At 42.1% G+C, this 122,815-nt stretch overlaps 2 protein-coding genes across 5 annotated transcripts; both read left to right on the top strand.

Moving 5' to 3' along the window:
• Positions 1-36,798: 36,798 nt before the first annotated feature.
• On the top strand, positions 36,799-39,190 carry LOC146260426 (uncharacterized). The gene is made up of 6 exons (XM_084670543.1): positions 36,799-37,181; positions 38,009-38,059; positions 38,179-38,241; positions 38,500-38,688; positions 38,782-38,884; positions 39,077-39,190. Exons 1-5 carry the CDS (start codon positions 37,145-37,147, stop codon positions 38,841-38,843), a joined length of 402 nt encoding a protein of 133 aa, XP_084526669.1. The 5' UTR covers positions 36,799-37,144; the 3' UTR covers positions 38,844-38,884; positions 39,077-39,190.
• A 6,134-nt stretch (positions 39,191-45,324) lies between these two features.
• On the top strand, positions 45,325-122,417 carry LOC146260425 (carbohydrate sulfotransferase 15-like). 4 transcript variants are annotated; one of them, XM_084669885.1, is made up of 8 exons: positions 45,325-45,547; positions 81,547-82,160; positions 83,412-83,751; positions 86,848-86,991; positions 118,185-118,341; positions 119,918-120,074; positions 121,076-121,223; positions 121,942-122,417. In XM_084669885.1, exons 2-8 carry the CDS (start codon positions 81,735-81,737, stop codon positions 122,142-122,144), a joined length of 1,575 nt encoding a protein of 524 aa, XP_084526011.1. In that variant the 5' UTR covers positions 45,325-45,547; positions 81,547-81,734; the 3' UTR covers positions 122,145-122,417. The 4 variants fall into 4 exon arrangements, with proteins under 4 accessions (XP_084526011.1, XP_084526008.1, XP_084526010.1 ...); XM_084669882.1 differs by having other exon boundaries at positions 118,185-118,407; XM_084669884.1 differs by lacking the exon at positions 45,325-45,547 and adding an exon at positions 76,132-76,260 and having other exon boundaries at positions 118,185-118,407.
• Positions 122,418-122,815: the final 398 nt, after the last annotated feature.

Here is a 122,815-nt window from a genome sequence, read left to right as displayed (position 1 = left end):
ACAAGAAATGGCTGCTTCCCAAAAACCTGAAAAGAAAAAGGGAAAGGAGAAACCAAAAGAGAGACCAGTTACCACAAAAATACCAACTACCACACCTACCGCTACACCGGCAATTGTTAAATCAAAGCCATGCCATGGTACTGTTTCCATTGTGGTGAGGACGGGCATATTGCCACAAGTTGTGTTGATCCTCCCAATCCCACATTAGTGTCTGCAAAGAGATCTCTGTTAAAGGAAAAACAACAAGCTTGGGAAAAAGTTAATCCAACTCCTGGAAAGCAGTTAAACTGAACAATGTTTCTATTGAGGGACAAATAGAAACAAATGAACCTGCAGGTCCTGCAAGTGAAACAAAAACAACTGAAAGCTAAAAGCAAAGAACACAGAGTAGCACAGAACAGAACGTTACCAAAAGGGCTAGTTGGAAGTAAAAGTACTACTAATGTTTAAGTTAATGGGCTTGAGTGTAATGCATTACTTGATACTGGTTCTCAGATAACGACCATGTCCCAGTCCTTTTATAACAGTTACCTTTCAGATCAGGCCATTCACCTTATTGCTGATTTATTAGAGATTGAAGGGGCTAGGGCCAGTCAGTGCCATACATGGGGTATGTCAAAGTTACACTCCAGTTTCCAAAAGAGTTCATTGCCACTCAGCCTGAGATTGAGACACTTGCACTCATAGTGCTAGACGTTCGTTCCAATACTCACACGCCATTGTTAATTGGAACTAATACATTAGATCCACTTTATGATCAGTTCTGTGATGACAATAGTCTTCAAACCAGTCCGTACTGGGGCTACCACCAAGTCTTGAGAACCCTACAGATTAGGCACAAGAAAAGTTCAGACGGCCATTTAGGCCTTGTAAACCTCAGAAATTCTGAACCAAGAGTAATCCCTGCTGGTCAGAAAATAGTGCTAGAGGGATATGCAAATATTGACAATGTGACAAATGAAAAATGTGTCCTACTCGAGCAACCTACAGTGTCATCCTTACTAGGGGGAATTTTTGTTGACTGTTGTCTTATTTGTTTCCCAAGAGACTCCCCTTATAAGGTACCTTTAGTTTTGAGGAATGAAACTGATCGTGACATCTCCCTACCTGTCAGGTGTGTTATAGGTGAACTCGGTGCTGTTAAAGAGATCATGCCAACTCAAAACACAGCTAGTTGCAGTAGCCAACAGCAGTCCGTTAACCAGACAGACAAGCAGCCTAGTTCTAGTCTGACATTTAACTTTAGTGAGTCGCTCCCTGAAAAGTGGAAAGCCCACATGACACAAAAGTTGAACAGTTTTTCAGACATCTTCCCACACCATGATCTTGACTATGGGCATGCAACAAAAGTCAAACACTTCATAAAATTAAAGGATGAGACACCTTTCAAACAACGCCTACGACCAATACACCCCCAAGACTATGATGCGGTGAGGCGTCATTTGCAGACTCTCCTTCAAGCGAGAATCATTAGGGAATCCCAATCTCCCTTTGCATCGCCCATAGTCGTGGTAAAAAAGCACTTTCCAGCGCTTAATGGAAAAATGCATGGGGGACATCAACTTGCGTGAGGTGCTTGTGTTCCTAGACGATATCATCGTTTTTTCAAAGACATTGGAAGAACACGAAACCCGTCTAACAAATGTCCTGAATCGCCATTGAAAATTGTTTAAAGTTGTCCCCTGAAAAGTGCCGTTTTTTCCAAACATCAGTCCGCTATTTAGGGCATATTGTCTCTCGAAACGGTGTCGATACTGATCCTAAAAAGACCGAAGCACTTAAGACCTGGCAAGACCTCAGGTCATTTCTTGGGTTCTCGGGGTACTATCGTAGGTTCGTGGAAGGGTACTCTAAGATCGTAAAACCCTTAACCAACCTAACAGCTGGTTACCCTCCAGTACGCAAAGGAGCTAAAATCAAACTTAGCTGCCAAGTACCACAACCCAAAAGAACTGTTTGGTGAAAGGTGGACCCAAGCGTGCCAAGCCGCTTTTGAACAGATAATTGAAAAGCTAAATTCTGCACCAGTCTTAGGGTTTGCAAATCCCAGATTGCCTTACGTTGTTCATACTGATGCGAGCACGACAGGCATTGGTGCAGCATTATACCAAGAACAGGACGGTCATTCACGTGTTATTATTTAGCTCTCAAATGGGCTATTACTGAGAAATTCCACGATTACTTATATGGGAATATAAGGGTTTTCACAGTAATTACCGATAACAATCCCTTGCGATATGTCCTAACCAAAGCCAAACTAGATGCAACTAGTTACCGTTGGTTAGCGGCCTTGTCTACATTCACTTTTGACATCAAATATCGCGCAGGAAAGCAAAATCAAGATGCCGATGGCCTGTCGAGGCCTCATGGCGAGCTGACGAGTGACAGAGCATCTCAAGAAGAGAGTCAAAGAATCCATGAGGTCACCTCACACCATCTTGCACCTGTGAATGTTGTCCAAGCCACCTGTGAACTCCACACTGTTTTCCAAAACAACCCTGAACTGTCCACATGTTACATTGAGTCAATTGCCATTCATCTGGATGCTATTCCATCAGCATTTGAAGATGAGGATGAAATACTTAGTGGCCTTCCAACAGTACCTAAGTATAGTGAGGCGGAGATAGCTGCACTACAGAGAGGAGACCCGTCAATCAGTGTAATTATTAAGTTATGTGAGACAGGAGAACCTGCCCCTACTGTTGATAACTGCCCAGAACTAAAGCTCATGCTCAAAGAGATGAGTCGCTTTGAAATTAAAGACAAACTGTTGTTTTAGAAAAGGCAATGTGATAACAAAACAGTATACCAACTTGTCTTGCCACAAACACTTAGAAAAATCAGTACTTCATAGTTTACACGAAGAAATGGGCCACTTAGGAATTGAAAGAACAGTTGAGTTAACCAGATCTTGCTTCTATTGGCCAAAGATGGCTCTAGATGTTGATTCTAAAATCAAAAAGTGTCCAAGGGGCATCAAAAGAAAAAGCCAACCTGACAATGCAGCACCTTTAGTCAACATACAGACAAGCCGACCAATGGAACTTGTCTGTATGGACTTCTTGTCCATTGAGCCCGACAGTCACAATGTCAAGGACATTCTGGTCATAACGGACCACTTTACTAAATATGCAACAGCCATCCCGACTCGAGACCAAAAGGCCCTAACTGTAGCTAAATGTCTATGGGAACAGTTCTTTCTCCATTACGTGTTCCCTGAGCGCCTTCACAGCGACCAAGGCCGTGACTTTGAGTCACATGTCATCAAGAGTTGTGCGCCTTGGTTGGTACTAAAAAAGTGAGAACAAGCCCTTACCATCCCCGGGGTAATCCCGTCGAGCGGTATAACCGTACACTGCTTAGTATGTTGGGAACGCTAAAGGACAAGGAAAAATCAAAGTGGCGCGAATATGTCCGACCTCTCACTCACGCGTATAATTGCACGAGGAGTGATGTCACCGGGTTTTCGCCTTATGAGTTAATGTTCGGACACCAACTGAGACTGCCCATAGATATAGCATTTGGTCTACCAATTAAGAAAGACACTGGTATGTCTCATTTACAGTATGTACGCAATCTTAAGTCCTACTTGAAAGAGAGCTATCAGTTAGCATCATCCAATGCGAAGAAGGTAGCTGACAAAAATAAACGCAGATTTGACATGAGAGTAAGGGAGTCAACACTTGACACAGGCAACAGGGTCCTCGTGCGCAATCTCCGCTTTCGCGGCAAACACAAACTAGTTGATGGGTGGGAGTCTGGGCCTACGGCCGGAAGGATGAAAGACCGCACCGTTGCCGTGTAAGGGCCAGATGATGTGCTTTCCAAGTACATCACCAAAGGAGGAAGCTGGGGCAGCTCAGAGATGACATGGGATCACAGGCTGTGTGCGAGGACCGAGTCCCCAGTGGTCCAGCCCCCAGGATGGGTGACGATGATCCAATGGAGTACAAACCGGGTCCTCTTCATCAGTGAAGTGGGAGGCGCCGGCAGGAGTGGCGGTGATGACAGTGGGACAGGATAGGAAATGCAGAACATATTTAACAAAAACATTAAACAGAACTGGGTAAAATAGCCAAAGATAGCAAACATAAACAAAGATAGCAAACACATACACAAAGTGCTAGATCTCACTAAGAAAACACTTGGGGCAGTACCAGGACCCTGCTGGCACACTTACAATCCCCAAACAAGTGAGGTGGAACCAGAGCTCACAAAGTTCACACTGGACCCACTCTTAGATGGCATCCTCCTTACCTGAGGGAGGGGATAGGCTACGGCAGACAGCACAGTGTCCGCCAAGCTCCTCCACTACTGCCATCTGCCTCTCCTTCTTTGCCCTCTTCCTCTCCTTTTCCTCCCTCTTCCTCTGGGCCTCCCTCTTCCTCTGTGCCATCTCCCTCTTCCTCAGCACTTCTGCCTGTCTCCAAAGCCGAGCTTCCTCCTTCTCCTCCTCCTCCGCAGCTCATTGTACTCGTCACAGGTGACGACCCGAGCACCAAGTGGTGGCCTCGTCCTCACCACTAGTAGCCGCTGGTCTTGACGGTTGGCCATCACAGGGGGCATTAAAATGTCTCCCCACTTGGCTGAGACCAGACCTGCTCGCACCAAAGGATTGGATTGAGCAGGTTGATGGCAGGTGCAGGTTCGGCAGCAAGGGGTTGCTGCAGGGGGGGCAGGGCCGGTGGAGGGGGCTGGGCCGGTGATGGTCGCCGTGGTGGGGGCTGGGCCGGTGGTGGTCGCCGTGGTGGGGGCTGGGCCAGGGGTTGAGCCGGTGGTGGTCGCCATATGGGGGCTGGGCCGGTGGTGGTCGCCGTGGTGGGGGCTGGGCCGGTGGCTGGGCCGGTGGTGGTTGCCGTGGTGGGGGCTGGGCCAGTGGTGGTCGCCGTGGTGGTTGCCATGGTGGGGGCTGGGCCGGTGGTGGTCGCCGTGGTGGGGGCTGGGCCGGGGGCTGGGACGGGTGGTGGTTGCCGTGGAGGGTGCAGGTCTGACTTTGGTCAGCTGGGTCTTGGGGAAGAGGCCTGTGCTCCTGAAGGCTGCCCTGATGTTTTCAGGATTGGCAGCCTTAGGCCAAGTCTCCTTCAGGAGGGGGAAAGGTTTTTTTTCCCCAAAAAAACATCCCCCCTCACTAGGCCAAGGCTGGCAGCATCCTGGTCAAAAATCCTCTTCAGAGGACCAAACACCCCCACATCCAGTGGCTGCATCACATGAGTGGTGTGCGCAGGGAGGCAAACAACCACCACCATGTTCTCCCTGCAGAACCGGATGGCTTCCCTGTTCTTATGTGGCTCCGCCTGGTCGCCCACAAGGAGCAGAGGCCTCTCTCGGGGGGCATGTTTTATGAAGTGGCCTAGCCACTGTCCATTTACCCCTTCTTTGACCTGCCATAGATGGCACCAGGGGGACCTTCCAGGGCATATGGAGCACTCAGGAGGCTGCCAGTGAAGATGACGAAGGGGTGCACAGTGATGTGCTCCCGGGTGGTCACCTGCTGCCGGTAGATGTGCTTCTTGCCCTTAGGCGCCAGCACCCGCTCTCTCGACTTGGGTATGTCACCAAACCCCGTCTCATCGGCATTAAAAACCAGATGAGATGTCGTGTGGAAGCCGTGCTGGTGGAAGATCGGCTCATACAGCTCAAAAAAACGAATCTAAAAATCTATGGCTTCCTCGGTGGCCGCAAACGCCCAGGCCCTGTCGATGTGGCTGGGGATCCTGGTAGACAGCTCCGGGTGGCGAGCCCGGAACCGTGACCACCAGTTGTCACTAAGGCCCCGCTCCAGATTGACCAGAGATGCCCTCCCTGAGGCTCTTACCATCTCCAGCGTGTAGACCTTTGGTGGCCCGGCTCTATGGCCACCCATGGTCTGCCATCCACAAGGAGTACCTGATTAGCTCCTCCTCCTCATCCGGAGTGATGGCCAGGTTGGTGTGGGGCCCATGGGTGTACTTACCAGTCACCCAATCCTAATTGTGGCAGACATGCCACATTCCTTGGCCACTTCCCTCACACTCCTTCCCCCACTCACCTCTGCCACCCTTACCTCCATCTCCTGAGGGTTGTAGGTCCTCCTCCTCTTTGACTGTTTTGATGTCATGGCTGTAGAAATAGGCAGATCCTTTGCGTTATCATTTGTGGCATAATAGATGAAGCTCGAGTTCTTCTAGATATTGTTTTGGCTTGTGTGCCATGGTTTGGCTACAATACAGTATATTGATGATCATATATTGATCATGCTTAGTCTACTCATAAAGGCAAAAGACACCACAGGGATTTGAACCCCGTCCTGACAAAGCAGGAGTGCCACCACTGGAGTCAAAGGGAGCGCCACACAGTATTACACCCTACTGTACCTGTTTTCTATTTCATAATATATTAAATAATGTTGACTATAGCATCAGTAATGACTGTTCAGTAATTGTATTTGAAGTAAGAGAAATAATATTGTTCAGTCTAATGATTTTAGGTTGCGGCTGCATAAGACACAACATGACAGTTAAGGTTTCCTGAGGTAATAAAAAAAAAGAAATTGTCTTATTGGATAGTTTCGATCAATGTTGGGTAACGTTACTTTTCAAAGTAACTAATTACAGTTACTAGTTACATTCCTTGTAAAGTAACTAGTTACGTTACTTAGTTACTTGCTGTAGAGAGTAAGGTGTTATGTTACTTTTGCGTTACATTAAGAAAAGTATTTTATTTCTAAGACAATTCACCTTGGTCGCTCTTATGCCCAGAAGGCACATTTAATGGGTTGACCTCAGCAATAGCACATATTGTACTGAATATTCAGTGTCACTCGCATATAACATGATCAATCGTCATAAAACAGCAAGACGGATCAAGGTAATAATCCACTATAATCAAAAGCAATATTTGCATTAAGTTCTTCGATCAAGAAACTCTTTAATCAATAAATACTGTTGTAAAATGTCAGGCAGAAGTCTAGTAGTTAGCTAGCTCTACAAGGGCTAGGTTTGAATCTAGGAGCAAAACGAAGCTAAGCTATAGCTAGGTATATGGTAGCAAAATGGTGTTCACTTATGTACTGAACCAGACTATTTTACTTACTGTAATATAATCCTAAACCGAAACCCTGAACGATACAGCAACACATCACACAAGCTTAAGTTCAATACATTATTTAATGTGACATTACGTAGGCCTGTACATGCAAGTCTTAAATAACTATTTAGTTAGTTGGTCGGCTCCATGACGCCAGGTAAATTGGGCTTGTGAGACTGCGCACCAAAAGAACGAAGGGGAACCCACCTTTCTAGCAGCTTAAGACGTTTTCGTAGGTACCTAGCGAAAAGTAGCCTCAACTTTCCTAGACTTTTAGCTACATGCTGAGTGCTCTCGACAAAAAGACTAAATTAAGTAACGCGTTACTTGTTTGAGCAAGGAACTAGTAACGGATTCATTCAATTAAATAAGTAACGCGTAAGTTACTCTTTACCTAACAAAAGTAGTCTGACTACTGTAACGCGTTACATTGTAACACCAACACTGGTTTCGATAATGATTGTAAAGGAATACTTTAGCATTAAATAAAATACAATCAGTTTGACGTAATTCAATACATAACAAATTTGTTTCACTCAAAGAGACGCGTCATGACAGTAAATTTTCCTGCGGTGATTCTAGCATTAAACCATCGCGTAATCAAGACTGTAACAGGTCATTTTAAAACAACAAATTGTATGAAATGATATGTCAAAACATGTTTTTGTTTAATTTAAGTAGATAAAACAAGGCTAAGAGAGCAATTTCCCTTATGGAGATATGGCTCCGTCTAGCTAACTGCTATGCAAATTCCCCTCTATGAGCCGGCCACTGCTCGACCCATTCTTTTAAATCAGGTGTGTTGGAGCAGGGAAACATCTAAAACGTGCAGGACAAGGGGTCCCCATGGACCAGGGTTGAAGACCTCTGGTATAGGTTATTATGTGTATTAGAGGTTTAGTATACTGTATTGAATATTGTATATTATTTGTACATTAGGAGGTTTACTATATTTAAGCTTATTATAGATGTAATCTATGTTCTGTGTACTTATATGTTATGTTGTGCCAGGTTACTTTGCATTGTCTTGTCGTAAGAATTTCAGTGCCAGGTCTGACTCTGTGTTGTTTTGTGCATCTGACAATAAAATGCTTGAACCAGCATTCCATCTTCTTCTTTTGCAGTACCATCGGTATTTGTCATAGCCAAGCACAGTTTAAAGACAGCTTGTATGGCAACAGACAGTGTTCATTTAAATGAGAGAGGAGGAGAGCAATATAGTAAAAAAATACACAAAAGCAATGCAAGTGTGGAAGAACAGAGAAGTCCCAACTGCAGCTGTATTCAGCTAAAATCCCTCCAGTCCTTTCATGGGCGTTAGAAAATGTTGCCTTCACACAATTGCTGGGCACAGCTGTGTACTGGATGAGAGAGGGAAACTGTCTTGAGAAGACTTGTACAGAGAGAAACTCTTTTAAAATGTATACAGCTCTGCTGCTACGTTAAAGGCATCCGTGTTCTCTTCTTCCTTTTGGACAAAATCAATATTACATTGGTTGCTTTCAGCTGCCACACTGGTAAATGTAAGGCTAATCATGGACATTGAAGCAAACACTGCCTATTAATGCCTCTCAGTTGACCCCTGACAGGGATTTCTAAGTTAAGGAATTAAATGCAAGACAGTGTACAATATATTACATTATCTAAAGGATTGCCCCTAATTCTTCCTCTGCTTCTAAAAATAAAGTAAACAATTATTCCTCAGTATAAATACCACCCAACGGTGCCATCAAAGAGCTAGGCTTTTGGTGGCATAGCAAAGCAATGTTTATGACAAATGGTCGTTGCGTGAGTCAGATGACTCGAGTTTGAACCCGGTTTGGGCATGATTGTGAAGAAGGTCTACTAACAAGAAATCTGATTACACTGGTTACACTAGAAAATAAAGCTATCCCAAAGCAATGACTTATTGATTACTTACAACTGTTTAAAGAGCATTTATCAGTCGGAACTAATTTGTCTGTTTAGGCCATTGACAGTGAGTCGATTTGAGTGTTTTTAGAGTGAAGAGCTAAGATGCCTGAGAGTGAGTCATCTTCACAGTTTACACAGCAGGAGACAAACAAATCCTGTGTCAATAGTTCAGAGGACCGATACAGATCAGAACCCAACAGAGTCAGTGAGAACTGCTCAAACGTCTCAGAGAAAACATGAAAAACTGTCTTATATAAGAAACTGTATGTTTAAGAAATCTTCAATGGCGTAGCTGATAATACATAGCCTACACATGTTCTTCAAGATTAATGTGTATCTGTCTAATTACATAATACAATTTTGGTTCTCCTCTTTTCAATAATGTGTCAGGGCTTTCCATCATGTGTTGGCTGTCCAGGACCTGCTTTGTGGCACATTGCAGTATGATGATCCCCTCCCAGGCTCCACATGCTGATGTGTATTTCACCTGCTAGAAGTTGAAGCTGTTAAGGAGATACTGTCTGGCAGTATGATCGTTCTGTTTTGATATGTAATGTGATGGTCTGTAGTTTGGATGAATTAAGTGTTCGGCCTGAGTGTGACTGTTGTCCAGTTAGATGGCGATCTAACCTGTCTTTTGAGGCTTCATACAGTCACTACACTTGTAAATATTTGGATACAGTAATTGGATGCTGTATGTTGTCCACACAACTTGTTTTTAATTAACATGTTAAATTGTGATATCTCGATTTGGCTTTATTGAATATGTTTATTTATTGAAAATGCTGTATTTTTACATTGAAGTAAAACAAAAAACTGTCATAACATGGGTTTATAATGTGAACGTACACGACGTACATATGTTTGTACAATTACAAATCATTTTTTCTCCTGCAAATCTGGTTTATTCAGGATAATATTACACATTTAAAATGAGAAATTCTGTTTTTTACAGAGAAGTTCAATTAATAAAAGTCATATTTACTGGCAAAGAACAGCCTGTAATGTAATATTACAGATATATCTTGTAAATTTGGTACAGGAAAATTACAATTATTTTACGGTTAATTAATCTTAATGTTGTTTTTTTACTGTGATTTAATGGGTTTAATCGGGCGTCCTAGCTGCCAGATTGTTCCTGTTTTGTTTTATTTTTTTTTGTATCTCCTAGCCTTCCTGTGTGGAGTTTGCATGTTCTTCTCGTACAAAAAAGGTTAGGGTTAGGAAACTCCAATATAAAAAACCAAAACATACAGAACTGATCGCTCTCCAGCCCATGTCCCTGGCCAGAACATGGATGAGCACATGGAATTGGCTCCAGTCACCGTTGATGTGGCTGACCATGATCCTGGCTGCCCTTGAAGGAAGGACAGCAACATAGGGAGAAACAGACAATTTCTTTAGCATGTGTGTGTTGACACTCCCTGCATGACTCTTACATACAACTGTTTCTTTTGACACTTCTCCAAGTCAGATTTGTTCAATGGTGAGCACCTTTCTCTTCATAGGATCATGTCCTGTGACAGTGGAGTTGATGAATGTTATGAGAGTGAAAAGCTGAGATGCCTGAGAGTACGTCATCTTCATAGTTAACACAGCAAGAGACAGATCACTTCTGTGTCAATAGTTCGGAGGAGAGAAATATACCAGCTCCCAACAGCCAGTTACCCAGTCACAACTCCTCAAACTGCTTAATAAAAAGGAAAAACCTCTGAAAAACCTTGACACTGGTGTGAATAAATTAACTTTTGAAAATTTAGAGCTCTAGTACTTTCGAAAATTGTCGTGTGCCAAGTGTAGAAGGTAAAACATGTAGAATTTGCTTTACTGTAAAGAAACAAACAAATAAACAAAGTCCAGTCAGTTGTTGATAGTCCATGCCAATGCAGAAAAACAGATGATCATAAAATGATCAAGTGATTTTTTATACTGCTTCCCAGTTGGAGTGGAAGACAATTACCAGCAGAGATAATATGTTTTGTTTGATTTATGCATAAATTCTTAGGGCAATTCTTGGGCGATGGTTAGCTACACCCACCTCCAACCCCTCCACCACAACTTTCTCCCTTTCTATGTGTGAACTGAAATCCTCGGCTCCACTAAATTGGTGAAAAGTTTTCTTTTCCATTCAGATTCTCCTGCATTCCTGTGACAGATCGGCCAGGAGTTAACGTCTCAGAGGGGCCCCCGGTTTTCATATTACAGCATTAGAAATTCCTGTGGTGTAGTTGCACAGTACTGCGACTGTTCAGTAGGCTTGCCAAGTCCATAGTAACAGACAAGCCTATATTTAGATGTGGTTCAGGCCTGTTGGAAACGGCTCAAAATAGTTTGGAGGAAGACCAGTCCATAAGGCTACCTCACAGGGTTTGTGTCCTGTATGCGTCAGAACTGGAGCACACAGACCCCACTGTACCCTGGCACCTGCTTAGGCATATTATTACCAACCTGGCTATACATTTTCAGTCTGGAAAGCAGAAAAATATAACATTAAACCTATTACATCATTAAGTATATTGGTTGAGGGGACTTCTTTATAAGTGGATCGTCCGAAAACAATTTGTAGTCCAAAGGCCATTCTGAGCATTATCATCTGCTTATGTGCTGGCAGAGGAAAGAGGAGTTTCCAGTTGGGTTTGGATGTTTATGAGCTGTGGCTGAGATTGGATTTTGCTGCCATTTTCTCTCAGTTCCGTTGTTGGTTCGGTATTAAAACAGGTAAGGCACAACTATGTTGTGGCTATGAATGCCGTGCTTAGGCTGGGGGAGAACTCTGTTTAAATGTAGGTTTGTAGGCTGTGGTTCAGACACTGCCATCAAGGCAGATTGATTACACAGTATAATAAGAGATTGATTTACATTTTTCTTCTCTGCCAGTGGAAAACCTTCCCAGTATCAGAGACATGGCTTGGCCTGAGATGTGATAAAGAAATCTAATCAAGGTTCACAAATTCTCTCAAAATATGCAGATCATGGACTACTAAACACACAATAATGATTGCCTCCATCTCACAGATTGTCTTAAACACCTCAACATCCCAACACAGGGACGTACACAGGCTATGGCTAAGGTTGCCCAGGCAACTGCCCGTTTGCCCTCCTCGAGTCAAAGTGCCCCTCAGAGGAAAATAAATAAATAATAGTGAATTTAAACAGCTGCAGAATTTCATGTAGACCTAGATTTTAAAAATCGCTACCCAAAACATTTCTTAAAGGAGCCTTATTCACTTCCAATCAATAAGCCTATGGGCAACAAGAGTGGAAGTCACAAGGGGTAGGGGGGTATGCCCCCTACTCTGTTTACTCTGCGGTACTGCACGCGACCGCCACCTGAGCCTGCATTTTCTTGCACTTAAGAGACGGTCACGGTTGTTTTATTCTGTGTCGATAAAAAACTGCTTTGACGTTGTCAGAAAAGGTGAGTTTTAAGTTGTAGAAATGTATAACAAACGAACAATCATCATCAGGTTTTATGAAATCAATTAAAATCTTCATAAATCCAGGCTCAGTTCGCCACATTAAGCCTAAATAATCAGACGGCTAGCTTGCCTACCAGCCAACCAGCCCTTTATCACATGCACATTTTTTTGGTAGGAAAACTAGGCTACATGTCTGCTGATGGTTAGTTTATAACATTTTGTTTTAACAAGAAGAATTAATGATGGAAGTAATGCATTACATGAATTATTATCATTAGTAGTCAGGCTATTCCTTTTTTTTTGGGGGGGGGGGGGGGGGGCCCTTTTTTCAGGCCAGAGCAACTGCCCTTCAAAATTCCTGTGCACGTCCCTGTCCCAACATCTCTTGATTATGTAAACATTCAAGAAGCAATTGTTGAAAAAATATACCCTCCCCCAAACAACCTGCATTGTTCTCTTCCGATGGAAATAAATGTTGTTGTCTTTTACGTATAAGAGTAACTTGAATCTTCAATGTCATCTTCAAGAGAGAACATGCACTGTGTCTGTCTGCTTCTCTGGTAATGAATGTTATTTACAATGCCAAGTATTCTCAGATAGATTGCTGTGAAAGTTTGATAATGTGGCCCTCACCTCACAAGAGTTCCCACGGTGCTATGGTTGAAGGTGCAGCCCACACATCCTGAAGGATTCTAATATTCTCTTTGAGACTTTGATACTCTCAAGCTTGCCCTCCAACATGTGCCCATCTGAGGTTTGTGCTTGTGTATGTGTGTAGGGCTGCGTATGTTGGTGTATTAATGTGTTTTTGCGTGTGTGTGTGTGTGTGCACATACGCATGCATATGTATAGGGAGTGTGTGACCAGTTTTGATGTTCCTCTGCTTGCTATGCTGAGGCAGTCCTATAGGTGAGCTCTTTGGTGTTGAGCTCTGTCAACCACTCCCCAGTTCCTGCTGGTGTTGAGCCACCACGTCTTTACGGCTTGTGAGGGTGGTGAGAGAACCAGCTACACATGCAAGAGGCACCCGGGAACAACACATGGCATTCTGACCGGATGTGGGCCTATAGCCCAGACGAAAGAAAGAAGGGACGTCTACAATTAGCGCAAACAGGGATGGAGAGAGCAAAATGGTGGAATTGCATTTGAAGTGGCGGCTGTTCTTTCCGGCAAGCAGACTTGTGTGTGTAACCCAAGCCTGTGATTTTTCCCTGACCCGTGTTTATGATGGTTTAGCTGTCTGAGCCCAATCTGAGCCCAATACCCGGCCAGCTGGAACAAACTCCCCCAGCTTGTTCTCCTGACTGATGATTTTAATGTGCATTAACGACTTTGTTGTAATACCATAGCTACCTCCTGTATGACTGCAGCATGGTCGCCATGTCTCCATAAAGGAAGTCTGACGGGACACTTGGTACCAAGGCTGGACTGGGACAAAAAAAATGCCCAGGCATTTTTGGTCAGACCGGCCCACCACAATCGGTCGGACACCACCCACCAGTACACCAAAGGAGTTAAGAGATGTGATTGGGCCAGCCAGTCAGTATGGAAAATGAACCAATGGGCCACTGTCCCTGCTTTATGGGCCAGTCATTGGCCAATTTTAAGTTTATTAAAAAAATATATATATGAAGATTTATGTATATATTAAATATCATATCGGCCAGATATGATACCAGTCCAGGCCTGCCTGGTACTTAAATAGGGTTCCACAGTAATTGGGAAGCACCTACCATTGTTTGAAGTGTAGGAGACTCCTTCATTGTCATCATCATTGTTTTCTTCATTTATTTTAGTTACTGCCGAGGAAAGTTGATTATAATTTTGTTACAATGAGGCGGCATTACAACCCTTCCCAAATAATGAGTGGGCCAGGCCAGCCATATGTGTTTATGAGAGCTGTAGAGTGGAGAGTGACTGAACAGATATCCTGATATGCAGGGATGGATTAACAAACGGGCCTACCGGGCCCAGGGGCCCATGAGCTCAGGGGGCCCCTAAGCCAGAGCCTCTGCGTGAAGTCGCTTTTATTAACTTTGTATTAATATGATGATATGACACGATGCGCCATAGCCGGTATATGCTAGGCTTCATGTCAATAACAGGGCCCCAAAAGTCCTACTGAAAAACTAAAGAATAGCCTAAACATTCACTTTGAAAATGTCACAAGAAAGAAACCATCATGATACCTTTCAAGTGAGTGTTTATCCCCTAAGTTTATCTATAGGACTTTAGAGGGGCTGAGTACTCCATGCAATATGGGCCCTTCAACTCTGTAGGTAGAAATCCAAAAAACAAGTGCAAAACAATAGCATTAGAGCTCTGTTTAAGCACCCCCACCCCCAACACACACACAAATGCACTGTTTATGTAAAGTTCTTCTTCATGAAGACCCCATTATGATGTTATCCACCCCTGATCTGTCTGAATGGAGCCCCTCAATCATAACACATCATAACATTTCACTGTATGATCCTTTAAATGTGTTTTACTGGTAGGCCTTAACTAGGACAAGTGAGATTCCTTACATGAGCTTATTTAACAGTTTATAGAATTTTTTTTTTTTAATCTTGCGTTAATCTCGCAATATAAAAAAAGGGGGGAGGGGGAGGCCCTTGACACGTCCAGACCCAGGGGCCCGTGGCTCTTAATCCGTCCATGCTGATATGACGACCTCTGTGTTAATGAGGTTTAAGATAGTTTGTTAACTCTGTAGTATTTAGGGTTCCTCCGGTAGGAGGAAACCTATTGTTTTTGTTAGTATTCTTATTCTTATTAGGGTTCCTCCGGTAGGAGGGAACCTATTGTTTTTGTTAGTAAGGGTTCCTCCGGTAGGAGAGAACCTATTGTTTTTGTTAGTAATCCTATTATTATGATATTTCTCCGCTAAATGGCCCAACAGCTCAAAAAGTCCTGGACCCGATTTTTTCCAATTTGGCCCAATGATACAACAGGTCCCTCACTACTCCTACACGGCTAGTGGCCCATGTACGCCCATAGGTGGCGCTATAAAACACACCCAAAGTCTACGTGATTTCCCCAGCGCCCCATTAGTCCAAAATGCCTGAAAATTGGTATACATTCCTTATTTCCCATGGGGAACAGAAAAGCCTCAACAACCCATAAGGTCCGCCATGATAGATTTTGCTGTACTGTCCAAATTTGGTACATCCTTCAAAACCCTTCTACTCATAAACCATAGACCCAATCAACTTGAAATTTGTTACAGATGTGTAGAATACATGTCTTTACATAGGCTGACATGGAATAAGAAATGCAATACAAAATGGCTGAAAGAAGTGTATTTATGTAAATGTCCACATTGCCTCAATATCTTTGTGTTAATAAATCAAATATAATTTTGACTGATTGTTTTTCAAACCTAAGAGGGTTCAAGACGACATCACTCTGAAGTACCATAAACAATTTCACCTTGGTATATCAATATATGATTGAATTCAAGTGAATTGCTCCACAGCGCGCGCGCTCCAAATTCTCACAGACTTATCCTGCCCCTTGACACTAGGGTGACCACCTGTCCCGCTTTGCGTTGTGTCGCACATCATTTGCACCGTCCTGCACGTCGCATATTGAAAATGCTGTGCGATACAGCGCAAAGAGGGACAGGTGGTCAACCTACGTGACACGCGTGAGCTTGGCGAGACGCACACACATACTTTCTGGAAATGGTGTGCTGACCAAGCCCCCACCCTTGGTCTTTAGCTCCTGTTTCATTTAGCTTCCAATCGCAGCTCGCTGTTACGACTATAAATCATTTTTTGGCAGCCATTGTTGTTTCGCCTGGTAGCTGTGTTGGAGGCAGCCACGTTCGGTAAGTCCTATTTTTACACATTAAGCTAGAATCAATGATTGGGTTCGTGAAAGTACACTACTCTTGAATTATTGTGAAGGTTTGAGCACTTTGAGACCAGAAGGCCAGAGACAAGACAGAAAGACGCGTTCCATTTCAGGAGACTCAGAGACCATAGCGCGTCACTAGCATCTCGTCATATCACGCAGTCGGAGCACAGCTTGATCATCAGCGTTCGCGCTCTTGGGTACCCAGCATGCAGTGCGGCAAGACTTGTGGAAAATAGTTTGGTTACAACAGTTATGCAAGGGATTTCGGTTGTTGCGTTTGTTTAGTTAGATGTTTGTAATATTGTTGTTTGTTAGTTAAAATAATCTTGTTGGTCACCCTGAGAGTGCATGTTGTGTGGTTTAATGGGAAATGAGAGTTGGCCAGTATACATTCATGTTTGCAAGGGGATGAACAAGGGCTATGCCATAAACCTTTTGCCAATTACGCTATTCTTGATTGTAAGATGACGGTGGTTCTGGAAACAGTGTTATGATCAATGTGTTTTGAATGTGGGAGGCAATTTTTGGTTGACATTTCATGCGTCCGCTACAGCATTTCTGCTTTGGCGTGACTTGCGCTGGGAGGGAGGTAAACGGCATGGATTGGGATAGTGTGCGGGCAGGTGTATTTTTATATAGGGTGAAATGGAATGAGAAATGTAATACAAAATGTCTGAAAGGGGTGTATTTATGTAAATGTCCACATTGCCTCAATATCTTTGTGTCAATAAATCAAATATCAAGGGTTCAAGATGGGTTCAAGATGACATCACTCTGAAGTACCATTAACAATTTCACCTTGGTATGTCAACATATGATTGAATTTGAGTAGTTTAAACTTTGGCTGAATCTAACAACTCTTACCACAGAAGAAACAGCTTACTTTTTTATACAGTAACTGAACATGACAATATTCAACACTGAGAAGAGCTCAATGGACAGGGACAGTGACCTGCAAAGTATAAGGTTGGAGGTTTGAATCCAGTCGTAGTCTTTTAGCCTGTCTTAAATTTGAATATCTGTTTAGTTAAACAGGATGACATCATTATGAAACACCATGCGCAATTCCTCTTTGAAATGTCAACCGTTTCTTAACCTTTGTCCCAAAGCTAATACACTGCCCTTTCTACTCATACATTGTCAACAGTTGGTGTGTAGCAGAGAGGATGGAGAGGCTGCCTTGTAACCTTATGCTCATGAGTTCAAATCCCCATTCAGCCTATTGTAGTTGGCCCTACATGGAGTAGTTTTGCTCTCTTGTTGTCCAACTCTTGACCTTCTACAATGTAAATTTTTATAATATTTTGCCATTTTGCGGAGGAACCCGCATCGCTGCTTGCAGCTATATTTTAATTTTGTTATCATATCAGCTTTATTATGTGTTATAATGATTATAATATGTAATAAACCCCAATCTATTTTGCACCCTGCTTGATCTGTCCTTGTGCCTTGTGTAATCCCTTACATGCAGTACTGGATTTTTTATAGATTATGACAAACAACATCTACATAATCAACATAAATAATTACATGTGATAGTGTGTAGTGTAGCGGACCGTACTTTTGTACAGGATGGGGGAGAGGTGAATCGGACAATGCACACTGGCTCGTAAGAAATGTCTTTATTAAGTAGATACAAAACAAACAACCCGGCAGCTGGTGCCCGGTGCTGTCCTCTATAAATCCTGAGCCCTACGCGCCCAGCCCCATATTACAACAATGTCCCCAACCCAAATGCGCCCTGTCCGCAGAGTCGCTGGCTCCAATCATGGAGTAGTAGTGAGTACTGGTGACCACTTAACTTGCGGCTAGAGAGGAGGGTCCGAAAGAGCGGCCTGCACGAGTAGCGTTGCACTGGAGTACGCCAAACTCAGTACTCCACTCTGTCCGTAGAGGTAACGTGATGCTGGTCCCGTTGTTGGCCGCCGTTCGTCCCGGGATCCGTGTTCTCTGACTCTGCGCATCCCTGGCTCCCGCTCGCATCAACGTCTGGTTCTGGTCACCCCGCTCGGCCACACGCAGCCTCCTATTTCTCTGGCCCACACAGTCCTTTTTTCCTCCCTTCCTCACGTTCTCTCTCTATCTACACGCTCCTCAAATCACGCCCAGGTGTGCCAATCAGCACTTAATTGTCTTTGCTGGGCTGATACACCCCATTTATCACAGTAGCTTACTTCATTGACTGCAGGCCCGTAATATGGTCAAAACAGGTCAAATAACTTTCAAGATAGAAAAATATCAGAAAGAGTAATAAAAACAGCAGCAAAGCACGATGAAACCGCAAGCCACATTCCTTAAATTTACCTGACTTTCCCTATAAATATAGACATTAAGTGCAGTCTTCATTCAGAGTTTTATGTGGTGTCCATGGCCGAAACCCAATACTCCCCCTTACTCCTTCCCCTTACCCCTTCCCCATAGTTTTGTGCGTTCCTGTGAGAGCTAGTGGTATCCCAATACTCTTTTTGAGCTAGGGGTAGGGCTAAGACTAAGGGGTATCCACACCTTAAAACCAAGTAAGATCGGGACCTTACTTGAAACCTAGGGCTATGTGAATACTGCGGGACCGGCAACAATGCCAAGGCCAGATCATCCAGAGAGTCCAATAAATGTAATATTTCCGGCTTAATTAATTGATAAAAAATTATGACAGTCTTGTTTTGTGCCATACTCAGTCCTGAACATATATATTTGCAACCATTTTCCTAATTGAAACGTTTCTAAAAATCGCTAGTTTGGTACGCTAATGTTAGTGCTGAATTGCACAACAGTCCCGCATTTTTCTGACTAGCATGTCTAAAGTTTTAAGTAATCTCCATTAACAGCGAATTTCGTAAAATATCAGTGCATAACACGACTTGCTTTGGAGATGATACGTGCTAGATGACGTACCTGTAACCAAGTGGCGTCCCATTTCTTAGGGATATGTAGCCCTTACCCCTCAGTTTCGAGGGCCAAGGGCTAAAGGCCGATTTATACTTCTGCGTTTTTACGCACACGGGGAACGCCCTTTCCTTCAAGAAACGCCCTCTGCGTGTCTTCGCAGAGCCCTCGCAGAGCTCTGCTTGCGCCTCCTGATTTTCCTGACTATCCGTCTGTCCGTGCGTCTTTTTACGGATACCCCTTGGCTATGATTGGTCCGTATTGCGTCAGGGGTGGGGGGCGGGGTTGCCGTGACCAACAAGAGAACAGAATCCTTTGACCGCCATTGTTGTACATTTTTACAACACTTATTTCAGTTAAACAGTACATGTAAATCAGTATCTGAATTAAAATGTGACGAGAAAAGGACAGTGTAGTTGCTGAAAATGTGCTTATTTTATTGATGAAATGGTTCATTTGTAAATTTGCTCCGACTTTTCGATAACCTAGCTAGCATCGCAGTGCAGCGTCATCTACTGTTCTGGCTGTGAATTGCTTTCAGCACGACTCCGTCCGACTCCGACTCCGTCCGACTCCGTGCGTGCGCCTGTCCGTTAACAGAGAAGTATAAATCGGCCTGAAGGGTAAACTAAAGGGGGAGGGGTAAGGGGGAGTATTGGGATTCGGTCTAACTCTCAAGAGGGACTCAGCTATGTTGGTTGTTTGATGAAAGACCTGTGTGTCAGTGCTGCCTGTCTGTGTCTGTGATCTTTGACCACTGCGCTATGCAGTGGTCTTACAGTTGTTCTACATTGCTTTGGCTCATTTCACGAAACAGAAATGACATTCTCAAAACAACACGTGCAATCCTCCAAACCGCTGGGCAGTTGTTCACAACAGATTGTAATTTTTCATTCCTTTAATCAAATCGCAATTGTATAAGCACAAATGACAAGTGCAATTGCCTACAGTTTGCACACATTTCAAATAATTTAGCACATCTTTGAAATGGTTAGGTATAATTGCCTTCAATTAGGCCAATTACCAATTGAAAATATCTTGCTGGTCTTAACTGACTGTTGCTTCTCAGTCAAGTGGTTGTTCTCTGCGAAACATATTGGCATAATTTCCTTGTGTACATAATCACCTGCACAATAGTTCACTCCACTGTCAAAATCTTTCAGGCACATAATACCATGAAAAACATTATGGTATATACTGTAATATGGATCTCTTGGATCATCTGCTTACAGTTATTGTCAGGTGCAACTACAACTTTACTAACCAAGGGGACACATCCAATCACCAAAGTAAGTTTAGTTAGCTGACAGGAGCTATCCAGGAGTATACATGCTTCCATCAAATATATAGAGCTTGTCCCAGGCCAGCTGGGGACAACATCACCATGTGTGCTGCCATTTCAGAGAATGGTGTAGGCTAGTCACCCACATTCCCAGTCTTGGCCCATACAATACCCAGAAGCTCCTGGTGTTTTTGGACCGCCTGCACTCCGATCTTATCCCTCTACATGAGAAGGGTTTGGTAGGGCCTCCCTTTCTTACATTTGTCATTGTGGCCCACTCATCAGGGTTCACTGCCCATCCAAGAATGCTGATGGTACTCTTATCACCTGACTCCCCATTCCTCAATCGTATCGAGGAGTTTTTTTCTGCATGGAGGTGGAGGGTTTATGAGCATTGGGCTCAAAACCAGAGCTCCCTGCTCCAGACAATGGATGCTGCTTGCGATGATGTCACAGCAGATCAGTGTAGGGGATGGTTGCGGCATGCAAATCGATTCTTTCCCTGTTGCATCGCAAGGGAGAACATCAGATATGTCGATGAAATCTGTGGCCAGACAGACAGGAGCGGGAGAGTGAGGACGACAACTAGTGAAACACCAGCTTTGCTTTACTTTCTTACTGTATGTGTTTCCTTCTTGCCATGAAATGCACCTTCTGCAACTCTGACAATGAAAGGGTCACATGCCTGAAAATTACCGTGGTCACTCATACTAGTCCCCTCAGTGTACAATACAGTAAGAGTCATTTGATGCTGGGATATATAGAACAGACAATAAAGGGGGTGCATTTCATGCCAGGCTTACTGTAATGCACCCCCTGCTAACTCTGACTAGGAAAGTGTCACTTGCCTGAAACTTACTGTGGTTACTCATACTACTAGTGTAGGTTTTTCATAATATTAGTTTTGATGTGCTTATTGTATGACAGTATATTATGCTGTACACATTTCTTGTTACAGTAACCATGATGTATGGCAATTACAGTAACAATTTCCATGGCAGTGTAAGTACAATATGTGATGTGAAACCTTGTAAGCTACTCTTGAATAACTGTTACTTTTTTCAGTTTGATACACATTTACATTTTACACATATTCATGTAGCAGACGCTTTTATCCAAAGCGACTTCCAAGAGAGAGCTTTACAAAAGTGCAGAGGTCAATGATCTTAAACAACGAGATTGCATTGTTATGATCAGTGACCTATGCACTCTTGTAAAGTTCTCTTGGAAGTCGCTTTGGATAAAAGCATCTGCTAAATTAATACATGTAGATTGAGACACAATGTATTCTGGAAAGAATAAACTTAAGGACTAGATGGCAGCCATAACCTGCCTCTGTCCCTCCAGAATGAAAAACAATAGACCAATTATCACCCTACGTCACACGACTGTCAAGCAGGCTCAACTGCGCATGTCGGTTGCAAAAGACGAACTTCTCCCTGGTCTATTACACTTGGAGTGTCGATCAGGTCTTCATATATCTCTGGCCACTGGATTGCAGGGCTTGACATTGACTGTTTAAGGCACTTGTCCTTTGGACAAGTACATTTACATTTCACTTGTCTATGCACAAAAGTCACTTGACCCCGATACCTTTAAATAGCCTGACCAAGTGATCAGGCAAAACTAGCTGACTAACGGAGGTCGCTTTCTCAGGCAAATGACGAATGAAACAGGCTCGGTTAAAGAAATCCAAGATGCTGGCTAGCTTCAGCAGGCTTGTATCTACAACAGGCAGTCCTTCCAGACATTTCTGGTGTATAATGGAGTGAAAAACAACATTGTGCACACTGCCAGTGAGCGACCTGAGTCTGACTGATGCTAACGTCAAAACAGGGACGCAGTCTCACTCAGATTGCCAGTTTTAAACAAATCACAAAAATAATCGGACCAGCTGGCTAAAAGCAGAACTCCCATATCTCTTGAAAGCTGCCCTGCTCAACTTTTTAGATGTAGGCTAGAATTGACTGTAAAACTGTAAAATTATGAACTTTGTGATATGACGTGAAGACATGGCTGCCGCCTGACTATGCGGTCTACCGGGCGACATTCTCACCCAAATTTCAGGACTTTCGTGATCCAAATCAAATTTCTGATGTGACAGATCAATGGAGAATCGCTTTCTCTCTTAAAAAGCTGTCCTCCTCGACCGTTTTGGCCTTTTAAAATCTAACTATTTGTATGATCCGTGTGGTCCTTTTGGCGTTTTAAATGCTATCCTTTACCAGTTTTCTGCACCCACATTGCGCGCGCATCCCGAATGTTTACAAACAAATAATTGGTCTATAATGTGTTAGATTACCTTTCCCAGGATATCTACATGCAGTAATGGCCACTGCCTTTGATGCAGTCAAATAAATGTAATACTGGGTGTCAAACCTGCCCCCACCTCTCATATGCTCAAGTCTAGAGTTTCTCCATTCAAGATGAGGTCTGATTGGTTGTTCTTGTGCATAAAGGGAAATGTAATGCTTTGTTCTGTGGATTCTTCATCTACTGAGACCTTCTCCTCAGTTCTCCCTTGTCCTACTCCTTGCTCACCTCTTGCTTTCTCTGTGATTTACAATGATCATGGTAGAGTAGGTAAGATTTAAAGCTTTTATAGTGTAACATGTTTGCCTGGTAATTGATTTCCTTCATTTGCAAAGTTATTAAATGCGTATTTCATTTAAGCGCACTTTGACCTTTCTTGCTCTGCTTTAACCCATAGAGTCAAATACCTGGGATTCTACATTTACATTACATTTAGTCATTTAGCAGACGCTCTTATCCAGAGCAACTTACAGAAAGTACAGGGACATTCCTCCTGAGGCAAGAAGGTTGAAGTGCCTTGCCCAAGGACACAACGTCAGTTGGCACGGCCTTTAAACCATAGGGGAATTCCCTTTGGTTCTTTGGACAATATTTAACCCCCTACATAAACATCAGGTAGTGGTAGTATATGAGACCTGACCTACAGAGCTGGTCCCCACAACAGCCTCAGTCTCAGGCTATGAGAGAGCAGGCACTTTGGCCATATATATGTATATATGGCCATACACACCATGTGTATGGCCATATATATTACATGAAGCTGGAAAAAAAAGGTATGTGATTTAAAAACATCATTATCTGTTTCTCAGTCTTACCTCATACTACACCTGAATGTCTTGTGGAGATTGGGCTGCATGCTGACTAACCAAGTTCATTAAGAACTCATCAGCTGCATTCAGGTATTGCAAAATTGATTGAGTCATTCCAAATCCATTAGGGGATTTGGTAGTGTGTTTAATCAAAGCAATTTGTGTAACAGATCACAGCATCTTCACTGGCCCACAATTTGTCATCCATCCACATGTGATGTTTAGAAATGGAATGTGCAAACACCAGGGATTATCCTCAATTAGGGATGCAGTGTAATGATTATGCATGAGTTGGGACTGAGGGTACAAAAAAATCTTGCTACTCCATCGGCTCTCCCTAAATACCTTTCCCAGGCTTTTTAACACATTGGGTAAAGTCTGTTTTTGATTCCTCTGTGTATCTGCTTAATCACATCATCTTCCTCTCAACCTGTCTTTCTGATGGTGATAACAAAAACAAATATAGATCAGTCGTTTAATGGTGTTTGGTTGTTGGGGGGCAGAGGCAAATAAAACCGATGTTATCCTACTTTGAGAGTTTTTCACCACTGATAAATTAAGGCGGTTATCAAGTCCTTAACTCAATCCAGGTTTCACCAAGTGAGGTCTCCAGTGGAGACAGCTCAGCTGTAGAGGATGCCATATTCCTTTAAGAGCAGATATTCCCCACCCTTGCAGCTTGTTCAGAGATAAGTGCAAGTGCTGTCTTGGTAGTGGCAAAGGGCAGAGGCAGATTATTCTTTTTGTGTGGCTACTGCAGCTAAACTGCTAAGTGCCAGCATAGGTTCACATAGTTCTTCCCCGGCTGAAAGCCTCTGTGGTGAGGAAGCAAGAGGCATGCTAGCAGTGTGGATCAAGAACTTGGTTCTCTCCTTCATTGTATGTTTGTTAAATAAAGAAAACAATGGTCTATTCATTGTCTGCTATTGCACTTGAGACTGCTGTTTCATCCCAGAGGGTTAACATTCATCGTCTCAGTATTGTGGGTTCAGTTCTTTACCACGAGCAGCGCTGAACCATCAAGAATCCTTTGAGCCTACTCTGCCCTGGACTGTGCCACATATCACTGTCCATGGCGGTTGGGGTCAGTCGAGCATTCGGTACCTATTCCTGCCCCGAAGTTAGAGTTCTTCTCTCCTAACGTTCGGTGGCCTGGTAAGTTCGTTTTAGTGTGTGAGGTCTCTGTATTGAGCGTTACTTAACCATCACACACTGAGCACTTAACAGAGTCTGGCCCAGCTAAAAGGCAGGTGGCTACCTGTCCGGCAAATTGTGCTCCCAGTAAGGGTGGCCCAGTCCTAAACTCTGGCCCCAGTTTGGGGAGGCTCGAACAGGCGGAAGGGGGGACGGACTAGTGTTGTTTTTGGCGGCCTGTTTTAATTAGGGTTCCTCCAGTAGGAGGGAACCTATTGTTTTTGCTAGTATTCCAATGATTAAGGTTCTTCCGGTAGGAGGGAACCTATTGTTTTTGTTAGTATTCTTATTATTATCTTTCTTCTCCGCTAAATGGCTCAATAGCTCAAAAAGTCCTAGACCCAATTTTTTCCAATTTGGCCCAATGATACAACAGGTCACTCATTACTCCCAGATGGCTAGTGGCCCATGTACGCCCATAGTGGGCGCTATAAAACACGCCCAAAGTCTACGTGATTTCCCCAGCGCCCCATTACTCCAAAATGCCTGAAAATGGGTATACATGCCTTATTTTTCATGGGGAACAAAAAAGCCTCAAGGACGAAGTCAACCGCTTCTTAACCTTTGTCCCAAAGCTGACCAAAGCTTATATTTTGCCCTTTCTACTCTTACATTTTCAACAGTTGGTGTGTTGCAGAGAGGATAGAGAGGCTGCCTTGTAACCTTATGCTCATGAGTTCAAATCCCCATTCAGCTTATTGTAGTTGACCCAACATGAAGTAGTTTTGCTCTCTTGTTGTCCAACTCTTGACCTTTTACAATGTAAATTTTTATTATATTTTGCGGAGGAACCCGCATTGCTGCTTGCAGCTATATTTATTATTATATTTCTCCGCTAAATGGCCCAATAGCTCAAAAATGCCTGAAAATTGGTTATTTATTTATTTCTCATGGGGAACAAAAAAGCCTCAAGGACCCATATTGTCAGACTCATGAATTTTCTTGTACTGTCCAAATTTGGTACAACCTTCAAAACCCTTCTCCTCATGAACCATAGATCCAATTGACTTGAAATTTGTTCCAAATGTGTAAAATACATGTTTTTATAAATGGTCATATTGAATAAGAAATGCAATACAAAATGGCTGAAAGGGGTGTATTTATGTAAATGTACACACTGCCTCAATATCTTTGTGTCATTAAATCTAATATAATTTTGACACTAGGGTGACCACCTCTCCCGCTTTGCGTTGTGTCACACGGCATTTTTACCCCTTGTTCCGCACGTCGCATATTGAAAATGCTGTGCGATACAGCGCAAAGAGGGACAGGTGGTCAACCTACTTGACACGTGCGAGCTTGGCGAGACGCACACACATACTTTCTGGAAATGGTGTGCTGACCAAGCCCCACCCTCATTTCGTTTCCAATCGCAGCTCGCCATTACAAATATAAATTAGCGGCTCAGAATTTTGATTTGGGTCGAGAGAATCTTTGTAATAAGTTAGGGTGACCAGATTTGAGTTTTTGAAAAAGAGGACACTTCGTTGTGTCGGCGGAGGGGAGGGGGGTGCTTGTCGTGTATTGCATGCCGCACTATCTGATCAAAATAACAGTTCTCTCTACAGTCAGTTTGCGCAAGTAGGTGGAATGTAAGGGAGATACCCTTTCCTGAATTTGTAAGGGCGTAATAGTTGGTGAAAGACCCAGAGAAGCACGAATATCCAACAAAGCAAAATCCCTGGACGATTTTGGAATCCCTGCTGGACGCATTTTTTAGGTCTCAAAAAGAGGACATGTCTGGGTAAAAGAGGACGTCTGGTCACCCTAATGTTGATGTTCAGCCTATTCAATTTAACAACTTCAGAAGGACAAGACAGGCAGTACACTGTTACCCTTATTTATATGGCTTGTCACTGCCTGAAGTGCCTACGTATCTATCTATTCTTCCTATGAACCCGGTTATGACTGCTTTAAAGGTAAAGTACCGGTTGGCTACACACCTCATGCCGGGCTTATACAGATGTGTGTATTGGCACTTTGAAAGGTTTGAATTATTATATCCACATATCAATGTATAATTATTAAATCCACTGCAATAATAGGACAAAGGAACACCCCAAAAAATTGAAAAGCTTACAAACAATAAGCATACTACTGTAGTATAACTGTAACAGGCTAGAGGCGATTCTAGAGGCGATTCTAGGTTTTAAAACTGGTTGTAGCACTCTATCTAACCACTCGTTCAGGTGCTTTCTCGAGTGCTTGCAACCAACTACCGCACACGTCGTTCCCGAACCACTTTATATCCTCTTTGTCACTGGATATCAGTGCTTTGTCGGCACAACGGAGCTAGCTAGCAAAACAAACCCAGCCCGCCAGAATGGAAGTGGACTGCATATAGGGGAGCAGTTCAGGAAGTAGAGCGGAAACGGCTCATGAACTTGTCTATAGGCTTCTGTATTTTAAAGTCGGTCATACCCAGATAGCACACAAACGTCTTGCACAACGTATACAACATACACCGGGCCAACGTCGTATATACATCGTTTGCACATTTGCAAGACGTCGCCGAGACTATCAGACTGGATGTCGATGCCATCAAGCTCTTAAAAGAACTCCAACACAGAAAAGAGACATCAACGGAACAGAGAAACATAAATATACAGCTTTGCTTACAGTTCTGCGTCTTCCAGTGGTCTCCACCGCCCAGTCGGAATGTCTTGACTGCCATGCCCTTACAAAAAACAAGTATACTTCAAGTTTATTTTGTAAGTATACTTAGTATAAAAAAGTATACTATTATCATGTTACTTAAAGTATACTAGCAGTGTACTTATTTATATACTATTTTTGTACTAAGTAAACTGAATTGGCCCACTATTTAGGTCATTTAGTACACTTTAAAGTACACTTAGTGTATTTCAAGGTTTTCTTTTTAATACTGCAAAGTAGCCTGTGTAGTGCACTTTCAGTTCATCAAGTATACTTCCTAAAGTAACCTGTGTAGTGCGACCCCGAGCCTCAAAGTATACTTTGCAATACTTTCAAGTACACTTTCAATTAAGTACCTCAAGCAGTAAACTTAGTACTATGTAATTTTATTATGTTACTAGTAAATTAAAATGTTTAGGAGCCCCTCAAACGCCTCAGATTTTGCGTCACATGGCGAGAACGGGGGCCCTCACAAAGTTACTCTGCAGATTCTAATAGACGCTACTTGCTGTGGACACATTTACATATTACGAATCCAGCTATTCTGATGAAACGTAACAGTCATTTAACTCATGTTTACAATGGTAAACCAGCACAACAATGACAATTATCACGCAACAAAACACTACATTCTAAGCAGACACATTTAAAAAACTAAATTCATTAAGTTACATTTGTATTTCGAACAAACCTCAAACTTATCAGCAAATTTTAACACTATTTACCGCCTTGCATCATGGGAACTGACCAGCCAATGAGCTACGCTATCTTCATTTTTTCACGTCATTATTTCATTCTTCAGTCAGTTTGACCGTATAACCTTCAAATTCTCAAGTAGCTTTTTCTTTTTTTTCCATGAATACTCCAATTGATAATTATTAGTATAAGAGTATAGGGCTTCAGAATGATTTGGCAGTAATTATGGTTACAGCTTCAGTACCAAAAAAAGATTTAATGTGCAATGCATAATAGATTTTCATAGACATGAATAATTAGAAGGAGATGGGTCTCAAAAAGCACACGTTTATTTAGACGCGTGCTTTGAACGTGTCACGTGGCATGGTTCAATTTGAGGCAAAAAAGAGGTTCCATTTTTTTCGACTTATTTACTTTGCGATGTGCACCCGGAGCATAATTTTTCAGAGATTTTTTCGTTTTTGGGTAGGCCTTAGAACAAATCCTTAGGGGCTATGCCCCTGGTTATGAGTAATAATTTAATTAGAACTGTTTTCCCACCTATCATAGTCAAAGTTATAGTTAAAACATTTAAGGAGCCGTTTGGGAGCCAAAAGAGCCGGCTCTTTTCAGTGAGTTGAGTCGAAGGGGCTTGCTCACGAAAAAGAGCAGAAATGCCCAGCACTACCAGATATAGCGAGAAAGTTGCTAAGTTGGCAACACTGCTCTCCAGTACGTGACTCGTCATTGATATACTGACAGTTCATTGGACAGGTACTCTCCGGGAAAGGTTACGGGAAAGGGGAAGGACAAAGGGTGTTAGGTTGTGTTTTCTCGTAGATCCGAAAAACCGCGGTTTACATGTAAAAACCGAACCGTGGTTTGTGTGTTGAACAATTTCTTTTTTGCGGTACCCCTAATGTCAAGGTTATAATAATTATAGAGAATTTAAAAACTTAAGAAATGAAATAAAAGACACTTCACAAAAAACAAACACTAACTTAAACTGTATTGTGTGTTTGCAAAACTAATTCAAATGAACTTAAATCGTACCTGCACTTTTTCCTGTGTACCGCTACTTCTCGCATGTAGCCGGCCCCGTACTCTACCACTGACAGAGAAGGCGTCAATGTCAGAGGGATTGGTAATGACCCTAACGTTGCATAAACTACACTACCCAGAGGGCACTAGAACTACGTGACTTACCTAAGATCTTGACGAATCATGTAGAGGCAAGCAGTCGGCCCACCCTATCAGAAGTTCGCTTCTCCACGGACGCTAGTTCAAAAAAGCTGTCTGATGCCTGCGTAAGGGCATAACACATTTTTCACTGCTGAGAACCTAGAAACTCAAAAAGAGTGTGTGAGGAGTTTGTAAGTTGTTATGTTATCCTGGCTTCAGAAGGGTACTACAAGAAGGTGTGTGCCAGAGCCAGACACGTCAACAAAGGTCCAAGACCAACCAGCAATATCTACAAGTTTTGTTTTTCACTGTAGAAATCTCAAATGTCATAATGATTTGGTAACCCTTCCTTTTACAGTCCCTTAAGTACTAGGAATTTACATAGAAAGTAAAGGGTATGTTTTGTGTTTTATTGGGTATTACCGATTGGTACCAAGGTGGTAAATACCTAGATAATTCGAAGTATTTACCCATTAACTAAATACTAACGTGCTGGTCATTACTGGGTATGTTTTATGTATTATTGGGTATTACCGATTGGTACCAAAGTGGTAAATACAGCGATAATTTGAAGTATTTACCCATTAACTATTTACTAACGTGCTGGTTATTACTGGGTAATTTTTACTGGTCCTAATTAGGTAAAGACAGAAGACAAGTATTTACCTGGAAACTTATAAATATTACTATTTAAATACCGCTGGTAGTAAGTTGGTATCTACAGGAGATATATATGGTAAATTATAATGTGTTATTGGGTAAATACCACTGCTACTAAGTAGGTAAAGACGGCCAAGCTCCAGCAGAATTACAAAAAAAATACTCTACTATTACCCTGCAGTTACCTAAGGTTAATGTCGGTAACAGTCCACGTCTAATGAGAATATAACATAGTACTTTCCAATAAAATACCTTTTCAGATACATTTATCGATGATGGCCTCATTTACTTGGCTGGTATACCTACCTCCGCGGGAAGAGTTTTCCTCTTCTATCATGGTAAATCTTCTTGGATACTGGGTATGTTCCTACGCATGTTTGGACTATTTACTCAGTAAGTAATCTGAAACTGGACTGTAAAAGGAAGCCGTGTTTGTTTCCATGGTTTTACCAGCTTCTTACCATATTCTTTGTGAGCGAATACCACTTTGTCAATGTTACCCTTAGTATGAACTTGTACTTTAAGTTCCATGGCGATACCAAGTAAAACATGGCTATGTACTCAGTAAGTAATCTGAAATTGGACTGTAAAAGGAAGCAGTGTTTGTTTCCATGGCGTTACCAGTCTCTTACCATATTATTTTAAACTGTTCATTACCTTTTCCATGCAATAAACACAAGCTTGGATTATGTTACTAAGAAAAACATGACACTTCAGTCTGTAAATTGTAACATTATTTTAAATTAGAGCACTGTTTCCATGGCATGACATGAACAAATACAAAGGTTAAATCACAATTGCCCCAATGATGGCAGTCATTTAGTTTTCGGCAGAGGGTCATGCTCCTGGTGCGCCGAACACAATAGCGGTGGATATCATCCTCTGGACTGTGAACTACAAGAAAGATCATAAATAGAAAACTACAGAGGGTACAATTTCTGGGGAAATTGTAGGGTGTGCTTGCTTGCTTCAGTTGCAGGTGGGTCCGTTTTCCCTTCTAGTGATATTTTTAAGCATTTAGCCTACTCATATTGCATAATTCATTAAGAACACCCTTTGAAACAAGGAACTCCCTTTGAAACAAGCTACTGTAATAACGTTGTCACTGGCAGTATTTCAGATGGAATTGCGATTCAAATAGTACTGTCTGCTAACTGAAAATAACCCCCCCAAAAGGTAAATAAGTTTGATGTTAATTTAGGGGGACATGGCTAATTCAAAAGCAGTTTGCTAGAGGCAAGCTAGCTGCCGTTGCTATCCACACTCCACTGATTGTTTGAAAGCGCAGGAAATTAGAACGTTTCTTTTGTAAGGGATAATGCGACGCGAAGCTGAAGGGGTTTATTTCCCCGATAATGATGGGCGTTCTTTACATTAGACCGCTTATTACACGGCTACTTGCCAACAAAAATAACTTAACACAGTGTGTCTTTTTACAATGTATTTACCATTCGTATTGATGATCAGCAGAGAAATAGTTCACCAAAGACGTTGAACGTCATAGACTTTGAGCATTATTTTGGGCTTCAAATCAACTGACGTCGCTAAGCAACAACGAGTACGCTGGGGTTGAAAAGTCACCGGACAACTTGCGGAGTGCTACGAAAGACGTGAATCCGAGGCAAAAAGGCCACTTCCCTTGACAGCGGTCAAATATGCATAGCAACGGTCAAATATGATAAAATTGTTCACCGCAGAACGTTGGGAAGCCCCATTCAAGTGAATGGAGCATTCTACAGCATTAAGAACAGCCGTGTAATAAGACATAATAAAGTTTATCCATAGCTGTGGCATTGAAAACAGTACTGTAGCCTACTACTACACTGCCAGTGGGCAAGCCGAGTCTGTGACTTTGAGGGCTAACGTCAAAACAAGACGCGGTCTCACTCAAATTCAAAGTTTTACACAAATAACAAACTATGCTGACCCGCTGGCTGTCTTCGCAATCGCCATATCTTTAAAACACTGCTGTCCATTTAGATGTAGAATTGACCCTGGTACGAAATTAAGAAAATACTCACCAGACGCAGATCATCAGTTGACTGAGTGTCAACACTGTTGTTACTTCCGCAATCGTCAATGGAGGCTGACAGGCTCTCATGTAGCAAACAAATCAACGTTTTTACAGCAACTATATTAAAATCTCACCACCTGGCTGTTTTCACAATAGTCATATCATCATAACATTTCCCTCTTTCTGTTTTTTGGTGTAAAATGGAACTAGAAAATTAGCTAAAAAAAATACTACAATGACGCTTTGTATCATGGCTGCCGCCTCAAATTTCAGGCAGTAAAGACTGTTACGACCTAATTCAAAAATGCGAGATTGCAGTTCCACTCGAAATCGCTTTCTCTACAAAGCCAAATGGTTGTGATTTTTTTGGGGTGGTATTTTTCACTCGTAATCCAAGCTCCAATTTGCGAGCTAGAAAGTCTATCACGTTGTATCCATGCGTCGTTGCTAACGTGTGTTGACGTGGTGACGTAGCTAGCACAGATTACCCTTCGTCGACAAAAGGCACTTTGTCCCCACAAAAACGTTGTAACCTCCTAAACTGTGCAACGGAACGTAAATCCAAATACAAGCAACTCAATCTCTACCAAGACTAAACTTTTGACACCTAGGTTGTCTATGTAGTCCAAATATTGACAAAGTTTTAGGGGGGCAAAAAGAATACTAACTAGAAAAAGCTGTTCCTGCGAAACAGCAGTGAGAATGCTGAAAACCTGAATGGGGATAGCTGACCATGCTAAAAAAGCTGAAAATAGTGAAAATTTTGTAGAAAGTTATAAGCTGAATGTCTTGTGAACCTTTTAAAGGTTGAATGGTGTCTCTATCTGAAAGTATGCTGAAGTAGTTAAGTTTGAAAGAGGAAGACTGAAAGTATGCTGAAGTAGTTAAGTTTGAAAGAGGAGGAAGCTTTTTAATGATTTGAAAGGACTTACCATTACTTTTAAAGGGAGAATAATTTGCAAAAAAAACTTTAAATGTTTTAAGTATAAAAGGGAGAAATACCAAAACACATAGCACACATCTCCTGAAGGAGCTGAACGTTTTTTTTTAATATTTTTTTATTTTTATTGATGAAAATACAGAAATTAGAAAATACCCGCAAGCTGAAAGCTGAAATGAATTTCAAAAATGTGTGAGTCACACAAAAGAGGCAGTGTGGAAGCTGAACTGCATGATCTAACAAAGCTAAGAGTGAAAATAGCCTACAATGCGGGAGAAGCTAAAAGCTGAACTGTTAAACAGGAGAAGAAGTAGGCTAGCTAGTTGTAACAAGAATATTATCGTTTTATCAGCTGAAATTATAGCCATACCATTGAGTGCATTTACTCGGCTTTCTTAGTAGGATTCAAACACAGCAGTAGGGCCAATACAAGAAGACACGGCAACACTTTGTTGTAGAAGGATGATGGTGCAAGTTTCGTCCGTGGAGCATACAACAATTAATACAAAAGAATCATGTAGACGTGTTTATTGAGTAATCGCATAAATAAGCGCAGCTAGTTCTGGCAGGGCAATTGGGCAGCGCGCGTCAATCAGTGATCGGGGACGTAAGGCGTCTTACTCCACCGACCTTACTCCTTACTTACCACACCCATGTTAGCAGCACATATCCATTGGGCCACGTCCAATAAGGCGTCTAAGACGCGCGGATATGCACACACTCACCCCGGTCGTTGTATGATCAGTGCTGCTGCCACCCTCCACCGTCCCCTTCTCCCCCATGCTGTCCCCCATGCTATGTCTATCCAACAGGGGGATTATATCTCTATTGCTCCCTGCCTCATATGTCATGTATGTATGTGTTGCATCGAGGAGGCAGGGAGTGCTTCCCTTAGATCAGCGGTCCCCAACCCCCGGGCCGCGGACCGGTACCGGTCCGTGGGTCATTTGGTACCGGTCCGCAGAGAAAGAATAAACAATTACATTATTTCAGTTTTATTTAAAAAAAAAAGCACTTTAAATATTTGTTTTTGTGTTGCGTCTTATTTTGAAGGCATGTTTAAATGTTACCATAGCGACCAGAGAGTGTTTGGGGCAGAGCGGGGCAGAGCCGCAGAGACATGGACATAATAAGGGCAGAGAGGATTCATGTTATGTTGCTGGCACGATGTTACGAGGCCGCTGCTAATAAAGTTGCATAAGAGTACACAGTGGATTCACGTTTATTATTGTATTTAGAAAATGCCACCGTTTGTATGCCGGTCGTATCATTTTATTTTATGTATTTATGCGCCACGCCTTAAAGGCCGGTCCGTGAAAATATTGCAACATTAAACCGGTCCGTGGCGCAAAAAAGGTTGAGGACCGCTGCCTTAGATCATCCACTCCGCCAAAGTAAATCTACATGTCCATTTCATGTAACAATAAATGCTCAAATCTAATATGTGATTGTCTTGACTGAACTAATTACACATGTAAACGGAGTAATTGTATTATTGGCATAAACCGACAATTGCTAGTAATCGGGTTTGATGAATGATGAACTTTATTGGTTCGTCGAGAATAACAGAAATTTGCCTAGCATCCACTCAAACAAGTTAACCTAGATGCAAAACTATACGTCCTAAGACTGCCGAAGCCATTGATATCCTTAATGTGTCTGTGCGGTCAAAAATACAACTCTTTTTGCAGTTTCCAAAACGTTACCCAATTCTGCTTTCATGGTGCGTGTCTGTTTGGTTGCCACGGCAATGGAGCAGCTGTACTCGCTAACGAGCTGGGCAGAGAGAATGACACATTTAGCTAGCATCCACACCTCAAACAAGTTAACCTACATGCAAACCTATACGTCCAATCCCCCAAAAATTAGACCCAAGACTCCTCCGAAACCAGACATGTCCTTTATATGTCTCTGCGGTCAGAAATACGACTCTAGCTGCAGTTTCCAAAACGTTACCCAATTCTGCTTTCATGGTGCTTGTTGGTTTGGTTGCAACGGTGATGGTGCAGCGATGATTGCTAACACGCTGAGGGCAGAGAATAACCAATATTTACCTAGCATCCACACCTCAAACATGTTAACTTCTTATACCATATTGAAGAGGAGAACTAGGGGATTTTTATGATGTGAATAAATATATGATTACTTAAGGCAAATCATATTTTATCAAGGTGGTTTCAGGCAGCCATTTTTTCCCAAAACTTCTCCATCCACCATACCTCATCAGACAACTTAATTTTTAACCACTTTAATTACAAGATGGAGAAAAACTTTGAGCAGGTGGAATATCCACAAATCTGTGGGCAATGTAGAACAGAAAACAGATTAGAAATATCCTATTTTGATTAAAAGTTATGACCATTCTAGTGACTAGTGGAGACATAGGGGAAACCGGAATTATCCTCCCCCAAAAGTAGCTATAGCTACTACTATATAGCTATAGCCCAGCTAACACATGACGTTGCGGCAACGTTGCCTGTAGGTGCTCAGTTGGTAACCCGCGACGTTACCTTCTGGCAACGTCGTGGCAACGTTGTGGCAACGTTATAAAGGGAATGTTGCCAGTTGGTCCCTTGGACAACGTTGTCGCGACGTCGTACCTTGGTCGGCTGGTAACGTCATTTTTAGGTCCGTGGGCAACGTTGCCGCGACGTCGTACCTTGGTCGGCTGGTAACGTCATTTTTAGGTCCATGGACAACGTTGCCGCGACGTCGTACCTTGGTCGGCTGGTTACGTTATTTTTTGGTCCAATGGACAACATTGCCGCGACGTTGTACCTTGGTCGGCTGGTAACGTCATTTATAGGTCCGTGGGCAACGTTGCCGCGACGTCGTACCTTGGTCGGTTGTATTTATTCATTTTGGCACCATGGGTTAAGTTGCCGTTAAGTCGCTCTTTGGTCGCAGGACAACGGATCTCAAGTGCAGTGGTTTATCATGGAGAGATCACACTGGATTGCTCTCAGTTTTGACACTTTTGTAATTTAACCATAGTCTACATGAATTTCAATCACACAATATTAGATGTTGCACCCAGCACGTATAAATGTAGACAATGTATGTAATTCATGTGCAGCTCAGCCCCAGCATGGTCATCAATTTTCTCATATGCAGGAACATAGCTTTAATAAATAAAAGACTGGATTTTGAATATAATTCTTATATTCTTAGCCTTAGGCCTATATTAAAATATAAGTATTTCATCATTTACATGTACAAAAGCAATCAATGTGTGATGTGTAACATGATTAAGCAAACATTCTTTGTCCAGCACACCAAAGCTGTATGACACACAATGCAAATCTGAGCTGCAATAATTTTGTAATTAGTGCTGTCAGTTTAACGCGTTATTAACGGCGTTAACGCAAACCCAAATTAACGGCGTCAATTATTTTATCGCGCGATTAACGCTCTTTTTGGCCTAGCAAACTTTGTAGTTTTTTTCACATGCTGTTGCAACAACTACCGACGTTAGAAAAACTACAACACCACACCGGATCTAGCTAGACCGGAAACAAAACAACAGGCACGCCAAACACTCGTTTGGCTTGCGAGCTGGCTAAAGAGTAGTAGCAGAGCCCGTTTACGGATATTAGACATTCTCTGGTAGTAGGCTAACGTTACGTTTTGAGTGGATGACGAGCGCGAGATGCCGAAATGGATGCCAATAAGATTCTGAATGGAAAGTTTGCTTTTAAAAAGTTGCCAAATGGTTCTATTGACAAGACCAGTGATCTGTGTGTTTTGTCGTTGTAAACTGAGCTATCATCGCAGCACGTCCAGTCTGAAATACCACTTGATGGCCAAGCACACAGCTGATGCGAATTCTCTGCCCCCTCGTCAAAGCCAGGCGATTGCAATGTTGTTTTCAATAAAAAAAATATTTGCACAAAGCAATCCGAACCACTTTTCTATGTTGATAAGAGCATTAAAATTTGAAAAAAGATTGGGACAAAAAGAAATCAGGGACATTTAGAATAGATAAAAATGTGCGATTAATTGTGATTAATCGCAAGTTAACTATCACATTAATGCGATTAATCGCGATTAAATATTTTAATCGTTTGACAGCACTATTTGTAATACAAAATTGTTAAATGTGACCAAAAGGCAAGCGATTCTCAAGTTGTATTTCCAAAGACATGAGTCATCACAGAATATTACAATTCTTCCTTAGCAAACCTAGGTTTGCTCAGTCTGTCCCTGAGCAACGACTTTGCGCATGCCCATTTCAACGCATCTCTGAAACTGGGATTTCAGAGAAGAGTTTGCAACTGAATGCATGGATTTCAACTGGAAATTAGCTACTTCAAAGGTGAGTTTCTTTACAGAAATAGATTTAAATATATAAACATATTTTCTGAAATCGGATGGAGGATGCTATTACGTATAGGTTTGAAATTTAGGCTATTAAGCCTGGTTATCTGTTTCAGATTAACGTTGTTTACGTTAGGATTTCGCTAGCTACTAGCTAGTAGTAAAGCTAGTATAATGTACTGTAGAGTTATGCTAAACCCTCCAGAAAGTTAAATACTGAAAATACATACAAAGTTTAGCGTCTCACAAATCACCCACAAAAGAATCAGTAAAAATAAACGTTCAGAACTAGCAAAAACCTTGTCCGAAAATAGTTTATTTAGCCCTGGAAGACTGTGTGGAGATAGCGCGTGGCTGATCACGTTTTGATCAGTCGGCACAGCAATGGCGTCTATAAAAGTATCATGTCACTAATTCTTCCAATTTGTACATGCCATCTGTTTTTGGATAAGTTTATTCGTTTTAACCTTAAGATGCGTGAGTTTTTCCCGAGCTTCCACGAGTGAGTTTTTTCCAAAACGGCAGCTAGGTAGCTTTTATTAGCTTCCGTATAGCAACCTAGCATAATACTTGTAGCAATGCTCCTACCTGCTAGTGTTACTTGTTAGCCTACTAATTGTAAATTTTGAAGCCATACTATAGTGTTTGTCACATTGTTTGTCTTTCGGAAAATAGTCGGTTGTAATGTTCAGAATGTTCAGACGCTACGCTGTGTGGGGCCCTGCTTTCGAACGATCACACATGTGCGATGCTGATCATTTTATATTTATATCAAAATGCTAATACTATGTACTTAAACTACATTCCACTTTCATTTCTGTACAGAGTATCCTACCACCGTCACACGGCCTAGCACTGTGTCCCTGGGAAATTATGGTAAAGTAATGAATGACCGTTTTTAACAGTGACAATAATTGTATGAACCATGGCAACCCTAAAGGCTATGTTTTGAAGCAAAAGCATGACTTAAAACTTTTGCATCACCTGACTCCTAGGTGTCAACTCTGGTCTGGTAGAGGAGAACCCATATGGGGTCCAGGAAAACAGCTGGCAGCCAGGCAAGTGCAAATATAAGACACTCAAAGCTTCTCAATAGCATTGCCAACTCATTGTAAGGCATACTTAAGTTGTTCTGATCGTGGCAGGGGGATACATATTTGTCAAAACAACTAATGTTGTCTTACAAATGCTTTGTATACAGCCATTCAAGGTAACATGTGTTATTTACATCAATGTTACAGCTAATCTAGAAGAACCACAGTGTGTGCCAATCATGTTAACTCTTGTAAACTTGTTTTACTTGTCTTTACTGACAGACACATTACAGGTTATGTTCCAGAAGATGGAGACATTGGAGGAGAACCAGCGAGAGGCTCTCCTATTCAGGCGACGACAGGGCAAACATGCTGAAGAGGTGCCAGTGATGGACCTACAGGTGGCCCAAACACAGGCTGAACTCCAAGACTTTGAGGAGCGCCTTAAGGTGCTGGAGTTACGAAAAAGTGGTAGGTGTTTTGAGATGTTGTGAACTATGGCTTACACGCTGTGTTCAACGTTCCAATTGGTGCTAACAATAAGTTCATGACTTCTAATTGCAGATGCTGTGATGAAGTGGAAGACGGGACTAGGAGAGAAGGCTGTGGAGCTCCTCACAGCGTAGACACTCAAACACGCCACGGCAGCCCATTCAAAACAAGCCAGGTGAATGAATGATGATGGCAGCTTCCCAATCCAACCTTTCACATGGCTATGTGACCAAAAACTAGAAATCCATAATATTTTTTTGATTATGTATATTATTCTAGATGTGATTTTTTTTATGACTTGTATAGCCCCTTTCATATGTGCAATTATGTTGATAGGACACTAACTTATTTTGTGCTTCATTGTCAGGGCCAACAGACAGGACCTGTAGCGGGGACTGGCAGAAGATGTTCATTCACTGTTTCATTCACTGTATTCACTGGCACTTTGTTTGAAATAAAATGACTGAATGTTACATGGAAATGCTGCCTTGTTTATGATTAGCTTGAGTTAGGCAACACACCACACAAACATAGTCCTCCTGAAGTTGGCTATGTAGCCTATTATACAAGAACAAGTAGCATTTGGGGCAAATGAGGTCTGCATATGAACCGCCCCAATATACGCAAAATAACTGAGAAATATAGGTTAGTAATTAACGTCGCAGTTACGGACTGGCAACGTCGGAAAATTACGTTGCTAGGAGGTTGCGGTTACCGACTGGCAACGTCGGAAAATAACGTTGCCACGACGTTGCGGTTACGGACTGACAACGTCACAAAACAACGTTGCAAGGAGGTCGCGGTTACCGACTGGCAACGTCGGAAAATAATGTTGCGACGACGTTTCAAACAAAGTGCCAGTTACGTTGCTAGGACGTTGCGGTTACGGACTGGCAACGTCGGAAAGTTACGTTGCTAGGAGGTTGCGGTTACGGACTGGCAACGTTATTTTCCGACGTTGCCAGTCCGTAACCGCAACCTCCTAGCAACGTAACTTTCCGACGTTGCCAGTCCGTAACCGCGACGTCGTCGCAACGTTATTTTCCGACGTTGCCAGTCGGTAACCGCGACCTCCTTGCAACGTTGTTTTGTGACGTTGTCAGTCTGTAACCTCATTTGCCCCAAATGCTACTTGTTCTTGTATAATAGGCTACATAGCCAACTTCAGGAGGACTATGTTTGTGTGGTGTGTTGCCTAACTCAAGCTAATCATAAACAAGGCAGCATTTCCATGTAACATTCAGTCATTTTATTTCAAACAAAGTGCCAGTTACGTTGCTAGGACGTTGCGGTTACGGACTGGCAACGTCACAAGATCACGTTGCGGCAACCTACTGGCGCCCCACAGATGCACGGTCCCGCAACGTCGCCAAAGACGTTGCGGCAACGTATGTTTGGTCAACGAGTGACGTTGCGGCAACGTAAGGGCAACGTAACTGTGTTAGCTGGGATAGTGCTGTGGCTGGATACTCCTTTTGATAACTAAAAAACGTTCGAGATTCTTCCACAATCGACCGAATTGGCCAAGCAAGGCATGTACATTTAGCTTACAGTGTACATAATCTAGCTAGTTAATGTTGTTTTTCCAAGTTTTTTAGAAATCTGCTCAAATCAAAGCTAAACAGTGCTACTGCCGTCATAGCTGCCTGTCACAAACGTCCAAGCCGGACACATCATTCTTTCCTGAAAAAACTCTCTTCACTCCCACAAACAAATTCTTCGTAAGGAAAAAGTATAGACTTTTAATTGACAATATTGACAACACATATTAACAAACTTGTCATTACTCATAATATCGTCTCCGATTTTAATTCGAAGCTGTAAATCTAACGCTATTCACCTTATTCCGCCCCGCCCACTTTCTTCATCTTTTTGCACTTCCGTTGTATTTGCACTTCCGCTTTACCGGGGATATCATTCAATTCAATGGAGAACTGCCGAGAAGTCCCTCTGCTAAAATATTAAATCATTTAGTGGATTTGTGCAAGATGTGCTATGTTCGTGTGCTACAACAAGTCAACAATACACCATTTCACTGGATGGCTTGAAAACGACTTTTAAGTGTTGATATAATTCGTTTGCCGGTCAGATTGCTGCCCTGCACTCTGCTGTGCTGCGATATGCAGGCATCACATTAGCCACAAACATAAGATATTCTAACGATTTCACTGCAGGGCATATGCATTTGCTATACTTTGTTCGAAAGCTTAGGTCCTCTAGAATTCAGTCGTGTGATTAATTTTACAGTCAGTACATGTATTTGAGACTTCCCCTCTAAACCGACCAGCTAGCACTGTTAGCAATAGAACGTTAGCTAGCTTATTGTTTATCTACTTGAGGCTCTAGTTTTTACATCAGGTCTCTGCTATTAGCCATAAACTGCAAATGTATGAGTGACAAATTGTGCTGTAATAATAAAAAGTTACAACCTTTTCATCGAGGGGCTTTGGTACAAGCGATATGCAACGTGTTAAAACTTACAAGATATGTATCTTCCCTCCTATCTAATGGCAGTTAGAAAGACGCATGAAATAATTTGATTGCCGCGTTGTTTCAAAAGCTTTATATTAAATTTAGATGTACCGCAGCAATTGTTTTGCTCACAGCCATGCCCATACGTTTGGTTATAATCATGTATCTACTTATATCATGAATTGAGAACACTAAAACATACTAAAATATAGTTAGTTTACACCCTTTATTAATACGAGCAGACAAAAGGAAACTTCAGTTTTTTTTTTATTCAGCGCCTTCAGCCAGGGACGCAGATCCTCAACTTTGGTTGGAGGTCGATGCAAATTATGTCGGCCCACAACACTCGGACCTCTTCTTTCCATGGTCAAAACAATGATAATACAGGGTCTGATTCCGTCTTCTCCACCTGTTATGGCAGCCACAAACTGCAGTTGACGCTGGGCATCTTTATTAGCCATAAATGAGTACCAGAGCCTGTTAAAGACACTGTCTTTTAGCACCGTTATAAAGTGGAAAGTATCTAAACCGGAAATGAGAATACGCGGATGGCCGCGCCCATCGTGACTTCCGGAATAAGGTCAATAGGCAATCTCCCATGGTATGCGCTCTGCCTCCGCCTCGGAAAACAATGGCTGCCGTTGCTGACGAAAGATTTATTTTTGACTGACAGTTACCCCTTAACCAATCAGATGTGCTTTGAGCTTAAGTTGTCATGAGTATCTGGCAGTTTTCAGAATTAAAATCGGTGATTGGATGGCAAAGTTATTAAGGCGGGATCCATGGGTCTTTTTCGACCCATATTTGAATTGTAAGGCAGGAAAGGGTTTTTAACCTAGACGCAAAACTATACGTCCAATCCCAAAAATATTCTGAGACCCAAGACTCTGCCGAAACCAGTGATGTCCTTTATATGTCTGTGCGGTCGAAAATACGACTCTACCGGCAGTTTAAAAACACGTCTACTTCCGAAATTCTCTGACAAATTTTACCCACCTCTCCATTGAAGTTAGTGAGAGAATTTGAAAGGCTGCTCTCGCTTCAAGGCTCAAAGCTGAAAATCTGTAAATGTGAGCTCTTTAGTAGTTACATTGGCTGAAAGAGGACAAGTTTTCCTACATTTTAAGGTATAACTTGTTTCTGTAAGTTAAACTATATGAACGTCAGAGGAATTTGTTTGACAATTTAGTTGAATATCATAAAAATCAAGAAGGAGCTAAAATTTTTATTTGCACAAAAACCTTAATTATTTAAAACGTATAAAAGTGAGAAATACCAGAAGTTGATACAAAAATTGTAGGAATCGGTGAAAGTATGCAGGAGTAGTTAAAGGCTAAAAAACGGCGGAAGAACTGAGAAGTTGAAAAACAATTGTGAGAATGCTGAACAGCATTCTCACAAATATCAGAAAAAGAGCAGCTCAATCATAAAAATCAAGAAGGAGCTACATTTTTAATTTGCACAAAAACCTTGATTCTTTAAAAAGTATAAAAGTGAGAAATACCAGAAGTCATAAGTCAGAAGCCATCATCTCCTGAAGGAGCTGAACGTTTTGATACAAAAATTGTAGGAATCGGTGAAAGTATGCAGGACTAGTTAAAGGTCAAAAAACGGCGGAAGAACTGAGAAGTTGAAAAGCAATAGTAACAGCATTCTCACAATAATATATATGTGAGATAACAATGGTTTGTGCTCGCCGAAGACAAGCACACCCCAATAATAATAATAATATCTATGTGATATTACAATGGTTTGTGCTAGCCGAAGGCAAGCACACCCCAATAAACATGTTAGCAACGTGGACGAGCAACCAGGCAATGTCGACTGAGGTAGCTGTCTAGCAATGTGCTAACATTAGCCTAACTTTATTTTCAAAATACATGTTATTAGCACAGAATCAAAATTCAATCATTTAATATGCATTTCTATACTTTATCTTGACAAATAAATGATGTAATTAGGCAGTTTTATTTTTTGACTTACCTAGTAATGTAAGACTGCTGCTGGAGTTAGCTCACGAAACCAACCAACTGTCGAAACCACTTATTGATGACAGAAACTTTTCAGAATAAAATCCGGAACTTCCATATATTAGTTGGCAGGTGATTGGATGAACCATCGGTCTATTATCGTCCATTACCTACCAGTAGAACGATGATTGGTCCAGAACATATTTTGAGGCCAAAATTAGCTTTTTTATCTTTGCTAGCCATTTTTATCTCACGATGCATGATATCTGCGTCCACAGTTTTTCTCGCTAAGAAAACGAAGCTACTGAGTGCTAATACAACTTAAACTCAAAATATCCATAAGTTAAAGCCGGAGCAAGAACATTCCTTGCTGAGTTTCGTAGGTGGCCATGATGTTATAGACCTCCTCCCCACGGGGTTCAGGAAAAGTTTGATTTTCCAGCTACGGCAGCTAGCTCCGTTACAGTATTGGTGAAGGAGTTGGCTAAAACGAACGCTTGCGATTGGTTATGGAAGATTATGGAAGTGGCTCTGGGCAGATCCAATAGTTTTAAACTTCAACAGAGGACCCGCCTTCAAGGAAGTTAACGCTTGTCAATGGGGCGATCCCAGACCCTCTGTACAAATGAAATGTATGAGGGTCGGGTTAGGACCAGGGTAACACTATGTAGCCAGCGGATTAATTTAGAATGGTGAAAAGACGGGAATGGTCTTAATTTAGAATGGTGAAAGTTTTACTGGAACTACTTAGTAGGTGTACATTATCATAAAATAATGGACAACCTGCAGCCAATTAAAATTTAGTATTCTCCCAGACCATGGGATAAATGTGTTAAAATTGGGTGTTCTGTTGGGTTTTAATACTTTTTCTGAGCTTTTTGACAAATACCTCATAGTACAAAAAAAACTAAGACTGAAACCAGGGCCAGCCCAAGGCATAAGCGAACTAAGCGGCTGCTTCGGGCTCCCGTGGCCCCCAGAGGGCCCCCATTAGCACATGAAGTTACAGTTTAATGTACCGTGTTTCTACAGCTCAACTACAATACGGCACATTACAGTGCGACAAAATCAGTCTCATATAAGTGCAACATCAAAAAATGTTGTGTGTGAAGTCTCTTACCAGACAGTGGTACAACTGGATCTTATATTTCCATAGCTACTGTGTGGTGAGAAAGGTTGTCACCCACTGACAGCACACAGGGCTGACTGGATGCAGACATCAGGCAGACAGCAGACTGAGTCACTGTGGCCACAAGAATGGAGCACTATCAGCAGGGTCACTGACCAAGCTGTAACATAATATCTTGTTACTCATTGATTAGTGGGGACTACCAAAAAAGCAAAAATCTTTGATTACTGTTAATGGATTTGCTAAATCATTCAAATGTATTCACATTTAGTCTTTTTTCATATGAGATGATACAATAAATTAATCAGTGTTTCCTCATATAACTGAATATCTGGATGAAATTACAATGTGGTCATTGCCTAAATGCATGTGCCTGAAAGCCTCAATGACTAGAATAAATGTGTTTAAATTGTTTTAACTCCCCCATGTCTGTGTGGAGATAAATCATCAAACAAGATCTGCTGTTGCCCCCCAGATAAAGGGCGAGCTTGCCTACCACTCTGGACCTTCTAAAGAGTGTCAGCCCCCTACACAGAAAATGACAGGTGTGACAACTGGCCCTGACAGGTCATCGATGATTTGGCTACTTCTGTAACAAAACCTTACATTACTTGTCAGTTGTCACAGTAAGTAAAATTTGAAGATGGTTTGAATTATGTATCTAATCAAATATCCTTCTATCTTTGTTTTGATCACCAAAACGGATCACCATTTGGCTACCTTGAGAGACTAAATGTGAAACAGAAGTCAACACAAATAGGCTAGTTCTAAAAAACGATAACATTGCCAGTATTTACAATATGATTAGCCTAACTGACTTGCGTTTAAGATTACGTTTTGGTATTATATATATTTTTTCACATTAAACCAATGTATAGTTTTACATTTCCCATACAAGCTGTGGGCAGCTGTCCATTTTAGTTGCCCACAACCCCAACCCCCCTCCCTTTTCAATCGAGCCGGTCTCGGCTTCAACTTGGAAAATCACCGAGCTACAGAAAGAGCCTCTCACTGGTTCAGAACATTCACACACAGAGCGCGAGATAGAGGACAGTGCACGAGCTGTCACTGAAGGAAGACGCACATGTATCAGGAAACTGTTCTTATGCTCGTGGACCGTTAACAGGGAAATTAACCATAGTTACTCGTACATGACAGATTTTTTATAGTGACTGTAAACAGACTGGTATGGAAGTATTTGTGCCGAACATTTCAAAACTTGATTAAGGTCGATTTGAGAGGGGTGGACTACAGGAGAAAACTCATGGTAGGCTATGTTTTATTTTAGGTTTAACCCATCCTTTTTTTACTTGCATAATTGTTGAGCTATTTATGTTTGTCAAAATGAGTGAAAGCCAGGAGTGGTTGGAACGCTACCTCCCTCCGTGTGGTTGTTTTATGTTGGCCTACATATCCGTTGTTTGATATGTCGGTAATTATCACTTTTCCCTGGTAGCGCAGCGCAGATAACGTTTCGTACAGAAACGTTAGACGGTGTTATCGCCGCTGACTAACAGACATGCCAGCAGAACTGGCTCCTTTCATAGCGGTACCCGCTGCTTGTTTGGGATGAATGAGTTACGTGTTCTGAAACTCCGGAGTTGGGTTTGGCTAGTTCTCTTTTAATCAACTGCTAGATTGCTTCTGAAATGTGCTTAAGTAACGACACGTGGGCTTTTCCCATTCTTTAAGTGCGAAATGAAACGCCTCACGTTATGTTAAATATTTTTAAGACAACCTTTAATTATAGTCATTGGCTCTCAGTTTGTTTTAACAAAAGCAATACTTAATGTAACGAGAGCATAGTCTAGTGATACCCAGCACACACGAGGCCTGTTGTATCAACTCTAAAATAATAAAAGCTTTTTCTTCTCAATAAACGCGCGATAGAAACCACACAAGAGCCAAACAGACGAGGGCGCATCTCTTTGACCTTAACCGTGAGCCATAAGCAGAACAAGCACCCACACATTCTATAGGCAGAACAAACACACACAAATTCAATCAGTGAAATCAAAGCCAAAAATACAACCAAAAATAGCAAATAAATGTATTTATTTTTAGGACTGCTGGTATAGACCGCCTATTACATGTAATTGGAAACAGTGTCTTTCCCCATTGTTTTTATTTAATTGACCTTGGTCTTCTGTGTAACTTCAGTTAAGTTTTTAGGAAAGAATGCCTTTCATTTTTTCATGCAAAGTTAAGGGCAATATAATTACCATTTGGTCAGTTGAGGAAGTACTTTAAATTTAGAAAAGTATGTAGGCCTATGCATCAGCTGTTTTGGCATTTAATCTGAATCACTGAAGATATGGTTGGCAGTCCCCTGATACAGGGATAACAATCTGAACCAGCCCAATTTAAAGTTTTATTTAGGATACAGGGCTCATATAGATGGACTCTTGTGGTCACTTGTTGGCAATATTCTAGTCTGTTACCCTCTAGATCTTGCCTCAGAACAACAGTCCTCTGATGCCCTCTCACAAGAGTTGAATTTCTTTCCTCTGTTGAGAAGAAGATTTTTTTGGGGGAGAGAAATATGGATGTTCTCATGGAAGATTTAGGTAATGATGCTGAGGTGTACCTAACCCTATCCACACACATCGGGTATCATTGTGTTTCCATTGCATGTGATTGGCTCGTTATTTATAAGGAACAATGCAAGATGTTATTCGTAGGTGTCGACTGCTTAAGAACAATTGCGAAGGGACACAAAGTGATCTGACAACACACAGGGACCTTGGTTACTTAAGTGATGCAGGTCAAGCAGGGGAAGCATGCTCAGAATGCAATACTGGAGAGCTTGTGGGTACGCACACTGTAGCTGACTTGTTCTTGCAAAGGGAGCGGGTGTCTTCAGGCACATTTTTCCTTATAGACCTCATGTAGGCAAGACCTCATGTTTATGTGCCATAGTTAGGTATGCCCATTTTGTCCACAACATGCCACAGTGGATATACCTATTTAGCTGTTTGCATACTTGTGACGACAGAGGCAGTGCAAAGAAGGGGAGTGGAGTGAGGTGGTGGTGGTGGTGGGGTATGCTAGTGAGTGGGTTTGCTGATTATGATGATTTTCATGCCAGCATCTGCTCTTGACTTCTTACCGGCTCTCTGTATCCTCTTCTGGGGTACTTTTATTCTATCTTTCCTATTATCCTAGCTACTCTTTCCAAAGTAAAAGTAGGCTCTTCTTTAATGTGACGGGAATTATTTTTTAGCTGAATTGAAAGTGAAACTATTATTGTAAGCTGTTGTACTTTATCTTGTTTACATGAAGCGTCATTTGGTGCGCGGAAATAAACCACCAATCAAAAGCTCCAACAAGAGACCAATAAACAATGAGCCAAATTGATTTGAGCATTTCACACTAATTGAGCATTTCACAACATCAAATGTGAAAGCACTTCACAACATCAAATGTGATAGCACATCATCAAACATCTACCTATTAAGCAGTGTTTTGTAGGCCTAATTATCTGCAACAGGGAGACACTTAAAAATTCACAGAGGACTGATTCATAAATTAGTCCATAAAGTGATGACACCTCATGAATTATGAAAGCAAAACAAGATGACCCTGTTTTTCAGCAGCAGTTGTATTTCATATAAAGTCATCACTCTGACCAGAGAGTTGTGTGAGGTTCACTGAGTGAGACATTGCAGATATGCTTGTCCCTCTCAGCTGTGGGTGAAATCTAGCACTTCTAATTAGCCCACGTGCACACAGACGTGAACACAGAATTTCTGCTGGGGAATTCACTTAAAATGAACAGACATAGTGATTTCCATTTATCTGGAAATTCATTAGAAATGGCTCAGTTTTTTGTTGTTGTGCCCTCTCTTAATGAAAAGCGGAAATAAAGGTGGCCGCTTAGTACATGCAACAAACAGCTGGCCCTTCTGCCGTCATGAAAGCATTAAAGCTCGCCACCAACACATCGAGCAGCCTTATACGCCTCAGCCAATGTGATTGTTTTTAAGTGGATAAAGGCATTACTATACTCTAATGAGGAGCATGCAGTGTTTCCAAGAAAAGAGTAATGTATAAAATGTGTAGATCATCTGGGATAATATAGCTTTGTGTAATTTCAACGTCACTGTGTTAAGGGAACTGTATGTCTTCTTGTTATTGACAATAAGCTGGACTGTACTCGAGTCCCAAAGAGACTTTGGGTACAAATAAAGTCTTTCATATGGATGATTCTGTATTGTCCCTTTTGGCCTCACATTTCTGTAGCATAACTGCAGAAATAATTATTTGTGTTGGTCTTTGAATAAAATGAAAGGTGTCAGTACATTTCAGACAACAGCTTTGGATATAAAAGGAAAACATTGCTATTGTTCATGTCTATAAACCTGAAGAAAGGATGGGAAGAGTGGAGTTGTCTGCCAGTGGCCTCTCCCAGCTGCATCCAAACTTCGACACCTAAACTCTGCAGAAGGAATCAACATATCTGTATAGATCTTTATATGTCCTGGATATCCTGAATCCCACACACATCCTCCTCTCACAACCCCTAACCCCAAGAGCAGGCTTTTTTTCTTTGCCTCCTGATACATGTTCCCTTTTTTAGTCCAATAATCAGTCCTGTGTGATTTCTAAATGATGCCTTTGCCATTGTTTTTTCTAGGCTCTTTAATTTTAACAGCTCCAGACCCAGCCCCAAGAAGTCCCCCCCCCCCACACACACACACACACACAAACCAAAAAAATGTGCATCAGTGATCAATGCACAGCTTTACAGACTTGGCCAAAGGCACACAGCACAAGGACCATTAGCCTCAAGGAGTGAGAGGACATGATAGAGATTATAATAAAGTCAAGCAATGTGTACAGATGGTAGTATATCAATAGATTACTGATTTTCACTACAACCATAACCCCTCTGTCTAACACATGAAATTCCCCAAACTGCTTTTCTAGCTAACTTTCAAAACAGACAAAAACTCAACCTGTCATCATGGCTAGAGTTTGTGACAATTACAGCGGACAAAGAAATGCATTTATAATTTGTGCTTGACCACACGAAACTATTTTGGACATGCTTGTTTTCCAGACAACCAGCTTGGTTTTAGAAAAGGGGTGTTTGCTTTCCAAGCTATCCTTGAATTTTTGAGTAATCTTCCATGAGAACATACAGTTATGTTTGTGCAGAGGTGAGATAGCAATCACGGTTCCACAAGTACAAGAAAGTACACCCGGGTTGGACAGCAATGCCACTTCTCAGCTCAATACAGCTGGTTTCCTATTACCATAAATACAACGAGGAGAACTCTTTCAAAACATTACAAGCCTTAAAAGGACCTGCCTTTTGTACTTGACTTATTGTCAAAAGAGTAAAAAATGTTTTCCATTGCATAGACCTGCTTTGCACGTCTGTTTCTGTGACAGCAGGCAGTGTATTCAGAGGAAGTGCTCTGTGCAGAAACAACATTTGACAGTGATGCATTGTACAGACAGATGGGGACTGTGACAGCCAGAAAATAATTGTGCATGAGAGAGGTTTGTGGTTGATAGGTTTTCTAACGACGTGGTGTTGTTTTTTTGATTAGAGTCGTAGATCACTACAGGCCTTAGTTTATGTAGACATGTGGGGGCCCTCTTCAGAAAGTGGTTTAAGTTTCTGCCTAGTGCCACAATTCAAGGCCATTTGTCGACTTGATTGATGAACTTCCAGTGATTAAGCTAAAAGGCTGTTAATCTGCTTCATCTCTTGAATGATCTGAGTGGGAGTCTTTTATTCAATGTAATGTGGTGCATACATAAGCCGTGATAGGATCCTCATCCTCATGTTTCATAATGGTATCCTACCCTTCAATCAACTAACAGAGAGCAGAACAAGGAACATTTCCCTTTTTGTGACCTTTTTACATACTTCTAGCTTCATAATAAAATCCCCCATGTATGTTTATAGAAAAAGATTTTACATGAAAAGATTTGAGTAAGATGGTGGTTTTGGCACTGCCAAGTTATGTGTTAATTGAATTGACAAAAACCTGCTTAAAAATCTGTCCTTTTGTTCCTTGCTAATATACATTTGAATTAACAATTGAACCTTGTGTCTAATGTAGTTTAACAGGAAGATGAGTGGCTATTGTTAAGTTACCCAAATACAGCACAGAGTTGATAATAAACATTTATATTTTACTTATATATAAATGTATATTTGCTGTGGCATGTCAGGAACGCTTCTAACAGTGTAATGAGACCCATCATGAAAACCAGTCAACTCTAGTTTAGGGGTGGCATGTGTTTCTCTGGTCTTAGCAGTGTCACATAGCCCTTAGCAGCACAGGATATAAAGAGATGCACATGTCTTTCATGATGCACATGTCCATATTCCAATTACCTTCAACCCACTTTTTTATATTGTCTCTGGAGAATCTCCGTGAGAGCTTTGGAATCAGTATTTTGCTCTATCCTCTCCATGCTCCTTGACCGTTCTGTTGTTTATTGTTTGTTGTGTGAATTGTGGCACAAGGAGTGGCTGTAAAAGTATGAGTTTCTGTGTATCTTTTCTTTTTTTCTTTTTACACCAGAGTCCGTTAAAAAAAGCAATGACGGCACTTGCCAACCAGCCTCATGTCTGCCATGGGTCAGAGGTTAGCATTCAGTCCTGTTTACCAGAGAGGCTCAGAATGTCCAGTCAGAGTGTCACACTTCCCGTGGGAATGTTTACGCTCTGCTGGGTGTAGAGTTTCAGGATAACATAACGTGACAGGGTTGTGTATGACTGTTTTTTCTCTTTCATCAAACAAATTATTTTATGGGATTAGCTCCACTAAAATCACGTGTTTCGGGCAGTTTGAGATCAACACAGCTCGTGCCAGTGTGAACATTAGCAAACCAGTAAAGGGCACGCACTCCTAGATTCTACACTGGGAAATATATGCAGCTTCAGTCAAAACTTCTCGTTCCCCCACCTCTTGTATCGTAAAGACTTGGTCAAGCGATTCAATTTTTCTTTGCTACAGTCTACCTCCAGAGCACACCAAATTGATTGATGCGCTATTGTAATTTATGTTCTGCAATGTACGCAAATGACAATGTTAGTGATCCTTCCACATAAGAGGTGGAAAATATTGGAAACCTTAATTTATATGCCAAATACAAATGCCATGGATATATATCCTCCCTTTTAAAAAGGGCCCCTCACAAGTCTCACTTAACCTTTCCGCCCAGTGGTTGTACTCCGGAATGGCACCCGCAATCAATTTCCCACCAGGGTAACTGGAACGGACAAGAAATCAGATTCTAATAAATTGACCGTGACCTTGCTTCAGCTGTTTGTTGAAGTTCCATTTTAAAAATGATAATCTATTGGTTCATGGCATGGGAAATACATTTTGTTTATTCACACACACAAATTTGTGTGCTCAGTCCAGTCTGTCTGGAAGGGAGTGGGCACTTAGACGGTCTGAGCAAACACACAAAAAGCTTAGATTTTTTAGTAGAAGCGCAGTTACTCAGTATAGGCTGTCTGAGACATGAGCTGTGGAATGAACAGGTTTCTTGAGAACAGTGTCTCGAAATCTTTGATAAAATAAGTGAAGTCCATCACATTAAACATGATAACCTTTTTACTGCCATCTACAGCAGGGCCACTCTGTCTCTGGGTAGCACCTGCCAGACTAGTCTGAAGGTTGAGTGTGCTGAAGGCGATACATTTCTGAGAACATTAGACCATACTCCTACTACCCTGGATGTCTTCCCTCATAGTGGTTTTAGAGAGTGGGAGGTCCATTATGAGCTCATCAGCAGCACACACACTTTCACAGACACATATCAGAACTCATAACATAAAACCACTTTAAGGGCCCAAACTAACTCATATGTAACATGAAGAGTTTTGTACGTCCTTAACATGAGGGGTCAGTAACATGTCTGATATTCCAAAGGTATGGATGGGGATTTGAAATGATTTCACTATTTGAGTAGTATCCAAAATGATTTTTGAATATCCGGATCTATCTTAATTAATACGGTTCTGTTATGTAATTAGCCTGACATGACGCAAAGCATACAGTAAACACATGAACCACCACACATTCTGGCAATAATTGTGAATGTTAAGCTGTTAGATGAAAGGGGTGATTTTTGGGGGGTATTTCACACTGTTCCTTAAGGTCTCCGAATAGGGTATGTAACATTGGTTGGGTTGAAAATGGCCCGGGTGCTGTTCCATGCCCCCTAATAGATCCTCTGAAATGTTCCCAGGAAAAAACACTAGCTTTTCTCCTTTTATGGTATGCTCATTAATATTTAGATGAGCTGTGCGCTGTTAAAGACGCCTTTCTCTGCACTCAAGATTCATTTAAAAACAGCAAAATAAAGAATACAACAACATTAAAAACAACAGAAGAAGTAATTGACATTAAATGGAATATGCCGTTTTAAACAGATGGGTTTTGAGTTCCAATTTGAATTGGGGGAATTAATCAATATTTCTGAGTTGGGGTGGTAGTGAATTCAAGAGACGGGAAGCAGAGCGGCTGAATGCTCTACTCCCCATGGGAGTGAGGCTGGCAGAGGGGACACATAGGTGTATGGAGGAAGAGGATCTGAGGGAGCGGGAGGTAGTGGGACCCTGGAGGAGATTAGACAAATACGGGGGGGCAAGGTTGTGGATGGTCTTGAATGTAAAGGATTTTGAATTGTATACGGAACTGAACCGGGGAGTGGAGTTGTTGCAAGACAGAAGTGATGTGGTGAAAAGAGGAGGTGCGGGTTATAATGCGGGCAGCTGAATTCTGGACTAGTTGATGTTTATGGAGGAATTTGTGAGGGAGGCCAAAAAGGAGAGAGTCACAATAATCCAGATTGGAAGTGACGAGACTGGACAAGAATGGCGGCAGTGTGGGGGGTAAGGGAGGGGCGGAGACGATTGTTGTTTCGGAGATGAAAGTATGCGGACCGGGTAATGTTATTGATGTGGGGTTGAAAGGATAGTGTGCTATCAATGATGACACCCAGACCCCTAACTTTGGGGGATGGTGAAACGGAGGAGTTATCAATATTAAGAGAAAAACTGTCGGTTTTGGATAAAGTGGATTTGGTGCCAATGAGGAGAACCTCGGTTTTATTACTGTTCAATATGAGGAAGTTTTAGGTGAACCAAATTCTTATTTCAGAGATGCAATCAGTAAGGGAGGTGGGCGGGAGAGTGGACAAAAGTTTGATAGAAAAGTAAAGCTGGGTGTCATCAACATAACAGTGAAAGTGAATGTTAAATTTGTGAAAGATGTTGCAGAGGGGAAGGAGGTAAATGATGAAGAGTAGGGGCCCCAGGACAGAACCCTGGGGCACACCTGAAGTGACAGAAGAGGTAGTGGATTTAAAAGACTTGAGTTGAATGAACTGAGTGCGGCCAGAGAGGTAAGATGTGAACCAGTCTAACGAAGTGTGGGTGATGCCGAAGGAAGATGGCATGTTGAGGAAGGTGATGTGACAGATGGTATCGGGCAATTCCATGCAAAGTCACCCTTACCATAGAAAAAAAAAGTTGTGCGCTGACAAAAATAACTGTTTTAATGAATAATGCAATATGAGTAGGCTAAATGTTCGAAAATATCCCTATGGGCCACAAGGTGAACCACGAAAAGTATTTTAGAAAATGATTCCCGCTCCGCAGTCTGGCATCTACACAATCTTTAGCTCATAAAAAAGAACGAGTCATGCTAACCTACCAAAAAAAAGTTTGTTTTATGTAGAACTAGTTTCTTCAGAGCGTAATAGGATTTTGGTGGCACGGTTTGACACGTGATCGGTCCACACCAATAAGGTAGCTGCTTTTTGTCAACATGGATGGATATGGTTGGCAAATAGAGGATGGGACACTGACAGTGTTTTGCATTTGATAGACTTTTGCAGCCGCAAAAGTGCCTGTGAGACAGGCAGATGTTCCTGTTTTTTGCTCGCCACAGTCACTGACGCTCCTAACGTCATGCAAACTCGCGTGACTATCTCTAGCAGAATATTAGCAGCTCGTTAACTTCCGGGAGATAGCTAGGCTAACTGCTTTACTGCAAGGCAGCTGCAGAAACGCCATAAGCAAAGAGGCCTGGGTGATAACTATTTGTTAATTTTGTGTGACATGCCACACAATTGTGATGTGTAATGTACAATATAAAATTATATTATTAGCTGAGGAAGTACATCTACTTTCGGAAACAGTAGTCTACTATTTCACTGAAGCATTAGCATCATGAGATTAGCCTCTGTTGGCCGGGCAATACATAGTATAGTGGCCTATGATGCATCTGTTTTCAATCGTTAAAATAAAATACATTTTCATCGTAGGATTTATTATGACATTGGATTACAAGTAAACAATTTGTTGGTGAAATTATCATTACCTGTGGTTTCAAACCAGTGTTGCAACGCTACGCGAGACACACTATTATAGGTAGTCTCGCTAACAAAAACATCTACACAGTTGTAGGAAGTCAAATGGTGACAGAACATGTTCGGCACTCCCCTTACTTAAATCAAAGGTTTTTCAATAGGTGAAACTCTGACTGCTAACCTGAACTTCAGCCTAAACTTTGTCAATCTGTCATGAAAATAATTAATTTCAGCCTAAACCGTACAAGCGAACGTTAAATCGAATTCAACCAACGCAATCGCTACCAAGATAAACACAGCAGCACAGTCTAGTATTGTACTGTAGTATTACAATTTACCGGGGCAGCTTCTCCACAGAAGGCTATATCGCATTTTGCGTTGTTACTGACAATGATCGCTACCAGTGAACTTTTTTTGAATGAGCGCTTTCCCCCTAAAAAATCTCAAGCTTATTGATGTTTTTGTATCTCCTATAATATTTGTATTTATATTGTAAATTACGGCAACTCATATTTTATTGTATATTTTATTTTAATTATTTCCCACTTAGCATTGCTAGTTTATGTACCCTTAGTATAGTTAGACCACATATTGAAATGTAAGATATATGTTTATTGTATGCACCTTCCTGCCAAAGAAAATTCCTTGTCTGTGCAAACTTTCATGGCGAACAAATCCCTTTCTGATTATGGGGACATATTTTCAGTTAGCAGATGGTACTGTTTGAATCGTGATTCCATCTGACATACTGCCGGTGACAAAGTTGTGAGAATAAGCTTCAAAGGGGGTTCTTTATTAATCAATGAATGCAATATGAGTATGCTAAAAGATTACAGGTAATAAACGGACCAATCTGCAACCGACGTAAGCAAGCACACCCTACAATTTCCCCAGGAATTGTAATCTCTCTAGTTATTATTAGTTCAAGTCTTTTATTTGTCAGGTACACAGAACAAGGACACAAGGTCAGACTGGGCACTGAAATTCTTAAGACAAGACAACGCAAGCACCTGGCATAACATAACATATTAGTACACGGAACATAATTTACATCTATGCTGAGCTTAAATAAGTGAAACTTCCTCAAATATACAGATGGCAATAAATAATTGACTATACTAACCCTAACAGTGCGTGTCCACTGCAGCGACGCGAATCGCTTGCCATCGCTCGCCTTCCCACAGTTCACCACGCTCGGGGGCGTTTCAAACGGATGAATGTAGAATGTAGTTCTCTAAAATCACTGTTGTAGTTGTCATGGCCAAGTGTGCAGACTTGGGTTTACGTAGTTGCAACATCGATCAAAATAATACTAGCTAGTTATTACAGAACGAAGTTACGTAATGTCTGAATTAGAAAGTGCAAGCACCAACAACTCCGGCAAACTTGCGCCATGCATCGTTTTTTTATTATTAACATCTCTGTACAAATACAGCTATGTATCGTACAGGACTGGGTAAGCAGCCACACAAATGATTAGTTTCTCCTCAACCTTGAAACCTAGAAAGCTAGAAATGTTTACCATGGTTGCTACCTTACGAGAAACAAGAAAACACTCCGATTGGCCATCGCTAGCGAAAATCGCTCCTCATTTGCATAACGTTGAGAAAATCTCAACTCTGTTGCATTGCGTCGCTACCCACAATGCACCACGCAAGCAATTCGCCTGGCTCCATAGAAAATGAATGGAAAACATGTTGTCGTTTGCGTCGCATCACTGCAGTGGACACGCACTGTAATACTAAAACTTTCTAAATTACAGATAACAATAAATAATACACTATACTAACCCTAAATGCACATAAAACCTATTTCAACCCTATAACCTATTCTCACCTAAGTGGAGTACAGTACAATAGTGCAAAATTGCAGATCAGTGACTGTCAATGACCATACAGGGGACCATACACAGGAATTATTATACATCTTCTGCCACGGAAGTCTATGGCTGCTCCTAGAACCGTATTGTCAGAAGTTGTAAAATTTGGCACACTCTTTGGGGCCAGTCCCATCAATTTCACCAAGTTTCATGTCTCCATTTTAAACCCTCTAGCGCCACCAATGTGTCAAATTTAAAGGTGTGTTTACACGTTTCTTTTGAACCACTGACCTCATTTTCGAAAATGAGGTAATTAAGTATTCCCTGGATCAAGACGAGTCCAACACACTTTATGACGTCATGCCTAGATATAGATTCTCCATTTTGAATGTTAACGAAAAGCGTTTTTTCGGAACTCCTACAATTTTTGTCAAATGTTCTTCAAAATTGCCACAAATGATCTTCAGACCAAGCCTCAGAAAAGATATCATATGGATTTTTGACTTTAGAAATCGTTTGTTAGTTACAGCAAATCAAATTGATGTGGCCGAATTGATGTGGCCGTCATTTTGATTGAATGACTATAACATTTTTTCGCTAACCTTCCTATAGAGTTTGTCCAATCTTAACCAAATTTGGCACAGATCATCTTCAGACCAAGCCTCACAAAAGACATCACATGTTTTTTTTTCTAAACCTTTTGACTGGAACAGCCAATCAAAGTCGTCAACCAAGCCACCATAAAAGAAGTGAGGTCATATCTCTGCACATTTTTACTGCATTGACACCAAATTTGATATAGGGACTAGGGACCCTGTAGCCTGACGTTGTCATACTCATAATTCTAGTCAGAATATGAGTCTGATACCGCTCCATTGGGCTGTGAGTACGGGGCGTGTTTCAACCGAACCCGGACAAAAATGCCTCTTCGCTTAATTGGATAGACCTACAACCAATTAGAGCAACGTAATATGTGACGAACCCATAAGAAAGACGGCAAAAACATATTTTTTATCGACAAATGCCTTGATCGCGTTTCTCTGTTCCTCTTTCTAAATTAGGAACAGATGTCAATGTCTTCAAAAACAGACTCAATAGCAAAATCTACACCTCAGCTCTCCAGCGGCAGCCATGTTTGTTGAAAACAAATTCAACCCAAGCGCTCTTTGTTGACGTGGTTGATTACGTTACTGTTGATCATCTGTCCATCATCGTATAAAGCCCGCCCTGACAATTTGATTGGTCCGAACAACTCTTGTTCGGACATAATTATTTTGTGGGCGGGGCAAAGTTCGGCTGGTACCCAGGCTAGGGACCCTGTTCTAAGAGGTACAAATAGTTTAGGCCATTTCACCTCTAGGTGGCACTGCAATAAGCAATATTTGGCACCAATTATCTTCAGATCAAGCCTCACAAACGTTTTCACATAGTTTTTTATTTCAAAACGGTTTTTCCGATGAAGCTGATCAAAGGCGGCGATGACATTTACATTACATTTACATTTATTCATTTAGCAGACGCTTTTATCCAAAGCGACTTCCAAGAGAGAGCTTTACAAAGTGCATAGGTCACTGATAATAACAACAAGATAGCTACAAAGCATTGCGGGTATCCAAAACAAGAAGCACACATTGTGAACAACCAAAAAATAAGTGCCAAAGGGAAGAACCATAAGAGCATGTAGTTAAGCAAGTTACAATTTAAACAACATGAATCTCTAAGTGCAAGTGTACCTGTAGAAAAAGCAGCAGCAGTAAAAATAATAGTAATAATATTAACTAAAATAGAAAATTTGCAGCAAATACAACAGTCTAAATCAGTTGCCATGAACCAACAAGAGCAACAAGTCTCTAAGCAAGAGTCATTGTGATCCTTGAGGAAACTAGCATTGGGTTCAGCAAACCATTCCTAAGTATGGTTGTACTCCCGGAACAAGTGCGTCTTGAGCCTTCTCTTGAAGGTGGAGAGACAGTCTGTGTCTCTGATGGAGGTGGGGAATTGATTCCACCACTGGGGGGCCAGGCAGGAGAAGAGCTTGTGTTGGGACCGGGCGGTCTTGAGCGGTGGGACCACCAAGCGGTTGTCTGAAGAAGACCGTAGGTGGCGGGTGGGGGTGTAAGGCTGCAGGAGAGACTTTATGTAGTCGGGTGCAGTCCCGTTCACTGCTCGGAAGGTCAGTACCAGGGTCTTGAATCTGATGCGGGCCATGATGGGTATCCAGTGGAGGGAGATGAGGAGCGGAGTAACATGGGAGAGTTTTGAACGAATCCATATAAGGACTCGGTAGTAACGAATCCTCTCAACGAGTGATTCGTTAATTTCCCGACTCGGACTTTCTACGAGTTTTTGGATCATTTTTCACGTGACCTGCATAGGCTCTGGAGCTAGAGGAAACGAACGATTCGTTCATTTCCCGACTCGGTCTTTCTATGGTTCTTTGGATCCTTTTTCATGTGACCACATGCGAAAGGGAATAAGGAAACAGTTTCCTTATTCCCTTTCGCTTGGCTGCTGTTTTAGTAAGACGTGAATGATATTCGCTCAAGTCATCATACTGACTGGTTTTGTTATTTTCACTTAAAATGTACACTTACAGTTTAGTGCAGTGTAATTGTTTGACGTGATAATTAAATGCTAGTGTGATAATACATGACCAAATCATACAAACTCATGATACATTATTTTAATTACATTTATTCATTTAGCAGACGCATAATTTAATGCAGGAATTTCTTTTGAAATAGCGTCTGCTGGTGCACATTTCATGCACTAACCTACATGAGTGTTTGCAGTGGACGTATAGCCCCCCCCCTCCGTTGAAATGAACGAATGACTCGAAAAAAGATTTGTTCATTTTACTGAACGAGATTCAAAGAACCAAATAAGTAAAAATGAACCGAACTTCCCATCACTAGGGCATACTGTATTCTAAGGGTGAGTTATACGCCAAACGTTAAGACGTTAAAAAGCACTTGGCAACTATTTTAAATATATCCATATCTGAATAATCCAATTTCCCAGAGTGCTAGCTTGTTTCTTGCCTCTGAAACCATTCAAATAGCCTATTTTGTTGCGATTTAGTGGCACTCAATAGCATATTTCGTCATCAGCAGCTCTCCTCCGGCTCTGCAGATAGCCTGGATACAGGCATTACAAATATGCAAGTTAGGCGATGACGTCATTTAGCGACTTTTAGGACAACCAATAGCTACTTTTCTTACTGAGGAGTTGGCAACATTGCTTTGCGCTGTATCGCACAGCATTTTCAATATGTGACGTGCGGGACAAGGTGAAAATGCTGTGCGACACAACTCAAAGCGGGCTAGTGTCGAGGGGCAGGACTAGTCTGAGAATTTGGAGCATGCGCTGTGGAGCAATTCAATTGAATTCAATCATATATTGACATACCAAGGTGAAATTGTTTATGGTACTTCAGAGTGATGTCATCTTGAACCCTATTAGGTTTGAAAAACCATCAGTCAAAATTATATTTGTTTTATTGACACAAAGATATTGAGGCAACGTGGACATTTACATAAATACAGCCATTTTGTATTGCATTTCTTATTCCATGTCACCCTATATAAAGACATTTATTCTACACACCTGTAACACATTTCAAGTTGATTGGATATATGGTTCATGAGGATAAGGTTTTTGAAGGTTGTACCAAATTTGGACAATACAGCAAAATCTATCATGGCGGACGTTAAGGGTCCTTGAGGCTTTTTTGTTCCCCATGAGAAATAAGGCACATCTACCAATTTTCAGGCATTTTTGGAGTATTGGGGCGCTGGGGGACTTTGGGCGTGGCTTATAGTGCCACCTATGGGCGTACATGGGCCATTAGAGGTCTGGAAGTAGTGAGTGACCTGTTGTATCATTGGGCCAAATTTGAAAAAATCTGGTCGAGGACTGTTTGAGCTATTTAGCCATTTCACAGAGAAAAGGAAAAATAATAAGAATACTAACAATAAATATAGCTGCAAGCAGCAATGTGGTGGCCAAGCAGTCAAATTACCCCTAAAACACTTTCGAAATCCTCAGAACAGGGTTCCGAGTGCATGCAGCAAGTTTGGTGTGAATCCATCAAAGATTTGCTGAGATACGACCCAACTTCCTGTTGGCTGGCTTAATGGCACATTTTGACTGCCTGTACCGGGCAAACGGTTCTGAAAATCAAAAAATCATGTGAAACCCTTTGTGAGGCTTGGTCTGAAGATACTCTCTGCCAAATTTGGTGAAGATTGGACAACATGTGTAGGAGGAGTAAAGAAAAAACGTTTTTCAATGAATTCAAAATGGCGGCCGGATCAATTCGGCTATTATCACAAGTTATCATTTATCACATACGGGATGTCCCAACATATCATGAGACAAAGGAATCCCTTCATAAAAGCAAACAAATCAACAGTTATTGGCCAAAACACATTTTTGCTTCCTGCGGCCACGCCCAGTGATCACATGACACCAAATTAATTGGACAGCCTCAGAAGAGGGTTCCAAGTCATCATATTAAGTTTGGTGTTGATTTCTCAAAGATAAGCTGAGATATGACCCAACTTCCTGTTTGGTTGCTTTGTTGCCAATTTTGATTGGCTATACCGGACAAACGGTTTTGAAAATCGAATATCCTTTGATAATTTCTGTGAGGGTTGGTCTGATGATAATGTGTGCCAATTCTGGGGAAGATTTGAAAAAAAATAGAAGTAGTTGAAGCTAAAAAACGTGTTTCCTTAAAATTCAAAATGGTGGAAAATCTATATAACCGGAAATTGACGTCATGGGGTGTTTTGAACTCGTCTTGATCCAGGGAATCCAATGGTACCTCATTTTTGAAAATCGGTCATACGGTTCAAAAGTTACGTGTGTAAACACAAGTCCAACTTTGACCAGTTGGTGGCGCTACAGTGCTCCAATGAGAGACATGAAACTTGGTGAATATAAAGAGGGGACTGTGCTTAATAAGTGTGCCAAATTTCACAACTTTTTACCATACGGTTCTAGGGGCTGCCATAGACTCCAATGACAGAAGAAGTGTAATAATAATAAGAAGAATATAACTGCAAGCAGTAATGGCGGATTCCTCCAAACATTGTGAACCATTGAATTTTTTTTATTCTTGACAAATTGTAACTGTATAGAAAAATCAATGCTGCTGACTTACCAAGGGGATACCAAATCTGACCAATTCCAAATATAGCTGCAAGCAGCAATGAGGTGGCCAAGCAGTCAAATGACCCAGAAAACATTTTAGACATCCTCAGAAGAGGGTAACAAGTACACGCAGCAAGTTTGGTGTGAATCCATCAAAGATTTGCTGAGATACAACCCAACTTCCTGTTTGCTGGCTTAACGGCACATTTTGATTGCCTGTATCGGAAAAACGGTTTCGAAAATCAGAAAACCATGTGTTAGCTTTTGTGAGGCTTGGTCTGAAGATAATCTCTGCTAAATTTGGTGAAGATTTGACAACATGTGTAGGAGGAGTACAGAAAAAACGTTTTTCATTTAATTCAAAATGGCGGCCGCATAAATTCGGCTATTATCACAAATTATTATGAGTCACACACGGGATGTCCCAAGATATCATGAGACAAAGGAATCACTCAATAAAGGCAAACAAATCAATAGTTATTGGCCAAAACACATTTTTACTTCCTGCGGCCACGCCCAGTGATCACATGACACCAAATTGTCTAGATATCCTCAGAAGAGGGTTCCGAGTCATCATACCAAGTTTGGTGTTGATATCTTGAAGATTTGCTGAGATATGACTTCACTTCCTGTTTGGCTGCTTTTCTGCTGAATTTGATTGGCTGTACCGGACAAACGGTTGTGAGGATCACAATTCTAATCCATAAGTTTTGTGAGGCTTGGTCTGAAGATCATCTCTGGTCATTTTGAAGAAGTTTTGACAAAAATTGTAGGAGGAGTAGGCTTTCAAAGGTTTTTGATAAAACCGGAAATAGCGGAAAATCTATATAACCGGAAATTGACGTCATAGGGTGCGTTGAACTCGGCTTGATCCAGGGAATCCAATGGTACCTCATTTGTGAAAATCGGTCATACGGTTCAAAAGTTGCGTGTGTAAACACAAGTCCAACTTTGACCCGTTGGTGGCGCTAGAGTGGTCTAATGGGAGACATGAAACTTGGTGTAAGTATAGAAGTAACTGTCCTTAATGAGTGTGCCAAATTTTACAAAAAGTTGTCGAAGGGGTCTAGGGGCTGCCATTGACTCCCATGGCACTAGAATAAAAAAAAGAATAAAACTAACAATAACAATAGGTTTCCTCCTTACGGAGGAATCCTAAAAAGGTAGAATCACTTATGAGGCTTCGCCGCTTCGCGGCTTGGCCACCAATAATAGGTTTCCTCCTAGGATTTGCTATCAACATAAAGACATAAATGTACCTCCATACTTCAACAAGTAATGCAAACGTGCATCGCTGGCGAGAATATCTTTTGCATTAATTTGAGCGCAAAATAGTTTTTGGAGCTTCACGTAATGTAAACGTGACGTTGGACTCATATTATTATTTGCCAAATGTATTTAACTAAGAATGTTATTATATTGAACTTGAATGTATCAGTTTTTGACATATTTGTGCAGAGAATTATGATACTAACCGTTCTTAACCTCCGGATTGATTCTCCTGCCGATTCTCGGAAAAAGCTGTTTATCCCGCCCATTGATTAAGACTCGAGTGTGCATGGAGAGAGGGGGCTATTCACAGAAGGGTCCGTTGTAGTGAGTGAGAGAGAAAGCGAGCGGGGCAAGAAAGGGCTGAGCAAATCAATGTGCTGCGTATAGCTCTACAATTAAACGTTTGTTTTTTTTGCCATGTTAAAAAGTAAAACAAATACAAAAAAATCTGAAAGGTAATACATTTGTGGCAGTAAATATAGACTAAACCTCTACAGATGTGTTATAAATGTCAAGGGCTTCAGTGGTCAAGTAAATGGAAACATATGGTAGAAGTTAAATGCCTTCAGTGGAACAAAAAAGTCAACAACAACCCACAAATCAAAACAATCTCAAATCAAAGCAAGTGTTCCCTCCTTTAGCTCTCTTTTCAGTTTGTCACATTTTTCTGTAAGCTGTATTGATTACCAAACACCTTCTCATCTTGTCTGCTTCTGTCACAGCATACAGACTTACTTGTCAGGTCTTCTTATCAGAGTAAAACAACAAGGGAAAGGGTGTTGGTGAAAACAAGTACTGTACTGTTCAAGTTCTAGTCTTTTATTGTGAGATGCACAGAACAATTTAGGGTCAGACTGGGCACTGACATTCTTAGGAAAAGACAACGCAAAGCAACCTGGCATAACATAACATATAAGTACACAGAACATAGATTACATCTATGATAAGCTAAAATATAATTAACCTCCTAAAATACATTTAATATACAATATTCAATACAGTATAATAAACCTCTAATACACATAATAACCTATACTAACCGTATAAACCTATACTAACCTAAATCAAGTACAATAGTGCAATATTGCTGATAGTGCAACCAGTAGCTGAAAGTACTGTCAGATGTTGTAAGCAATAATTAAGATGGGGTCTTTAATTGAACATAGTTAATTATCCAAACTTTGTTATACATTTTAATGGAGAGTGAGAGTTAATTTCATTTGAGCTCCCTTCCCCCCTCCTACACTTGATCTGGCTTAGGCTGAGGTTCTCTTCATTATCCTCTGCATGCAAATTTAAATCACACTCAGGGCCTCATTTACTAACAGGATTGCGCCCATTTTAGGCTTAACATAGTGGGTAAAGACATGAAACCGTCTTTACAAAGGCAGCGCACTTGAGTAAAAACGCAGATTACCGCTGCTGGGAGGGTATAAGGGAAAGTGGGTGTGTGTGCCACAAAGAGATGGGAGGAGAGGTGTATTTCTTCCTTGTAACATGTTAATGTTAGCTGTAACTTTGTGAACCAATATTTTTTTCTCCTGTTCGCTGAATATTCTTTTTATTTTCCTTGATTCACCCATGTTGGCAGTAACGTGCAGGCAATTTCTCCTGTCTTTTAACGGCTAACGGCTAATTTACACTAGGGCTGGGTGGTGTGACGATATATACCGTGCAACGGTAGAAATGTGTCTACCGAGAGAGATTTGGCTATACCGTTTCAACCGCGGTATACTCTTATACTATTTTTTTGTATTACACGTGTCAATTAAATGTCTGGTTGTTGTATTGTATATAAGCCATCATATAAATCGCATTCTTGCGATATTTAGAATTGTAGTTGAACTTTAATTTGATTTGCTATTTTCGTTTGACCTTGAAGCACATTTGCGTTGGTCTGACGGAATTTTTGATGTGGAGTGTATTTTGTCTAAGCGGACCACATTCATGCCGATGATAATTAAAGGGGCAATTGACTGTTTTTTGGGGGTATTTCACACTGTTCCTTAAGGTCTCCAAATAGGGTATGTAACATTGGTTGGGTTGAAAATGGCCCGGGTGCTGTTCTATGCCCACTGACAGATCCTCTGAAATGTTCTCGGGAAAAAACACTAGCTTTTCTCCTTTTATGGTATGCTCATTAATATTTAAATGAGCTAAGCGCTGATTGGTTGGTTTTCAACGAGTGAAGCTGGGGAGCAAAAACGCAACACGGCCAACAGCAGCACTCGCTGAAACACCGAAGTTGGAGACTTGAAATAAAAACGCGCAAATAAATCTATTGTGTCTACACAACACTGTTTTCAAAAGATTGACTATATATCATTTGAAATGATAACATTACTTGTTTCCACTTCTGTTGTTGAAGCAAACTGGATTGACTTGGGTGGGTAGAACGTAAGGCTACAGCTTAGCAACCAAACCATATCCTGATTCTATTCGGCTTCAGTTAGCTAGCTAGGCTAGCTCTAAATAACTTGCTGAACAATAACATGACAAAGATCTGGACAAACATGCATCTTGAATTGTAGATTTACATTACACAGGTTATTTATTTGAATGAAACACAGTCAGGAACATGAATCAACGGCTAAATTATCACACATTCTACCTATGCTCTTGCGTTAGCAAGCTAAACTTGTTTACATGCCTACAGTCTAGGTGTTACTAGTAACAGTTACTAGCAATGCTACTGTATCCTGTATCAAGCACCTGCCTTTCTCCAGTTCTTTCAAATAGATTATCTAGACAGGCGTTAGCAATAAGCCAGACTGCTGTTCGTTTTCTGGCTATTTTTCGGAAGCTTCCCTTCTAATGCCGACTACAGCTAGTCTAGCTAGAGTCATTTGATGTGTGTAGAAACTTATTTGGCATTCTACCTGGAATGCTATATTATACAGGAAACGTTAGCATTGCTAATAACTGTTAGCACAACATCATACTGTCCTTATAGCTTGCAGTTGCAATGAGCATACGGTCGGAACAGCACCTCTTTCCAGGTTCAGCTTCCTAGCAAATCCTGCTTGCAATTGTCCAAGGTTGTCAAAACTGTCTTTGGTGAAATGTTCAGAGCAAATTAATGATTGAGTGTCGAACTTCTCTGGGATCTTCTCATAAGACAACAGCAGCCATGCCTGTTGAATGTTTGGCTCCTTGGGAAGACTGTGAGTGTTAGCCTTCCCTGTAGGCTACAGCCTGGAACACAGCATTTACGACCGTGGTCCATTTTCAATATCCTTGTTATAATTCAAAACGTTCTTCTTTGTAATTCCTTATAAGTAGCTTACACAGAGCAGCGCGCAGCTAAACTAGTATCGGAGATAGACGCTACCTCGGCTGGTCTGGATGTAAATTCTGGGGCGTGACAAAGATACAGACCAGAGCCAATAAGAGGGCGATCACCGGTCCTACGTAGGACCGGTAGCTTTGTTAAAAAGCTAGCGTTTTACAGACAATTTTTTTCTTTTTGAGATTTGAATAGGAAAGAGGTGTCAATGGACTTTGATATTCACGGTATGTTCATTTTACCCACCGAACTGTCGTTATTCAACTATGACAAGGTAAAATCGGTTTTGCAGTCAATTGCCCCTTTAATTATATATTTGAGGACCCATTCTGCAGGTAACCAATTCGATTTGTGGTTCAAGTTATGTCTTGTGTAACTACTTACTAACTGAGAGTGAGGTCATGCCGGGATATATCAAACTGAGGCTTTAACGTATCGACCGAGCTTTAACGAGGTTGATACGCCGAAACCCAAGTTATATGGATAGTAAAACTCAGACAGATCGCTTTCGCTCATTTTAAAATTTTCGTCGGAGGACATAACGGATCCGCATTGAGCGCTGAGTAGGTCACCATGCGGATGGCATGACTGGCATCAGCCAATTGTAACACTCGTACTCATACTCACACCGTAACTTTTTTGAGTCTTTTGTTTTTAACTCAAGTGTTGTCTCATGTGAGGCAGTTGTTTTTGTTTGTAATAAATAATCGAGTGCAATGATGAAGTACGCTATGGTTATTTTATACCATTTCTTAATTTAATTTACGGAACAATTACTATACCGTGATATATACCGTACCAGTGATACAAAATTACTCATACCGTGATAGAAGATTTTGGCCATATTGCCCACCCCTAATTTACACTAAAGGGCGGAGCAAGGCGCTGATTGCCCAACGAGGATCTGGTTTGATAAATTCCACGCAAACTGCGGAAATACACTGTGAGATATTTGTGGTTGGGCAAAGGCGCAGATTAAGCTGCGGTCGCAATGTTAGTAAATGAGGCCTTCAGAGTGGTTGTTCACGTCTTGATTTTGGTTGCCCATCAAGACGGGGGGCCCATCAAATAACCACACTATTTATTCAAAATAAATTATGTATGAAAATGTAAATCAAACCCTTAAAAAATTCTCGAGAGACGTTAATAATTCCAGCAGCGTCACTCACATACAGTAAAAACAGCTATTGCTAGACAATGAAAATGGTTCTGCTCGTCTTGTCAGTTGTCTGTCACCCACATAGGCTCTCCCACTGGTCTGACATTGGGTCTTGAGGGAAGATAACTGATTGGTATCCCTGTCAGCAGTTAGCTCCTTCACACCACTGAGGACCAGCAAACTGGGGAAATACTCCTCGCACAAGTAAGTAGGAGATGCATGTAGGTTGATGCTTAGTAAATAAACAAATTACTTTATTTGGGTTAACTATCTCCCTCTTAATTTCTTTCCTTTTCTTCCCTGAACCTCCCTCCCTTCCACTCCCCGCTATCTCACTCTTGGCAGCTGGGGGTCGGGGTTGGAGGGGGTCACCCATTAATCACAAGGTTGTTGGTTCAATCCCTCCTGGCCATGTGTCAAAGTTTCCTTGAGCAAGACACTGAACCCCAAGTTGCTCCCGATGGCCAGGCCGACTCCTTGCATCTCTTTGGTGTATATGCTTGAACAAAACTAAATATTCAGCTAGAATGCGTTTTGCATAGGCTAAAAGTTGTTGTCTTGATTGTACTTCAGTTTTTTTTGTCAAAAAAAGCATACAGACATTCCAGATTTAAGTTTTACTTGATGAATAATTCATGAGAGGCTGTTATGCAAAAGACAGCACTGCTCTATACTCATCCATGTCCTCCAGAGTTGTGAGCTACTGAATAAGCCCTTGATTCCAAGTCTTAAAGACTCCTCTTAGAATAATCTCACAAATAATGCTTGCTTTTCTACAGGTACACTTGCACTTATAGCGATTAATGTTGTTTAATTGTAACTTGGTTAACTACATGCTCTTATGGTTCTTTCCTTTGGCACTTATTTTTGGTTGTTCACGAGTGCTTCATGTTTTGGCTACCCGCAATGTTTTCGGGGCTATCTTGTTGTTATTATCAGTGACCCATGCACTTTGTAAAGGTCTCTCTTGGAAGTCGCTTTGGATAAAAGTATCTGCTAAATGAATAAATGTAATGTAAATGTAAATAAAAGTTTGGATTGCATCTTGCTTTTTAATTGTGGAACCCCGAAAATCAGCAGCCCACCATCTCTTAGAATGTCCTCTTCAGACTCAGCAGGCACATGATTGCACCTTGTTTGGACTAAGACGCTCCAGGCTGTTCTCTACACATCAATTTCAACAATCAATAATTCAGAATTGAAAGCGTTGTTATTCTCCACTTTTTATAACACCATCATAGGCAACTACAGAATGCAACTACAGTGAGATTATAGCATTACTGGACAAGCAAATTATAAAAATGAATAAAACATAGGACTGGCACCAGGCATGTCCAAGGCAGAGGCCAGGGTTCTCTTAACTGACTGAGACTAAAAAGGTGGGGAGTGGGGCATCCACACTGAATGGAGAGGTATTCCCCCCGGGGGAAGGGTCATAACTTCCCTCAGGTTTTTCTCTGATCTCCAGTCAGCTCTGGTCAGAGTTGCTTGACCAGTACAACCAAAATGGTAGATGACTCAACCAGTAGTTTATGTTGAATGACATGCTGAAACCACAGCCCCATTGGTTTGGACCAGGCATTAGCCAGGAGGAGGAAGTGGCACAGTTGTCAAGTCATCAAGGCCAAATTATACTTCTCCGACTCCGTTATGGACCAACGGAGTGGGACGGATTAGTTGAATTTATAGTACTCCGAAGGCTGTGGGTGCTGAAAACAATTCACTACCAGAAGAGTAGGTGGTGCTGCACTGCAATGCTAGTTAGGTTATCGAAAAGTCGGAGCAAATTCACAAATTAACAAATTTTCAGCAACTACACTGCCCATTTCTCGTCACATTTTACAGTTTTTCTAACCCTAACCCTAACCGAATGCATACCTCATAGTCTCAGAACTCTACACACAAATCAAAAAAACACACACAATGGGCAAAACCCCTCACTTCTCCTTCAAAATTAAACTTTACATTCAAAACAATGTTATTTAATCTAAAAATTGTATTTTGTTTTCAAATGACAAACACAAACCATCATATGAATAGACATTTATAAGAACCATTTGAACACTGATGTGCTCAATGTAAAACACTATGATGAATGGAAAACACTTCTTCTTCATTCATTATAGTGAGTTAGGCATTTTTTTGGTTCAGTGTTACACTTACTACAGACAATACATACATAAGTGTGTTGTAAAATATTTGAGAATATAGTTTTTATACTGAGGACACAGAAATACACGGTAACAAATATATTTTACGTATTTTTCCCAGAAAAACAATGTACACAGTGTTCATCCCAACCAACACAAAGCTGCACATACAGTGGTCTACATACAAAACAACTGAAGAATTTACTGTATAGTGCATACAGTTACATTATTATTATTTTTCTTTGTATTTGCCATAATGTTATGGCGTTATTTTCTAGGACCATGTTCATGATTTCAGTTTCCTGTTCAGGAGACAGAAGACGTTCCCCACCACCTTGTGTTGGTAATCTCTCAGTTCTGGCAAACAAATAGTAAAATACTGTAAATACTGTGTAGGAATACAAAGTAGGAATACATTTCCCAAATACTTGAAACATACGTTATTTTTACAGTCCTACAGAACAGTACACATGCAATACTGTACTACTGTACACATTGAGCACTGTATTGATATGCAGTAGGCCTACTGCAATTTTATAGTCAGAGTAGATTTCTTACCTATTCTCATTTTGGAAAGTCCAGATGATGGAGGCTACAGTGTACCTGCTCAAATTTGGCTGTACTCTTTGCCCAGCCTCCCTCATTGTTAGACCAAGGTTGACCACATGGTCAACCAAAGCGGCTCGGATCTCATCAGAGATTACGGTCCTTGGCCTTTCTCGTCCTCGTCCATCGCTTCAAAACAGAAGATGTCACCTGTTGCCCTTTTATGCTGAAGCTCTGATTGCTTATTGTAAAACTGTGTGACAGGTGTTTGTCCATGTGATGAGTCAGTGTGCATATTTGAATGGCATTGTATTCCTTATGAAAACAAAATATTTTATTAATGAAAATTTGGCCAAATGCAGAGAATTGTGTGTAGTGTTTTGAAAAAAGTGTGTTTTAGAACTGCAATTTTTGTGTAAAGCAGGAATTGTGCTTGTAGTTTAGCAGAATTGGTTCAGGGGGTTGGTGCATGAGTTACGTTGTGGTCATTGTGTCTCAAGTACCAGTATTTGTGTGTAAACAATTGAGAAAAACTGTAATATGGACCAATCACAGCCAAGGGGTATCTGTAAAATGACGAACTAGCGGACGGATAGTCAGGAAAATCAGGAGGTGCACGTAGAGCTCTCTGAGGGGCTCGGAGAGAGCGTTCCACATCGGAGAGGTCGTTCCCTGTGTCCGCCTCCATGAAAACGGAGTAGTATAATTTGGCCTTTAGTAACAAGTAGCAACGCTGAGCAAAAGTTTGTAATATGTAGCTACCTAGCCTAGTAGGATTCAATGTGTTGATTGAATGAAACATACAGCAGTAGGGCCAATACAGGAAGACACAGCAACACTTTTTGTCCGTGGAGCATATGTGACAAGTATGTAACAGACGTGGTCTTGCAAGTTCCATCACAGTTTTCCTGACCGTGTCCATACTTCACCAATTTCAAACACGCTATCTCTGACTTCCCAAGCACCACCACTACCAGCTACGCCAAAGAAAAGTGAGCTATTCAATGACCCGGGTGGCCTGTTACATACTTGAGGAGTGAGTTTCACTGATTCACAACGGCTACATTCACCCCTTTGAAACTCACTCCGGCGGCTAGCTAAGGCTAACCTAGTGAGATCCGGTTCACGGCACCAATGTGACGAGTATGTAACAGACGCGGTCTTGCAAGTTCCGTCAGAGTTTTCCAGACCATGTCCATCCATTATCGAGGATCGAACCGAGTTCCCAAGCGCCACCGCTACCAGCTATGCCAAAGAAAAGCTAGCTATTCAATGTTGTTCGTCATCCAGATTTTTTTCATTCATGGAAAATGGGATTTCAACTTCACTGTAGGACAAATCAACCACAAAAAATAATTTAAAAACACATTTTAGCCTATAGAAAACTACAGTCTACGATTGAAACATTTCATCATAGAAATCCACGTATCTCCACACTCAGATCCTGACACCCCTGTGTCACCACTCCCCCCACACAATGTTGGGCCAGGTGAGAGTGCAGTGTGTAGCCAGACTGAACGTCGATAAAGGTTAGCCCAGTTCGACGATGAAGTACAGATACTTCATTCTGACCCGAAATCATTGGGACCCACCGTCGTTTGCAACAACTTTACCGCATACAAAAACAAAGTGAAACATTTTCTTTTAACCGTTGGGCTGTCTCAGACCCCCCACATTGCGAAGGTAGAAAGACAATTATTTTTTATTTGCTTTTGTATTGGGTAAAATTGGGTAAACACAACGATGGTTCGTTATGAACCTTTTGGTCATGTGACCTGAAGGCAGCACCAGGGTTAAAGAAAAAAGTAGGCTAAGTACAAATATTCAATAAACTGTTTTTGAATTTTAAATTACCTATATACAGTAGGCAACCTAGCTTACGTTGGTTAGCTACAGTAGTTAGTCCAATTAGCTAGTGCTTGTTAAATTTTGTATTTTGAGAGGGATGACTGTCTTACCTTGCTAGCTAGTTTAGACAAAAGAAAGGTTACATCAGTCTAGAGAGGGTAGCCTATTACTAACTTAGGCAATTCGGGCCAGTCACACCGCGAGCGTATTTTAACCCTAACCCTAGCACTGCACTTAAAACCCCATTGTTTGCCATGGTACGTCAGTACAGCTCTGTTAAATACCATATGCGCTTTGTCTAGGCGTTTTTGAGGCAGACGTTTTTCAAAATTGTTATGTGTTTTGATTTTGGTGTGCCACCCCAAGATTTTCCCTTGCCCCATCTGGCCACCCCTATGAAAAATGTCCGGGGGCGTGACTGTATCAGATGCCATTTAGCCTATGAACATGTTGACTCAAATGCCCTCATTTATTCAGTTATCCTGAGGAAAGTCTATATTTATTTACCTCTGACAGAATCTGGTCTGAGGTGTTGATTCATGTTGAAGGCACTGAGATAAACAGGCATAACACATTCTCTGCTAACTGTCCAATATAACACGTCTCTTAGTGTGACATTGTTGTCATGCAGTGAGTCTGGAGTCTGGAGATCTCTACCTTGATGTAAAATCATCCTGTGTCCTCCAGCTTTATCAGACCATATTACATAACCCTATTTGATTTTCAGGAAAAACATTGGGTATATGAAAAGACCAATCTGTCAGTCCATTCAGCTACCGACTGATCGATGAAGACCCAAGGGACTTTGTGACATCTCTATCTCTCTCTCTTTCCCTCCTCTCTCTTTTCTCTTCCCATGCTCAGTGCATCTTTTCTCCCTTCTTTCCATTCACTTTCCTCTTCTATCCATCTTATTGCCTAGGGCATGAGCATCCCATTTCATGCAACCTTGATAAAGGACACAAGACTACAGATGAGTGCCTTCTTGTCCTCCCCATTCGAAACGGCCAATGCACAAGGATACAATCCAGAAAAATTTAGACTGACAAAGTGTTGATTACACTGTCTATGGTTCCCCCACTTCTCAAATAAACCGTACCAAATCAAGTTAGTTGGAATTCAATTCCTTTTTCGTCAGTTACATTTATGGTGAAGAATTCTCTGGTCCTGGGGTTTAGTCAGAGAAAACTGTTAAGCAGCTAATAACATTCAACTCCCATTACTACCCTTCTTGCTTTCACACTGAGGCCCTCATGTACATACATTTGCAAACGTAGCGTTATCAGTGCCATGTCTAACCTGCAGAAAGCGCACGCTGTGATACTTCAGTTTACGTCGTATTTACCAAACCTAGATTACCATTGGGTAATCGGCGCCTTTCTCCGCCCACTATACCATAAATTGCGAGCATTTAAACACGCAATTGAATGGGCCTCCTTCTCTCTTTCTATCATGGATCAGCCACTAAAGTCAAAACAGCGAAAAACAAAGATTTAGTGATAACAAAATTGATGTGCTTGTTCATGAGGTAACAGTGAATTTAAAAACTATACAAGGCCGGAATTCCACACTGACACAAAAAATGCCATCTGGACCGAAATTACAAATTCCAGTAACTGTAATATGGCATGGCTGCTTAATCTGTAACGCGTAATGATTTTGTGTTCACTCAACTGAAAAAGTGTGCATTACTGTGCGGCATGTTTGTACATACCTCGCCATGCTTTTACGCACACTTTGCGAAACAAATACGCCTGAAGTGGGCACAAAAGCATTAGTACATGAGGCCCTGAGAGTAATTAAAAGTATATGTATGTCACTAAGCTTTCGTGTCAGTGGTTCATACAAATAGCGCATGTCGTTTAAAAAACAACTCTTTATTCAACTTCCAAATCCATTACACACCATCCCGTGTTTGTTCTGGCATAGAAGAAAAGTAATTGTATGGTTGTTTAGGAGGCAAACTATTCCTGTATAAGGTTTCCACTGCGGGGAACTGAGGGAGACATTTTCGGGGGGGGGGGGGGCTGTCTGTCTCTCACTGTCAGAGAGACAGGCAGATAACAGAAAGGACGAGACTGAGAGTGGGGCCCATTTGTAAAGATGCCCAGGCCCCAGCTGGTGGGGAATTACATTATGTGGGCACTCTGACTCCATCGACATCCCCTTATCTCTCGTTCCCCTGACTGGAAGATAGGCAAGGCAAGGCAGGGTAGCAATATCAGGAGTAAGGATGCTGTCCTTATCTTAATACATGTGTGAGGGTGACCAGCCAGCTATACAGTATGACAAAACTGCAAGTAGCTGTGTCTATCTGTGTTGCCCCCTAACCCCACCCCCACCACACACACTCACACACAATTAATCAGTGTTCTACCCATCATCTGAAAGATCATAGATGGATATGGACAAGCAGCCTATTGTGCTTATAGGTGTGAGTTCAGTGTGGGGATATTTCTGGCTCCATTATCTCAATCCTGGCACCCTTAGAGGCTGCACCCTTAGACACTGTTTGTGTCTTTATCTACAGGGGCCCTGCGGTGCATGGTTGCGTGGGGGGGCGGACCGTGCATCCTCATAATCAACTTAACATCGATATAGCAATATTGTTAAAATAGCGAGGGATTGTGCAGTTTATGGGTACCACCATTCTCCGGGCATTTGATACATTTCTGCACCTCAAGTGCGTTTGCGTAGATTGTGCAAAGTCTGCCATGGAGAAGTACTGTAAACAATTTAGGCATCATCTTTGATCCCTCCCTCACCTTTGAATCACACATAAACTCAATTTCTAAGATTGGTTTATTTCACCATTGCATTGTTCGCCTCCGTCCATTCCTTAGCCTGAAAGATGCAGAAACACTTCATGCATTCGTATCATCACGTCTTGACTATTGCAATGCACTCTTCATTGGATTACCTGTCAAATATATTGCTAGGTTGCAATACATTAAAAACTCTACCACCAGACTTCTCACACATATTAAACGCTCAGCTCACATTACTCCTAACTGGCTACCGGTGTCATTTTGCATCAAATACAAACTAATCCTGCTAACATTTAACATCTGTTTTTTCAATGTTATTTGTCCTACTCTGTTGCTTTGTAATTGTTCTGTTTCATTTTTGTGTTTGATTGCTTGATGCTTTTAACATTTTGTGTTTGTCAATTTTTTGTTTGTTTTATTGTACTGTATTACCATTGTAAAGTGTCTCTGTGCTATGGCTCTTGCCTTCGGCGAGCACAAACCATTGTTATCTCACGTATATATTTATTCATATTTATTATTATTGTATATTTTCGCGCCCCTAAGGCTCAGTCAATATTTGGACTACATAGACAAAGTCGATGTCAAAAGGTTCGTCTTGGTCACGATTGCGTTGGTTCTATTGGGATTTATGTTCCGTTGCACGGTTTAGGTTTTAATTAGTGCTGTCAAACGATTAAAATATTTAATCGCGATTTATCGCATTAATGTCATAGTTAACTCGCGATTAATCACAATTAATCGCACATTTTTATCTATTCTAAATGTCCCTGATTTCTTTTTGTCCCAATCTTTTTTCAAATTTTAATGCTCTTATCAACATAGAAAAGTGGTTCGGATTGCTTTGTGCAAATATTTTTTTTTATTGAAAACAACATTGCAATCGCCTGGCTTTGACGAGGGGGCAGAGAATTCGCATCAGCTGTGTGCTTGGCCATCAAGTGGTATTTCAGACTGGACGTGCTGCGATGATAGCTCAGTTTACAACGACAAAACACACAGATCACTGGTCTTGTCAATAGAACCATTTGGCAACTTTTTAAAAGCAAACTTTCCATTCAGAATCTTATTGGCATCCATTTCGGCATCTCGCGCTCGTCATCCACTCAAAACGTAACGTTAGCCTACTACCAGAGAATGTCTAATATCCGTAAACGGGCTCTGCTACTACTCTTTAGCCAGCTCGCAAGCCAAACGAGTGTTTGGCGTGCCTGTTGTTTTGTTTCCGGTCTAGCTAGATCCGGTGTGGTGTTGTAGTTTTTCTATCGTCAGTAGTTGTTGCACAGCATGTGAAAAAAACTACAAAGTTTGCTAGGCCAAAAAGAGCGTTAATCGCGCGATAAAATAATTGACGCCGTTAATTTGGGTTTGCGTTAACGCCGTTAATAACGCGTTAAACTGACAGTACTAGTTTTAATTAAGTTTTTGTGTCAAAAGTGAAGCTAACGGTGGCTAACTTGCTAGCCACAGTCACTGACGCTACTGACGTCACTAACGTCACTAAATATCGCTTGACCAACTCTAGCAGAACATTAGTTTAGTGGCTCGTTAACTTCTGGGAAATAGCTAGGCTAACTGCTTTACTGCAAGGGAGCTGCAGAAACACCACAAGCAAAGAGGCCAGGGTGATAACTATTTACTCATTTTACTTTGTGATATGAAACACAATTGTGAAGTGTAATGTACAATATAAGCTGATATAAGGAAGTAGTACATCTACTTTCGGAAACAGTAGTCTATTATTTCACTGACGCATTAGCATCATGACATTAGCCTCTGTTGCATGGGTAACACAGCGGTCTATGATGCATCAGTTTTCAATCGTTAAAATAAACAATCCTCACAAATACATTTTCGTTGTAAGATTTATTAAGACATTAGGTTACAAGTAAAAGTACCATTACCTGTGGTAATGTGGTAACCAACGCAATCGCTACCAAGACAGTCTAGTAGTTGTAGCCTAAAATTTACCAGTGATTTTCCCCTAAATAGATGTCAAGCTTATTTACGTTTTTGGGGGCATATTTTCAATTAGCAGATGATGCTATTTGAATTGCGATTCCATCTGAGATAGCTAGCTACTGCTGGTAACGTCGTTGTTAAATACATTTCAAAGGGGGTTCTTTATTAATGAATGAATGCAATATGAGTAGGCTAAATGCCTGAAAATATCATGAGAAGGGAAAAACTTACAATGACGTTTAAGTCATAGAGATTAGGTCATTTTTTACACCGGTCTGCCAAATGTATTCGTTTTGATTCAACTATGAGATTGCTGATCACCATTCCATCTTGCAGGGGAAATGAGAAGACAACTATTTCATTCTACTCTTCACTCTTAGTATTTTGAGTTGTAAATGAGCAGAAAAAAATATGCTTTTAAATCCATGTAATCTTTATAAATAATAAGTAGGCCATGCATTTTAATATAAAATATACAGAAATATCAGTTGTAAAATGTAATTTAAATACGGGACCCCTACAACCAAGACAAGCAAGCACACCCTACAATTTCCCCAGAAATGGTACCCTCTCTAGTTATTATTATTATTAGAAGGGATCACAGGTTATGGTGTGTATGGAGGAGATCACGGGTCATGGTGTGTAAGGAGGAAGTGTCTGAAGGAAGAGTGGCCCATTAGAGCCATGCTGCTCCTCTTCCAAAAAGGCATCTTCATCACTGATTTCTTACACAGCGTAATTTATTTCCAAATTCAAAAAAAGGTTCATCAATCAATCAATGAAGCACATTTACTTAAAAGCACTAATCCATCAATGTAAATCCCAAGTTTTTCCATTGCTTAAATGAAAATTGTGATGAAATTCTTTGAGAGGTTAGTCAAAAACTAATGCCTTTCTTGGCTCACAGTTGACAACAAAATTAAACTATGATTAATTTTAATATAGTGGAATGCAGTTTTTATGAAACAGCCACAGCCTCTCTGAGCAGCTTGTTTTTGTAGGAAGTAGACACCTATATGCCACCAGGCAGGCACTAGGTGGTGACATAAAACTTCCGCTTCCCAGGACAAATTTTCTGAAACGCACATCACTTTACAGAGCAATATCTATTTGGAATCGACTCTCTGTCTCATCATGCAGAATTCAAAACAAATATAAATTGAAGAGGACAGTAACCCAGGAATTGCTACAAATGACCTTGTGAAAGCTGGAAATTCTCATGTTCTTTCACTTGGTAATATCTTGAATGTAATTGCAATGTTTGAATTATTTTGATTGTAATTTGTGTTGTTATTGCTTTGTGTAATTTTATGTTGTGAATATTTTAAAGAGGACCCCAGGAAGATTGGCTGCCATTAAATGGGCCGCTAATGGGGATCCTAATAAAAATGAAAATTAAATTAAATGAAAGACCACATTATATCCTGCCGGTCACATGCATTAGAGCCACTCCAGTTTGCATATAGGCCAAACAGGTCTACAGATGATGCTGTAGCTTTGTCCTTGAACACTGCTCTCTCTCAACTGGATCGGAAACAACACGTACGTGCGGATGCTCTTTATCGACTTCAGCTCCTCCTCCCTTGTACCATCCAGGCTCTTCATGAAACTACAGGACCTGAACATCAGTCCCTCCATGTGCAGCTGGATATTGAACTTCCTGACAGACAGGCCACAGGCAGTACGGCTGGGTAACATCACCTCAACCAGTCTAACACTCAGCACTGGTGCCCCACAGGGTTGTGTGTTAAAGGGGCAATTGACAGTTTTTTGGGGGTATTTCACACTGTTCTTTAAGGTCTCCAAATAGGGTATGTAACATTGGTTGGGTTGAAAATGGCCCGGGTTGAAAATGGTTCTATGCCCACTGACAGATCCTCTGAAATGTTCCCGGGAAAAAACACTAGCTTTTCTCCTTTTATGGTATGCTCATTAATATTTAAATGAGCTGCGCGCTGATTGGTTGGTTTTCAACGAGTGAAGCTGGGGAGCAAAAACGCAACATGGCCAACAGCAGCACTCGCTGAAACACCGAAGTTGGAGACTTGAAATAAAAACGCGCAAATAAATCTATTGTGTGTACACAACACTGTTTTCAACAGATTGACTATATATCATTTGAAATTATAACATTACTTGTTTCCACTTCTGTTGTTGAAGCAAACTGGATTGACTTGGGTGGGTAGAACGTTAGGCTACAGCTTAGCAACCAAACCATATCCTGATTCTACTCGGCTTCAGTTAGCTAGCTAGTTAGCTAGCTAGGCTAGCTCTAAATAACTTGCTGAACAATAACATGACCAAGATCTGGACAAACATGCATCTTGAATTGTAGATTTACATTACACAGGTTATTTATTTGAATGAAACACAGTCAGGAACATGAATCAACGTTAGCCCCATTGCCAATAAACTAGGCTAAATTATCACACATTCTACTTATGCTCTTGCGTTAGCAAGCTAAACTTGTTTACATGCCTACAGTCTAGGTGTTACTAGTAACAGTTACTAGCAATGCTACTGTATCCTGTATCAAGCACCTGCCTTTCTCCAGTTCTTTCAAATAGATTATCTAGACAGGCGTTAGCAATAAGCCAGACTGCTGTTCGTTTTCTGGCTATTTTTCGGAAGCTTCCCTTCTAATGCCGACTACAGCTAGTCTAGCTAGAGTCATTTGATGTGTGTAGAAACTTATTTGGCATTCTACCTGGTATGCTATATTATACAGGAAACGTTAGCATTGCTAATAACTGTTAGCACAACATCATACTGTCCTTATAGCTTGCAATGAACATACGGTCGGAACAGCACCTCTTTCCAGGTTCAGCTTCCTAGCAAATCCTGCTTGCAATTGTCCAAGGTTGTCAAAACTGTCTTGGGTGAAATGTTCAGAGCAAATGAATGATTGAGTGTCGAACTTCTCTGGGATCTTCTCATAAGACAACAGCAGCCATGCCTGTTGAATGTTTGGCTCCTTGGGAAGACTGTGAGTGTTAGCCTTCCCTGTAGGCTACAGCCTGGAACACAGCATTTACGACCGTGGTCCATTTTCAATATCCTTGTTATAATTCAAAACGTTCTTCTTTGTAATTCCTTATAAGTAGTTTACACAGAGCAGCGCGCAGCTAAACTTGTATCGGAGATAGACGCTACCTCGGGCTGGTCTGGATGTAAATTCTGGGGCGTGACAAAGATACAGACCACAGCCAATAAGAGGGCGATCACCGGTCCTACGTAGGACTGGTAGCTTTGTTGAAAAGCTAGCGTTTTACAGCCAAATTTTTTATTTTTGAGATTTGAATAGGAAAGAGGTGTCAATGGACTTTGATATTCACGGTATGTTCATTTTACCCACCGAACTGTCGTTATTCAACTATGACAAGGTAAAATCGGTTTTGCAGTCAATTGCCCCTTTAAGCCCACTGTTGTACTCCCTGTTCACCTATGATTGTGCAGCCACTAACAGCTCCTACACCATCATTAAGTTTGCTGATGACACCACCATTATCGGCTGCATCAAGAATGGTGATGAGTCTGCCTACAGAGCAGAGGTGGCAACAATGACATCCTGGTGTCAGGATAACAGCCTGCTGCTTAATGTAGCAAAAACAAAGAGTTGATTGTGGGCTACAGGCGGCTGCAGGGAGAACATGCACCCATTCAAATCGGGGGCACAGCTGTGGAGAGATGCAGGAAAATAATTGTGGAGGGGGGCACTACATTACAGTCATCAAGATATTATGCCACTGACTTGGATATTACAAATTAGATACTGCAGAGCTGTAGGCAACGTGATTGAGAGCTAGATAATCTAAACTAAATCAGTGGGCAATTAGGGATCCTTTGGCCAAAACGTTTATTAACATAAAAAGAGAATCTTAGAATTTGCATGATCTCAAGGCATCTACTGGCTCACTGTGTAGAATAAGTATCACTTGGTCATAGGCCTTACCGCAGGGGCCTGGGTTGATTCAAGTCATTTCCTGCATGTCCTCCCCTCTCACTTTCCTGTCTCCCTCCAACTGTCTGTGTATGAAGCCGGAAAAGGCTTCTTAATTGTTTGTTTTTTATACATTTCATAAATGTGCCACAGGAGATTTAGGTGCAACAGAACTAAATCTCGCCGATGGTCATGAAAATGGCACTATTCTGTCGGTGTCAAACCGAAGTGGCTGGACTCGCAGGCCAAGACAGAGGTGCCTTGGGGACATTACATTAATGATATACATTTAGTTTGATTCGAAGTGTATTCATTATCACAGCAGTTGAAACTAGGCCTAATCTCATCAGTGTGAAGACTCACACAATTTGCACACTTATTGGTGGTTTTGCATGTCAATTTGACAAAGTTTCACATCAACCAACAGAGGTTTTTCATTAAAGGAAATATACTGTATTGTCTGCACAGTATACCTGAGTTCTTGTCTCTCTCTCCCTCCAATATTCTGGCCTATGTGGATCCGGTTTGAAAAGTCTGATCTGTCTTCTTTTTTGCTGGTGTTGGGTAATCTCATACACCTTTGTGGATAGGGATAGGGTTGCACAAAAGCTAGCTGAGCTAGAATTACTGAAATGCATTTAAATGGAATCACTGACTTCAGTGTAATCTGCCCTGGTTTTGACCTGGTCCCTGAATGCACAGAAATGCAAGTCAGCACTTCAAGAGGATGTGACTAACATCCTCAGCGTAGCTCAACCTGCCCAGTGGTAAAATCTTGCATCAATAAAAATGCAGCCTCACACACAGCACATGTTCTCTACATACCTCTGAGAGAGCTCTCTGACTATTGATTCAATACAGTTGGAGTAACAGACATTTCAGGTAGTCGAATGGTTTTGCATACAACTTGGCTTACCTTCGTGTGATCTAGTGAGTACAATTATCGGTTCCTGACTTCTGTATACGTCCTTTCTGTAATCCTTCTCTCGGGACTCTCTTGTCTTTCTAGGGCTACAACAGTGGTTGAGGTGGGCTGTCCATGAGAGCCTCCTACCTCCCAGGATGGATGACAGTCCTGGGCCTATCCTCCTACCACTACACTCCTACTGGGTATCTGGCTTCATCTCCCCTCCTTCCAGTGTCTGAGGGCCTGGCGTTCCTTACCTCCTAGGCCCCAGCCACTACATCACCTCCACAATGACACAGATGGACTACAAATACACCCTGCTGGGCCCTCCGGATGACAACTACAGGAAGATGCCCCTGCTACTTCAGGTGGACAGCCTGTTTGCCGTGCTGCAGGTAAAGAGGGAACCACGGCGGCCCTGGAGCACTCTAGGATGCTTCCGGAGAGGAAAACTGTACAGTTTCTTGTTCGGCCTGGCAGTGATGTTCCTCATCATGGCCTCCTATGTCCTGACTGGGGATAAGAAGAACTTGCTCCTCACCCCCTCCCCCTACAACTTCCCCAGCCTCGTCAACCCAGGACCATTACCCTTTAACCTGTCCTCAGCCAAGGACTACGCCAACATTAAGCTGTTGGTGAAGACCATCACCTCCAAAGTGGAGTTCATCAGTCGCCAGCCGCCAGATATGAAAGCACTGGTACACAGTGAAACCCATGTGAGCAGCAACCTACTTCTTAGTCTTAGAGCCTTTGCTGACAATTGCAGTCAATGGTGGAGCCATATTTTTGGTGAACATTATTTTCAAGGGGGAACCTCTTGTACATTTCTGAAAGGGTTTCTATGTTCTATGACGCTTGCATACAAAAGTGATTCTAGAGGAAATCAATCAAGATTTTAATTATAAGTATCAGAGTCTCTAATGAAACATATTTTCAGATGTCTGGATCACTGAAATCAGTATTCATGTGTCTAATGCTATTGACGTCATTCCCTTTAATAATTATTTAAAAATAGTGTTTCAGTTTCGTTTATTCAGATTAAAACAGACTTGAAGCCGGCTTTGTGACATTCAGGGTTATACCAAGCTAGTTACAAATTAACCTTAATTGTCTGGTCTCGGTGGTCCAAGGGAATTAAAGTTCAACCCCCAGATTGGCCCTAGAACTTCCCTCAACTGCCTGTCTCACCTCAAAGCCTATTTCAATTAAATCGTTAATCTAAATGATAATGGCGTGTGATGGGGCTATTTGCATCAAACCTAAATTCTTATTGAATTCACTAATACAAGAAAGCTTTGGTACAATTCATACCGCATGTCCACATGAATCTGTGAGTAATTGTCCTTAAACTGTGTTACATAGACAGACACTCAGCATGTGATTCACAGCCTAGCGGTATTTCAAGCAGAGAACTGTGTGTGAAATGTGAGGGGTGAGAGGAGAAGACAGGAGAGTGGGAGTTGTCAGCAGTGCTGGCTCAGCTGTCAGGGGTCAGCTCCTTCCACACCAGATCTGTGAATGAATCAGACAAACACCTCCAAATGGAGAAGGGCGGGCAAGGGGAAGGGAGATGAGGGGAAGGGCAAGAGGGACAGGCACGGGATGAGAAGAGCGAAAGAGATGTAGAGAGGCGGAGGAACAAAGAGATGAGAAGTAGATAAGAGGAGAGTCGAGTCAGGTCAGTCTCCCATTGACAGGTGTCAAGTCCAACACACTGCCACTTACATCCCTTACAGATGGTGTGTGGCAGAGAAACCTATTATATCAAATACCAGTGTATAGCTGTACTGTACACACAATATCTAGGCATATCCATCCAAACTCAACTAGAAGAGCTACATAAATGAATAGGGAAACATATATTGTTGGCAATTTATTCAGTTTGAATTCATGGTACTTTTTCTGTGGTCAGCATTTTGTTTTGAATGAATCACTGGTCATCCTTTTTCTCCTTTGCCTTTTCACAGATGTTTTCTGTTATCCCCCGCAAGTTCCTGCCTAACGTCAAGAACCCCTGCTGGTATGAGGTGCACACTGGGAACATCACTGCGGACCCTTACAGGGCCAACCTGTACGCCCGGTACTCACGGCGTTTCCGAATTGTGTTCGAGAACCTGAGGAATGCATTCAGGGAACACTTGTACCGCCGGGCGGGGAAGAACTACCGAATACGGTGTCTGCCTTACTTCTACATCATTGGCCAGCCCAAGTGCGGCACAACGGACCTGTACGACAGGCTAAGGCTTCACCCAGATGTCAGGTTCACCACTTTTAAAGAGCCGCACTGGTGGACTAGGAAGAGGTTTGGTGAGTGGCCGACACACTGTTTATGTAGAATCTGTGTCAAAGGCCTTTCTAACAAACTGTCTAGTTTAGGGTGGGGGTTAGGCTAAAGTTCCATATTGAAAGTCACAGGGCAATGGCTTTTAATGTATGATCTCGCAGGTCACTCCAACAGGGAGGTCAGAGACCGGTTGGCTCGGTGAATTATTAAAGTGCCCCAGGGTCGGACAGAGGGTAGGGTACTGATGTGATCATAATACAGAGCTGTGAGGCAGAGGAACCTGTGAAGACAATAAAAAGAGAGTCACAGAATGCAGGATACGCACTGTGTTGTGCCCAGGAAATAATGTTACGATTTTCAACCTGGATTAATTATGCAAGAGGCTGCATGCATTCCCTATATTGCATGACAATATGAACGGTTTCATTTTACACACTGTATATCTTCTTCTAGTATCCATCAACCAGTGCCTGTGTCCCCTTCTGAACCTTCAATAGTACATTGTGGTAACATGTGCGTTTAGGCTCATTACAATGTTGGTCTGTGACACACATTAGAGTTTTGCATCTGCCATATTTATCACTGTCGCTGACATTACTTTGAAGATGGGCCATAGACCACTTGCAATACACAGATCTCACAGTCTGTCTTTGAAGCCTCTGCACACATTTTATCAAGGTGCGGATATGTGGCACTCCGTTTAATTGTGGTTTCCTGTTGTGATGACTTAGCTGCATCTGTTTTTCCGGTGAAAGCTACGGTAAACAGCTAGCTAAAGACCCAAACAGATTTCTAAAGATCCAAACATTTATTTTAATTTAGCACATCTTTGCCTTTGCTGGCAAAGCTTGAGATCCATTGTGCTTTCTTCTGTTCCCTGACTGTTTCCCCACCTCCTGTTTCAGACTGCTGTATAAAATCCTGACCACACACCAGGGCCGGCCCAAGGCATAAGCGAACTAAGCGGCTGCTTAGGGCCCCCGTAGCTGCCAGAGGGCCCCCATTATACATAAAATTAAGTTTAATGTACCGTGTTTCTGCAATTAAACGAAGCTCTCGATTAAACGCTGCCCCAAAAATACGGTAGCAGTAGCATGTCCTGAAATTCCTAGCTTAGTAGCAGCATGTCATTAATGAACATTCTCTTTTCTTGCACTAGGGGTCCACTGTTGGCTATATATGTTTCTAATATCACATCAACATACTTTAGTTAGCAAATTACTCTAGCTAGCTAGAGGCTAGTTGTTAGGCTGCATTAGAAGGGAAGCTTACAAAAAATAGCCAGAAAATTAATAGCAGTCTAGTCTATTGCTACTGCCTGTCTAGATTATTTATTGAAAGAACTGGAGAAGCAGGTGCTCTTGCGTTATAGCAAGCTAAACTAGTTTACAGGCTGTACAGTAGCTTAGGTAGTAGGCTAGTTGGCGACGCTGAGGGGCCCCCAAATAAATTCTGCTTAAGGCCCCATAAAGGCTTGGGCCGGCCCTGCCACACACCACACCAAGATGTCATTGTGGTTTAAAATATAGTAGGCTTCGATGGCTGGATCTCACGCTCAATCTCCACTGGGACTCTGTAGGTTGTGGATGTCTTTTTTCTCCCTGTGCATCTGTGATGTTACATGGCAAGCGGCTACCACAGATGTGATTAGAAGTCAGAATAATAAGAAATATCCTAATTTGCCCGAAATCAGCATGTCCACGACTTCTCAAAAAGAGGAAATGGGTTTTGGTAGTGACGACTCTTTCTGTTATCTAAATTCTTTGAGCTATCTGTGAAGTTTTATTTGCTAATCTTATATGTACATTTGTATATCAAGGAATGTCAGTGTAAGTTGGGTTAGGCAAGTCACAAAAGTGAAAAAGGCTGACCTCTGTGAGCTTCCTTTGTTTGTCTCTCTGTCTGCAGTAATTACATAGATTCATGAAAAATTTAGTCTTCAACAGCACAAGTAGCAGTGCGTGTGTGAAGAGAAAGGACTTGTGTGTGAAACCCAATGTGTGTGTAAAGAAAAGTGTGTGGGAGGACAAATGGAATGCCTGGCAAGTATGTGGCAACAATCTACCTAGAGGCTGATGGCTCTATGTTCAAAGTCATTGTAGATTACAAAGTTACATTGAAAATTACAAAATGGCTTTGTAGTTGCTGCTCTATGGAGATACATATAACTTAATCACAATGTAAGATAACTCTTAAGACGTTGACACACAGTTTAACTGTTTTTAAAATAACATCAGTGGCCAGCTAACATTTGAATGTAGATGTAACTCCATATGGTGAGCACATGCTGTAGCATCTTATATAATTTTCTATATTTTTTAAGAATTTAAAGAAAAAATCGAAATTTCATATCCGTTTCATGTCTCGATTTTTGGAGAGATTTTTCATTCGGTCGACTTTCTGTGTTTATACTTCTATTGTGGACTGCCATTGAGACAGCTCTTCTCTAAGGATGCTGGTTCAGGCTCAGGACAATGATGGTGCCCTTTGTTTATACCCATTCTTGATTTTGTTCTTTCTTTCTTTCTTTCTCTCTGGTATTATTTTCTGTTTTATTTAATTATTTCCTGGCGAGTCAGCAATGACCCTGTCTGTTTGTGAGAAATAATTAAAGTAATTATTGCGATATGATTGACATGAAAGAGAGATTTGTGTGGGAAATCTCATCTTGAATGAAATCCTTTTTTGAGGGCTTCAGATTTTTTGGTATCCTTTAACAACATCAAGCATACATGTAAAAATGTATATCATATAAAGCTGTCCTTAAAGATGTCCCCCCATCTTCTTTTCAGTAAGATGTCTCACAGGAAATTTGTGAGACCCGTTAAATGTCAGACAAATGCAAAGTCAAGCCTCTTTTCATGTTGCATTTCTTTTCTGCATGTGATTGACAATAGTAGTTTACTGCAACTGAGCTTCAGGAAACTGATATTGTCAGAAATGATATCCTTCCTTGCACTCCCTCTTTTCAAGTCTCAAATTCATGTGTGCTCTTTCTGTAATGTCACTTGAAAGGAATAATATGTCATACACTTACAAGCACGGTGACCTTTGACCCTCCAGATTGTTTTAAGACTGGGGATGAGGCCTTTGTCAACTTCTTTTCTCTGGTCCTTCAGGTATTATTCGTCTGAGTGATGGATTCCATGACCGCTACCCAGTGGAGGACTACTTGGACCTCTTTGACCTGGCCGCCTACCAGATCCAAGACCACCTACTGGTCAACTCCTCTGGAGCGCCTAAGCAACGCAACATTATCATAGGTGAGTTTTTGTAAAAAGGAGTTGCTCTGATAGGTATGTATGTGTATATATGGATATATACACAGTATCAATGGTTCGGACAACTATCCATCTTTGTCAGAGTATTGCAGGTCAAAACTTTATATTAGGTATTGTGTACTTGGAAGCAGTGGTGTAGTATAAAGTAGTGAACATACTGTAAGTAAAGACCTCCTCTCCTTTCTGTGCCATCCCCAACCCATGATTTACTGCCCATTTTATAGTGGCCATACAGGAAATTCTAATATAGTCATACAGCGTATGCCTGCATGTCATGTAAGACTGATTGGCGCTAGTGTTCGTGGCAGCTCCTCTTTAAGAGGAGTCTCTTTATGCAGGTGTATTTCCTTATTGTTACATTTACAATTATTCAGAAGCAGATATTTTTGTCAAAGGGACATACACATAGTGCACATTGTAAGTACAACAGATATTTAAGGACTACAAGTACACTGTTCTAATACCATGACAGTGATTAGTGCCAGTGTTCAGTCTGGATTTTTCAATACACAGTGCAAAAAAACGTCAACTACAATATTACAAGAGTGTTACGTATTACAAGACGGTTCTACAAGAAAAACTAAAATGCAATGTACAACATGCACATAAGTCAAATTTACAGATACCACAAGAAAAAATACTGTTTATGACTAACAGAGTGCACATTTTGCCTTTCCACCCATAGTGTCTGAACATCGAAGGGAATTATTGCGTAACTCCATATGATAATGGAAAATTTACATCTAAGACATGATACCACCAATAGCGATCAAGATCATTAAATTAGAACTGTAATCATCCTTATCTAGTTCAAGTTCTCTCGCTCAAAGTGGTTTCTTGTATGTCAATAGTGAACTTGTCAGAGGACAGTTTTAGCGTGACCCCTTCTCTCCCTGACCTGTCATGTGAGTCATACAGGTTGTGTGTCAGTCTTGTGAGGGGCAATTATATGATGCTCTGCCCTCTCTTGCAAACAATAGGCATTTACTGGTGGGGACCTGACACCCAGGGAGATGGTAGACACAGTCTAAGAGGTTCTGGGTTTGATAAAACAGCTTCCTTCGTGGAAGGTGGAGTTTTAATGCTCATGGCTATCATTATATTAATGATGACAGGGGCTGGGAACGTTCTTTATGAAGAGTAATTATCTCTCCAGTGCCTATTACGATAGAACACTACAGTCCAATACTCCAGCCAGTGCAGTGTCTGGTGGGCCTCAAATGGAATAATGGAAGAAAATATATTACTGTAATATTTGCTTTGGTGTATAGAAGTCTCAATCTTCCTTCCACAATCTCCACATCCCTTTTCAAGCATTGTCTTCCTCTCCCATTCTCCCTCTTTTCGTTCTGTTCCTCTCCTTTTTCACATAGAAGTGGTCCATAAGTAAGAAACTCAAATTTCAGAAGCAACATAGCCTTTTCAGACTGGGCAAGACAGAACATTGAGAGTGGTTTAACACTCCTCCTTTTTTATTGTTTCCCTCTTTCAATAAATAATCTGGGAGAGCCCAGCAAGGTGCAGGCCATCATCCAGGATCTCCGGCCCTAACCTCCCAACGACTCCCTCACCCTCTTTTCCCCCCCATACCTGGCCTTGAAGCCATTGACACTGCTACTGACCTGTCATGCGTGGCTCTGCTGCCTGTTTGCCCTGCTACCACCTGCCTCAGTAGACCAAATTAGCAGTTTTAATAAACTATTCATGGCACCTTGACTCCAAAGACTTAAGACTGGAAGCTCAAAGCGAATGATAATAATAAGTGAATGCAGTTTCATTACTGACGTAAAAGCTAGTGCTGTCAAACGATTAAAATATTTAATCGTGATTAATCGCATTAATGTCATAGTTAACTCGCAATTAATCACAATTAATCGCACATTTTAATCTATTCTAAATGTCCCTTGATTTCTTTTGGTCCCATTCTTTTTTCAAATTTTGATGCTCTTATCAACATGGAAAAGTGGTTCGGATTGCTTCGTGCAAATATTTTTTTTATTGAAAACAACATTGCAGTCGCCTGGCTTTGACGAGGGGGCGGAGAATTTGCATCAGCTGTGTGCTTGGCCATCATGTTGTATTTCAGACTGGACGTGCTGCGATGATAGCTCAGTTTACAATGACAAAACACACATATCACTTTGGTCTTGTCAATGGAACCATTTGGCAACATTTTAAAAGTAAACCATTCAGAATCTTATTGGCATCCATTTCGGCGTCTCGCGCTCGCCATCCACTCAAAACGTAACGTTAGCTTACTACCAGAGAATGTATAATATCCGTAAACGGGCTTTGCTACTACTCTTTAGCCGGCTCGCAAGCCAAACAAGTGTCTGTGGCGTGCCTGTTGTTTTGTTTCCGGTCTAGCTAGATCCGGTGTGGTGTTGTAGTTTTTCTAACGTCGGTAGTTGTTGCAAAAGCATGTGAAAAAAACTACAAAGTTTGCTTGGCCAAAAAGAGCGTTAATCGCACGATAAAAAAATGTACGCCGTTAATTTGGGTTTGCGTTAACGCCCTTAATAACGCCCTCAATAACGCGTTAAACTGACAGCACTAGTAAAAGCGTTAACAAATATCGTTTTCACTTGCTCTGCAGTGTGGAAAAGAATTGACAGACCCTGGCAGCTACGACCATATCCAATTAATTAGTTAATAATTCATTACACAGAACTTTATTATATTATATTTATCACACCTTCACAAAATCAACAACAACAAACAATTTCTGTATATGCATGCAAGTATCAACGCTAGTGCTAAATAATTAGATTAAATATTTAGCTGGTCGGGTCCATGACACCTGGGAAACAGCTAGGGCTCCTGAGACTTCTCACCAAAAGAACGAAGGGGAACCCACTTGTCTAGCAGATTAAGAAATGTTCGTAGGTACCTAGCGAAAAGTATCCTCAACTTTCCTAGACCTTTAGCTATGGTACCAATGCTGAAGGCTAGCTGATATAGCTGTCTGTTTTACTAGAACAGCATGCATCATTGCTAACGTATACTGACGTTGTGACTTTGTGTGTGTATGTGAGAAAGACGCGTGAGTGACAGAGAGACGGAGGGAGAGCAGGGAAAGAAAATGCAGCTGAACGAATACACTGCGTGTTTTAGCCTAAATAGTGTAAAAAAAGAAAATTGTAACGAAACGCAATATGTGGCGGCCGGTGGATGCATGACTCTCTGGATTGGCACCCCCTCGCGGGAGCGCGCACGAGTGAAAGAATGATGGATTTCATGTTATATCGCAACCTAATGAATTGGAGACAGAAGTCTCAGGCAAGTAAGTTTCAGGCATGTGACACTTTCCTACTCAGAGTTAGCAGGGGGTGCATTAAGCCTGTCATGAAATGCACCCCCCTCTATTGTCTGTTCTGTATATCCCAGCATCAAATGATTCTTACTGTACACTGAGGGCACTAGTATTAGTAACCACCGTAAGTTTCAGGGATGTAACACTTCCTCGTCAGTGTTAGCAGGGAGTGCATTGCATTTACATCAAATGAAAAACAAGGCCTGCCATGAAATGCTCTCCTCCCGCATACATTTCTTCCCTTCTACGCCAGCATTATGCACATTTAAAGGGGCAATTGATTGGGTTTTTTGGGTATTTCACACTGTTCCTTAAGGTCTCCGAATAGGGTATGTAACATTGGTTGGGTTGAAAATGGCCCGGGTGCTGTTCTATGCCTTCTGACAGATCCTCTGAAATGTTCCCGGGAACAAAAACACTAGCTTTTCTCCTTTTATGGGAAGCTCATTAATATTTAGATAAGCTGCGCGCTGATTGGTTGGTTATCAACGAGTGAAGCTGGGAGCAAAAACGCAACACGGCCAACAGCAGCACTCGCTGCAACACTGAAGTTGGAGACTTGAAATAAAAACGCGTAAATAAATCTATTGTGTCTACACAACACTGTTTTCAACAGATTGACTATATATCATTTGAAATGATAACATTACTTGTTTCCACTTCTGTTGTTGAAGCAAACTGGATTGACTTAGGTGGGTAGAATGTTAGGCTACAGCTTAGTAACCAAACCATATCGTGATTCTACTCGGCTTCAGTTAGCTAGCTAGGCTAGCTCTAGATATCTTGCTGTAAAATAACATGACAAAGATCTGGACAAACATGCATCGTGAATTGTAGCTTTTCATTACACAGGTTATTTATTTGAATGAAACACAGTCAGGAACATGAATCAACGTTAGCCCCATTGCCAATAAACTAGGCTAAATTATCACACATTCTACCTATGCTCTTGCGTTAGCAAGCTAAACTTGTTTACATGCCTACAGTCTAGGTGTTACTAGTAACAGTTACTAGCAATGCTAACGTATCCTGTATCTAGAACCTGCTTTTCTCCAGTTCTTTCAAATATATTATCTAGACAGGCGTTAGCAATAAGCCAGACTGCTGTTCGTTTTCTGGCTATTTTTCGGAAGCTTCTTCTTCCCTTCTAATGCCGACTACAACTAGTCTAGCTAGAGTCATTTGATGTGTGTAGAAACGTATTTAGCATTCTACCTGGTATGCTATATACAGGAAACGTTAGCATTGCTAATAATTGTTAGCATAACATCATACTGTCCTTATAGCTTGCGGTTGCAATGAGCATACGGTCGGAACAGCACCTCTTCCCAGGTTCAGCTTCCTAGCAAATGCTGCTTGAAATTGTCCAATGTTGTCAAAACTGTCTTGGGTGAAATGTTCAGAGCAAATGAATGATTGAGTGTCGAACTTCCCCGGGATCTTCTCATGGACAACAGCAGCCATGCCTGTTGAATGTTTGGCTCCTTGGGAAGACTGTGAGTGTTAGCCTTCCCTGTACAGCCTGGAACACAGCATTTACGACCGTGGTCCATTTTAGACATCCTTGTTATAATTCAAAACGTTCTTCTTTGTAATTCCTTATAAGTAGCCTACACAGAGCAGCGCACAGCTAAACTAGTATCGGAGATAGACGCTACCTCGGGCTGGTCTGGATGTAAATTCGGGGGCGTGACAAAGATACAGACCACAGCCAATAAGAGGGCGATCACCGGTCCTACGTAGGACCGGTAGCTTTGTTGAAAAGCTAGCGTTTTACAGCCAAATTTTTTCTTTTTGAGATTTGAATAGGAAAGAGGTGTCAATGGACTTTGATATTCACGGTATGTTCAGATTACCCACCGAACTGTCGTTATTCAACTATGACAAGGTAAAATCGGTTTTGCAGTCAATTGCCCCTTTAATAGCATACATTTAATACCAATACATGTGTATGTATAGTGTGGACATATCTGAAAACAGAAAAGTCTATGGTAGGTGTGGGATTATTAGGGTTCCTCCAGTAGGAGGAAACCTATTGTTTTTGTTAGTATTCTTATTAGGGTTCCTCCGGTAGGAGGAAACCTATTGTTTTTGTTAGTATTCTTCTTCTTATTAGGGTTCCTCCGGTAGGAGGAAACAAATTGTTTTAGTTAGTATTCTTATTATTCTTATTATTATATTTCACTGTAAATGGCCCAATAGCTCAAAAAGTCCTGGACCCGATTTTTTCCAATTTGGCCCAATGGTGCTACAGGTCACTCATTACTCCCAGACGGTTAGTGGCCCATGTGCACCCATAGGTGGCGCTTTAAAACACGCCCAAAGTCTACGTGATTTCCCCAGCGCAACATTACTCCAAAAAAATGAAAATTGGTATACATGCCTTATTTCTCATGGGGAACAAAAAAGCCTCAAGGACCCATATTGTCAGACTTATGTACTGTCCAAATTTGGTACAACCTTCAAAACCCTTCTACTCATAAACCATAGACCCAATCGACTTGAAATTAGTTCCAGACGTGTAGAATACATGTCTTTACATAGGCTGACATGGAATAAGAAATCCAATACAAAATGGCTCAAAGAAGTGTATTTATGTAAATGTCAAAATTGCCTCAATATTTTTATTTAATAAATCAAATATAATTTTGACTGTTTTTCAAACTTAATAGGGTTCAAGACGACATCAATCTCTAGTACCATAAACAATTTCACCTTGGTATGTCAATATATGATTGAATTCAATTGAATTGCTCCACAGTGCGCGCGCTCCAAATTACCGAACGTGGCTGCCTCCAAATTCTCACAGACTCATCCTGCCCCTTGACACTAGGGTGACCACCTGTCCCGCTTTGTGTTGTGTCGCACAGCATTTTCACCCCTTGTTCCGCACGTTGCATATTGAAAATGCTGTGCTGTACAGCGCAAAGAGGGACAGGTGGTCAACCTACTTGACACACCCGCGAGCTTGGCGAGACGCACACACATCTTTTCTAGAAATGGTGTGCCGACCAAGCCCACCCTCACCTTCATTTCGCTTCCAATCGCAGTTCGCCGTTACAAATATAAATTATTTTTGTTTTCAACTGGAATCACCTGAAAGCCGTGTTGGAGGCAGCCACGTTCGGTAAGTCCTGTTTTTACACATTTTAACCAAGAATCAATGATTGGGTTCGTGAAAGTACACTACTCTTGAATTATGGTGAAGGTTAGAGTACTTTGAGACCTTTAGATCGTGAGTTTGAAGTGACGGAAAACCGAACTCGAAAAGTAGCTAGCTTTTTCCCTCTGTGTAATTACTGAATCAGGTAGCATCTCGGCGAATTCATCAAAAAGGTAGAGGAGGGCAGCTTTTAGGAGAACAAGCTATTCTCCACAGACCTGTCGGCTCAGAATTTTGATTTGGCTTGTGAAAGTCTTTGTAATAAGCCTATGCGCCAGGGAGACCTCATAGGCTTAGTTAGGCATCCATGTTTTGGTCACGTCATGTTCATAATTTCACCATTTTTGTTTTGGTCGACACCAAACATTTCGAGGAGGGCAGCCTTTAGGAGATGTGGGAATTGTGCTTTTAGCCAGATGCTCCGATTATTTTTGTGATTTGTTGAAAACTTGCAAGTGGAGTGAGACTGTCCTGGCGGTACATTGTTTTGACTTAGCCTCATAGACAGACTCGGCTCGCTCACTGGCAGTGTGTAAACAATATTGTCTTTCACTCAGTTCAACTCCTAAAACGTCAGGAAGGGCTGCTTTTTGTAGACAGGAGCCTGCTGAAGATAGCCAGTATATAGGATATTTCAAAACATGCCAATTTCATTCGTCAATTGCCTGAGAAAGCGACCTACGTTAGCCAGGCTAGTTTCACTCGGTCAGCCTATTAAAAGGTCTCTGACAGTCAGAATCACTGTTTACAGGCAAAGGTCGAGCTGGTCTTTGGTCAGATGTGTATATATTGACCAGTTTAGAGCTACTCTTGCTAGAGCCTATGTTTTGAGTGACTTTGCATGGGTTTCCAACACATTTGGATTCAAGTTCAAGTATTGCCACTGCATTTCAGTCAAAACTGAAGTCTGTGTCAAGTGTAGATGGGAAAAACTTTATTTTTCACCACTGACATGGACCCTTTTTTCACTTTTACAGGTCATGCAGAGGCCTGCTCAACAGAGTGCAATAGAGCATAATGAGAGCAACAACAGAGGATGCTGAGCGTAACAGAGGATGCAATAGAGAATGCTGAGGGCAACACAGACCTCTTTGTGGATAGCTTCTCTTCTGCCCTGCCCCCAAGACAGCTTCATCCAGCTGGCCTGCCCTGCCTGCCTGCCCCTGCCTTGATATCTCAGAAGATTACAGAGTTACAGCTGTTTAAACTTCAGCCAAATCGTATTAAGCTTGCCACAGAACAACAACTTTTCTATACAGTAACTGACCACAATGGTTCTCAACACTGAGAATAGCTCAGTAGGCTAAGACAGTGTACTGCAAGGAGCAAGGTCACAAGTTCAAATCCAGTCTTTTGGCCAGTCATAATTTTTATTATCTGTTTAGTTAAACAGGATGACATCATTCTGATATACCATGTTCAATTTCACCTTGAAATGTCAACTGTTTCTTAACCTCAAATCACAGTTGGAGCACAGCTAGATAATCAACGTCAGCGCCCCTTGGGTACCCATCATGCAGTGCGGTATGTGACTTGTGGAAAATAGTGAGGTTACAACAGCCGTGCGAGGGATTTCAGTTTCAAAATGGCTGAAAGGGTTGTATTTATGTAAAAGTCCACATTGCCTCAATATCTTTGTGTCAATAAACCTAATACCATTTTGACTGATGGTTTTTCAAACCTTATTGGCTTTGAGATGACATCATTCTGAAGTAGTACCATGTGCAATTTCATGCAATTTGACATTGAAATGTAGACAGTTTCTTAACCTTTGTCCCAAAGCTGACCAAAGGTAATACTCTGCCCTTTCTATTCATATAATCTCAACAGTTGGTGTGTAGCAGAGAGGATAGAGAGTCTGACTCGTAACCTTTTGCTCATGAGTTCAAATCCCCATTCAGCCTATTGTTGTTGGCCAAACATTAAGTCGTTTTGCATCTACATTTTAAATATTTTGCCATTTTGCAGAGGAACCCGCATTGCTGCTTGCAGCTATATTTATGTTTTATTTTTTAATTTATTTCATTGACGTAAACAAAAAGAGTAATATTTCCTATCTCAAAAAATAATTTGATGGTTCTTTTGATGTTGATACACGGTTGATACATTTACACAATTACAGAAGATTAAACAAAGCTTTGCTTATCAGTCATTACGAAGGGTGCGCTAGTCGTTCACAAGAGTGATAGAGAACTATCACACATGCACTGCCTTATATAAACTTTAGATCAATTGGCATTCTATAAGGTCAATCAATGTAGCAAACAATGTGATTGGTTCACTCAACTTAGTGACAGTTTGAAACAATACATCTCCATATCAACTGTCTCACTGTTCTTTGATGTAACATTCCTCCCCAATTGGGTAAATAACAAAACCACATCAGTTGATGGGTCAAATGGTCAACTGTCCTTTGTGTGACCATCTACAGACAATAATTCCATTAACTCAAAGACACAGAACCCAGACCTTCTAGCCAAAGTTCAGCACCCATCCCCCGGACCTAACTTAGACCCTCTGGATCTTAGTTAGGCATCTTAAAACAACACCATAAATACCTTAAGACAATCTGAGTGTCCCTTCTACAGAGTAAACCACATCATAGAACCTCAGTTTCTGTCTATAACAAAGAAACTTACTTTTTACTGCTTAAAGAAACATAGATATTGTTACTATGTCAAAAATTGCCATTACATTCCTTATTTATATATTTCTTTCAACAACATAAATCCAAACAGTCAATTTAAGGAAAATAAGACTCAAGCCTCAAAAAAAGTATGCAATAATTCAGTAAAAGGCATACATACCGAATACAAACATACACAAAGCAAATGTATTCCCATCAATCTATACATACCCTTATATTTAGAACATCAGAAGCAAACACATTAATATCTTCATCTGTAAATCTGATTTCATACTATCATTCACTCTAACCTCTTCTTCCATCTTCAGTTGGCTATAGGCAATCTTCTTTCAGGCAGTGTAGTCTAGTCAAACCAATTGCAAACGACGATCAAATTGCTCACAGCAACTTTCAACGACACCCCACTTTACGTACAGCTCGGAAATTTCCTTGGTACTACGCAGGGCGCGCATCCTCTCCTTCCGTCTCCAGGCAAGGCGCACGCTTACAATGGCTAGCGTGTATCCACGTTGCTCTCCCCTTGATCTTAACCGCCGAATTAGTCGTCAGGAGAATCTGGTATGGCACCAGGACTTGCGTTTCAGGTCCTTCACCATGATCCAGTCCCCTGGTATCAAATCATGCAGCAGTCCAGTCACCGGATAAGGAATAGCCTCCTTCACCTGCCTGTGAATCTCACACAATGTAAACTACAAAAGGGTCGCAAAGTGATAAACAAGCACATTCTCACAAAGGTCAGTTAATAGGCAACTGACTTTTGTCGTCTGACTGAGTCTTAAAGATTCTGTTCTCTCATTCAACTGAAGTAATTAACACAATGTTGACTCCTATCAACATCAAAATAACTTCCTTAACCAAGTGTGACCCATTATCATTATATATCCTCAAAGAAAAATCTCATTGAAGAATAATCAAAATTCACAAAAGCTTGACCACTGAGCCCAAATCTGCCTGAAGTCTAAAACTTCTTCCCATCTAACAGCATTCAACAATCATTAAAACAGTATCACATCTCCAAAATTTAATTCCACAAAATCCATCTATCAATACTCAAATAGTTTCTCAAACCTTAACCGTGAAGCTTAACGTGTTAAATTCCTTTTCCCATATTACTTGTTCCGCATATGAGTATGACAAAATGACTATGCAATCATTACAAATCCCCTTGTATGTTAAAATTAATTAACTGTAGAGGCATGATCTTTCCATGTGTTAACTGAGCAAAATCTCAAGATAAATGTTTTATGCAGACCATACAACCTCCATTTCATTATCATATCCTTCCTTTTTCCAAAACGCATTTTCTTGTGGTTTAGTCCAAATTCAAATCTCCATTCCACCATTCTTTTCTCCATCTGTCTGCTGCATTCTGTAATTCTTGTAAAATATACTCAAACAAAAACAAAATTCTCACTCTGGGTTAAATACAGTCAAACATTTTCACTCAGCAGTATTACATAAAACCCCCACACGTTCACGACGTCAATCATGGCGTGTCATTTTACTTTGATTGAAGCGGTGGATGAGGGAGCTGTCATTGTACACGGTTTAAAGGGGACGTTCTTTCTGGAATAAGTCATGTGGCCGTGTGCATTGCTTTTGCCGTGGTGGATTGTATGATCCATGTTTTACCTCTCGGGCTGTTAAAAAATAGGGTGCACGCGCAATTAGCTTGACTACGTAAATCTGACTTGAATTAGTAGGACTGCGTGTGCTGAAATTGGCCTTTATGGAACCGCTTAAGCCCCGCTTCACTAAACTTTTAAGTCTAGCTTTTTTGAGCGGCCTTTATGGAATAGGCCCCTGGTAACCCAAATGTGTTAAGTTAGGCTTATCCGGACAATGACAACACCATCTCAGCACTTCCTGCAAACATATGTCAACATCAAAAACACATTCAAGTTAGTTCATCATTACTTGCAGGCAATTTAGAAACTGCTCCAGCTAGTTTCAGCACTAGTATTTCTCTGTGAAATAATCATCATTGTTAGAGTGAACCCCACATCTGCATACAGCAAGTTGTTCTACAGGTGAAAATAAGAAACTCCCTGTTTCCATACCTTTCCCAAAAACATATGTAACACCAATGGAGTATTAACTAATCAGTAAATATGTTAACTCTTTTCCCTTTTATGAATTGACAAATTTACACTAAAGCAACCAACTTTTGAACCAAGTTGTAGAGAATAAAACTATTTTAGAAAACAACCAAATTACGAATAACGTCGTTCGTCGTCGTCATCTGCCGCTTGTCCGGGGATCGGGGGCAACGACCTAAGCAGGGAGGCCCAGGCTTCCCTCTCCCCGGCCACTTCCACCACCTCTTCCTGGGGGACCCCGAGGCGTTCCCAGGCCAGCCGAGTGACATAGTCCCTCCAGCGTGTCCTGGGTCTTCCCCGGGGCCTCTTCCCAGTGGGACGTGCCCGGAACACCTCACCAGGGAGGCGTCCAGGAGGCATCCTAATCAGATGCCCGAGCCACCTCAGCTGGCTCCTCTCGACGCAGAGGAGCAGCGGTTCTACTCTGAGCCTCTCCCGGATGACCGAGCTTCTCACCCTATCTCTAAGGGAGAGCCCGGACACCCTGCGGAGAAAGCTCATTTTGGCCGCTTGTATTCGCAATCTCGTTCTTTCGGTCACTACCCATAGTTCGTGACCATAGGTGAGGGTAGGAACGTAGATCGACTGGTAAATAGAGAGCTTCACCTTTCGACTCAGCTCCTTCTTTACCACGACGGACCGATGCAGAGCCCGCATCACTGCGGACGCCGCACCGATCCGCCTGTCGACCTCGCGCTCCATCCTTCCCTCACTCGTGAACAAGACCCCGAGATACTTGAACTCCTCCACTTGGTTCAGGATCTCCTCCCCGACCCGGAGATGGCACTCCACCCTTTTCCGGTCGATAACCATGGCCTCAGATTTGGAGGTGCTGATTCGCATCCCAGCCGCTTCACATTCGGTTGCGAACCGCTCCAGTGAGAGCTGAAGGTCACGGCCCGATGAAGCCAACAGGACCACATCATCTGCAAAAAGCAGCGACCCGATCCTGAGGTCACCAAACCGGACCCCCTCAACACCCTGGCTGCGCCTAGAAATCCTGTCCATATAGGTAATGAACAGAATCGGTGACATAGGGCAGCCCTGGCGGAGTCCAACCCTCACCGGAAACAAGTTCGACTTACTACCGGCAATGCGGACCAAACTCTGGCACCGGTTGTACAGGGACCGGACAGCCCCGATCAGGGAATCCGGTACCCCGTACTCTCGGAGCACCCCCCACATGAGCCCCCGAGGGACACGATCGAACGCCTTTTCCAAATCCACAAAACATGTGTAGACTGGTTGGGCAAACTCCCATGTACCCTCCAGGACTCCGCGGAGGGTATAGAGCTGGTCCACTGTTCCACGGCCAGGACGAAAACCACATTGCTCCTCCTGAATCCGAGGTTCGACAATCCGGCGGACCCTCCTCTCCAGGACCCCTGAATAGACTTTCCCAGGGAGGCTGAGGAGTGTGATCCCCCTAAAGTTGGAGCACACCCTCCGGTCCCCCTTTTTAAGAGGGGAACCACCACCCCGGTCTGCCAGTCCAGAGGCACTGTCCCCGATGTCCACGCGATGTTGCAGAGTCGTGTCAACCAAGACAGCCCTACAACATCCAGAGCCTCAAGGAACTCCGGGCGGACCTCGTCCACCCCAGGGGCCCTGCCACCGCGGAGCTTTTCAACCACCTCGGTGACCTCGGCCCCAGAGATAGAAGGGCCCCCCCCGATGTCCCCAGACTCTGCCTCCACGTCGGAAAGCGTGTTGGTGGAATTAAGGAGGTCTTCAAAGTATTCCTTCCACCGATCCAGGACGTCCCCCGTCGAAGTCAGCAGCGCACCGTCCCCACCATATACAGTGTTGACAGAGCACTGCTTCCCCCTCCTGAGTCGCTGGATGGTGGTCCAGAACCTTTTTGAAGCTGTTCGGAAGTCATTCTCCATGGCCTCGCCGAACTCCTCCCATGCCCGGGTTTTTGCCTCCGCGACCGACAAAGCCGCGTTCCGCTTGGCCTGCCGGTACACATCAGCTGCCTCAGGAGTCCTACCAGCCAATAAAGCCAGAATAACCTCAATTTTTTTTATCTCCTATTATCTTTAATTAATACCTTTATATTTTAGATTCTCTTCTATTTTTCTGTATTTAAATTCACCAAATCAAATCTCTCTTTGTACAAGACATGAGGAAACCATCCACTACCCCAAATCAGAATTTAATCTGTATGATTCCAAAATGAAACATAGCCCATAAAATGTACTTAAATGTAGCCATTAGCCAAACGTATACCCCATCTATATTTTCATATAGGTTAGATAGGTAGAACTTCGTAACTTGCTTTGGCTGCAGTCTAAAACAGGCTAATTAGCACAAACCATCGTAACCACAATTTATCAGACATAATGAGTCTTCCCAAATAATTTCAAACCCAAAAGTTATAATAACTCTCTTTATGCACCAATACCATAATAAAACAACTTCATCAAAGTCTAACTGTTCATCCCAAAACATTGTGCCAGGCTCTGATAAAACACCCAAATAACACTTAAAACCATATTACAATCAAACTCCAAATAAAAGTACACTGTAATCATTTTTTCTTTCTCATTTCATAACCAAATTACATCCAATACCTCCATCAAACTCTTAAAAACCATAGATTTTACAATTTTGACTTAAAATTAGGGCGGCAACTAACGATTATTTTAGTAATCAATTCATCTGTCACTTTTTTTTTGTTGATTAAGGCCAGACACCACAGGTTAATAGGGTAAAAAATTTAATTGATAGATATCACCATTAAATCTCCCAGTTGATTACTTATATTAAGACAATGTTTTTTAGCATTACAAGTTTTCTGAATATTGTATTTAGATACGCAAATTAGGCACACTTTCATTAAATATGCATACTTTTCCAGAACTGAAATCTGATTATTGGTTAAAGATAGGTAAAAACTTTTTTTGTCCTTTTGTTGATACTTTGAATATAAAGTTTTTTACAGAGGAGATTTTTGATATCTCTTTTTATCACTTCAGAAATCAGAAAATACTGTCAACACTCATAAAAAAACGATTTTTGCCACTTTTTTTGAATACATTTCCAGATAAATCAGGCTATGAAACATTTATTAACAAACCCCTCTGTAAACTCCTAGACATAGTAAATAGGAGGATAAATAGAAAGTTTGATGTACGTAAGTACCAGGGAAGTGGAGATTTCATGCTCAGAGCATGAGAAAAACCTCATTTTGAGAAAACAGGCTTTTAAAAAAATTGTAAAATTGTGTACAAATGGATTTGAAAGCACTATTTACAGACAAAATATCTCATCAAGACCTTAGCAACAACAACAGAAAATATCCCAAACATATTCAAACTGAAAATGTAACCAGTATTGGCTTTTAACGGAACAGAACTGTAGTAAAACACACACGCACCTGCACAGACACACTGCACTACTAGAACTTCCACCCTGGTTTGATGGTTGTCCATCCTGCTTAACTTTGCCTATAGCCTAACTTATGTGTGCAGCCTAGTTTTCCATGCCTGCTTCATATGTTGTACCCTCATCCCTATCTAGCTGATGCCCATTCAGTATTGCAGTGCTCAGACACTTCCATCTCTGCTTCAGGCTGGTTGCGTAAGCCTCAGATTTGGACATTCGGAACCGATCAGTTTCCCTCATGGCATTAACTGTAACAACTGTGCTCTGAAGCCACAACCTCTCCATTACACTTAGCATGGCAGAGGCACCTTAATTAAAAGTGGAGATGGCCATACTGGCTGCTGCCTCAACTCTGATTTTTGGACACCGCACCCATACAACAGAGTTGAGGCACTCGTTTGCAGTCTGAGTGCCTCAATGCTGCATTCGCTGCAGCAGGCTGTCACTTGACATGCGGTGTCACACTGGGATAAGCTGCTTCCCCACCTCATGCCGTTAAATAGGTTCCAGCATGGTGTTTATGGCTACCAGGTGATTTCCATTCTCCTCTGCTTTTCTATACCAACACCAGAAAGCCTGCCTGATCTGCTCCCTGGTCCTTTGCAGTGACTCCAGCCCTCTCTCAATTCCTGCCACTAAAATCTAATACTTAGTGTATTTACTTAATGTTCATTTGGCCAAGTTATATTGTTAAGGTTATGTTTTTGCCACTAAAGTAAAAAAAATTATGTATATTGGTAGGCGACATTATCTAAATATTGTCCACCCTGATTGTAAAGGGAAAAGCCTGTGGGGCCTACTGTAAAACTGACTAAATAACACATGAATTAAATACTTTATTGATCCGTAAAACAAATTGATGAAGGCTACAGTGGAGCAGTGTGTGTGGGTGGGGGTGTGGGGAGAAGACAATACAGCAATGCTTTCATTAGTCATTGATGTTATCCAAAATGCCACATTTGACCAGAGTGGGAAAGATGCATTTATTTTCCCATACCCCAACCCTAACTTGTGGGCTAACAGCCCCATTCGCACATTCAAGTCAAAGGCAACGTTGTTTCTTGTTCCATCTTGCAGACGCGTAGATGTAAGCCTATATATACTTTTGCGGTAGCCTATCTACTTTGCACGGACTACACTCCAGAAGCAAACTATTACTAAAGCCATGATTTTGCGGATGAATAATAATTTTTAACCCTGTCCTTGTGCAATCAGGACAAATTCATTCACTAACCAGTTCATGCAATCGCGCTACATAAACTTTCAGCTGTGAGGCGCGTTATTCATGTTCAGCGCTATCTACTCTTTTCCCATCGAAAATGTTCGCATAGATTGAGCTTGACAGTTGTCTTCATTAAACTGTTGAGCCTTTTATCTAAGAAATGACAATAGTTGTCTTATTTTCTTAGAAGTTTGTGTTAGTGCTTCTTTCGGCATTTTTAGATTCAAAAGGTCTCGCTGACAGCTAAACCAGGAATTGTCAGTGCGCATCACGTGATGCATTTGAACGAATCAGGTTATCAGAAATCGACTCCAGCCAATCGGATTTCTTATTTAGGTCAAACCCTCCCTTTGTACTTTCACGATTTGTTACTGATACAAAGGAAATGACCATGTTTGGATCGGATAACATTGTGCAGGAGAAAGAGAGCTTTACAACGATACCAAGAATGTCATGGTGAAGCCAACGGTCGCGGTACTGTATGTTACGTTAGAATGCTAACTTTTGTTGAATTTTGGTGAAATCCATAGGCACAACAAGACAAAGTGCAGTAAAATAAACACTTAAAAATATATTTTGAACGTTTTGTTTCAACTAGTTTGAAAATAGACATGTTGAGGAAGCAAAATAGCAAAGAAAATCAAAATTGAGCAGTTTACTCAAAACTCAAAGTGCAAATTCACAGTGCAAACAATCTTCACAATGTGCACAAACAGGCACACAATTTTGAAAAAGTTATTAATATTAGCGTGGATTTAATGCTATTTTCAGAGATTAGCAATTTATTCGAGTTTTGTTTAAAACATTTTTGAAAATTGAAAGGTTGTGGAAGTAGGCCAGACTTTATTAGAATAATCTGGTGTATATGTAAGATTTTTTGACACAATTTTGAAAAAAGATTCGCGAGGATTAAGCTATTTTCAAAGATTAGTGATTTTCTGAAATTGTATTTGAAACTTAATTGAAAAGTAAAGGCTGTGGAAGTATACCAGACATTGTTAAGATACTCTGGTGTCTGTTTGAGGTTTTATATTCATACACATATTATAAAAGTCTAAATTTTTCAAAACGGTTTGGGTAGTTTTCACCCGGTCCCTAACGTGACGCTGAAAAGTAGCGTCTTCAGAATGTGAGACTAATGTCGAATATGAAACTAATTTCACCTCGGTCAATTAACACACCTTTTCGACGTATTTATTGTGAAATGCTGCACACCTTGGATGACTTAAGTCGTACTGATTTCTCCGCCATGTGTTTCAGAACAACGTTATTCAACAACGTCTCTCCGATGGTCTTCTCTACCTGGTATTGCTTCGGTGAAACGATAACATTCAGTCATTTAGCATTCAGTCATTTAGCAGACGCTCTTATCCAGAGCGATAGATGTTCCATCTTAGTTTTTTTGGAACACGAACTTCTCATCCAGAAGTTGCAGATAAAGTGGAATTGTGGGCATATTACGTTAAATGCGTTAAACAAAAATAACGAATTAATCCTGTAATTTAATCATAACGCGTTAACGCGTTATTTTTCACAGCCCTAAAAACAATATAACAAGTCAATTGTTTATCCTCTAGCAACAATGTCATAACCAATAAACATCCATAAGAATCTGAAGAGAATATAACAAAGTCTATCCAAAGTGTTTCATCTGTGTACGTGTGTCAACATTGATCGTCACCAGTTCGGAACTCAACTTCCGTTCACGAGGCCCTCGGATTAGGGAGAGTTCGCCCCCAATTTCCAGAAAACTTTCAACAGTGATGACACATCTCCGGACATTCAAGTCCACAATGCTCAAATACCCGCAGTTAAACAACGCATTTTTGTGCATTCCAAACACAAAAACTCGTTCAGGGACTCAAACCCTTTGTACTGTGTGTAACAATTTCACTCTGCACAAACTTTTCATAATTTCACAACAAAACGACCCCACACTCTAAAATCCACATATATCAATCCATATTTGCATTTGTAATAAACTCGTTACCATACCATACTTTTGCTTCCATCTTTAGCCCTATTCATTTTCGAATTACAATCCATATTTGAACACATTGAACCAATGAACGAACATAAAGACACAATTACCCCTTTACTTTTCTAAAAACTTTTTCTAGACCACGTGTTTTAAAACTCAATTCCTTTGTTTTGAAATTCCTCAGGATAGGCCCTGACTGTTACTCTTCTTTTTTTCATAAATTCAGGGACTCAAGCCCTTTAAAAACACTCAGCTGGTTATCTCAATAGTAGCCTATACTTTTACTCTCGGGACTTAGAATCACGTTTAGGCCACGTTAATAAATAAGAACTGTTATGACCACCAAAGCCAATACAACTTCTCAAACTATTACGAACCCAACATATTCTAATCCTAGGGTCTCCAAGAAACACATAACACAATATCACATGTGCATTTATCTCCCTCTATGTGTGTCCGTCAACACACTGCCTCTATGTATGTCCGTCAACACACTCTGCAGATCTTTTCTTACGACTCTCAGATAAAAGACAGATTCATCAACCTTGCCTTATTAATTTTGTACGACTTCACACGTACAGGACACAGTTCCTCCGACCACTGCCCAATTACTAACTTAACCGAATTATTGACAATAGCCTATAATACAGTGGCCCTGAAGTGCAAAACACACCCCCTAATATGAGGACATCCCCCAAATGAAAACCCTCCCCCCTAATACGAGTTAACTCCCCCCATATCGGATGACTTGTTCACCTCCCCCCAAAACAAAAACACGCTCCCCCAAATGGAAAACAACATTACATTAACTCAAAAACACATAACATTAACTCTGAACAGAAAGGGTAGGTACTACACTTCAGCGCTGATTGGATCTTGTAGGCTAACTAACAAGATAAGAAATTGATCGACAGAAGTACAAAATGCCATAGCCTGACAGAGTTACGTGCACCAGGACATTTGTTTGGCTATCGAAGAATTAGGGGGGGTGTTTTGCACTTCAGGGCCACCGTACTATAACCATATTTAGACAATTCAACATCACGTGACCAAAAATAATATCTCACCGTTTTTTTTGAAGATCCTGCGTCTGTCACAGAACGTCCAACGGGCGCCCCCCCTAGCCCTGCTGTCTCACACAATGGAGGAAAAGGCGGCTCTGTACCGGAGGATCAATTCGCCGAGGGGAGCCGCCTGCTGAACGCCATAGACCGATTGAGGATCCCGGTACTAGGCCACCAAATGTAATGGAAGAATTCGAGTGGCACTGTGTAGATCTGAAGTCAAGGGATGTGGTTTCAATACAATTTATTTAGACTATACAATTACATATGATTAAACAAAGCTTTGCTGATCAGTCATTATGAAGGGTGCGATAGTCACAAATCGTTCGCAAGAGTGATAGAGAACTATCACACATGCACTGCCTTATAAAAACTTTAGATCAAATGGCATTCTATAAGGTCAATTAATGTAGCAAACTCTGTGATTGGTTCACTCAACTTAGTGACAGTTTGAAACAATACATCTCCATATCAACTGTCTCACTGTTCTTTGATGTAACATTCCTCCCCAAATGAGTAGGTAACAAAACCACATCAGTTGATCAGTCAAATGGTCAACTGTCCTTTGTGTGACCATCTACAAACAAGAATTCCATTAACTCAAAGAAACAGAACCCAGATCTTCTAGCCGAAGTTCAGCACCCATCCGCCCGGACCCAACTAAGACCCTCTGGATCTTAGTTAGGCATCTTAAAACAACACCATAAATACCTTAAGACAATCTGAGTGTCCCTTCTACAGAGTAAACCACATCACAGAACATCAGTTTCTGTCTATAACAAAGTAACTTACTTTTTACCGGTTAAAGAAACATAGATATAGTAACTATGTCAAAAATTGTCATTACAATTGTTTTTAGTACTTGTCTCTTGTAGGCTAAGGCATGTGAACCTTTGGTCCCTTTTCAGGACAGCTGATAGCCTATTCTGGATCAGAAGGCTGTTGTTTTCGACCTGTCTGAGTAACCCACCCTACACGCAGGCTAACTGAATTAAAATCGCATGCCTTTGAACCTATACATTAGCATGAAGAGCGATGTGAAATACTTTGACCGTGCTACACAAAATACTTTTCCTTTGGTAATCATACTGGGGTATATTTCCTCAGAATGCGATGTGGTGGAGCAAGAATGTTGGTTCGCGTTTGTTATTATACGGTTTGAATGACAAAGGATTTTGTGTTGAAAATAGCATCTGATATTTACACAGATAACCAACATTTTTCTCTTTAATTCTATAACAAAGAAAGTATAATGTGAGACTTTTGTCTCCCATTCGTGTGATTGTGATATCAAGACAAAATCCTTCACTCTTTGATTTGCACGCGCTCCCGCGAGGGGGTGCCAATCCAGAGAGTCATGCATTGGGTGATACAACACCAGTGTTGATTCTGTGGCGCACCGCCACAAATTGTGACACGTAGCCTATCGTTCACGACGTCAATCATGGCGTGTCATTTTATTTTGATTGAAACGGTGGATGAGGTAGCTGTCATTGTACACGATTTAAAGGGGCGATTGACTGGGTTTTTTGGGTATTTCACACTGTTCCTTAACCCTTTACTAGGGTTAACCCTAAACTTATTCAAGTCTGGTTTAGGACTTTAAGTCTAGCTTTTTTGAGCGGCCTTTATGGAACAGGCCCCCAGTGTTTACATATTTCAAAAAACATTTAAGTGTATGACTGCAGTTCTGACCATTATGTTCCCTTGATAATAATTTTGTAAAAATTACATGTATCACTCAGATGGAGGAGTGGTGTTACTAGTTGGTTGGAAGAGAAGGAGGCCAAATGTACCTCATGAAGATGCAGCGCTCAGGAGGAAACTTCTAAAGTAAATTGTAATCTGGGGCCTGTTCCATGAAGGTAGCTCAAAAAAGTTAAACTTAAAGTCCTAAACCAGACTTGAATACATTTAATTTGTCAAGCAAGGCTAAAGTGGTTCCATAAAGACCAATTTCAGCTCACGCAGTCCTACTAATTCAAGTCAGATTTAAGTAGTCAAGTTAATTGCGCGTGCACCCTATTCTTAAGCAGCCCGAGAGGTAAAACATGGATCGTAGAATCCACCATGGCAAAAGCAATGCACATGGCCACATGACATCTTCCAGAAAGAACTTTCCCTTTAAATTGTGTACTATGACAGCTTCCTTATCCACCACTTCATCAAAATAAAATGACACGCCATGATTGACGGCGTGAACGATAGGCTACGTAGGAGGACCTTTTTAGACCTTTACTTCGTTAAATTGGCTTTTTTGACATTGTTTAAAATAAATAGCCTACTATTAATCAATACATCCAGTAGCCAAACTTTTTAACATAGTTTTTGTGTCGGGGAAATGGAGGGCGGATTTAGGGTACGATTAACAATTATATTGCCATGATAATTATACTTGGATAATTTAGATTGAGAAATAGGCCTATGCCTGATGCCTAAACTTTTGAAATCACAAACTAACATCCATACATTAACGGCTATGGTGTGTAGCCTATCAAAGCATTGTTCATCATTGTTTAATGCATTAGGCTAAACGTTGTAGGCTAATTAAGTTGATTTCTATCAATGTTAAACATATTGAACTGATGAGAATAAGAAAATGAGAATATACGTGGTAAAACATTGTTTTCCCGTTGGGTCAGTGTTATAGGAACGTCTGGTTAAGCATCAAGTCACGCTAAGCCCGACAGTTAGTCTGACCCTGACCAGACTAGTTTCGCAGCCTAAGTTGCCATAGTAACCGAGTTTGAACTACGTTGAGCTAGCTTTATGGAACCGAATGAACTAGAAATGAGTCAGACTAACTGACATTAGTCTGGCTTATTCGGTAAACTCGCTTTATGGAACAGGCCTCAGATATAAACAACATGTTGGTTGCCCAACAAGAAGACAGAGCATCTGCTTCTTCAACTCTTTAATCCTCTCGAGGGCACCTGTTGCACCTGGTTATGAACACCCATCTTTGCTACATTTAAAGGTTCAATTGTAGGCTATGGGACGTCTAATATTGCATTTGTCTAATTATGTGTAGGACCGTGTTTCTCAAGTTGTAGGACATATTGATTCATAAAAGCATGTAAATGTATCAACGTCAATAGATGAATGTTTTCTGTTATTTTAAAGCATGCTCAGATGTATGAATGTAGAGTTGCTCGTTATATAGAGAAGCCTACCAGACACAGTGAGCTGAACTCGCAATGTAGCCTTCGTGACGCTGCTTTTTATAAAACACTTCAAAGATGTAAAGGTTTTCGGCACCCCCACCCCCCCTCCGCTACTGGCTGGGAAGCATGCACGCTTCTCACAGAGCTTAAAGGCCAATTTATACTTCTGCGTTTTTACGTACACGCACACAGGGAACGCCCTCTCCGTCAAGGAACTCCCTCTCCGTGCCCTCTCCAAACCCCTCGGAGAGCTCTACATGCACCTCCTGGTTTTCCTGACTATCTGTCCGTCCGTCAGTCCGTCATTTTACAGATACCCCTTGGCTGTGATTGGTCCGTATTAAGAACCGCTTGCGTCAGGGGCGGGGTTGCCGTGACCAACAAGAGAACAGAATCCTTTGACCGCCATTGTTGTACGTTTTTACAATTCATATTTCAGCTAAACAGTACATGTAAATCAGCATCTGAATTAAAATGTAACGAGAAATGGGCAGTGTAGTTGCTGAAAATATGTTTATTTTATTTGTAAATTTGCTCCAACTTTTCGATAACCTAGCTAGCAACGCAGCGCAGTGCCATCTACTGTTCTGGTGGTAAATTGCTTTCATCACGCAGAGCCATCGGAGTATTATAAATTCAACCAATCCGTCCGACTCTGTGTGTGCGTCTGTCCGTAACGGAGTTGGAGAAGTATAATTCAGCCTTAAGGCCCAAGGCATAATCAAACTAAGCGGCTGCTTAGGACCCGCGTGGCCACCACAGGGCCCCCAAGAGCACATGAAATTACAGTTTAATGTACCATGTTTCTTCGATTAAACGCTGACCTTGATTAAACGCTGCACCAAAAATTAACATTGTGTAATAACTGCCGCCCCAGAAATATGGTAGGAGCAACATGTCCTGAAATACCTAGTAGCAGCATGTCATTTTAATAAACATTCTGTTGTGTTGCACTCGGGGTCCATTGCTAGCTATGCGTTTCAAATATCTAAACATAGCTACCTTACTTAGCAAATGAGTCTAGCTAGAAGGGAATAGACATTAGAAGGGAAGTTTACGAGAAAAGAAATGCTAGAAAACTAATAGCAATCTAGCCTATTGCTAACGACTGTCTAGATTATCTATTGAAAGAACTGCAGAGAAGCAGGTGCTCTTGCGTTAGCAAGCTTAACTAGTTTACATGGCTACAGTAGGTAGTCTAGGTGTTTTCACTATGTAGCTGTTCTTGCATTCCTTGCAAATCAGCATTAACAAAAAGCAGATGAGATAGAACTAGCTAGACTAACATTGTCATTTGATTGTTGTTTAATCGGTGAAGACCGTACTGTTCAGACTATCTTTTCGAACATTTAATGTAGCAAACTAACACGTTAGCATGCTAGCACAAACAACCGCAGAGAATACCCTATTTCTTAGATTAAATGTCGCCCTCAAATAAACGCCGCCCTCGAATAAACGGTGCACCATAAATGACCAATGTGTAATAAATTGAAGTTCAATCGAATAAATAGGGCCCAGAGGGGCCCCCAAATCAATTCTGCTTAAGGCCCCAGAAAGGCTTGGGCCGGCCCTGGCACGAGGTCTGCCCACCTCATGCCCCTCACTCCTACCCATTCAATATGGCACTCCAGTGTAAGGTCGGGGTACAGTCCGACCTCCTCCACGTGCCGCGCAAGACAGTAGACCAACAAGCTGCCAACGATCCAGACGTGGGGACAACTTCTGGTTTTCCATGGTGTGATATCATCCAACATCTGCCTCTTTCATACTAGGGCTTCCCGCTTCTTCTTTTTCAAACAATGCAAGCTTAACATCTGCCTGTTTATTTGCCACCTGTTTCTGTGTCATTTTTATCCACAATATTCTCATTGGTTGGCCTTGAAGACAAATTGCTCTATATTATTTCTGAGACACTCACGTCTTATTTTGTAATTTTACCGCCCTGATCGGCATCATTTGAGTAATGAGGGCAAGCGCAGGCTTATTGATTACTTAAAAAATGTTTCATTGTGCAAGATAGAAGAGCCTAGTTAGAGAACGATTTAGCAATTCTATTTCGTGGAGCTCCCCCCCATAGGGGAGCTCTGCTCCTAATGGTTTACCCGCTGCCTAGTGCAGCCAATGACTGAAGATCAAAATGTATACACACCTGTGTCCCTCACACAGGTGTCCTATATAAGGGGGTGACAGCCGTCACTCATTCTCCCCAAAAATTCAGCACGGGTTGTTTGAATTTTTGATTGAAGATTGAAAGAGTAATGAGTTATTCCATGCCACCTCCGCCACGCAAAGCTCTTTCAAGAGCTAGGTGCAGGTGCCGTCATCTGGAGGCCAAAGGGGACAAAGACAAATTTTGTTTTTCGTGTGCCTGGGACCTCGGCACACCAGAGAGGAGGACGATTCATTCTGATAGCCCATGCGGCAAGCATTATGGGTGTCCCCATGCCGGTCTCCCTTTCCTGTGGAGCAGGACGAACCATGTGATGTCGGGCCCTATGCCAAGAGGTCCAGGCCAACTCGTCCAGCCTACCCCGCAATGCCTAAACTGGCAAATTATGTGGAGAGCTCGTGGGATGCGCCGTTGGCAGCCAACGCGCCAGTGAAGGCGCTCCTGCCTTTTTCCCATGTGGACGGGATGCTGGAGGCAGTGAAGATGGCCCCCCTCCACTGGAACCATCGCTGGTGGCATACCTGGTTCCGGGGGCGAGCGCTTGGTCGACCAGCAAGAAAGCGAACTTGCCAAGCCCACGTGATAGGCTTTCAGCCTCTCTGGTCGATAAGATCTACGTGTGGGGAGCGCAGGCGGCAGCTGCGTCAAGCAACGCCGCTCTGCTCATGGCAGCGGTCGCAAAGTTGTCCACGGGTAAGACATAGGGACTGTCTGCCGTGGAGTCATCTCTGGTGGCTAGGATGACGGCGGCTGCCGTGTTCCTCTTACAGAGAGAGCGGCAATCTGCACAGGGCGCTCTATGGCGAGCAGCGTAGTCATGCACCGCAACCTCTGGCTGTCTTTGACAGCCATGAAGGACACGGACAAGACCGCTCTCCTCAATGCCCCTGTGTCCAGGAATGGGCTCTTCGGCCCTGCAGTTGCCTCGGCCTCCGAGCGTTTCTCCCGACTGGAGGTGGAAAGGAAACACCTGTTAGGACACATTCCCTTACAGCAGAAGTCTCCCGCCCCCTCTTCTTCCCTAGCGTCAGCAGGGACGTCGCAGGGTAAGAAACGGCACACTCGACGGCCAGCTGCAGCGACCAGAGTTGCGGCCGCGTCTCAGGCGCCCCATCCTCCCTCGGCACCTGTGCTACACACCGCAGCTCCAACAGAGAGGACGGGTTTCGCCCGACCATCTGCCCCTGCCTGGTGTGGCGGTCCGAGAAAGAGGAAGGCATGACTGACGGCGGGGATCGAAACTTCGATTCCCCCAACTGTTTTCAATGAAATAAAGAATTGTAAAGGGAGGCTTGGACCTCCACAATACTTTTTCAAAGAAAGACAAGTATTCCAGTCTGTGCGGTACAGAGTTGAGCACTCTCGCTGGTGTGGGATCGTCGGCTGAGTTGGTCTCGGTTCATGAGTTTTACACAGCTAGCGGCGCCGGACTGTCATGCTCCATGTGCGTAGCGGAGTCTGGCCCAGCTAGCAAGCGTGTGGCCAGACCACTACCCGTCTCTGTGCACCATGACACAGCGTGTGGCTCTGTTGTTACGTTACAAGAGCCATCGCTGCGGCTGTGCGCCCAGAGCTCTGGCCGCACTGTGAGACCTCTCGAGGCTCATAGTGAGGACAGAGCTCAGACCTCTCTTGGTCAGGGGGTGCAGCCCCAGCCCTTTCGAGTCAACCCCACCTTAGGCTGTGCCGCCGATTCGGGGCACAGCGGCGGCTGGGGTCAGACGAAAGTACAGCCGTTTCCTATCTGCGGCTCCGCAGCCCCTACCCAGCCTACGCACCCCCGCTCTCTCTGCGTTATGCAGAGTGGCAAGAGTCAAGTTCACTGTCAAGCTGGCTAGACAGGATACTGAGAGAGGGTTATGCCATCCAGTTCATGCAGACTCCTCCTCCTCTCAGAGGAGTGAGGGAGACAAGCTTGTCCTGCCCGCTGAAAGCACTTGCGCTCCGAAAGGAGATAGCGAGCTTGCTGTCCAAAGGGACAGTGATCCTGGTCCCCAGAGATCAGGAGAACTCGGGTCTCTACTCCCCTTATTTTTTGGTTCCCAAGAAAAACCGGGGGATGAGACCGATTCTAGACCTGAGGGTGCTAAACGAGAGTGTGGCCAAACGGCCCTTTCGCATGCTGACAATAAAGCGTTTGCTGACTTGTGTACAGCATAACGACCATGGGATCAGCATAAATCTGAAGGACGTGTATTTACATGTGCTTATCAAACTGAAGCACAGGAAATTTCTGCGTTTTGCCTTCGAGGGGAAAAAGTACACGCGCCTGCTGTTTGGGTACGCGCTGGCTCCTCGAACTTTCTCCAAGTGCAAGCAGCTCTAGAACCGTTATGGCAGAGGGGTATACACATTCTGGCGTACCTCGACGACCTGTTAGTTCTGGCTCAGTCTCCGGACAGAGCTATCCAGGACGCAACCTGGCCGGTGAGTCAACTCAGCCAGTTGGGGTTTGCTGTCAACTGGGAGAAGAGCGCTCCATGGCCCGCTCAACAGTTTACCTACCTAGGTATCCATTTTGACACTTGGGATGAGAGCCAGACTGTCGGCACCACGGAGAGAGGCTATTTCGATAGCTCTCCGTGCGTTCCGGGTCTCACACACAATTACCGCACTGTCGGTGATGTCCCTGTTGGGGTTGATGGCGGATGGCTCATGTAGTAGTGCCATTAGGCCTGTTATACTTGCGCAAGCTGCAGAGATGGTTTGCTCAGCTGCGGTTGGATCCAGTGCAACACCGCCGAAGACTGCTAGTGATACCGAGATCAGTCAAAGACAATCTGAACCATTGGAGAGACCAGCGTGTCATGACGTTCGGAGTCAATATGGGCAGAGTGACATCTCTCTATCCGGTCTTTACAGACGTGTCCTTGACCGGGTGGGGTTAAGTATGTCAGACGGGCTCAATAGGAGGGAGATGGAAACCGTCAGAGACGTGTCACATCAACCTCCTGGAGCTTGAAGCAGTTCGACTGACTCTGTGCCATTTCACGCCTGTGTTTAAGGATCAAGACATTCTTTTCAGATCCGACAACAGGGCAACAGCGGCTTACATCAACAGACAGGGTGGGGTGCGCTCTCCATCACTTCATCGCTTAGCGGAGGAAGTGTGGACTTGGGTTTTCACGCACCTACGCTCCCTGACAGCTCAGCACATTCCAGGTCTGCTCAACGAGGGAGCGGACCTAATGTCAAGGGGCGGCCCATGAGAGGACGAGTGGAGGTTGAAACCGTCCATCGTTTTTCTGATCTGGGCACGCTTCGGCCGAGCACAGGTGGATCTGTTTGCGTCACGAGCCAACACACAGTGTCATCTATGGTTCTCGCTGCGCACACAGGACAGACTGTGTCGATGGGACACAGCTGGGAGTCGATGCGTTCGCGCACCATTCCTGGCCGAGAGGTGTACTGTATGCATTTCCACCTCTGGTCTCCATCCTTCCCTTGTTGGCTCGGGTGAGGTCGGAGGGGCTGTCGGTCATTCTGATAGCCCCCGATCGCCCCGCAACCCCGTGGTTCCCGGAAGTGATGGGGATGCTGGAAGGCGGGCCTTGGCACATACCTCACCGGATGGATGCGCTCTCTCAGGCCGGAGGCCTGGTGAAGAGCCCTCCTGTGATTGGAGGCCCACTTATGGCTTGGCTACTGAGAGGGAACTCTTAGAGCGCAGAGGTCTGTCTGATGCTGTCATTCAGACCATTCAGAGTGTGCGCGCACCATCTACTGCTAGAGGGTACGCGTCGCACTGGCGAGCCTTTGCATAATGGTGTGGAAAACAGAACCTTGACACTGACTCAAAATGTTCTTTTGTTTCTTACAATTGTTGTTTGACGAGGGCTTAGCCGCGAGCACTGTGCGGGTTTACGTGGCTGCCATTTCGGCATGTCACGAAGGGTTCCAAGACAACACTGTTCAGCACCCGCTGGTCAAGCGTTTTCTGGCAGGGGTGTGTAGGCTCAGGCCACCTCCGAGAGCGTCAGCAGCTACATGGGATTTATCTCTGGTGTTAGACGCTCTGTGTGGACCACCTTTCGAGCCCATAGACAATGTGTCATTACGTCTGCTTTCTCTTAAAACTAGTCTGCTCCTCACTTTGACTACGGCTAAGCGAGTGAGTATCTTGTGCGCTTTGTCAACACGCGCGGATTGTTTGATCATCTCGGGTGATCGAACAAGAGCAGTGTTGCGCCCTAATCCGGCCTTTATCCCCAAGGTGATTAGCCGAGCGTTCAGGGCACAGAGCTGCGAACTGAGAGCCTTTTTCCCACCTCTGCACAGCGGAGAGGAGGGAAGACGCTTTCATAGGCTGTGCCCAGTGCGCGCTTTGTCGCGCTATCTGGAATTCACAGCAAGTGTCAGATGTCTAGGAGTCTATGAGATGTCCCGTGCCACCTGGCATTCAGGCTCATTCCACCCGAGGAGTGGCAGCCTCAGCCGCCATCCTCAGGGGTGTAGGAGTGGAGGAGATTTGTGAAGCAGCGTCTTGGTCGTCGCCTTCACCATTTGTGCGATATTATCTGTTGGACGTTTCCTCCTCATCTTTTGCGCATTCTGTCCTCAGCATGGCTGGTGGATCAGGTGTAGCGAGATGACAACTTGCTAGGTTCTTGTGGGCCCTAGATGCGAGTTGTTCGTTGATTATATCGCCAAATGTGGGACAGGCAGACATTCTCAGTTGAGATGTCTTTACTGTATGTATTCTGTTGCGCCTCCAGCTTAGCTGTTGTGCAGGCAAGAGAAACAACATGAGTTTTTTAAGTAAACTTCCCCAGTTTTTTTCTTACCCTGGACGGCTCTCTGTGTCACAGTAGCGGCCTGACTGGGAGGACAGACCCTGTGTATTATTTACATCAGCAGGTCTGTCCTCGGTGCCTTGTGTCAGATCTAGTCTGGCTGGGGGTATATCTGGCCTCGCTTGCTCCGCCTAAACCATTAGGAGCAGAGCTCCCCTATGGGGCGGAGCTCCACAAAATAGAACGATAGTTAATGGAGGTAACTCCAGTTCTATGAGTGGAGCGGAGCCCCATAGGGTTGCAGGCCCAGCTCGACTTATTCAACCCGGCTGTATTTAATACTTTTGGGAGGATGAGTGACGGCTGTTACCCCCTTATATAGGGCACCTGTGTGAGGGACAGGTATGTATACATTTTGATCTTCAGTCATTGGCTGCACTAGGCAGCGGGTAAACCATCAGGAGCAGAGCTCCCCTATGGGGCTCCGCTCCACTCATAGAACTGGAGTTACCTCCATTAACTATCGTTTTATTACTACATTAGCCTATTTTATTAATAATTTTCAGAGTAACCTCAAACCTTTCTTTTGTTTCTTTGACCTTACATTTTATTTTAGGGCTTAGTGGTCTCGGTTTAACATAATTATTTATAGCGACATCATTATTTATAGCGAAGAAGCCTACCGGATACTGTTAGCTCGCATATGTACAAAGAATGCTCCTGCAACAAAGTTGTTACTTAGTAACAATTAGCCAGCTAGACCATATGCTAGACGCCCAGCAGAAGTTTGTAGATAACAAAGAATGCTTGTGCAACAAAATTGTTACTTAGTAACAAGTAACCAGCTAGACGCCGAGCAGAAGTTTGTAGCCATATATAAAGGCCTTTATATATAACTGATTTGGCTGCGAGATTTGCTGGTTTTGGGTGTCCAAGATATGATGGATTCTGATCTGTATCAACAGTCTAGCCATGTACAGGGCTCGACATTAAGGCTTGTCCGGGACGAGTGGATTTTTTATTGTTGGGCAAGTCTGGAAGAAAAATTTAAACTAGTGCTAGCTACTTGCCCCACTGGACAAGTTATTAGATTAGATTCAACTTTATTGTCATTACACAAGCACAGGTACAAGGCAACAAAATGCAGTTTAGGTCTAACCAGAAGTGCAATATTGTGCAATAGATGAATTAGGCTATTTACTGTGTCGGATCAGGGGTGGGAAATACTGTGATTTGCTAAAGTAGGCAAATGGCTAGTAAAACATAACATTTCCTACTAATTTCAGTAAATCAAGCAGCGCTGCAAGACCCAGTGAAATGCTGTATATCCTACAGCTAGCTGTTTAGGCTGAAATTAATTATTTTCATGAACAGATTGACAAAGTTTAGGCTGTGGCAATGAAGTTCAGGTTAGTAGTCAGAAAGTTTCACCTATTGAAATACTTGATTTAAGTAAGGGTAGTGCCGAACATGTGAACACTTCCTACTGTAAACAGCTGTGATATTTTTGTTAGCTACTATACTAGGCTACAGCGTTGCAGTGAGTTGGCTACACTGGTTTGAAACCACAGGTAATGATAATTTCTCCCACAAATCGTTTACTTGTAATGTAATGTCATAATATTAATGTCATGGGAATCAGATGGCTGCGCGGTGAGGGAATCGGGCTAGTAATCAGAAGGGTGCTGGATCGATTCCCCGCCGTGCCAAATGACGTTGTGTCCTTGGGCAAAGCACTTCACCCTACTTGCCTCGGGGGGAATGTCCCTGTACTTACTGTAAGTCGCTCTGGATAAGAGTGTCTGCTAAATGACTAAATGTAAATGTAAATAATAAATCCTACAACAAAAATGTATTTGTGAGGAATGTTTGTTTTAACGATTGAAAACAGATGCATCATAGACCGCTGTAGTATGTGTTGCCCGGGCAACAGAGGCTAATGTCATGATGCTAATGCTTCAGTGAAATAGTAGACTACTGTTTTCAAAAGTAGATGTACTTCCTCAATAATATCAGCTTTTATACCATGGTCTGGGTGAATACTCGATTCTGATTGGCTGCAGGGGTGTCTGATATCGAGTGATAACGGACACCTACTACGTAATTGCAGCAAAACTGTCTTTTCACTGTGTGTGTGTTTGTGCCTTCCTGTAGGTGTGTGTGTCTCTCAATGTCTGTGTTAATGCACGTGCATGCTTGTAAATGTGCATATGTGTGTTCATTTCCCAGGAGAAGCCAGCGCATCCACCATGTGGGACAACAATGCCTGGGTCTATTTTTATGACAACACCACTGAGGGGGAGCCCCCCTTCCTCATCCAGGATTTTGTCCACGCCTTGCAGCCCGATGCCCGCTTCATTGTCATGCTCAGGGACCCTGTAGAGAGGTGGGAATCTCTCCCTCCTCCATCTCTCATGCAATCTCTCCCTCCAGGTCAGAGTAAATCAAACAGGTGAATGGCCCAGACACGATCCAGCCAGACCCCCATACACGGTGCCCTGGACCAGTAATCCCCTCACAGTTGACACTGCACAGAGCACAGAGCAAGAAAACCTAATCTCTTGCTTCTTTGAATTTGTTGAAATATTCCAGACATGTTGTTGCTAAGGATTTATAGACACAGCTCAGTCTGCATCACCTAGGTTTTGATTTGACGTGTTTGACAGAGTTTGAGTTGATTGCCTGTAGCCTTCTGGGTGTCCTCTTTAACGAGGCAATGTATTCCCCCACACATGGCAATTAGTTTACTGGATGTCTTAACTGGACATGATTGCGATAATGGGTTTTGCATGTCTAGACATCCAGCCAAAGAATACATTTCTGGGGAAATTAATGACACACAAAGACTAACGCTGGCATTTTATATTTCATGTTTTTACAATGCTCTGCACTTCATCAAAACAGAATGAGGTAAAGATGTACAGTAGATCAGATTACTTTTCAGTTTCTTGTTTATTGCTGTCTGTTTCATCATTGTCAGTAGTTCCGAGTTAAAACCATAAGGTTTTTTTCAGCACAACTTTGCCACGTGTTACATTGTTGTCTATATGTAGATCTACTGTACAATAATCATCATGTACATTTACATTTAGTAGACATTCTTATCCACAGCGACTTACAGTAAGTACAGGGACATTCCCCCCGAGGCAAGTAGGGTGAAGTGCCTTGCCGTCATTTTGGCACCATGTATCAAACACTTTGCAAGTTGTTTTCAATTTCAACTTTTCAAACTAAGTAATTAATACAGTTCAGTCAAGACAATCACGTATTAGATTTGAGCATTTATTGTTACATGACGTGGACATGTAGATTTAACTTTGGCAGAGTGGATGATCTAAGGGAAGCACTCCCTGCCTCCTCAATGCAACACATACATACATGACATATGAGGCAGGTAGCAATAGAGATATTATCCCCTGAAGGGATCGAACAGACAGACAGAACGGGGGAGAGGGGATGGTAGCGGGCGGCAGCAGCACTGATCATACAACAACTGGGGTGAGTGTGTGCGTATCCGCGCGTCTTTTAAAGACGCCTTATCGGACGTGGCCCAATGGATAAGCGCTGCTAACATGGGTTTGGTAGTGGATGGAGGAAGGAAGGTGGAGTAAGACGCCTTACGTCCCCAATGACTGACGCGCCCTGCCCGATTGCCCTGCCTGAAATAGCTGCGCTTATTTAATGTAGAAAAAAAAAAATCTCCAGTTTATATTTTTTATCTAGCCTATTGCATGCAATTAAATTAGGGATGAGAAGTGCATAGTTCCAACATTACTTTCATATATATTACACAGATACAATATAAGTTCAACTTCATAAACAATTCTGTTGGTGCAGTCAGATCTCAAATAAGTTTCATTGTCATCAATCTCAAATATATTTGTATTCTTAAAATGTCAAACTCTCAATATGTACAATATATTTGATGTTAATGTTTATTCCTGTCTGATTTTCTGTACCAGGCTTTACTCAGACTATCTCTACTTCGGGATTGCCAATAAGTCTGCAGAGGACTTCCACGAGAAGGTGTCAGAGTCTCTGCAGCTTTTTGAGGGGTGCCTTACAGAGTACAAGATACGTGCCTGTGTGTACAACACAACACTCAACAATGCAATGCCAGTGAGTGGGGGTGTCTCTCTTGTTGTTTCTCTCATGTAGTTTCACACTACAGGGAGGGTGGGCAGGGATTGAGATTGCTCTTCATTAGCACATGTTATATATCATGTGGTGTGTTTTCCATTAAATTGCTAAAACCACAAGGGGGTTGAGGCAACACCTGGAGAAAATCCCTTTCTCTCCTCGTCTGGCCCTTCCCAGCCAGATCCCGCCCGCTCTTGTGAGCGAGTGACACCAACTTCCTGTTGTCTCGCATGTAGGAGCTCAATACTAGAGTTCAGCCCTGGGGATGGAAACACATCAAATTTTCCGCAGATTGAGGCCCTATCGTCCACTTGCTGAGTCTCTTGCCAGACCTATATTCAGACGGCCTCTTCTCCCCTCCCTCCTTCCATCTCTACCCTCCAGCTCTCCCCTTCATCCCTTTTTGGCCTCCACCCCACCCGCCATCCCTCTCTGCTGGCTTGAGAAGCTTTTATTTTCCCCTTTAGGAGCTGGCACATTCTCTTCTCCGGACCTAATTGTGCATTGGCTGATATCACTCTGAGTTATTAGACCATGTGAGCTGCATTGTGGGGAGCTGTTGTGCTTGTGACATATTTGATAAAGGCTTGAGAACAGACAGCTGAGCAAGGAATTTAAAGAGGGATCAACAACAACAACCGAGGAGGATCATAGGCTGTCTGATGAACCTCCAGTTTGAGTGGCCATTTAGCCTGGAAAATATGTGAGACTAATGTGTGTAAAGATGAAAATCATTTTTTGTATTCTACTTTGACAATTACACTTTGATTTTTCAGCGTGAATCCAGCCCAGATTAGCTATAAAACAATCAAATGTCAATAATCTCCTCTAGCCCCTCACTCTCTCCTCCAGTTCCCTTACCGTTTGAAGACTTTGTAACGTGCCTGTGTTCCTTTGTTAGTTGTATTTCTATGCTGAACAGGAAATTGCTTGGACTGTGAGAAATCTTTCAGACTGTTGTCTCTGATGTGTGTCCACAGGTCAGGTTGCAGGTTGGCCTGTACATTGTGTACATATTAGACTGGCTGACGGTCTTCAGCAAAGATCAGATTTTGGTCCTGCGCCTGGAAGACCATGCCTCAAATCGGAAATACACAATGCACAAAGTCTTTAATTTCCTCAATTTGGGTAAGTTCAGTTCAACAATAGTCTGTGTAAAGATGCCAATTAAGCGAACAGAACAAAGCTACTAGAGACACACAATATTGTCTTTAGTACCCCCCTTATGAAGGTTACTATAATCTTGCAACCCACGATGCACGGCATACAGTATATTGTTATGTTTCTACAGTATTCCGTCAGTAAGCGGTCAGTTATAGTCTAGCATCAAACCTGCCTAGCAACAGACTAACAATTATCCTGTCCACAAGAAGAACAAAACCCCCAGTTTCCATCACCTGACCTGCTCACATTCAGCAGTCAAGGTTTCACTCTTAATTAGGGAGGTTTGTACATGTGGTGGTGTGCACGCTTACGGCCCTCCTCTCACACCTGCTCAACCCAAGCTCTAATTGCCCCAAATCTCTGCCTCCACTCTTAAAAGGGATGCCGGCACCAGCAATGGTGTGATTGGCTCCACAAAGTATTAAGTCTGTATCATGCTGTGCTAAGCTATGTGGTGAACTAGCAGAGTAGTTTCCAAGTACAGAGGTAATTGAATGTTGTTGTACCAAAAGCTATTGGCACAACAGACCACTTAGCAGCCCTGATAATGGAAGATGTCTACGGAGACCTCATCTAGGAGGAAAAATAGATGGTGGAGTATGGATGAGTACGGACCATCCTGAGCATTTTTTTTTTTAAACTTCTCTCTCTGTCGCTGTATGTGTGTGCATACATGTCACAGGACCATTGACGGAGCAGAAGGAGGCAGAGATCACCAGAAGCCCAGCGTCAAACACCAGGAGACCAGCCGACAAGAACCTGGGACCCATGTTGCCCATCACCAAGGAGATCCTGAGGGACTTCTACACACCATTCAATGAGAAACTGGCTAAAGTGCTCCGGAATGACTCGTTCCGCTGGGAGAGCTGTTCAAAGCTTGTGTAAAAAATGACCACCTCAAAAACCACTGACACATTTAGTAGTCCCAAACAGTTTTTGTTTGTTTCATCTCTCCCAAAGTGCCCATGAGAATCAAAATCCTTGTATTTAAATGAATACTTAAGTTATGATGTGGAGGTGAAACAAAGATGGGGAAATAGCGCAACTCCTTTTTGTTCTGGATTTTTTGTAGGTTAGGGGTCTTTTTTCATATTCAAAAAAGCAAGCACAAACCTTATTCTGACCGGATGAACATTAAACAGTGAATTCCAAGTGGAACAGGCTCTGGTGTTATCTTTTTAAAGATGCGTGTGATGTTTGGGTGGATGATTGCTTTGAAGTAGCAAAGACAACCAATCAGCATTGAAATTATTCACCTTGATTTGCCACACTAACAAAAAAAGTCTCCCACACTGCAGTCTCATTTATACATGACTTATCTAACGACTAATCACAAAAGCCATCACAAAATGTATGTGAATAGTACACTACATGAATGCCTGACTGACCACTCTTGGAGTATGAATAATTATTAGTATTACAATATTGCCCTCTGCTGTTTAAAATAAATAATATCAATAAAACGGTTCTATCAAATAATGTGTCCTTCCCATTAGTCACACTAGACAGTGTGATAACACTGCGATAACATGAAACTTGAGGACAACGGCACTTAG

This window comes from Hypomesus nipponensis, chromosome 13 (genome assembly GCF_054491055.1).
Source record: "Hypomesus nipponensis isolate SF chromosome 13, ASM5449105v1, whole genome shotgun sequence".
NCBI classification, from domain to species: domain Eukaryota; kingdom Metazoa; phylum Chordata; class Actinopteri; order Osmeriformes; family Osmeridae; genus Hypomesus; species Hypomesus nipponensis.
The sequence above is the reverse complement of the archived record's forward strand: the minus strand, read 5'-3'. Positions and strand labels throughout refer to the sequence as shown.

What these genes read in the sequence shown, in the direction of transcription:
- LOC146260426 (XM_084670543.1), top strand. Translation starts at nt 37,145, where the DNA reads ATGCATGGATTTCAACTGGAAATTAGCTACTTCAAAG. An exon ending in TGTGTCCCTGGGAAATTATG is followed by an intron (nt 38,060 to 38,178) that starts GTAAAGTAATGA and finishes CCTGACTCCTAG; the next exon opens with GTGTCAACTCTGGTCTGGTA. An exon ending in GCTGGAGTTACGAAAAAGTG is followed by an intron (nt 38,689 to 38,781) that starts GTAGGTGTTTTG and finishes TTCTAATTGCAG; the next exon opens with ATGCTGTGATGAAGTGGAAG.
- LOC146260425 (XM_084669882.1), top strand. Translation starts at nt 81,735, where the DNA reads ATGACACAGATGGACTACAAATACACCCTGCTGGGCCCTCCGGATGAC. An exon ending in TGGTACACAGTGAAACCCAT is followed by an intron (nt 82,161 to 83,411) that starts GTGAGCAGCAAC and finishes GCCTTTTCACAG; the next exon opens with ATGTTTTCTGTTATCCCCCG. An exon ending in CACTCAACAATGCAATGCCA is followed by an intron (nt 120,075 to 121,075) that starts GTGAGTGGGGGT and finishes GTGTGTCCACAG; the next exon opens with GTCAGGTTGCAGGTTGGCCT.